Raw genomic sequence first — 116100 nt, forward strand, 5'->3', positions numbered from 1 at the left:
GCAGAATTCCAATGTTTTGAAGTGTATGCAATGATATGCTCATGAGACTCGATTTTTTGTTTAAGGATACCTCCATAACCTATGTCTGAGGCATCAGTTTCAACGATTTTGAAGGCTTGAGGGATAGGAAGATATAGACAATTTATCTTCCTAACTTTGTTCTTGATTTCTTTGACGACATTAGTATGGACATCAGTCCAAGGGGGAGGATTTTTCCTAAGCCTATCATGTAAAGGCTTGATAATGTTATTAAGGTGGGGGATGAAATCCCCTACGTAATTGAGACATCCCAAAAATCTCTGTAATTGGGTCTTATCAAGAATCCTGTCAGAAAATTTATCAGCAAATTCAATGGACCTACTGATAGGGATAATGGTACCTTGGTGGATATTATGTCCAAGGAATCTAATATTGGTTTGAAAAAGACTAATTTTTGATTTTGAAACGGCAAGACCGTTTTGTTTAATAACATTGATAAAAACATTTATATGTTTAAAATGTTGATCAATGGATTGGGAAAAAATTAAAACATCGTCAATGTAGACAATGACAAATTTTGAATAAGGATTGAAAATGTCATTCATGATTTTTTGAAATTCAGAAGGAGCATTTTTTAGACCAAAGGGCATAACATTCCATTCGTAATGCCCAAAGGGAACAGTAAAGGCAGTTTTGTACCTATCATTTTCGCAAATTTGGATTTGCCAAAATCCAGATTTCATATCGAATTTTGAAAAGATCTTAGCAGAATTAAGTCTGTTAAGAAGATCTTTTTTATTGGGGATAGGATGCCTAATCCATTGAAGGGCTTGATTGAGGGGTTTGTAATTGATGACAAGTCTGGGAGTTCCTCTCTCAATCTCAGCAGGTTTATTAACATAAAAAGCAGAGCAAGACCAAGAACTCTTGCTTTTCCTAATAAGATTTTTGTCTAAGAGATCTGTAATCTCTTTCTGACAATAATGAAGGAGTTCTTCATTCATCTGAATTGGTCTGGCCTTAGTGGGAATCTGGGTGTCTTTGAATCCTGATTCATAAGGGAGACTGACAATATGTTTTTTCCTATTCCAGAAAGCGCTGGGTAGGTCAGAACATATAGAAGTTTGGATTTTGTTTTAAAGGGATTGGATTTTCTTTTGAAGTGAAGAGTTACATAATTGTTTTTCAATATTAGCAAAAGAAACTTCTTCCTTTAAAAAGTTAATCTGATTAACTTTGTTTTGAATAAAATTAATATTTTTTGTAAAGGGCTTATTAGAAAATTTGAAGGTTATTTGTTTCCCTAAATGTCGAGTGGATATACCATCTTTCGAAATTTGCAAAGGGAAAAGAGCCTTTATGAAAGGTGTTCCCAAAATAACTTCATTTTTTAAATTTTTAACAAGAAGAAAGTTTGTTTCAATCTTAAGTTCTTGATTTTCAATTACAGCTTTAGAAAGTTTATAATTAATTTTTAGTTTTGAACCACTAGCAGTGCTGAGTTTTTCAGAGGTTTTTTCAAAATATTTTGTAGGAATTAATCCTTCTAAAATACAATTTGAATCAGCACCTGTATCAAAAAGGGCCAAAGTGTCAAGAACAAAATCATCAATAACGATTCTGATATTAATATAAAATTTTTGTATTTTGACCTTGTTGATCAAACACATAAAAGTTTCTTCTGGATTATCAGAATCAACCTTTACAGAATCATTATCCTCAGGAAGTTCTACTTTCTCAATGTCAGAATCATCATCTAACTGAGAAAGAATAACTTGATGAATTTGTTGTTGATCTTTGATTTCTCTAATCTCTTTCTTGAGATTATTTATCATGAATAGTGGTTGGTTTAGTACTAGTATTCTTTTCTAATCTTTTAAAAATGTCTGTAATATCAAATTTGTTTGAAGTAAAATATTCTTTAGTTTTAGGTTTATTTTCTAAAACCTCTTTGAATTTGTTTAAAAATTCTTTTCTTTCTTGAGAATCCGAAATAGAGCTTATAGCTTCAAAAAGAAGATCTTGTTCTTTTGTCAAAACATTGATTTCTGGAGTTTCATCACTGTCAGAAGAAGAAGCTTGGTCATCATTTTGAATTTGGTTGACCTCTTCTTCAGATTCTTTATTAGAATCTTCATCAGAGGTATTAGCCAGGAGATTGTTGATTTGGTCCTCTAAAGAAGGCTCTAGATTGAGGCTACCAATCTTTTTCTTTAGCCTGCAATACTTACTAATATGGCCAGGTTTACCACAATTGTAACAGGTTACGCCTGTTCTGGGTTTTTTGGGAATATTGGTGGGGATGACATTATCCCTTTGTTTCTTAGGACTGGGTTTTCTATTGTACCTTCGCTTATAGGGCTTTTTGTAAGGTTCTACAGCCTCTTTCTTAGGGGCATGTTTCTTCCTTTTTGGAGAGCAGGATGGAAGACCAAACTGTTCGCAGAATGAACCTAATTCTTTCTTGCTCAAAGCTTTTTCTTTAGCAAGTTATTTTTGGAGTTTATCTTTCTGGCAGGCTTTAATACCGCTATGGATAATGATAGCAGTAAGCTGACCATAATCATAATTATCATAATTGATTTCTCCAGTAGGAGAACGACCTCGGAGTTTACTTCTAATAAGATCTCCGAATGCTTTAGGAAGACCATCAAGATATTTTTCTTTCCAATAGGCTTGGTTGCAATCTTCCCTAGTAAGGACTCTAGACATAAAGGTATCTTTATACCACTTGAAATGTTCTAAGGAATCACATTTGAGTTTTGAAAGTAACTCACCAGATCTCTCTCTCCAAAGAGAAGGATCACCTAGGAAATGTTGGGATATTGTGTATAATAACGTATACACAGCATCAGGGAGATGCTCATTGTCACTGACAATGGTTTTCCCTTTATCATTAATTTTAACTGCAGAGAGAATGTTATCTCTGTCAGCTTCAGTGAGATAATTATCCCACCAACCTTTGAGTTGGCCAGTAAAACCGGCAACGAGAATATAGACAATGGTGTCTTCAGGCATATTTTGGTTAGTAAAATAGCCCATAGCGACAACCGACATATTTTGAAGTTTGGCAATGATATTATATTCAGATAATCCATCGATATTCCAAATATAAATATCATTAGAATTAAAACTTTGAATAAAATCTTGTTTTTCTTCTAAAATAAGATCAGGAGCAGTAGCTCTATTATAATAAAGCTTGGAAGAATTTTTCCAATTATTGATTGGATTAATGGCTAAGACAGAGTCTGTTTCAGAATAATGTTCTGAATCAGCCTTAGAGATGGCATTGATAGTTTTGGCAAGAGACCTAGTCCTGGGTTTAGCACTAGATTCTTTAGAGGGCTGAGGAGTGTCAAGAATGGTAGTGAGGAGGCTAGTAATTTTACTAAGCAACTCGTTTTGGTTTTCCTCATTTATTTTGGTTTTCTCTTTCTGCCTGAGTTCTAAGATTTTCTGCTTAGCTTTGGCGCTGATCTTAAAAGGTTTAAATAGAGGTTTTTCTAATTGTGGTTGGGAGGATGAAGAAGCAGTTTCTTCAATTTTCGGTTTGACAGGATTAACAGAGATTTTCTCACCTAAAACCTGAAGGTATTTATTGGTATAATTGGCCTGTTCCATGAGGCCTTGGATGTCATGAGGAGTGATAGACTCATCAGGATTTTTAGACTTAAAAGGAGTAGCAGTAACAGGGTTACCGCCTTTGTCTTTCAAATTAGGCAATTGGTATTGAGATGTGGGCGGTAAATCACTTTGGACTATTTGTCCGTCTTTGATTTGCCAGGTTATAACATTAGCAGAGGAGGTACTAATAACATCTTCTTACCAGGGATAGTTAATATTATTTCGAATGGTATAAGCATGATACCAATCAAAGAATGGAATATTTTGTTTGACTTTTTCGAGAAATTGATAGAATTTCTCTTGGATAGCATACCTGTCTTTTCCCCTATAATTTTGAAAGAACCACTCTCTTTGAGGTTTCCATTCCTCAGAGTAGAAATCTTTCCTAAGGGTTTCCTTATCTATAATGAATTTATGAGATAACATCATAAGACTCATTAAGGGAAGAGTAAGTTGGAGATTGGATACTCTGATTTTCGTCTTCTTTTTCAGAAGTCTGATAAACATTTCTAGGAATCCTAGAAGAAGTGTCTAAACCTTGAAGATTTAGAGAGGGGTCATAATTAACAGACCTAGGAATATCAGGTCTAACATAAGATCTAGAAGAAAAAGATCTTCTAGCAGAGACAAAGTCAGATCGATTACTATAAGCATCGATCCTTGAGGAGAAAGAGTTTCTCCTATCAAAGGTTATTTCAACCTTTCCAGAATTGTCTTGTGAGATGTCCTGTATTTGAGGAGCAGGACGAGGAACACTGGGTGAGGCTTTATCCATCACCCATTTTTCTGGGAGAGTAACCTCATCCCATTTGATAACTCTAAGTAGAGAAACATTAGCCTTTGTCATATCAGTGATAAACAAAGTAGTTTCTCCCTTTTGAGGCTTGAGAAGGACTCTAGAAGCACAAGAATTCATGACCTTATACTGAATCCTATAGATTAATGCGGCGGGAATAGATCCATCTTTCATGTCTAACCCATGAAAGCAAATATTGAGAAACAAGGAGTCTAGGATGTGTTCATCCATAAGACTCACAGTTTTGTTGGGAAAACAGTTAAAATAAATTGGACCTTGACCGAGACTGGTTTCAACTGTTCCTATGAGAGAATTATCAAATTTATTATGACAAATATCTCTTAGACAAATTAAGACAGCAGCATCTATGCCTATGTCTATCAATGATTTGATTGCTACCTGAACACATCCTATGTGAAGGTACTTGTACTTTCTTTTATGGTCATTGAGGGAGGATTTGGACAGGAGATGAAATTCTTCCCCTATACCTTTCCCTAAAGGAATATTATTTTCAACAGTCTTGATAATATAATCAGAACTGTTTTTCTTGGGTTGGTCTTCAGGAACATATAATGTATCCTGAGGAATGACTGGGATTGTCCAGTCATCCATACTTTGATTGATTTCTTCAAAACGAACTTCTTCGTCGAAGAGGTTGTGTTTGGGTGTGATTTCAGGAGAATGTTTCTCCTGGTCATCAAAGAGATTGGTTTTAGTTGGAGAGGAGGAGGAGGAACTGGAGCCAGAACGAAAGGAAATGCGAGAGAAAGAGCGTAATAGTTTAGACATAGAATGAAAACATCTGGCTCATCACCCTCATTTGGTTCCGTAACAATACATCTGTTAATTATTTATAACTTATTCAACTGGATCTGGTTATTTGTGGACTTTTTTTTTTTTTTTTTTTACTTACAAAATTCTGAAAATTCTTTTACTATAGCCACCAGCTTCTTATGTTCTTCGTTCTTTTGAATACAGCATCGTCAAATTAGTCTTACTGCCCTTTCAACCATACGGGACTTACTGCTACAGCCCTATATATATATATATATATATATGTGTGTGTGTTATAATAAAAAAAGTATTTTATCCTAAGATTTAGAAATTGAAAACAATATCCTCATTTTAATTCTCCAATTGAATTAAAAAAACAATAAAATAAAATAACGAAAGTCTATGCAATATAAGATTAAAAGAAACTCTATAATATATCAATGCATAATTTGTTTGAGTAAGAAAGCAAATAACAATATACGAGAGGAACATAGGAAAAAAAAACTGTAGTTAAAGTTATTATATGATTCACTGCCAAAGATTAAATGGTAATACTACTTTTAACAGGTGTATCTTTTACAAGAGCAGAGATTTTCAAAGACTCCATGTAATATAGGTGTTTCGAAGCTATTCATCATCCATGAAATCAAGCTACCAAAATGAACTGCAGAGAACCTACACATCAAAGGTGAATAAACATATTGATCATTGCCAAAGGTTTAAAGTAAACATAAATTGTTATTATAAGTTTTATAAATATAAATAGTAAAACCATACTAAATTTAATTACCTTTGAAGTTTGTGAACAATGTCTAGATGAGCTTACAGTACCAAACCTGTTCAACCAACTCTTCAAGGTTTCAGCAATATCCAAAGAAATTTCCCAGCAAAAGTCTTCAACATTTGCATCTTCAAGTAGACCTAAATTGTACTCGAAGGGTTGATGATTACTATTACTAGTAATAAGACGACCGACGAAGGCAAATGAACTAAGATTGGGAGTAGACCTTTGTTTGTCAGGATCATAAGTTAAACGGTTGTACCATACGGTCAGATTGAAAAGTTTATCACTAAACATACAACAGATTTCTGCATCATATATGGTACAATTATCAATGACCAAAGTACTCAACTTGTTACAGCCTAAAAATGGCTTTGCACAACCACTGTCACTTGAACAAAATGCAATATCCTTTAGACGACAATCTATTAACTCAGGAAGGTCTAGAGTTTCGGGAAATATTATTGCTCCTTTAGTGCCACGAAATGAAAGGTTAAGATATTTTAAAGTGTAACATGGACACAAGGAATTAACAAACACAACGTTTCGAGCATAACAACAAATTCCAGCTTCAAATTTGAATTGCTCCACATCATGTGATACAGCATATGCAATGAGATTACCGAAAATTCGACAATGAACAAACCCTTTATGCTCAATAGAAAAATTACGCAAGGCACTAGAATTGTCACGATGGAGCAAAACCTTGTGAATAAACTTTTTGAACAAACTATTCTTTCGAAAGTGTGTGTTGCTTAATGTTAGGGTTGGGAGACTTTTCCAGAGTTCTTTCCATCTTTTGGACAAAACACAAGTCTGAACAGATTCTTTTGTAGTCATAAAGGCCATAATGTATAATAAAATGCAATTAGGTAATGTACTGATTCTATCCATTTTTCCTCCGCTATCACTGTGAATTGCTTTATTCATCTCTGGTTCATTCACTACAATATTTTCCTGCATTGACATCTAATAAGAAAAAAGCTTAGAAAAATGTCTAGCTAAAATTTAGAATAAAATAAACTTAGCAACTTTTATAAAATAAAAACTTCAATCAACGTAAACTTTCTATATGTTGTTCCATACTTCCATTACAATTTCAATTTCATTGTATTATATACTTTGTTTGCAATAATTAGTGAATGTATTTACAAATTTTATTGAATTTGAATAATTTGTAAGGCAATAAATTACGATTCACAAAAAGCCAATGAATGAACATTCTATAATAAGAAAAGTAAAATCAAGCATCTCACTAGTCTTTTAATCACATCAAAAGGCAATATATGATCATGATTCTCAACAATCAAGCATGTCATAATAGTCTCCTAATCACACCAGAAACCAATGAATGCATTCTAGAATAAGAAAAATAAAAATCTTTGATTCACAAATCCAATCTCTTTCCAAAGTCAAATATTTTCATACTTAATTAAAAATTTAAGTCAATGTTATTGAATTTGAGCCAATTAATTTGACCAGTGAACCATTGAACCAGCTTGATAATTGATTCGATTGATTCATTAAATTGGTTTTGAATTTAAACTGGTATGAACCGATTGGTTTTGAGTTTAAACTGGTGACCCAATCAAGCAAATCTGAATTGGACGGATCAATGAATTTTTGCTTAAAAAAGGATGAATGAAATCTTTGATTTGATTATTGCACATGTGCCTTTCCAAGTTTGCTTGGCCATAAACAAGATCTAGACTGAAAAATAACACATGAGAATAATCTTTCAGAGCTTGGACTTGTTAGTTCGGCACTTTCAGATTAGAGCGTTGACCTCGTGCATCTTGCTAGTATAGGGAGAAGAAGTACTGGAGAGTGGACTAGAAAGAGTAAAACACAAATAAAGTGGTAGATGAAAAAAGAAAGCACCGAGTCACAAAGAAAGCAAGGGATTTCCAAGAGCAAAGTCTAAATGTCACTTATTACTTCTGAATTAGTCGTCTTTTCTAATCTTTTTTAATATATTTTTTAATTGAATCAATTGTCATTTTCAACACAAGCTTTGTTATGCAAGCATCCACATGATAGTTCATAGGGTCTTTTGACTTATTAAATGAGTAAAGGAAATATGTTAATTTGTAGCAAGTCAAGGTGAAGTTAAACAAACACCATAGCAGCCTACTTATTGTCAAGCCAAAAAAGAAAATAAAATGTCATAATTACTCACAAGTTTTCATGGTCAGAAAAGAATTTCGCCCCTGTACCTCAAATATACAACTAATTACACTCTAAAATCACAAACAAGTTATTTCTATAGTTAATTAGCCCTCAATAAAAGGAATTGCAACAAAATCAAATTTATGAAATGAATCAAGCACTCCACAAATCTTAACACAAGACCTAAAAAAAAAAGTTTTGGAATGAAAACCTATACTTTGAAGTGACAAAAATTTCAAAATTCAGACGATAATAAAAATTGATCTAACTAAATATTTACATAAAAATAATTTCAAATCTTAGATGTCGTTAATTTTGAAGAAATAATAAAAAAAGTAAAGATAATTAGACAAAGTTTGACTTACAATCAATTGATGTGCAATGAATACTTTCGATAACAACGACAGCAGGAAGATGAAAGAAAACGGCGGTAAGAAAATGAAAGAAAATGATAAATGATATCAAATATATATATACAATGTCTTGAAACCCTAGAAGAAGCAAAATAAAATAAAAGGTTTAATTATATTCAACTACTAAAAATTGCCACTGGTTGTTTATATATAAAAAAAAAAAATTTACACAATTTTAATATAATCAAAAGCCTATAAGACATGAATAACTTAACCACGAAATAAGTACGTTGGGCCAAGTTACTTTAACTCACATGAATTCTTGTTAAGTTGACTAAATTCAACCTGTGAGATAATGGGCTCAAGCCCATGTTAAGTTGACTAAATTCAACCCGTGAGATCATGGGTTCAAACTAAATTTTTGTTTGTTGACTTGATAATAATTATTTCAACAAAAAATTACAAGGATAATTTATGTGAGAGAATTTCTTTTTGCACCTTTTTTTTCCTTTAAATAATTCATTAAAAAATATTTTTTAATAATAATTTTCATAACGATAAAAACAATTTTTTTTATTTTTTTTATTTTTAATTTTAGTGCAAAAATTTATTTTTAAAAATCATCAATAATTATAGGAATTAATTGTTGGAAGTAAGAAAAACTAATTTTTGGAAGTATAAAATTTTATTTCTAGAATTGTTTTCCCAAAAATAGTTAATAATTTCATATATTAATTTCCAGAAGTATAAAAAATTTATTTTTGAAAGTGTAAAATCTTAATTCAGAAAATTTATTTTTATAAATTTATTTTTAAAAATAGTTAATAACTTCAAAATTTATTTTTTAAAAGTGTAAAACATAAATTTAAAATTAATTTAATTTTGAAACAAAATTTAAAAGTGTAAAATCTTAATTCTAAAAATTTATTTTTTAAAAAAAATAATATTTCAAAAGTTAATGTCTAAAAGTATAAAAGTATAAATTTAAAAATTAATTTTCAAAGTGTAGAATCTTAACTTCAAAACCTTATTCTCAAAAAAAGTATAAGAGTTGACACGTGGACAAAGATGTCATTTTAATAGTAAGTGGTGATGAAAAAGAAATAATAAAGCTTATAATTAGAACAATAAAGAAAAAAAAGTAATCTAATATAGATAAAATATAAAAATAAAAATAAAGAAATTTATAAATTATTTAACTTCAATTTTTATTTAATAATTCAAATTTTTGTTTGAAACATTTTAAGAAATAGTATGGTTGTGTAAAAAAAATGCAAAAAAAAAGAAGATCCTTCTAAAAGGATCAAATTAACTCTTCTATCAACTATAAAAAATTATCTATGTTGATGTAAATGTTTTCTAATTTTATCTCTTAATCGTCAATTCTCTAAAATTTACAACGGTTATTAATATTAATGAGCATACATGCATACTTATTTTATGAATATGTGATAAGACAAAATTTATGTTAAAAAAGTAAATTTAATATTAATCTCCATTTAAAAAAAATCAAGAATCAAAATAATTTTTTTAAACTATGACATGCAACAAAGAAATAATTTTAAATTTAACTATTTTTTTAATCATTTGTTCAATCATAGCCAAATCTCATAATTAATATTTTTTTTAATTCAGAGTATTTTTTTTTACAATTACAATTAAAGGAAGCAACATCTTTAGGTAATAACTATCATTAATAGAAGAACAAAGAAAATAAAAAATATACATTTGAAGTGTTTATAAGTATAAATAAATAGGTTAAATTTTGTATAAATAAATTTTTTTATTTAATAATTTTGAGGTTTAAATCTCACATATTATTTGTGATAAATTTTTTATTAAATTTAGTTTATTTTTTTTTAAAATGCTAAGAATATATAAAATTTAAATTAGATCTTTGTGAAGAGTTGATAAGGTAATATTTTGTTTACTAAAATTTATCTTTTTTAGAAAAAAATAACCTGACTAATTGATTTGGCTACTTAGTTTTATTCGGAGACAATTTATCTTAACTATTCTTCACTGTTTAATAATCATTTTTTAAACAATTGATTTAGGTTGTTTTAATCTATTTTTAATGTAGTAATTGAAATTTTTAAAAATTTAAATTACATTATTTAAATTTTCATTATTTTAAAATATTTCATTTGGATAGAACAATTGAATTTCTTTTATTTTAAATATTTTGTTTAAATAGAATAATTAAATTACTTACATTTTTAAAAAATAATATCACTATATTTAACCAAATTAATAAAAATATGAAATTTAATTATTAAATTAATCATAACTAAATAAAAATATGAATGGAACACAAAATAAAAATAAATTTAAACTCTCACTCTTTTATTAGAATTTATAATTTTTTAATTTTAATCTTTTAAAATTTTACTTTAAAATTAAATATTTAAACCACAAATTTTAATGCATAGATTTACAAATTCTTTGAAAAAAATGAATTTTTCACTTAAATATCCCATTTAAACATATTCTAAAGGATTCTTTTATTAACATCAATAGAATAAAAAAGAATATAAAGTGAAAAAAAAAGACTTTTATCTTATTTTTTATGTATATTAAAATAATAAATTAGATACATTATATTATATTATCTTATCTATTTTTAATTCAAACCCTTACATAAGATAAAATTTATATTAAAAATAAAATAAACTTATAAAATAGACTTCTTATATTCCGTTAGTTAAACATATTTTTTTTTAAAAAAATGGTCATCATATCCTATTCTCCATTTACGTCTTTAATGATTATCTCTTTCTCACATTAGCCTTCATTAAGACCTTGTTTCCCATAACTTTCAAGCCTTTTCAAGGGATACTAATATCTCTCTGCTTCTGCTGTAACAGGTAAAATATGTTCATACACAGTAGAAACATAAATAAAAATGTGCCAAATGTTACAACAATCGGACCTAGCTAGTATTAATTAACAAATATATATTAGCAATACTAGTCTAAAACTTATCATCACTGACATTAATGACCCTGCAGACCCTACCATCCTTTTACTTTATTAAGAACTTCTGAAACCCTCAATGTTATCATGAGCTCACAACCATAAGCCGTTCTATACTTGCTTTGAAATTGGCCATGAACCTGATGGTCAAGTACTTTACCTAATTTCCATGTTTTAAATATTCTAACACATTATACTAACTATATGGTTACTTTACAAGCGATGTTAACAATATACCTTTGCCCACATCTCTTGGGGTCTATCTATTACAAACCTATAACTATCGTACAGTGTTATGTAGAGTTTTCTTCAAATGATTTATAGCTCTGTGAAAAATATATTTTTATCTTAAAGTTATTATTAAGGTAATAACCATCAAGAACTTATATTTTAACTTCAAGTTATTACGAAATTATTATAATAATATCTATAATAAAAAAGTATTTAAATATGGGAGTTTTTAACAAATGCATCCATCTTACAATGGTGGGGTTAGATGTTTCAATAATAAAAGAATTTTTTTGCACAATTTGGTAAATATAAAAAAATTGCATTGTATAATTTAAAAATTTAAATTCTAAATTGTACAAAATCAAAAGTAAAGAAGGTAAAATATTTTTTTCTTTTTTAAAATAAGAGTGTTTTTGTCCAGTAAATTATGTACATAAAAAATATGTAATAAATTAATAATTAAATTAGATGTCTCGATAACATAAGGACTTGTTTGTACAATTTCATAAGTACAAAGCATTATATTGAACAATTTAAAAATTTAAGATTTAATTTGAACATAAAAAAAAAATACAAAAATAAAGTAAACTTTTCTGATGTTGTAACTAGCAAAGTAGAGAGAAGAGAAACAAAAGAATAAGAGTGAGCCTCTAACAATATAAACAATGATATCCAACTTAAGGCAAGAGAATATAGAAGGTGAGAGGAGAGATGAATCCCAATAACAACGCAAGCAACACAAGGCATACATGGAAAAGGGGGGAGGGGAACCTTTACAACTTAATAGGGGCTCACATAAAAGAGAGAACATAAAACTAAGAGACTCAGATAGAATATATACGAGTGAAAGAAAGATGAACATTTTAACCTCTAGGACATCTCAAAAAGCTAAGTTCTTTCCTTTGCCACCTTAAACTTTGTTTCAAATTTAAAAGTTCAAAATGAATTTCCATGACCCAACAGCATATGTTTCAATATTGCACGTGACATGGCTAATGCTTTAGGCCTTGTTATCTAAATATCTAGTGAGGCCAATGTTAATTAGGCTTAAGTTTCAATGGATACAAAGTTAAAGAATTGAATTTGAACGTCTTCATCTGCTCAAAATTGATTTTTAAAACTAATACCAACCTAACTCAAAAATCAAGTTAAACCTTCAATTAAATCAAGTTCAAGTAAGTGATCCTAAATTTTTTTATGAAATAATTGTTAATAATCTATGGTATTGTTTGACACCCTTAGGGCGTATATTTCTTTGGATAATGTATAGATATTATTTCACACACCGTTGTAATGTATACATCTTTGAACTGGAAGAGAATGATTAAAAATTTGTTAGATATATAAATTAATATATTACTTCATATAATAATCTGTATTTCATTGGTTTAAAGAATTGTTTATATCCATACCTTATCAATCGTAAGAAGTAAATGACAACTCAACTATTTATATCCGACTTTAACTATATATTATAAGATTTTTTTTTTTTCAGAATACAGAATTCATCGGTAAGAAACATTTTTTTTTCCCCTATTCGCAAATGATTAGAAAACTTTGCAGTTCATTTGGCTCTAAAATAACATGTTATATATATATATATATATATATATATATATATATATATATATATATATAAATTTTATTCACACTTATTTTAAAAATTTTAAACATATATTTTAAAAATTAATTTATTAATCTCAATCTTTAATATAATATTTTTCTAATAAAACATTAAAATTTTATATTATTTTAAATTAATCTAAAAAACTAAAGTCATAGTCTCTTTAAAAATATATCATAAAAGCAAAGAAATATCTAGAGTCTCTTCTTAAAAGAAATGTTAATAACGTTCTCTAAACATATATTTTTTTATCACCTTTTATTATTAACTAAAATTTTTTTAAATTACAAAATTTATGTCTACTTTTTTAAATAAAAAATCAATGTGTATCTCTTGTATTTTTATAATCTTTATTAATTTTTTATCAATAATTAAAAATACGTTGAAAAGAGCATATTAAAAAAATAATAATGTTATTCAAACACCTAAATTTGGTGTCTATACCCAACACCGTATACCAACAGTTTCCAAATATAAGGTTGTATATTAGTTATTCTACACACATAAATATACTTCCTAAACTCAAAGTTAACCAAACTTTAAAAAATAAAAAATAAAACGCCGTGTAACTTTCCCGTCCACTGGCCTCTAGTTCCTTCTCTCTTCTTCTTCTTCTTCTTCTTCTTTTTCTTCTTAAACAAATAAAAAAAAAAAAAACATTTGAATCGCAAAGCTACGTTGTTGTTGTCCTTCTTCAACAAAAAAATTTTCTTTCTTACTCTCAAAGAGTATTCATTGTTGTGTGATTCTCTCTCACTTGTTCTTTGCCACCTACTCCTGGGTATTGGCCCTCATTCGAGCCTTTGTGTTGAAGATAGGTTGAAATACTGGTTGGACATCAGTCGTCACAGCATTACATGTACTTTTAGTGTCTTTTTCTTTGAATTTTTCACAATGTTGATGAGTACTCTGAAATCATTTTAGATTCCTCTGTAGTAGTCTTATAGACAACAACAGTTAGTGAATCTAGTTAATTTCATATATTAAGTTAGTACATTTTTTACCTAGGGTCTAGTAATTTAGTGTATAAGCTAATGTTAAATCATTTTACATATGTTTTTTTTGTTAATTTTGAGTAAGATAACATTAATGCTATTATTTTAATTAGGGTTGTCCATCATATTGGGTAAACCAACGAACTTGATAATCCAAACTGGAAAATGATCCAAATCAATGTTTAATGGGTCCGATCCAATCCAAACGAATCAAACCTGACTTGATTTGGTTCAGATAATGGGTGGCAGTGTGCCAACCTGATCACCCGAACATATACCCAATTAACCCGATGAATACTACTTAGTAGTAAATCACGTAACTCACATAAAGATCTTTGACACTTATTTTGAATTTGATTTTTTTGTTTTGAATTGAGACTTGTATTGAATTTGTGTATTTGTGTTAAAATTATGTGTCAAGAATTATTCGAATTAAAAAAATAAAGTTTTTTTTATTTTTATATGTTTTTTATTTTATATTATTTAATTGGACAATCAATTTGATGATCCAAACTGAACCAACTCGTTTGTGTTTGGTTCGGATCGGTTCAGATTTTCAATTTCTTTTCCTCAAATCCAAACCAAACCAAACTAATCCATTTTAATCGGTTCGAATTATTTTTTCTCCCAAACCCTAACCAAACCGACCTGTGGACACCCCTAATTTTAATTGTATAAAGATGGTTATTCACCATAAAAATATGATAATTCAATTTTCAATTTGATGGTAATTGAATGTAAAAAGTGGTAATGTTGCATGGTATACACAAATTTTTTCTACTTCTGTAATATATGTTAGTGAACTAACTTAATTAATGGCTAACAAAAGGTTATTAAATTTTTGTCACCAATATTAGGCCATTAATAGGAAACTGCTACTAATATCATAGAAAATGTGTTGTGTCTAAATTGTATGAAGATGGTAATTAACATATAAACTTGGTAATTCAATGTTTAATGTGATAGTAATTTTAATATGAAATTGGTAATGTTGCAGGGTTAACACAATTTCTTTTTCTCTTGTATAATATGTGTTACTAAACTTACGTAAGGTTATTTCTTGAGTTATCACCAATATTAGCTGATAAGTCCAAAACTGCTAGTAATATGATAACAGTTGTTTAAGGAGAATGTACTCGGTTGCACCAAACTTAAGCTATTCACCAACACAGGTAACCAATTACTAAAAAAAAAAAAAAAACACGTGAAGACATGACCACAACTCATTAAAAAATTAAAAAATTCCTCCAACTATCCCGCCATCTCCTTCCTGTTGTAAAACTACATGTTTGTGACAAAACTTCTTCATCACGTTACTTTCGACCTAGCTTGAGCAATTTACTGTGTCACTTTGTCTCTCCCACTTTTCCTCTCACGTCTACACGAGAAATATCAAGTTTTTCAATCTCACCATGTTTTTCCTCTACTAAAACTACATCTTTTTCATGTTACTTGTTCATCACGTTACTCTCGTCCTACACTCTGCGTTACTGTGTGTGAGTTTGTTGTCCCACTTCTCATCTGAGTGATACATGAATCCTATCAAAGGTGGTGCAACACAATAAAAAATCCAGGGTCTTGCATTTAAGCTGAATAGTTTTTTGTAAGTGGGTCTTTGACAAAGCTCACGCCCATAACCCTCTGTTTTATAGAACACCCTCTATTTTATAAAAGTTTGATTTTTTTTGTCTCTATTTTGTGTGTTTTTTGCAAATTGTAGCTTGAACGTTTAAAGCATATGGAGGTGCAAAGGGTTATTAAGGAGGTACGACAAAAGCATGACAATAAAAATGTTGTTGAGCCCATGTGTGAAGTTGCTAGTGAGGATGATAGCTGTGATAGCTCTGACATAGTTGAGCCAAGTGTTGGAATGGAGTTTGATGATGTTGAAGCTATTAAAGTATTTTACAAGAACTCTTCAACTAAAGTGGGTTTTGGATGGAAGATTAGAAATTAAAAAAAAAAGCTCTGATGGAGAGTTGAATTATTTGATAATTGTATGCATACGAGAAGGAAAGAGTTCTTCAAAGGTATCAACAACTTTGAAGACACTTCCCAAGATAGATGCCAAATGTGGAGCAAAGATCGTAGCAAAGAAAGGGAGATCTGGAAAATGGTCTATAAAAACAGTTGTTTTACAATATTATCATAGATTGAGTCCTTTGAAGGCTAGAATGTTTCAAAAAAAAAATAAGAATATTAGCATGCATGTAAGAAGAACTCTTGATTTACACAATGAGGTAAGGGTGAGGATAAGCAAGACTTTTCAAACCCTTGTTTATGATGTTAGTGGACATGATAATTTGAGATTTGTAGAAAAGGATGTGAGAAACTACATTAACAAGGAAAGACGTTTGATTGCCAAGGAAGGAGATTCAAAAGCATTGGTGGATTATTTTTGTAAGATGAAGGAAGAAAATAGTCAGTTTTGTTATGATATTGATGTTGATGAAGACTTTTGCATAAGAAATATATTTTGGGCAGATGCTAGAAGTCGAGCTGCATATGAATCTTTTGGACAATACAATATTTTCTGTTTGTTGTTATTTGTAAGATAGAACACAGTGAATTATACAAGAACAAAGTATTCACATTATCTCTTGTAAAGTTATAAATTGTGCAATGTAACCCTTGTGATTTTTGTTTATAAATATAATGTATGGTTTATTGATCAATACAAGATTTACATACTTGAATTGTGTTACCTGAGCTTTATAATAAATCTAAAATAGTAAAAATTTTGTTTTATCTAAACTGTATAAAGATGGTAATTAAATTTTAAATAGGATGGTAATTGATTCCAGATACTGGTAATGTTGCAGTTATTACTGATTTATTTTTCGGTTTTGTAATATGATACATAATCTTAATTAATTGGAAGATAAGTTTATTTAATTTTTTGTAACCAAATATTTCCTTATAACTATGATACTTCAACATGCAATGATAACAAATTAGCCTTAATTGAACTGTATAAAGATGATAAGGGAACAAAAAGACCTAGTAATTATATTTTCAATATGATGGTAATTGACTCTAGATACTAGTAATATTGCATATGGTCACATTTTAATAATTAAAAGAGAGAGCAGTTCACAGAAACCGCTCTGTTAATACAAATATAAGACGGTTACACATGAGCTGCTCTCTTATATGAATTTATAATAGCGGTTAGACATGAGTCGCTCTGTTAATCTAAGGTTAGATAGTGTAATCCAGGGTCTAATAATACATTTAAAATGCTAATACTTGATACTTTAATGTGATGGTAATTTATTTTAGATGTCGGTAATGTTGCAGAGTATACACAATTGTGATTTATGTCTTACTGACCTAATTATTAGGATCGATAAGGTTCTTTTCTTTTGTTGTGACCAATGTTAGGCCATAAGAATGATAGTACTACTAATATGATAATAACATAAATATTATTACAGCTGTATAATGATGGTAATTCACCATCAATAGCTAGTACATATAAGTTGTATGTGATGGTAATAGATTTTATATACTGGTAATGATACAGGTGTACACAGCTTTATTAAACATTAATAATATTGTCTGTTGTAGAGAGGACTTGTAGACATAACATGGAAGGAGATTCCCCTAACAACTATTGATATTTCAGAGGTACTTTCGATACAACATTTCATTAAATTAGGTTTATAATGGTTAGTACTTATGATAATATGTGACTAAGGTATTTATGTAAATTCAATACATATTTTTTATTTATAGGTTGCTCCTTGCACAAGTAAAGGTGTGGAGAAAGACACAAATTACTCAAAGGAATCCAATGCTAGTCCAAGCAATAAAGATGATGTTTATTAAACATCAGAGATTTACGATATGACATAGGCTTAAGGTCATTAATTGTATCTAACATTTTTTTCAAATTTTGTCTCACAATGTCTAACATGAAATCTATGTAATTTTCCTTGGCCTCAAATGCCTAATAGTGTAAAGAGTTCATCGATAGGGCCCCAATCTTCTTTTCCTTTAATATGTGTTCAACTTAACCCTTGTTCCAATGTTTGACTTAGGGTTGATCTTCTCTTCAGTTGATTGACATTAACTTCTATGTACTTTTTCTTCAATACCTGTTAGCATCAACCATCAAGGCTATGTGGTAATCATAACATTCATCAATTTAGCCTTATCAACACAATGCAATAGTGTACATATATACATACCTATGTTTTGGACTTCAAGTCCAGCAGAAGATAACCTTTTAGACCTTGACGGGTAAGAACACATGGAGGAGTTAATAACATGTCACTAAGCTTCTCTTTATTCATTTTTGATATCCAACACCCACTTTCTTCATCAAGGCTACCACAGAGGAATCTAAAATGATTTTAGAGTACTCATCAACATTGTGAAAAACTCAAAGAAAAGGACACTAAAAGTACATGTGATGTTGTGACAACCGATGCCCAACCAGTATTTCAACCTATATTCAACTCAAAGGCTTGAATGAGGGCCAATACGCAAATACCGAACAGTGAGTTATAGAGAACAAGTGAGAGAGAGTCACGCAATAATAAAAAGTCCTCGAGAGTGAGAAAGGAATTTTTTTTGTTGAAGAATGACAACAACAACATAGTTTCGTGATTCAAACATTTTTTTTTTTATTTGTTCCAGGAGAAGAAGAAGAAGAGAGGAGGAACCAGATGCCAATAAACAAGAGAGTTATAGGACATTTTATGTTCAGGTGTGTAGAATAACAAATATGCAACTTGTAATTGGGTATTAGTATACGTATTGTGTATATTTGAATAGCATTATTGTTAACAAAAATAATAGCTCAAATAACATGTAACCAGCATTTCTCGTCCCTAGTCAATTAAAACATTTTCCTTGTTAGAAATATTGCTCGTAGAGAAGGGGAAAAGCATCGATCTAGCATCTAAGTCACCATGACAGAAGCACAGAGAAAAGAAGAAGAAAAGGAAAAGAAAAGAAAGATGAAGAGAATCGTTCTAGTGGTAAACTCCATCCTCCTAGCAATAGGCACTTCGGGTGGCCCATTAGTAATGCGTCTCTACTTCATCAATGGTGGCAACAGAATCTGGCTCTCTTCCTTTCTCGAAACCGCTGCCTTCCCTATCATTCTCATTCCCTTAACCATATCTCACATCTATCATTATCATCGTCACGTCACCAAACCTAACCTTATTTCTATAAAAATCTCTTTATTCTTTTTCTCCGCCGTCATCGGAATCCTCACCGGCCTCGACGACTACCTCTACGCATGTGGCATAGCGCGTCTTCCCGTGTCCACTTCATCGTTAATTCAAGCTTCGCATCTTGCTTTCACTGCAGTCTTTGCGTTCCTTTTGGTGAGGCAAAAGTTCAGTGCCTATTCGGTGAACTCGATCCTGTTGTTGAGCCTTGGAGCGGTGGTTTTGGCGTTGCGTTCCAGTGGGGACCGTCCGAGTGGTGAGTCGACTCGGGAGTATGTGATAGGTTTTGTAATGATAGTTGCTGCTGCGGCTTTGTATGGGTTGGTTTTGCCGTTGATGGAGTTGGTGTATAAGAAGAGCAAGCAAGATGTTACCTATACTCTTGTCATGGAGATTCAGCTTGTTATGTGCTTCTTTGCTACTTTGTTCTGCACTGTTGGGATGATCATAAACAATGACTTTCAGGTTTTGATAAGATTTCTCTACTTCTTTCTCTCTGTTGTTTTTCATTAAGAAAATAGCTAATTATTACGTTAATGATTGGTTAAAATTTACTTTTTCTTTTTGTTTAAAAGCTTAGGAATATACTCTAATTGTACTTTTTAATACAGCTTTAATATAATTTTTAAAATGTTAATTTGCACTGAGTTTAAGTAATTAATAATAATAAAATTTTATTAAGAAAATATTTATTATCTTCTTATAATCCACAATAATAAATATTCTTGAATGCTAATACTAATTTCTAGAAACATTAATTATTGGGACTCGTATTAATAACGTGTTTTGTTAACACATTTTTATCCTTGTCAAAATTTATTGAGATTCAAAAAACGACGTAAATAGTCCTATCTGATTTGGCGGATATTAATAACTTCAGTTTGTATGACAGTGTACTAGATACAGTCAATTTGAGGGTGTTTTGTTAGTGTTTCTGTTCTGACTAATATTATTATTACAAATTACAATGTGTAATTGAGAGTGTTGCGATTTTGGGTGTGTGATAAATTTTGCAGGTGATTCCGCGAGAAGCGAGAGACTATAAGCTTGGGGAAACCAAGTACTATGTTGTGCTAGTGGGGAGTGCTATAATGTGGCAGTTTTTTTTCTTGGGAGCAATAGGGGTTATATTTTGTGCCTCGTCTTTGTTTTCTGGTATTATAATTGCTGCTTTTCTACCTGTGACGGAAGTCTTGGCTGTTATTGTATACAAAGAGAATTTTCAAGCGGAGAAAGGGGTTGCTTTGGTGCTCTCTCTTTGGGGGTTTGTGTCCTACTTCTATGGTGAGTTTAAACAAGACAGGAAAAAGAAAAAGAATCGTTGCCCAGAAAGAGAGTTGCCTCTTAGTCTTCCTCCAAATACATGATTGCAAGTAAAGTTGTCGTTAATGGATTTCACTATCTTCTTTTGAGTTGAATTGTCAATATTGAAGGCTAGCTTTGGCCCCAGCTAGAGAAAAACCACAAAATGACAAAGCCATTTCTCACCCTTTTGAGATATGGATACATCTGTCCATGTCTTGATTGATGATAGCATTCCCCTGGTCAATTTGTGCTTGGAAATACCGGTTCTATCAATTGTAATTTGTATTGATAAATATCAAACAAAGTCCTTGGTGTTTCCAATTAATAAAAATACTGTTTTCGAATTTGATGTACTACTAAAGTAAAATTATTTACATTTATCCAGCATGGAATGATGTTTTAACCCATCGCTAAAATATGATCTTCCTAGATAATAATCATGTCAAACTTTTTATATTACACTGCAGGATTGAATGATAATGTTAAAATATATATTGATATCTTTAGAATTTGATACTCAAAATTATCATTCTTTTTAACAAAATAAAAATAGAATTATTATTTCTAATCATTATTGTGTGAGAGAGAGATGTTTGCATTAATTTATACTGTAATGAGTTCAAATTTTTAGATAAGATAAGATGCATCTTTTTTAATATTCTGAGATATTTTAGACAACTGTGTTCCCCTTTATCACTATACGTTTCTTTTATTCATTCTAAAATTAATTAGAAAACAATGATATGTTTAGACTTGTCGAAAACTATTGAAACTGGGGCTACATTATATTTGCACAAGATAGTAGTTGTAATTTTATAAATTAAATGACAACATATTTATAAAAAAAAGAAATCTAACTTCATACAACATAAAATTATCTACAGTTTTGCTTAAGAACATATGTTAAAAAAATTAAAAAATAGTAATTTTTTATTAAAAATTATAATATTTAATATTATTAATACATTAAACCCTGTAACATTTTGTGATTTTCAACAAAAGCTTATTATATGTAAGATCTTATCGGGTACCCCTAACAAACATGTTAACAAAACTGAATTATCAACTTCACCCATATAGAGAAAAGAATGATAATTCTTAATTTTATATAATGAAGTATAAAAATATTAAAAAAATCATTCCAATAGCAAATGTTAAGATTAGTTTATACACTTGTGTCATAGGCTTTTTCTAGCCATTTTTAGCTTGCTTCGATCAAGCTTTTAGATGGATACGAAAGAGACAAAGGGCGTTTTTTTTTTAAATTAACGTTCACGACCTGCAAACTCCGTATTATTATAGTATAAAATTCTTTCATCCACTGAGCTTATTTCGTGAGTTGAAAACATGGTGCAACTGCAAATCAAGCAACTCGAGCAATATTTTGCTAACTTACGTCCGCATATTTTTAGGTGTTATTCTTATTTACATTATAGTAGTTTGAGTACTATTATAACTTTTTTTCGGAAAAATCTGACAAAATTGTCACTTTATAATTAATAAAAAATTGCTCTGCTTAGCAGCTAACAATCATTATTCGTTGAATTCCAGAAAGTAATTTGTGGTATACGGTTTAAAGCCTAAAAGAATACATTGAAGAAACCAAACCCCACATCCCCCGGAGCAGGGGAAATTACAACATCAAATGCACAGTAAAATATATTTAAACAATTACGGGGAAAAAATATACATCGGAAGTTTCCACCTTTTATTTGTATTCCACGGCGACCTTCGCATAAATCAGCAAAACTTGTTGAAGAATTCTCATGAAATAATTTTTCAGCATCGTTTCACTGGCAACTTATCCATTGAAAATTTGATAAAATGGAAAAGGATTTGGCACTGAGAAATAGCATCATTTCAGCGATAGCCTTGATTTCCGTAGATTCACCACTTCCATAGATGTCAGGTGCCTATAACTGCCACAATTGGACAAAGTGAGTAATGAGCAAAGATATATCTATCGCCCCAAATTGTAAGGTAACAAGCCTCTACATCCATCTGTTAATGGACCCAATATGAAGATTCAATCCTGCTAACTACAGAAGACAGGAGTAATTGAATGAATATAAAGTAATTTACATTTCCTAGCAAACTTATTGACTTTTCTGAACCTCAATATCAATGGATGATTTGTAACAAATAAAAAAGGAAAATAAAAGAAAAGTTGTACAAAAAGCAATTAATACAAAATGTGCTGATGTGCATGCATGCAACCTTGAGAGATTCGGGGCATAGTCATGAGCATCAGTTGACATACCCTTCATGGAGCTGCCCAGGGATAATTACCCTAGGAACATCTAGAATAACTGTTTCTGCTCTACTTCGGCATATGCATGCACCAAAGAAGCAAGAGAAAAGAATATCTAGAAAATACCAGATAGGTTTAGTGAATGAGAGATTAATTCATTGGCATACCTTATACTTTACATGATCCGTAAGGATGAAGAATATGGCAATTACATGGATTTGTCTTTGTCAAGTCCACTGCAATTGTGTTTGAACTATGAGCAAGCTATCAGCTCAACACTTTGTTAATGAAGACAAGGAATAATATCAGCATAGATAGTTCCAGCATATACTTTGGACCCGTCATGTGTTCAAGAATTTGCTGCCACCTGTAAGTTCAACCAGTAGATAGCTGCTGGTAAAGCCTGTTATCCATTTTGGATCTCCATTACAATCAGATGTCATTCAAGAACAGAGACAAATTATACAAAACTAAACAAGTCAAGCATGCATGCTAATGAAGATATCAACTAAATCCATTAAAGGGTGAGTTCTCCATATGCAGAAACTGGCATCTGTGATCATGCAATTCATGCCCAAATATATGTATTTGTAAGCAGTTACTGGAATACTTGTACGTAATGAAAATTTTAACCCTTGTTCTCAAAATCCTTTTAGAACCAAATAACCATGGGTTTAGGCAAAGCACACCTATTTTTTTACAAGTTACTTTGATTTCAAAGCATTTTGTCTTACTAATTCTACAATAGTATGTCAGTAATGACGACTTGCCCCATCCAAAAATCACAACCATCCAACCTCACTAGGAATTCAACCATCTAAAACTATCATAATATACCAGGAACTAAGACAAGATGCATACCAATTTCCTTCAAATGAAGAGCCAGTTCCCTCCTTTATTTCCTCCTTTGCAAGTTCTTCAAGTATAGCACGTTGTCGTTCATTGATTGCACTACAAGGATGAGAGGACCAGAAGTGAATTGATGTAACTTAGCAGTTAGCAGACTAGTACTTATCAGTAAAGATAACCAAATGGACAAAAGGAAACCACTTAATATGAATACTATTTTATTAAGGCATAAAAAGCCACAGTTGAAAACAAATTTGATAAGAATGTATCTTTAAAATGTATGCTGCAATTTTTACACCTAAAGTAACAAGCATTGACTAAACAACCATAAATAGCAACCCAAAAGTTGTGAAGTAGCATTAAAAGGAAGAAGAAGAGCTCAAAGTGAACAATTTCAGATAGCAATGCATAACAACCAGCCTCAAAAATGATATAGTTGGATAACATATTGCAGGATGGCCGCTATAGCAAAATTATGGGTATGAGCATAAAAAATTATTTTAGATATAAAAATACTCAAAAATTTAAAAATACCCAAAATTAAAGATATGTGATATTAAGTAGTCGCCAGTTCACTAAGAAGGCTGAGGAAGCAGCACTCTTTTGAATTGGTCCTTGAGATGATGCCAGAGCTGGTTACTTCGGAATGTCATAGAGACTGCTTCAGAGTTCAGAAAAGAAAGAAGGGTGGAGAGGTGTTGCATAGGGTGGGTAAGTGTGATAAAAAACACTGCCAGAGGAGGTTGGGATTGTATCGCACAAAACAGAGAGGCTTGTATTTAACTAGGTGGATGTCGCATAGCATGGGAGTGTCACATAAGAGAAGGGTGGGAAACTAAGGAATTTTTCCCTTAAGTTCCGAAAAGGGGGCAGAAATCTCTTTGTCCCTCAAAAAGATGCAAACAATGCTGTTTCAGGGAGTGAAAATGGGTTTCTGACACTCAGACACAGTCACACCACTATATCAGCACAACGGCCACATTTGGTGATGCAAAACATGTAGTGGCCTAGGGCCACTCTGCTACGTCACTACCACGTGCTATGAATTACTATGGCACTAATATCATGCTCCTTGATCAATTGCATGGTTTCTTTTTTCCCTTCTTACTTCTGGCCAGTGTCAGAAGCAGATAACTAAAGTAAAAGGGAGAGCTGACAATTAAGTAATCCACTTTCCATTATAACATAATCAGCAAGCATCCATAAGGAATTCAGATCAAAGCAACATTATAAGGAAAAGCATTTTATTGATTCTTTACATAATAACACATTTTTCAAAGACCTGAGTGTATGAAGTTATAACAAGATTTAAACACAAGAACCTACGTGGGAAAGTTAACACGGAATCGTACATACTGATCCCCATGATGTACAAGATAACCATGCTTTGGTAGGCCTGCACCAACAACATAGTAAATTAAATATACTCTTCCAGTACAAGGACAAAAAAGGACAATGAAGTTGTTCAAAACTGTCCATGAAAGAGTGAACGTTTCATTTAACCTTTGCCTCTTAATACCAGAAGCTGTCCATGTTGAACACCCTTGGGTATCTGAGGGAACATAATCACACAATATTAGATAAAACATGATCAAAACAAACAGTTATTTGATAATTCTATAGCAAGTTGAATGTAACAATTTGATGAGGGGAACGATGTGACTAGAGCAAGCCAGGCTTCTTTTCCCCCACCACAAGATATCCATTAAGGCATTAAGCACAATGATTTGAAACAGAAATTTGGAACACAACACAGGACAAGGAATTTCAATAGTTTGCAGAAAAGTCATCATGTTGTCCAAAAATATTACCAAACCAATTTTTTTTATCTTTTTTGTTTCTCTCAGCAGATATTAATTAAGGAATCTGAAAATAATGACCCTAAAATATCTTGACCATATTGTCTTTTTAGCAGCGTAGTCAAAATCGCTTTCTTACTCGTATATCGGATGATTCCACGAGCTTTTGCAATGCCTTCGATCCTGTTCGTGCCCTGGACGCGATTTTCTGCGATAGTTGGGATCGCACGATCTTCCTCGTGAAATCGTGGAAGCGTGCGATCCTGGACGAGTTTGATGGAGCCCCATATTCTTTAAAAAAACCCGATTACCCGATTTGACCCGGCCTGTATTTTTTACCCGACTTATTTAATCTTAGATGTTAGGGTTTTTTTTTTTCATTCTTCCCTTCTCGCTTGCCCCTTTCTCCACGACACAGTGTTTTCTTCCTCAACACAGGCGACGGCGACCCAAAGTTTTCTTCCTCAACACCGCCAACTGCGACCCCAAAGTTCCTCAGCACCGTCGACAGCGACCCAAAGTCTTCTTCCTCAGTTCCCAACCCACACTCTCTTCTTCCTCAGCAAAGTGTTTTTTCCTCAGCACCCGACCCACACTCTCTTCCTCCTCAGCACTGCGATCCACACTTCCCTTCTTCCTCAGACATACGACGTATATTTCTCTTTTTCTCCAGCACAGCGAATCTATTTTCCCCATTCTCTGTCATGTTTGAAGATGTCTGCACGTGGGAAAAGTACACCTGCAATCCAGAGAGGGCAACCAGAAAGTAGGAGAGTGGTTGCAAGTCCTACCATTGGTCACACTTCTACTGGCTCAGTGAGCTGCTCTGTTGGTGCAGTTGTAACTGGTTCTTTGCGAAAAAATGCTCCTGGAAACAGGAGTGATGTGGCATGGCAACATGGATTATCTGTGGATGGAGATGCACGAAAAATTCGGTGTAACTATTGTCGAATATTAATAACTTGTGGAGTTTACGGATTAAAACATCATTTAGCCGGAACACAAAAAGATGTGGGTGCTTACTCTTCGGTTAGTGATGAAGTGAGGAAAGAAATGTGGCAAGTTGTGTCCTCCTTACAAGAGAAATTAATGAAGAAATCAAATAGCAAACTCAACGAACTTCTTGTAGAAGGTGATGGTGGGAGTGATTCTGGTGAAAAAAGAAAAGGGGGTGAAGTTGAAGGCAGTGAGAACATTTTCAAGAAGAGAGGAGTAAGTAATCAAGTTACTCTCAATAACATATTCAAAAAGAATTTGAGAGAGGAAGTGTGTCAAGATATTGCTTCTTTTTTTTACAACAATGTCATACCATTCAATGTGGCAAGGAGTGAAAAATTTCATAATATGTTGGAATCGGTGACAAAATATGGGCTTAGATTCAAGCCACCTTCCTATCATGAAATCAGAGTTAAGTATTTGAAACATCATGTGAATTTGACCACGCAAGCTATTGAAGCACATAGAGAAGAATGGAAAAAAACAGGATGCACAATAATGACGGATGGCTGGACTGACAAGAAAAGGAGAACTATATTGAATTTTTTAGTTAACAGCCCTATGGGTACAGTTTTTTTTACTTCAATTGATGCATCTCATATATCTAAAACAGCTGACAAATTGTTTAAAATAATGGATGACATTGTAGAGGAGGTTGGTGAAGAAAACGTGGTTCAAATTGTAACTGACAATGCAGCAAATTATAAGGCTGCAAGTGAATTGTTGATGGAGAAAAGGAAGAAACTGTATTGGACACCATGTGCTGCTCACTGCATAGATTTGATATTGGAGGATTTGGAGAAGAAGTTACCCATTCATCAAGAGACAATCCCAAAGGAAAAAAAATTACTACTTATATTTATTCAAGGACTTTCCTAATTTCTTTATTGCAATTCTTCACAAAGGGAAGGGATTTGGTGAGACCAACCATGACTCGCTTTGCTACGTCTTATCTTACTTTGGAATGTCTTCAAGAGTATAAAGGAGCATTGGTTAGAATGTTCATATCTGATCAATGAAAGACTAGCCGGTTTGCTAAATCAACAGATGGAAAATTTGTTGAAGATGTGATTATGGATAAAACTTTTTGGAAAAGTGTTGTTTGCTCAAGAGGTGCATATCCTATAATCAAAGTTCTTCGTTTCATTGATTCGGATGAGATTCCAACTATGGGATTCCTTTACGAGAAAATGGACCGAGCTAAAGAGAAAATAGCAAAGGCCTTCAATGAGAGTAAAAGAAGGTAAATAAATTATTAAATTTAATTAAAATTTTAGTTATTTTTGTTTGAAAATTAATTTATTTTTTTTCATATATTAGTTATCTCCCTCTATGAAATGTCATTGATGAAAGATGGAACAATCAACTCCATAGGCCATTGCATGTTACAACTTATTACCTCAACCCTTTTGTATACTACAGTCCTGGTTTTAAAGCGGATTTTGAAGTTAAACGTGGATTATATGATTGTATAGAAAGGATGCTAGAAAATGATGAAGAAATGACTAAAATTGATGCTCAACTTGAAGATTTCAAGGCAAAAAAGAAATTTTTTGGTGGCAAGGCAGCCCTAAATGCACTTAAAACTAATATCAAAACTCCAGCACAATGGTGGGAATCTTATGGATATGGACATCCAGAGCTTCAAAGATTTGCTATTCGTATATTGAGCTTGACATGTAGCTCCTCTAGATGTGAGTGTAATTGGAGTGCTTTTGAGATGGTAAGATTTTAAAACTATGATAAATTACATTCTTTTTCTTTACCTATTAAGAACTAGCAAATAATCAATTGCATTTATATATTTTTTAGATCCACACAAAGAGACAAAATCATTTGAAACAACAAACTATGAATGATGTTGTTTATGTGATGGCTAACTCAAAATTGGCCAAGAAAAAGACATCCAAAAAAGCTATGGAGTTTAATCTTGATAATCTTTCATCTAATGATGAATGAATTATGGCCAATGAAAGTTCATCCAATGGTGATGATTTAGAAGTTTATGACTTATTGGACTTGGATTTGAATCCAAATGAACACTTGGGTCAAGTTAGAAATGATTCCAATGATGTTGATGATGATCTTATAAATTTAGATGATTTAGAGATTCCTCCTTTTGATGATGACCTTGATGGAGTTGGAGATGAAGAAAATGAAGACCAAATAGAAGATGATTATTATGATCAAAACTTGAATGATTTGTTAGAGTAAAAAATATCAATCTTGGACACTTTGACTAGTTTGTTTTTACTTTAGTACTATTGAGTTTTATGTGTAATTTGACTTGAGAATATATTTATTCTCATTAATGTTCCAGTTGTGATTATCTTTTATGAATTTAAGACTATTGGTTCCTTATTTATCTTCTTTTTTGTGTGCATTTGTATGTTTAAATATAGTTTTATACATTAGGTAGGATCTTATGATCCAATCTACGATCCAATGAGTTACGTGATACTAAATAGGATCTCAATTTTGACTACCTTGCTTTACATGATCAGACTCTGCAAGTTTTACAAATTCCTTATAAAAGAATCATAACAGTGAGCTGATTGGTTTACTTCTGACACTTCTATAAATTTACTCTAGAGATATATAAATGCTCAAAAAAATACCCAAAATTGAAGACATTCATACGCTGGCTATAAACAGAGAACAAAGATAAAATCATGAAAGATCCATATGTGAAAGAATGTGTTGATGGAGACCAAGCCTTGAGAGATCATGAACAAGAGTCAAAGGACAAGGAGCCCAGTGAGCCAAATACATTTCAAGGACTTGGAGCCCAATAACAAGAGCAATAACCAAAAAGATTAAGAAGACCCTTCAACAAGCCATGATCACATTATTTGGAGAGGAGCCCAGCGTGAATCAAGAGAGGCCCAAGATGGTGAATTGCATTCAAGAATTAGAAGAGTGATGGCTTAAAGTATGCAAGGAAGGCCTTATGCTTATTTTTGGCGTACACATGTTTTTGTTTTGGAACTTGGTTTTTTTTTGTAATAATGGGCTAATATGTTAAGTGGTCCAATTCCTTTAAGTTTGTTGCTGAACTAGGAGTGTCAAAAATAGCCATTGAGGGTTATTATTTTAATTAAGTGTGACTTGAATAATGTCTAGGTTGACCATCTGTTGATTGGCTGAATTATTGAGAAAGAGTGTGGTGTTTTTAGTTGCCTATTTCAGTTACAAAATAGTCATTAAGTGAAGCTTGATGAGTGGAGCTTAATACGACTTTGAATGAACATTATTGCTGTAATAATTTCAGCCAGTAAAGTAGTTGGCACAAGGTTGTAAGGATGATCAATTTGAATGAAAATTCAGCCTTTGCAAACTTAGAGAGTGATTCACTAGATTTCTTGAGTGATTCAAGAACCTAAGTTTATCAAAGGATATTCACCCCCTTTGTGTGCATGCCTAACCTGGTGAAAGAGTGATTTTTTCATTCCATTCCCAATTTCCCCAATTACCACGTGATTGAACCTTAAAACTTCTATTTCCCCAAATTCGAATTTCAACTAGAAAGGAAACCTAAACTTTCTAATTTTTACAAATTCTGCATTTCATTTCCTTAATTATCATCACCACATCATTTTCTTTCCATTTTCGTTCACCCTAATAAGGAAACTCAAATTTTTCCTTTTTGATAACTCAATTTTGCATTTTTTTTTTTCTTTTCAAATTAATCCCAATCAATCGAAGACTCAATTACCGTGAATAATTCTTCCCCAATTCTTCCAGAATTTTGAATTTCTCCAAGGTCCAAACACTAAAGGTCCAATTATTCCCAATTTGCCATTGAGGGACACATCATGTGTACTACAACAAAATGAAAGGCAGGCAGAACAGTCTGAGAGAGAGAACACTGAAACAGAACAGAACATAAATGACAAAACAGAGCCTGGAGAACATACATAGATGTTTCTGAATAGGGTTTCAATTTTGAAACCTTTGTTTCAGAATGAAGGGGGTGAATCAGGTGATTGCGAGGGTAAGCTAATCTTCTATGTCATTTCAATTTCAGTGTAACAAAAGGAGTACTGATGAAGTTGACTCAAGTCACTCAATTGACAAGTTCAAATAGCATCAATAAGTATCATTGTTACTTGTGAGCTCTCACTGACACTCATGGGTAAGCTAATCTTCTATGTCATTTCAATTTCAGTGTAACAAAAGGAGTACTGATGAAGTTGACTCAAGTCACTCAATTGACAAGTTCAAATAGCATCAATAAGTATCATTGTTACTTGTGAGCTCTCACTGACACTCATGGGTAAGCTAATCTTCTATGTCATTTCAATTTCAGTGTAACAAAAGGAGTACTGATGAAGTTGACTCAAGTCACTCAATTGACAAGTTCAAATAGCATCAATAAGTATCATTGTTACTTGTGAGCTCTCACTGACACTCATGACATCGCCTCAATTGAAATGGGGCAAGTTCTACTGTAAACTTTTCTTTACCGAAAAAGGGGAAGGGGAAAGAAGGGGGGGGGGACTACACTCAAAAAGTAAATCTTGACTTACTTTTATTTGCATATTCCCAGATAGAGTAGGCACCTCCACTTGGCCACCAAGAATAGCCTGTAAAATTTTAAAAGCTTGTTCTATTAATAAAACTGATACAAACCTAGCTGCACCGTCACTGAGTAATTAAGGTGCAAAATATGGTATGTGCAAGTGGTCTTAAAATGGGACCCATTTAAGCAATCTTCTCTAAAAAAATACAAGCAGTGGTATAAGAGAAGTGTTAGACATAACCACATGTAAAATCTGACATAGCTGCCACATGAGAATAAAGCACAGGTAAAATGTGAAATAGTTGTTACAAATGCTTGGCCAATTAGCATAACTGATTTGCATGTAATTAGAAATTAGATTTTGTACCATTTGTGTATTGTAATCAATACTGTACATAATGTATATTAACAGCTGCGTAGTCTGACCAACACACACAATTTCATCCAAAATCTATAAGAGGGAATCTAACCTAAGAATTAAAGTTATATCCCTTCCTTGTTATACGTTTAAATCTGTTCCCTCATGTTGAACACTTGAACCACTGAAGGAAAGGAGAGGGGAAACTTATTTCAACATATTATTTGATCTCTGCATGTAATCCACTTAAATGCACAGCTCCATTATCTGAGTTTCTTTCAGGTAAAATGATTACTGTGGCCTTATTGTTCTCAAGTAACAGGCAAGGAACACGTTCGTTTTGAGCCAAATTAAACTAGACAGAAACATGAAGCTATGATTGATAAAAAGATTTTAAAGAAAAAAGTGTAGCGCTTATGAATCATTTTCATATGAATTTGTGTCTCACAGCCTAGAAGCTGAATTGCCCACCAGACCTATCAGCAGAAAAGTGTGCTTCCCCTTTGCATGCAGATTGCTGAAGGTGTTCAGGTTTTCCCCCTCTTTTAATCAGATGGTAGAACATCCAAAAGTAATGGAAGTACAGAACACATTTAGCTCTCACCTGAGTAAAGCTAATATTAGATTCCACATAGATATCTGCACCATCTCTGATAAAGACTGAATCCTCAGCGACCTACATCACAGGGCAAAAAATGAGTGCCAAAAAGAATAGAAGTATAGAACATATTTTGCCATAACCAACAAATACATTATATTACTAGAGCAGAAAGCTAATTACTGGTTTTAAATTTTAAACAGAAAAATATAATTTCCTTGATTGGAACAAAAATATTTTGAGATATGCTATGTTAAAAATTAGCTCTATATGCATGATCAAGGAAAATGAAGCCCTTCTATGATGTTGCACTTACCTGACCATAACTAGACTACTAGCAAATTAATTAGATCCAGGTAGACATTTTTTTTTTCTTGGGCAGGCCAAAGAAAAAGAAAGGTATACTCTTCAGCAAGAATTAAGATTATTTACATCAAGAGTTTCCATTGACGGCATAACTGTTATGGTGGCTAAACTTTACAAATTAATTCTTTTAATTAATTCATCACTTGCATCATGTATTTATACTCAGTCAAATGGTAACTTACGATTAACCTCTAACATTTTACGACCCAAAGTTACCAAATTCACTTTATCCCCCTTTAAACCACAAATTGACACACACAAATCAGTTTGCAGTTCATTATTGAACCAGTTTGCTGTCATTCACGTATTGGAATGCAGCCACCGAAGTTCCATAGCACAAACAGTGTAGCTTTAAGGCTCTGGATATCCAGGCACCATAGCACAATACATGATGTTTCTGGCAGTGGAGCACAATATTAGGACACAGGGCAGAACCATTTTGAACTTGCTAGCCTGAAATTTTTTCTAAAATTGATTTTTTTTATAAGGAAAAGGCTAATCCACCTCAAGATACTGGTTAAAGAATTAAAAGTAATAATTTTTTATTAAAAAATGTAAAAATACATTCACCACATGATTTCCAAAACATCCTAATGTGATTTCTAAGAAAAAAATTTTATTTATTGATTCTTTAATCAATGCCCTTAGGACACTGGTCAGCAAAACCCTTTCTATAACAACTTTTCAGGGAATTTAAGAAGGGATTGACTAGCTTGCCAAAATGGCCTTCTGCCATTGTATGGATCTAATGTGCCTATTACCCTTTAATAATGTCAAGTTTGGGTAAAATTGCAGATTCATAGGCCAGCTGGTAGCACGTGTTAGCATGTGATCTCTCTACACTAAATATTTGAGACATAAAAAAATGGAAAAGTTCACCTTTATTTTAATGTATAAACTTCCAGGTCGACCTCCACTTCCAGCTGCATTCCCAGCTTCTGGCACATGGATTGTATCTCCCGAATCCACACCTAGTAATTCATGAAAAATTATGATAAGAATAATTGGGGGAGGGGGGGTGCAATTCTTCTTTGAATAAAAAAGTGGCAGAAGGAGGTAATCCAGACATAAGCAGGGTAGGTCAGCAGCATGGATAAAACTTTCCATTTATAAAATATTCCACTATATAACAATTAACACCTTAAAAAGACCCAGGCTGTCCCATATCAACTTAAATTTGAGCACAAAGGATTAAACATTGGACAAAATCATAATTTGTCAATAAAGAATTTTCAGTGTGAATAAGAAGCTACTATAACAACCACCAAGCCTTGCTCCAATATGCTTAGGTACATTGACAAGCTATAGCCAACATACAGCTTCAGGTAACTTCATCACATCAGAAGTATTAAAAACCAACCTGCTGGTATCGTAACTTTAACCTCTTTAACCCCTTCAACCACCCCAGATCCTCCACACAATTTACAAAAATCCTGCACAACATAAAAAGTACAAATTTATGAAATATTGTGGCACCAAATAGATAACCAACCTCAAATGATTACTTGATGGGAAATTTATGAATCACCTTAATGATGCGGCCTGATCCTTTACAAGTAATGCATGTGGATGTAAATGGAGGGATTGTAACCTAGAAAAAAATCATAACCAAGAATAAATAAAAATATATTAATAAGTAATGACTGATAACTCTAATACAGCAAAAAGAAATTGATTCATGATGACTTTAATCTTGCTAAAAAATATTTATGCCATAGCAATAATTGAAATTGATCTTTGAAGGCACTTACTCGACCTGAGCCCCTGCATGTTGGACAAACTTTTGGGATGGCATCAAGTGGATGGCCCTGCCCATCTGGATTAATGTAAGGAAAACGATTGGCATCAAATGGGATTATCATTATTTTAAGTGGATGAACAAATAAATTGGCTCACTTTGCCACTAACAAATGTCATGTGGGATGTTTTACACATCCTTCAATATGTACTACTGATTATTTCCTCAAAATAGTTCTGCAGCTCATAAAAACTCTTGTTATAGCCGCAGATTTGCTAGCAATAAATATTAGTAAACCTTATCCAAAAGGACTCTGTTCATATGTAATGATTTTTATATCATACACTAAAGGGAAAGGGGGAGAGAAGCTAACCTAAAGATAATGCAGCGACTGCATAGGCCTAGATTCTATCAATCAAAAATTAGGTTTCATCATAAGATTTCTCCATCTATAATTCCTATCTGACATGATTGCCTCAATGTTGCTTCCTAATCAGCCTGCCTTTAGCTATTTTCCTATGCAGATGGGGAACTGTAAAACTTCAATACAATAAAAGATAGATTCAGTCAACCCCAAACCCCCTACCCACCCATCACAAATGCTGCCACCACCAAATGAAAAAGAGAGGGGTTCTCACCTAAATAAAATTCTTATTCCAACAGAACATGCACAAGATTCTGTACTAAACTTCCTTTGCAATCAAAATTTATTCATACGAAGACAATATTTTACTATTTCCTAAAGCAATAATTACATGGAAATAACTAATATACAATTCTAGTACAGAAAAACTTCTCCCCAGGGATTTCCTAATTCCCAGAATATATTAAATTTACTCACTGCAATAATCACAGGGAACTAAAGCATCAAATGACATGTGTTTAGTGCATCCTCTCGCAGCTTCTGAGAAAGTAAGAGACAACTCTGCCTATCAGCATAGCAATTAGCAAATGGTTAAGTTAGGAAAAGAGAAACATATTTCAAACAACAAAGAAACAAGGGTTGAGCTAACCTCTATATTTGATGAGAATTGAGTTGTTGCTTCTTCAAATATCTGTTAGATCAAGAAAATCGTGAGATTTCCTCTGAGTACTTATATGAAATGTATCAAAAAAGTATAGAATATGTGCATGTGTGAGTGTAGAGGGAGAGAGAGCATATTAAGTAAGAGGAGCAAATCTTGATGATTCAATCTTACATGGATGGTGAAAATTACATCAAGTAAAAAGAATTTTGCTCATTCATGTATAGTCGTATGGTCAAGAAATATATATACATATTCAATTAATCAATTAATAAAAGACAAGAGTTTGCATGAAAGTAAAAAATACCTCAGAGAATACTTTATGAAATGAATCAGAAAAGTGAGAACGATAAGCATTTCTAAACCTTTCTGCATCATCTTGATCATATTCTATGTCTTCTGAACCATGAGTACGTATCTTCAGTTGAAAAAGGGGTACAATAAGGGAAAAATGTTAGTCAATTCAACATCCTACATAAGAGTGAGGGCTATGAATTACAGAAACTTTTAACATATACTAACTACTATACAAAATTTGAAATTTTAATAGCATATAGGAAGACAAAAATAAACTACCTTGTCATACTCTGCTCTCTTTTTAGAGTCTCTCAATGTCTGAAATTACACAGCAACAGGGCAAGTGAAAATATCACTGTTAAATTACTAACCTAGCAAGAAGAAGGGAAGGCTAGACTTGTCTGAAAATGCAAGGTTAAAAAATTAAATTTTCATAAATGATAATAAAGACCTCATAAGCTTCTCTTATATCTTGAAATTTCCTCTTAGCAGATGGATTATTCTTATTTGCATCTGGATGGTACTTTTTAGCAAGCTGCACAATACAGAAAAGTGTGGCATAATGCAGTATTAGCCCAAAGAAGACCTTTGATTTTAGAATATTGTTGTCAAACAGTCAAAGTAGTATGATTACGGAATATATCAAGATTGAAAACCAAAGTGCTCACTCAAACTATTTTAAGCACACTTTATTCACTGAAAACACTTGTCTTAGATTAAAATGCATAACAAAAAATTTCTAGAAATTCTACCTCCTTGTCAATATTGTAGGAAATTGTTGAGCCTTAATTTAGATTTTGTGACTTTGTCTAATTATTTTCTGGATAAAAGAAGAATTTATCAAGATGAAGAGAATATAATTACTTTATCTTAAGTGGAAAAGGGATCTTCCTCAATAATATAAACTTAAATTAAAAAACGGGGTGGGGATGGGGAAAAAAGTAACATTAAGACATTAATAGAACAAAGCTGCCCAATTTATCAGCACATTTTAGATAAACACCAAAAGGACCATGCTTCAAACCAAACTAGCCAGCATTCCGTACATTTGAATGGGTATTTGAAATACACATAAATGAATGTGAAAAAATAATTTTCTGTTTAAAGAATTAAATTAAAATAGAAAAATAAAGGCATTTAAAATTTCTTATTTTGAAATTTCCAAACAATAGTTTAATTAGTAAAACATTATTTAGATGATAACTAATAGATATTACATTATACTTAATTGAAGTAATTTTAAGTATTGATGGAAAGAGTTAAAAAAAACCCAAAAAGATAATTCATTGATATAACTAATTAAAAAGATATGACATTGATTTAATTTCATATACAAACTCACTAGATACATGTCAAAAAATGAGGAAGACAAATGGCTACATCAAAAGGAGAGTAAAAATGCAGGTTATCCCATCTTGGAGAATGAGGACTCTAATTTATAATTTACGGGTGGATAGAAGCCAAACTTTTAATCTTATCCTAAAATTAGCTTTGATAGATTTTAGTAATTCACAACTATAAGATGTGACAACATCTCATTCTATCATCTAGATGAAACTATCTCTGCTTCACTTTCCTTGCTCTCTGTGCCATTTAAAAACTATTCCTAGTTGTATCTCTCTGCATGCATGAGGATTTGTACTCCAAAATTCAGGGTGATAATCAATTAATTGACCATCAGCTAGATAAATGCAGAATATGCATAAAAAAATGTAAATCAACAAGAACAAGGGTTAGATTGGTAAAGGCACAAACTGGAGAAGTAAGAATATTATATGCTCTTAGTAGTAAAGATGATAAATGAAAAGGAGAATTGCTTCCATCTGACTTTTCATTCACAGAAAGGTTTTCCACTAGTAAATGAGATGAAAATGAAGTAAAAACAAGCATAAAAATATCGTACTGAAACAAAAAACTACAAGATTTCCTTAGCCTTTCGTTAAACTTGGTTAGTAACACTAAATTGCTGACACAAACATGACTAAGAATAGATCATATAATCTGTCATCTGTCACTCCTACCAAGTACCGAGAAACTGGAACGAAACTTCATCTCTTCTACTAAAAGCGTTCAAGATGAAAAACTGATCATATTCATCCCCATATCCCAAACAAAACATCGAAATTTTCCAATTGACTTCAGCATTACACTACTCTAACAAGCATAGCTTTGATCAATCAATACTTGCGCTGTACGCCATATGAAACGAGATTCCTAACAATCACTAACCGAGTGAAATGCCTTCTTTATCTCGTCCTGACTGGCCTTTTCATGAACACCTAGAATTTGATAGTAGTCTCGATCGGCTGAAGAAGAAGATGCTGGAACAACACAAGCAGAAAATGGAAACCATGTGGAAATCTTAACAAATCTTAACATCACTAATAACTAGAAACAAGGCGATTCAGGTTCAACTCAACAAAACCTGTGGAATGAAAATAACGATATCTTAATGATATTCTCGGAATCATAGAGTCCTCCGTTTTCGTGACGAAACTGTAACTGACCAAAGCTGGTACACAGAACATCCAATTTAACACCAAAAGAAAAATATATATCAGAAAAATGAAAATGCTAGTTATTATGCAGAAACGAGAAATTCACAACGTGCCTCGAGCGAGCAACAACGAATGTCGAGACGACAAGAATTTGCTGAAAAATTCTCCTTTATCAACGAGCGGTTCTGAGGCCACAGACGAAAGCAAATGACGCCGATACTGCATTGGAAGAATCTATAGTGTGAACAACGATAACTGAGAAAATGGAACAAAGATTTTGAATGGTTTCGAGTATTTTCGTTCCACCACTCACCGGCATAAACCACGTGAACCTTCTCATTCGCGTCAAATGCTTGCGTATACAATGATATAGTTGCGGAATTGAGAGGATGAAGACTTTGAAGCGGTGGCTCTGCTTAAAAGACTATCGGAACGCCGATGAACTCTTTATCGCCGTTTAGCTCATATTCCGGTGGTGTTGCTCTAATGCTCTCAGATCTTTGGGTCTCGGGGTTTTAGCGTATTGGGTTTAGGTTCGGCCTGAACGACGTGCTCTCACGGGGTCGTTTTGGTGGCTGCGTACTTCCGTAATTTTTCTACTTTCTCGAAAAATAAAACGTTGCTAACCTTTTCTTTTTTTTCTTTTAGTCAATAGCTTATAAATTATTTTACCACACATAATCAATTATGCGATTAATTTAATGTATTTAACTTTAAATGGACTAGATTTATAGAAGTATTTTTAATGTAAAATGAACTACGGACTACAGTATGTAAGGCTTATAGTTACGTTAATTGAAAAGTGTTAGATCAACGGCACAATGACAAAAATAATAAAGATAGTATTACAAGCTATTAGATATCCACATATATATCGACTCTCAATGACCATCATACACTAGTTTCCTTTTGTTGTTCTTTCCTTTTTCACCAGAAAATTGGCAATCCCTTATTTTAATTATGTAGTTCCTATATTAATATTTATGAAACCATCTGCTAATCTAAAACAAGAGCCAAACAAATTGACAATAAAAATGTAATTATAAAACAATACATTAAAATTGTTGATCTGAAGGCTAAAAATCATTTCGAATGTTTAAGTGAAACTATTTAAAAATCACAAATGATTTAGATCTTGTTTAGATTAAGATAAGGCTACATTAAAATTCTGGTTACTGCATCTGATTTCTTTTTCTATTTTAGTTTTTATATGAGAAAAACTCTACGTTTTGCATCCTACATGAAAAACATTTATGAATTGACTTTATTATTCACCAAAATTATAATGATATCATATTTAGTCTCTATATTTAACAATATTTTTATTTTAGTTTTTACATAAAAAAAAGTATATTTCATTTTAATCTATTTATTAAAAAAATCTATATTTTGTTCTTTGCAATTATATATCAGTTTTTCCCTAGTTCCTATATGAAAAAAACTTCAATGTCACTGTAACTTTAATAATTGATGGAGAACAAGTTGCAAATAATTTTTTAGGTAAGAATCAAAATGCAAAATATATGGTTAAAGGAACTAAAATTAAAAAAATGTTAAATGAGAAGAAAAAATATAATTTAACTTTAAAAAGTATTAAATTATTCAAAATTCACAACCAATATGATTGCTTTCTAATCCTCACTTTTTATTATTCAAAATAATTTTATTTATTTAAGAGTTGAATTAACGAGACCCTCAATCTTTATTGATGAAAATAAGTATATTTATTTTTTTAACTATACCTCATCAATTTAATTATTTAATATTACAAGTATTTGCATAATAGAATATAAATTCATGATATATAACTGCTTTTTATCAACTTTAATAAATTAATCATTTATTTTTCATAAATAGAACCGAAGCAGTACTATAAAGCTTTCTTAGTTCTTAAAATATCAATTATCCAACTCTTTTCTTTCTTTATCTCTTTACAGTTATTCATCTTTTTACTCTAAATACAAACTAGAAGGACATCTGCATAGGTTATTATTTCACTCTAGGAATTCTTTACACGAGAATGCTGAATTTTCATGTTAAATATAAGATTTCAAAAATAAAAAATTACCCAAAAGTCAAGAATGATTGCGACATTCCCACGCTTTCAGTTCTGCGGGTAGAGGAGGCCCATTCTCATGGCATGAGAACATTTTTGCAATGAAAAATTTCCAAAATAAATACCATTCTACCACGTCATCAACCCACCAACACCATGTAAATGCTACCGACTGCCATTGATCACTTCCAACCATCGTTTGCTGTAACCAGTTACAAGAATCCGACTAACCTCCACCCCTGCAAATACTTGGAGAGGGATCAACATTTATAGCCATTCACCCCTGATCGTTGAAATGTGACCACCCACCTATCAACAATTGACAATGGCCATTGGCCAGCTCATTATTTTTTATGACAGCTATCGCCAAGTAAGTTTGTATAACCGTTTGAAGTTTGGTGAACAAGCTACGAGTCTCTAAACATAAAGAGCAAAATTTCTTACTTTTGGCTCAACATCTGTTTGAGGTGAACTCAACTGAAACAAACATGCTGCAAACAGTTCTTTTCTTTTTTTTTATTCCTAGCTGTGTTATGGTCAATCGGACACTACAATTATTATTCCTGTGATATTGCTCAAAATGATTCCAGGACCTTCTTTTTTCAACTTTTAAACAAAATGTATCATTATGTTCACAACGAAAATCTTAAAAAAAAAAAAAAGGAATCAAATAAGAAAAACTTTAAACCCGAGAAGGTGCCAGCCTGTCTCCTTTTAATTGGCTATGCAAGATAATGACACTAGTAATGCCATTCCACGCCCCTTCTAAAACCAAGAGGCACTAGTAAAGCTTAGGCCACTCTTATAATGACATGATGAACCTGCATAGGATCACATGCAATGTAAGTACTTGAAGGTACTCCTTGTTATACAGCAATTAAACAACATTTGGATGAATGCTTCTGTATCGGGGATCAACATCATGCTATTGCAGCACATAATGATTTTAGGGTAATGTAAATGTGAGAATGTTCTATTCTTTTCAGTGCACCATCATTTTGACATTTCTCTTCAGGTAATTTTTGAAGTTATCATCGAAGTTTAAAATTTATTTATCATAATATAATAGTTATTACAAACAGTAACGGACTGAAATTACTAGCAAGCATTGTAACAAATAAGAGAAAGTGTGTGCACTATATGCCCTCCCTCTCTTGCAGAATGGCTGATAAACACGGTTGGACAAGTACAGAAAAAGAAAGATAGCAGCATGTTGTAAAAGGAACAAATAACTCCTCTCACAATAGATAATATTTACTTCTCGTACTATTCCAAGGAAACATACAAGGCAAGGGACACATTTGGTTCTGCTTCCAGAAACAGTTCTTTATTCTTTGGGTTCAAAAAAGGAAATGAAAAGGAGACAAATTTCTGAAAACTGTCTTCACGACAATTTAGAAACAAGCTTAACTTCAAAGAGCAATACAGCCTGTTTCCTTCTTTCTGTTTTATGTTATATTTTAGAAAAATAAAAACTTGTGTGGAGAAGCCCCGTTACTTTAAACTTTTTAATACATTTTTCAGTAAGAGATTACTTAAAATACAGTTATAATACAGCCCTAAAATTCCCGGGCTATTTTAAAGATGACAGTGCAGATGCAACATTTCGTGAAATGCGGTCATGTATAGGCTCCTGCAAGAAGAAAAGTTGTATTAGTGTCGATTGCATAAGTTATTATAATTTTTAAGAAAATATTTATGGATTACCTCAGTCGGTAGCACCTCAAACTTAGATTTTGTTATAGTCTCATACAAGAATATGTATCTGTACAGAAAAAAAAAAGGTATAATGCTCATTTAAATGAATAAAACAAATTTGTCCACTCAAAATCAATTATAAAAGTTGACTTGATTTACAGAAGAGTTTATCCATGTAAACAAGTATGAATAGGAGAGACGTGTCAGGAAAGTAGGATACCAATATTGTGATAATCACTGTATTTATGAAAAACATGCTATTATAGTAAGTTAGTAACAATTTTGAAGTTTGAACCATTGATAGCATATATAGTGCATTTTAGTGTATACTAGCAAGAACAGGTCATAAGTATTCTTTGGATACAATGGGAATAATGTTTCCTCTTGTCACCTAATGTGCCAATATGTTGTGTCAGATGGAGAGAGAGAGAGAGAGAGAAGAGAAGAGAGTCTCCTACTTATGCTAAGCATTTACCCAAATACAAATTCCAATCTTTTCTTAATAATTCACAATGAAATAAGCTAAAAAAGTTGAAGAAAAACTTTTCATGTAACTGAATAAATAACAAACAACCAGCAGTTTAAAGTGAGTACTATATTGGGCATCAACTGTTAGTCATCATAAATACATTTTTGCATAGAAGATCTTAGGCAGCGTAACAGTGCTAAGTATACATATATTTGGACTATCACACAGGAAATCAAGGTTTTCTCCTTTCCTTTGTAATTTTTTTGTTTTTTCATTATTGAGGATCCCTTATCCTCCAAAATGAATTTCTTCTTTTATTTAAGGAAAAAAATGAAAGAAGACAACACATGGCACAATTCTTCTATTCCCAATTTGTGCACACAAACTAGACGCATCACAGTTGCAAATCTTTGCAAGGTTCACAAAGAAAAATCAGAGCATAACAAAAATTACTAATAAGTCGTAACTGTATACTCTTCAGGTTCATTTCTCTAAATAAGTTTCAAAGCAAAATATATCAAGTGTAGAAGGAACTAGTGCCAGTAGACATACCGCCAAGCTAATTCACAAACAAGATCTTCAGGAGCATCAGGAAGGACCTAAATAAAATCCATCAGTGTCATTTGCTGCATCTTTATAACTTATAAGTTAATTCATTAGCTGTATAAAATGTAAAATACCTCATCTTCATAGGGATTGCAGTGTCTTTTAAACCACAGCCTCAAAAACTCCTAAATATATCAATATTTCATTAAAAAATGTAAATAATATATGGAAGCCGATGCATCCACTAAATCTGTGCGCTAGCTAGAAAAACTCAAGTCACTCCTCATTCTATGAAGTAAACAAACAAACATTGATACACATAAAACACCTTGTCAATATTTTCAGGCTCAAGACCATTTTGAAAGCGCTCCAGGTAAGAATTGGCAATCCAATATCTACTTGAATCGGGGGTATGGACCTGGAGTTCAGAAAGAAGAAGTTCATCACATTTATATACTAAATCTGTGAGTGCATGTGAGAATCCAATATGCATCAGCTATCAAGGATAACTTTGAACCTCATCAATCAACATAATTGAACCATCATTTGCCTTCCCAAACTCATACTTAGTGTCCACTAATATGAGGCCATGCTCCAAAGCCACTTGCTGCAAAATCAAGCAAATGGAGAAGTCAAATGAAGCAGAGGAAAAATAACTTAATAGCTGTAAAAATTATACTGTGCAAGTAACTAATTAAGGTATCATCAACCACCTATATTCCTAGGAAGGCTATCAAATAAATGATTGGAGAACACTAAGTACCTTGGATGAACAGATTACATAATCAAGATTTGGTCACTAGTCACCACACAAATCTCCACCCCTTATTGTAATAAAGAGACATTGTATGTAGAAGGTGAGATAGTAGTAGTACATGGAAATTGTTTGATTGGCTGCAGTTCTTGAAGTGGCAAATTTTTCTCTTGAGCAGCAATTTTTTAATTTTCACTGATAAGAATGATGGAATCCTCCTTCACTCTTTTTTACTTTTAAAAATAAAATAGAAGCTTTTAGAAATTATTGTCCCTTCATGTCAAATATAACATTATGCTAAGCTCTGTATCCAATATCTGAAAAGGTGTAGAAATAATTCCCAGTGGAAAAGAAAAGCTACCATGGTATTTGAACTACTTAATATCATAAACGAAGGTGGAACATAACTTAAGAAAATATGTGAATCTGTACATCATTGAACATCATGGAAGTCTTTTCCTGAGCACAACAATCTTTATGTGGTCCATGATTGAGTATCATGGAAGTATCTTCCTGAGCACAACCACCTTTTTATTGTCCACAGCAGTAGCTAACATATATTGATTCCTTAGAGCATACCCCAAAAACTATAGAGCAGAATTGACATATTAAACCATAATACTTTTATCCTTTTCTTTTACAGTATATAAATGAGTTGCATATAAATGAGTTGCATGCACACTATCTATGTAAACCCAAATAAAAGATAACGGTGTCTTATAATTGTACTATCACATTATTTAAAAATTATTTGTTTTCAGTGCAAGAGAAAAAAACACATGCTACAAGTTTGATATTACCGGCCACAATGATAATTAATTTATTTCCCAACTTTGAAAAAGACCAGCAAAAGAAGTTTATTACCTGTCCATATTCAAACAATCTTAATGCTTTTTCGCTCACTTCTACATAATCGGCTTGAGTCATCAGTCCCATTTCTATAATCTGCAAGGGAAATGCATCATAAAAGAAGCATCAATTTGGGATAAAAAATGTTATGACAATTGCTTAAATACGATCGTATCGCCGGAAAAGCAAAAGGATCAACCGGTCAGGTTTTATTACAATTACTTGAAATGAGCTTGGATAACATACTTTTTCGGTTGGGTATGGCTGAGACTATTCCTCAAGCCCGCCAATTAATTAACCATAGACATGTTTTAGTTAATGGTCGTATAGTAGATATACCAAGTTATCATTGCAAACCTCAAGATATTATTACAGCGAAGGATGAACAAAAATCTAGAACTCTGATTCAAAATTATCTTGATTCAACCCCCCGTGAGAAATTACCAAATCATTTAACTCTTCACCCATTCCAATATAAAGGATTAATCAATCAAATAATAGATAATAAATGGGTTGGTGTGAAAATAAATGAATTGCTGGTTGTAGAATATTATTCTCGTCAGACTTAAACCTAACTAAAATAACAAGAGTTTTTTTTCTGCCATTTATGTATCATAGACATAGATATAGGAAGAAAAGATTATCCATTTGGTGGAAGTCAGCCCATCATCACACCTTACTAACTCCAAAAACAAAAGTATAGCACATGAATACTCTATTAATAAAAATTACAGGAACATCTTAGGCTTTTAGTCATGCTTCCTTTTTACCAACTTACTAGGTTAGTCTGCCCTTAACAAGTAAATCTATAACCATAATATTGCTTGATATTTCTTTTGAGCAGACCAAGCTTCACTGATCGTATATGCTATTTTTACTGATATAATGACATAAAGCAGCGATATAAAGCAATCTGAAAGAAAAATGGTTTCGATGACTTTGTACTTTTGTTCATTTCTCTTGCTTATGCAACATATTCTTTACTGTAACTACAACCATATTGACAAAACTAGGTGCAAATGATAAAACTAGGCATCATACATTCATACCTCATCCGGTGTGACAGGAACATCATGATCTGCAGCCTTGGTTGTTGGAGTGAGTATATTTTCATGCAGCTTTTGATTTTTTACCATTCCTGTCATGTGACAATATACTATTAATAACGGAATAAAAAATTTAAAGAATGAGACACAAATGAGAAATCCCACCATCTGGAAGTACATTTCCACAATAGTTGCGAACGCCTTTATTGTACACTGTCCACAGAGATGTATCAGTGCTTCCAGTGACAAACCCTCTAGCTACAAACCAGCAACATAAGTGTCAATGGATGGTTGCTGGAATCCTCATCTTCCATTTTTCAAAGATTCAAATAACACTTTAAAATAAAAATAAATTTAAATTTGACAAAGAATAAAGGGCACAACTCACAAGACCCCATGCAGATCTTCAGCCAAAACCAAAAATAAATTTAGATAATGATGAGCAGTGATAGCAATTGTTTCATCCCAATTCAAGTAATATTTTCGGATGCTCATCCAAAATAATAAAACAAAATGTCTGCAAGGATATGTCAACCACATACATTATTCTATTCTTTTCAATAGTTACCTTTTTGAGCAAAAGGACTCCTATTCTACAACCTACATTAAAAATATCTCCCTTGCAGCAAAAGAATAGCTTTAAGTGGCTCGAGTTAAATATGCCAATCAATCAACAATTATTGTAGCGATAAAATCATTTAATAAGATGAAACAGTAATAATTAATCTGTAAAGCACAACCATCTTTCTCATTTTCACCACTACCCAGAAAATAGCATGCGTATTGCCAATAAGAAATTCAACTATGTGAGGATTCTGTATTTAAGTAAAACTGCCTCGTCAAATTCTGTTCTTACTTTAGTTTACACGAATCATGATATTACAAAACAAAACCAAAAAAAAGACGTAATTATATGATAACACAATCTCTTACAAGCTATAGAGTGCGAGAAACAAAAGGTGAAAACAAACTATAACCATAGAAAACGAATCAGCATCAATCAAGTCATTGAACAAGCAAGTAGAAATTCCTCGAAGCAAAAAACTCACCAACAAACTCAACCGGGAAAACCAAACATTTCCTCGCTATTGTAACATTTTTATCTGGAGCAGACAAAACTGCGTTAGAGACTATGTGCTCAGTTCTCTCAAACCACCACAAACTCGCCTCGTTAAGAACCTGCAATAGTTAAACAAATGCCACGAATTCAGTAACCATCACTCCACCAGGTAAAAAACAACTTTCCATTTCCACACATTCTTTTCTTCATCTACAATTTGTCCATCACAGAGTCAATTAAGCTAAGGATTTGGACACAATAATCACAAACCTGGCCTTTGAAAGGAATGGAAGCAAGAATCCTATCAAAAGCACTTTGGCGATCAGTGGTAACCAAAACAAGGTAGTCTCCAGCGTCATAAATATCCCGAACCTGCAACACAGAATAATCTATTTCTGAATCCCAAACACCTCCAATAAATAATTAAATAAACAAATAAATAATTCACACTTTGCCACGGATTTTGGAGTTGAGACCAGGAACTGTGAAATGGAGGTTGGTTTCGGAAAGGCAATTAGAGAGAGAGCTTCTTCTGATGGCGTCGAGAACTTCGGTTTTGCGAGGACTGTTGTGGAGAGCGTCGCCCAAAGACGGTTGTTGGTGGTTACCTTCACTAGGCATAACTGAAGCACGGATCGTTGGGGTTGGAAGCTTTCGCGGTTTGAAAGTGACTGTGATTGGGAACTGAGACAGCGCTCGGTAATTGCGATTGAAGGGTAGAATCTCAGTGCGGAGGGTTCTGGGAGGGTTTAACGCAACCATAGACTCCGCCATCTGTTACTCAAAATGCTTCTTGTGTTTGGGTACCGTTAAGTTTTGCCAAGGGTTAAAAACTTGAATTTATGTTCAAGATAAATCTGTCAACAGTAAAGTAAAACAAATTCTGATAATTTATTGATTTTTCGTTTCTTAATTTGTTAGTGTTTGTATTGATGCAATAAAAGTGGACGTCAATCACTCTCCATCAATATCAATTTTAATATGTATGAAAAGTTAAAAAAAATACTATAATAATATAAGATTACTATTAAAAGCTATTATAAAGATTCCAAAAATTTAAAAATAATATCCTATAACGATAAAAAGTAAATAATCAATAATAAAAAATATTAAAATAATAATTTATTTAAAATTAAAAAAAAACTAGAAGAGAACAAATATTTTAAAATTAATATTTGTCAAAACATAATCCTAGATATAAATCTTCTTTTAATAATAATAATAATAATAATAATACAATTTTAGAACTGAAATTGTGTAAAAGTAATAAGTCTCTAAAATTTTCATGTTAATAGAACATTTGACTATAAAATACCTCATTTCTCTTTAATTGATTATGTCTTTCTTAATAATCATATTTACTTAAGACTTTTATATCAACTAATGATTAGAGTCTTAGAAATTATCGTACACGTTAAAGGATAGTGATTGTCTAAAGAACAGTTTAATAAATTGTCTAAATAGTTTAATAAAATTATTTGAAGGTCAAATAAATTAAAAAAGTTGACAAGTTATTGTATGTAAAATAAAAAATAATAATTATAAAGTTAACAAGTCAATAATTTTTTAAAATGAGCATTCGTTCAACAAAACACAATAAATATTTTTATTTAATGCAATTTAATATGTTGGATTATATTTGTATAAGTTATTGTCTTTTAAAAAGTCTATAAATAAAGTAATTGTTAAGAAAATTGCAACATCTTAGATAATTTGTTGAGTTTTTTACTTTTGTTTTTAATTGTTTATCTTTAAATAATTTGAATTTTATTTTTCTATTTTATTGAAAAAGAGAGTTAAGAAAATTATTTTATGAAGAATATTTGAATATTAAAGTATGAAAAGGCCTTATGTGAGAAAGAATATTAAAAAAATAATATTGTGTCTCATTTTTAATAATTAAAAAATATTTAAAATGTGAATTTTATTATCTCAAAATTATAAAACAATATTTAATACATACATTTTATAGTAACAGGGCTTATTATATAGTGTATTTAATGTTTTTTAAGGTGTAGTTGTAATGTGTGAGCTAAACAAGAAGAATGAGTATAAATTTTTTTTCTATAAGTATTATTGAATCATGAGTTTCTTACTATGAAGGGTTGCCTACAAAAGAAAACAATAGAAGATACAAAGAAAAGAATGAAGAAAAAAACAATAAGAGAAGAGAAAACAATCAATTTTTTCCATGCTCTTCCCTACTTTAACTAACTCGCTATATATCATTACACATCTCACACATAGTTCCTCTAGCGTGAATTCATTATTTTGATTCTCTCACTCCTTCACATGCCCACAATTAATGGATTCGCTGCCACCTTATTATTTTTCATATTTGCCCTTTCTTCTTATATATATATATTAAATGTAAGTTAAATGAAAGGCTTAGATTGAGTGTAAAAGTTTTTAGACTTACACCGGTGTAAGAAGATCCTGCCCTTATATGTGTGTGTGACAATACCTTCTCCTTTTGCAGCAACCTTGTCCTCAAGGTTGAATGTTGGAAATGTTTCTCTCAAAGCGCTATAATCTTCCAAAGTGGCTTATGAAACATCAAATCCTTGCCATTGAATTAGATGTTGGGTCACCTATCGCAATTTGTTAAGTATTACACGTGTCTGTAAAATACAAGTTGGTTACACTATAAAATCGAGTTTATTAGTAGTAATAGGAATTGGCATATAAGGGCAGTGATGTTCCCCATAGGACAATTTCAAGTGAGAACAATGAAAAATATGATGAATTCTTGTAAAAGAAGGCAACAACAATTTATAGGCTACATGCCCAATGCACTTAACAATAGGAAAAGGACCAAAGTAGCTTAACTTTTGGTTCTTTCTTAAGGTAACAGAATGTTGCCAATATTGTAACATCCTCATTTTCTTATTTAAAAATAAATAAATTTTTTTAGTAAAAAGAAAAAATAGAAAAAATTTGTTCTATTTTATAGATTTAAGAATTGAATAAAAATAAAACTTATATTCATTTTATGAAAATCTTACAAAATTCAAAAGTATTTAAAATTTTCAAAAAAATAATTTTGAAATTTTAAAGTGATAAATAAAACTTAAATTTACATCTAGAAAATTATTTGATTTAGAATGCATGTATATAATTCTGAAACATAATCAATGACACTTCAAAAATTATTAATTATAACAAAATTTATCAAGTATTTTAAAATTCTAAAATAAATATTTAAAGTATTTACAGAACTTTGTCAACTTAAAATATAAATCTAATAAGACATTACAATTCTTCAAATTATTCTAAACTTTAGAGAGCAGTGTTCTTTCACAAGGTCACTGAATTGTGAACCTAGAACAGACCAACCACCTTTACCTTTTCACTTTCATTACCTAAAAAATACTAGTACTCACTAAATCTCTTATTTGACATAAAATTTATCTAATATGAAAAATATTGGCTAATGCATTTCTAACATACATTGGTTAACAATAACACTTAAATCAGACAAGTCATTATTTCAATAGAGCATATACAATAATTCAATCACCTTTGAAATATTTATAATCCACTTTTCTACACTAATTTGCATGTCATAATATATGTATTCTATCATATCAATCAATATATCACAATACATGTATCCTAATCGCACCCGTCAATATATTACAACACATATCATAACAACATCAATCGACATGTTACAATACTTATATTATAATCATACAATATTTATATTGCTTTGTATTCATCACACTTTCACATTCATTACACTTTCATACAATATCTAGGGTTCTAATAGAAAAACTTAGTGTTTTTAAATCAAAACATCAAAAAGGAGTTAGGGTTTGGATCAACTCCCCTTACCTAGAAATGAGTCTCTCAGATTGAGTTTTCCTAGAGATCTAAGGGAGAGGCACAACGTTTTGAGAGAGGATATCGGCTTGAAGGTTAAGGTTCCATTAAGTATTACAAAGCATACAACTTTAGATCGGATAAAACTGAGAAATAAGAATAAAGTTAGGGAACCAATCTCCAAGAAACTTACTTGGATCTAAATGGTTGAACTTCCATACTCGGATTCGAAGGGAGATTGAAGTTTAGATGAGGATTTCTGAGAAGAAAGGGTGAGAGATCAGAGAGAACAGAGGAGAGGTCGAAACTTTGGATTGTAATCCAAATTTTCAAAGTTGAATATCTCTAAATATCCCTCAACTCGCGATATTTTCGTTACAACGATTTATCTCTCGCTATAGCAAGAGCTTCTCACTACAACGAGCCCTTCTCTCGCTACAGTAAAAAAATCAGACAAATTTTTTTTTTGCTATCTGTCATTCTAGCTACAGCGAGAAATCCTCGCTACAACAAGAGAATTCTGGCTATAGCGAGAGAGCGTTAGAGAGCCTGATTTTAGACACTTTTTCTCGCTACAGTGAGATACCCTACACCAAAACTCCTATTTTTTCATACAAGGGTAACAAAATTAAGGGTGTTACAAATATGATTGTAATTTAATAAATACTTGATCACCCACCTTGTACTCCACATAAATGCTTTTCTTATCAACATATTTCTTCATGTATTATTAAGCCTTATGTAGATTTTGCTTCAATTTCTTCAAAACTACATATCTTTGAATTAGCAACTCTTACACTGAAGGATGATCTAGCCTTTGAGGAACATACTTAGTAATGAATGAAGGGTCACAACCATAGACCACCTTAAATGGAGTCATTCCAATACTGGTGTGATAAGCATTTTTGTACCAATATTCAGATTCCTTAAGAAAATCACGGATGAAACATCATAAATACATTTCCAAGCATCAATTTAAGGCCACAGATTATTCATTAGACTATAGGTGATTAGTTGTGAACACATTCAAAATAGTATCACTTAACTTGAAAAGATGTTGTCAAAAGTTACTTGTAAATACCTTATCCCTGTCAGAAACAATTGTTTTAGAGACACCATGCAATTTAACAACTATTTTCATAAACAACTCAGCTACTTGTTTGATGGAACAATTTGTTTTCAATGAGGCAAAATGAGTATACTTTGACAAACAATTCACAACATACAATATAACAATAAAACTATTAGAAGATGGAAGACCTATGATAAAATTCATGGCCAACTCTCCCTAAATTTGATCTTGAATAGGTAATGGTTACAGCAAACCCAAGAAAAGTGTAGTGGTAGCCTTAGCTTGTTGGCAAATGAGACAAGTTTAAACAAACTTGCAAATAACTTGATGCATTCTTTACCAATAAAACTGAGAAGCTATCCTTGCGAAAGTTCTTGTAAATCCAAAATGGTCCCTAACCAAGGAACTATAGAAATCATATAAGATTTATGAAATTAAGGCATGATGTGGAGGTATCATTAAACAATTCTTCCAATACAACAATTTATCATGCGTAGTATAATTGGGATGAAGAGATTTACCTATGTAACAAAGATCTAAGGCTTCTTTCATTTTTGGATCAATGACAATTGCTTCCTTAAGACTAGGTAGAATATAAAACTGAGGCTAGGACCAAGCCATAAGAAAAGAACGAGATAAGAAGTTAATAACAATATTGTCTTTTCCTGGTTTATACTCATTAGTAAAGTCATAACCTAATAACTTATGTAACCAAGCTTGTTGCTCTGGAGTTTGGATTGCTTAATCAATAAGACTTTGCAAACTTCTTTAATCAATTCTAATGACAAATGGATGGCCTAGTAAGTAATGTCTGAATTTTGTAATTGCTTCAGTTATAGCATAAAATTCTCAAGAATATGCAAACTATTTTTGCATGTTGGAGTTTAGCTTGTTGGAGAAAAAGGCAATTAGATGATGATTTTTATTCAGGACAACATCGATACCCATTCCAGATGCATTAATATCAAGCACAAATGACATGAAAAAATCAGGTAAGGCAAGGATAGGCGCTTGAGTAATAATAGTCTTAAGGTCCTGAAAAGTTGATGCAACATAAATGCCTTAGTGAAAATTGTCTTTCTTGAATAAGGTTGTAAAGAAATTTCTATGGAGGCATAACATCTAACAAAGCATTTATAATAACCCGTAAGGCCTAAAAATCCACACAATTGCCTAAGATTCATAGGAATAGATCAATCTAACACTGCCTTAACCTTCTCTGCATCCATGGTCTCACCAAGACCAAATATTTGATGGCCTAAGTAATCTACTAGCTGCAAACCAAAGGAGCATTTTGACAGTTTGGCAAACAATCTATGTTGTTGCAATAGTTAGAAGATCCTTTCAAAGTGTTGTAAGTGCATAAACCAAGATAGACTATACACAAGGATACCATCGAACAATATGAGCACAAACTTCCCCAATAGCCCACTAAAGACGTCATTCATCAAACTTTGAAAGGTGGCTCAAACATTTGTAAGTCCAAATGGCATTACTAACCATTCATAATGTCCTTGATGGGTACAGAAAGTCATTTTGTGCCTATCCTCTGCATTGACTAGAATTTGGTGGTATCTGAATCTAAGATCTATCTTAGAAAAATATTGAGCTCCAAAAAGTTCATCAAGCAACTAATCCATTGTTGGAATTGGAAAATTGTCATTTATGGTAATGACATTTAAGGCTCTATAATATGTACAAAATCTTCAAGTCTCATCCTTTTTTTAACAAGAATCATTGAAGATGAAAAATGACTAATGCTAGGCACAATAGTACCCTCATGCAACATATCACCAACTAAAACTTCAAGGCATCAATGTTTGGTTGTGGAGATATCAATAGGGTCTCACTTTAAGGGAATAGAATGGGTCTGAGAGTGATTAGGGGATAATCTAGTTGGAACAACAAAATATCCTTCTATATGTGGAGCAAATTGGCTAATTCATTTTTCATATTAGGTGGTAAATCCAACCATTAGTCTTGTTGATTGTCTGAATGTTGACATTGTAGCGCAAACAATTGCGAGATAACATGAGTGATTTGCACTTGTCTAATGTAATTAAATTAGGTTGGATTATGCAGTTGAGGTCTTTCATCATGTAAGGTAATAAATTTGTCACCAAATAAAATTTCAAAGTTAGATTGTTATAATTTGAAATATGAGGGCCAAGTGCGGCTAACTAAGCTGCTCCTAACACCAAATCAATGCTTGAAATGGATAGAAGATACACCGAAAGATTTAATTGGTGTTCTTGAATTCTCACTGCCAATTCATGAAGCAATCCTTCAGCCATCAAGGAAGAGTACCTTCAAGGCATTATAAGATAAGTGAGGATGGTGCGAACTCAAACTAGAAAGAGCATCCTATGCATCAAGAAGGTCATGTTTAGGCTTATTATTATCATCCTCCTCTAAATGTAAATTAGTTATTGTTTATAATGACATCTATGAGTGGAAGAAAACTTTTCATCGCACGTATAGCATAAGTCTTTATCTCTTTGCAATTGCATCTCGACAAGAGAGATCTTTTTAACATTATGGGGTCGAGAAGGATTAGATATTGAACTTTGGTTTAAGGTAGGCAAAAGTGGTGGTAGGTTGATAGTTTTAAGGGTTTAAGACAAAGGTAGGCTAGTTTTTGCGAGTTGTATTTTGGCTAGGTTTGTATGGTTTGTGTTTAGGACTATATTTTTCCTCATATAATTTGTTAAAGACAAATTGAATCAATGTGGTTGAAACTTGTGCGCAATGACATCTCACCTAATATTAGGTTTAAACCACCCACAAAGCAATCCAACAGAGCATAAGGAGTAATTTCATGCACACTGTTAACCAAAGATGTGAACTACCCATAATAATCATACATAGACACAATCTGTGTTAATTTGAACAAATGTGACCAAGGACATTCAAAAGGTGAAGGACCAAATTCTAGCTTAAGTGCTTGTGTAAAAGCAATCCATGAGTGAAATGAATTTGTGCGATTCATGATTTGATCCCAAGAAGGCACTACTTCTTTATCCAAGTGTATAACAATAATGGTAAGTCATTATGCATCATCAGTGTTATAGTAATTAAAGAATTATTTTGCCTTAAAAATCCATTGGAGCACATCAGCTCCATCAAAATGTGAAAAATCTAACTTAACATTTCAGACCTGGAATGGTTGAAATGGAGGACCACTAGACTCTTAAGTTAGATTATACTTCATTAATGCCTCAATAGAAGATTCTACTGTCTCAAATTGAGTTGCAAAATCTTTGTCATAATTTTTCAATCATTTTATAATGTGCCTAACCTTAGAAGAAGTTCTTTCAGGCGAGTATTTTTCGTCATGACTCAATGAAAACACCAACTTGTAATGTGTAACCTAAACAAGAAGAGTGAGTATGAAATTTTCTCTATAAGTATTATTGAATTGTGAGTTTTTTATAATGAAAGATGCCTAGACTCTAGATGCACAAGAATTTATGACCTTGGACTAGATCCTGTAGATTAAGACTGCAGAAATATATCCTTCCTTCATATCCAAACTATGAAAGCGAATGTTAAGAAACAGAGGGTTTAGAATATTTCTATCCATAAGACTCACTGTCTTGTTTGGATAACAGTTGAAGTAGACCGGACATTGGCCAAGACTAGTTTCTACTGTACCTATTAGAGAATCTCCAAACCTATTATGTCTGACATCTCTAAGACACATTAAGACAATGACATCTATACCTATGTCTATCAAAGGTTTGATGGCAACTTAAACACATCCTATGTGGAAGTATTTGTATTTTCTTTAATGTTCATTAACTGAGTGTTTTTACAAGAGATGAAATTTTTCTCCTAGGTCTTGACCTAAGGGAATATTATTTTCAACAATCTTGATAATATAATATGAATTTTTTTTTATTTGTTTTTTAGGAACATAAAATGTTTCTTGAGGAATTTTTGGAATAGTCTAGTCATCCATGTTTTGTTTGATTTCTTTAAAACGAACTTTTTCGTCGAAAAGATTGTGTTTGAGAGTGATTTCAAGAGACTGTTTCTCTTGATCATGAAGGAGTAGATTTTTGGTAGGAGAGAATGAGGAGGATGAACTAGAATTAGTTTTGAGAAAGATACAGGAAAAAGAGCAAAAAATACGAGACATCATAAAATACACCTATGGTTCATCACCTTCATCTAGTTCCATAAAAATACACTTGTCAAATCATTTATAACTTTTCTTCTAAATCTGGTTATTTGTGGACTTTTTTATTTTTATAAAAATAAAAATATCTTTACTATAGCCACCAATCCCTTATGTGCTTCAGTTTCTTTTGAATATAGCATCATCGAATCAACCTTACTACCCTTCATCAACACGGCTCTTACTACTGCAGCTCTATTCAAAAGAACTAAGAACTGTCGTGTTTCCAATAAAGGTATTTCATAAAAAATTAAAAGAAAATGCATAGTATTTCTAGACCATTAGTTTGTGGCATTGTTATAGACAGGAACGACCAATAACAGTCTCATCCGAAGGACCTATCAACTGTCCAGCTTATAAACTATAGTTTTAGAAATTTTAAAATAAATTTAAAGTTTAAATCTAGAGGAACATAGTTATAAATGATTCACAGATATATTCTTACTTTCCCATCAAGCTTTGATACCAGAACCTTATAGCTGTGAATCTAGGAAATAAATAAATATATATATATATATATATAAACTATTAATTTAATCATTTAATATTATAAATATTTTTCAAATACATATTTATCATATAAAATTACTTTATTAATGTAAATAAATTAATTTCTTTTATACATTAAAAAGGTAGGATACTTATATTAAAAGAAAATTTTAATAAATTTGTTTTTATGTTGAATTTAAGTATTTAAATATAGTAATTTTCATTAAAAATTATTAATTATATTAAAAATACAAAATTATAATATACTGTTTTTTAATATATATATATATATATATATATATATATATAGAATATTATGTATAAGTAGAAAATATTTATTAAAAATTACATAATTTAATAAAATAATTCATTAAATTGCATTAATTTTATAATTTTAAAAAATATTTTATTAAATCTTTATTATGTAAAATATTGCATATCTTATAAAAATATACAGTCAATAATTTTAATAAAAATTTACTATTTTTAAATGCATAAAATCAATCACAAGAATTGGAATTAATATTTTACATTTTTATAATATTTCATAAAAACAACTATATACATTTTTTGTTATAATTATAAAAAGATAAATATTTTATTTTTAAATATATTAATTATTAATTTTATATTTTATTTAGAATTAAATTTGCATAAAAAATATATTTATTTAATATATAAAATATTAATTTTAATATTTAATATTATAAACATTTTTAAAATACAATATATATTAATGATATTTGATTTTTTTAATTTAATCAATTATTTATATATTCTTAATAAAAAAAATCAGAAATTGTATTTTGGCAGGAGGCAGGGTAATAATAGATTGATGGATTGATATTGAATTACGAGAAATGAAAATGATACCTGCATTAATTGAGAATGATTATATGTTTATTCAAAACAATACAAAATCTGACTAAATTTCCTATTTGATTAACTAAGGATAGAATGTGATTTGACCAAAACTGAAGACAGTTATATCCCTGTGTCCGAATCCAAACTAGGTTGGTTTGAGTTGACCGAGCTAGATTTTGGGCTATCAAAATGCATGACCATCTCATGATTCCGTTTTTATTTATTTATTCCCATACTGATACGGTGATACCAGTACCCCAGTAAGGAAGGGCCTTGGCGGCCACACACGTAGGCCCTACCCGTTAACCACGTGGCGATAAACCCTTTTCGTCGCCCCATCGAACTAATAAAATCAATGAAACTAGAACATTTTTTTTACGTACTTATAAATTTAGAAAATATTTTCTTTTTTTAATCAGTTATAATTGTAGATATTAACTGCATCGGTGATGATAATTTTACATATAAAAAATATAAAATATTTTTTAATTTTTAAATTATCGTAATTTTTTTGCTTTTTTAACACAAGATATTAAATTCAAAATTATTCATTAATTTTTTATTAATAATTATATGATATTATTAAATTTAATATATTAAATTTTTAATAAAAAATTATTATTTATTAAAATTTTATTATTTGATTAAATTAATAATAGTAGTTATATTAAAACACAAAAAATATATGAAAATAACAATTTAAAAGATTTTACGGAAACAAACGCCATGTCACGGAAAGTCCGAATCGTGCTGGCACTCCAAAGCGTTGACTGGAACCGCCATAAAAATAATGCCCAAAATTGGGGAGTCCACATTGACCATACGGTGGCAAAGCACACACTGGAACATAACAGAATCAATAATCATTAAACAAACAACGCGAATGAAGGGGAATATAAATATTGAAATCCCGTCAGCGAAGCAAAAGAGAGTGCGACTGTGAGTGTGTGCAGAGAACACCGTCTTTCTTTCTCTTTTCTCGCGTGTCGTACGGTAACCACACTCTCCTACTCCTTCACGCACTTTTCCCCAATCTCGGACCCCTGATTTCTAGGGTTTCACCATCCAATTCACCATTTTCTCCGCAGAGCATCTCTTAATCATTCTCATATATATATTTCTCTCTTGAAACTAGGACTCGTCGCTCGCCGTTAATGCGATCGACAAATGAGAAAGAAAAGGAAAGAAACCGAGGCGGAACTCGAGATTTTAAAGTCGCATTACTCGCTGGAAGATTGTTCCAGGTGTAAAAAGAGGTGTAGCGATGACGGTGTAGCCACTGCTCCACCTTGGGGAACGTCGTTAATTGTGACGCCGTCAAGAGGTCTCAAGAGGAAGATAGGGTGCATTGATAGAGCCACACAAATGGGAAGAAGCAGAAGGATCGACGATGATTACGTCACCGGAGGAAACATGATCGGGCAAGGAAAGTTCGGGTGCGTGTGGCTGTGTCGCGCACGCGCCGGAGGAGGCGAGTACGCGTGTAAGACGCTGAGGAAGGGGGAGGAAACGGTGCACCGTGAGGTGGAGATAATGCAGCATCTGTCGGGGCACCCTGGTGTGGTCACTTTGGAGGCAGTGTATGAGGAAGCTGAGTGTTCGCATTTGGTTATGGAGTTGTGTTCTGGTGGAAGGTTGATCGATAAGATGAGGGAGGGTTCGTGTTCGGAGCACCAAGCTGCGGGTATAATCAAGGAAGTGATGTTGGTTGTTAAGTATTGTCATGATATGGGAGTGGTGCATAGGGATATTAAACCAGAGAATATTCTTCTTACAAAGTCTGGGAAAATCAAGCTTGCGGATTTTGGACTCGCCATGCGGATTTCCGAGGGTAATTCATGTGTGAAATCTGTTTGGATGATCTTCTTTTAGTGAACCCTTGACCTTGCTGAACTATTAGCACTTGGATAAATTGTTCAATTACAAGAGCTTATTTATAACCTTAGCTTGACGACTTGTTGAAAATAGCTGAAATGAGTTAATAAATAGAATGTCATAAACTATTTTCGCATGTTGATATATGTTTTAGGAAGCACGGGCACATCTACAAGGTTGCCCTACGGGTGTTGGATACGTTTCGACACAAATACACCAGCTACAAGCTTTGATATGTGTTCTGTTAATTAGTAGTAGTTGTAGTGAATAATCAAGACAACATAACATGTTATCTTTCATAACTTCAGTATATTATGACTTTTTTACTGTGTCGAAGATAGAATTTTGATTTTTGAGGTATTTTATTTTGTGATTGAAATATATTGATTTTTTATTTTTTACGTAACGTTTCCATGTCCATTTTTTTTTAAAATGTGCATTGTTACTGTTACTATATTCATATTGTGTTCATGTTTCCTAGCGAAAAAGTGCGAAGAAATTGATTGTAATGAGCTTTTAACTGAAACAGTTGTTGATGGTGTTCATTTTGCCGATATTGTTAGTTATAGAAATCAGTTAAATTTGCTCTTTATTTCAGTTGTAGTTTACTAATGGTTTGGCTGCTGGAGTAAAAATTGGAGATTTATGGTGGTTCTTTATGTTCATTCTTAAAGTAAATGTGCTGGAAATCTAAGAATAAGAGGTCCGAGGGAAAATGCTTAAACCATTCTTATTCTAAGGTCGCTTTGTTTGTGTTTAATTTTTGAGCATTTGAAAACATTAATATTGCTATTGACTCTTTTTTTTTTTCAATTTGGGTTCTTGTGTATGAGTTAGTTATGTTGTTAATGCATTGCCTCATTATCTAGAAATATGTATTGCAGGTCAGAACTTGACGGGTTTGGCTGGGAGTCCTGCATATGTTGCACCAGAAGTGTTATTGGGTAGATATTCTGAGAAGGTGGATATATGGAGTGCTGGAGTGCTCCTGCATGCAATGTTGGTTGGTAGTCTTCCATTTAAAGGAGATTCACAAGAAGCAGTTTTTGAGGCTATTAAGAATGTCAAACTGGATTTCCAAACTGGAATGTGGGAATCCATATCTAAACCTGCACGAGATCTTGTTGGGAGAATGCTGACGAGGGATATTTCAGCAAGGATAACTGCTGATGAAGTACTTAGTAAGTTTATGATAGATAATGAGTATTTGCCTGCTTTATCTTTCTTCCTTGATGATGAACACACCAACGATTAGTTGTATTCAATCTTATTTTTGTTCTTTTTAATCTTGAAATAATTAACATGGATAATATTTCAACTTCCAAGTTTTGTTGAAACTTTCTTTGCCTCTCAGAGTGATTCTTAGTAATGAGAATGGTTGCATTGTTATAACAAGCTTTACTGGTCCCTTGAGTGTGGGTTAACTGATTATCTGATAAGATAGTGTTATATGGTAGATATGTTTTTGATTTATGTTGTTATTATTTTCTGATTTCTGATTTCTGATTTGTAGAACCTTATTTTTAGGAGTTGATTTGTTGGTCACATCTGTTCAGATTTGTCTAATACTGGTTTTGAGTTAATTTAGGAATCAGAAAATAAGGTTCTACAAATTAGAAACATATCTACCTAATAACATAAATCAGAAAATAATAACAACATAAATCAGAAACATATCTACCATAATAACACTATCTTATCATTATCCCATTCTTTATTGTGTTTTTTCTTGGTTGGGATAACAGTAAGAATCTGTTAATTCTCACTTAATTTTGTCAGTTTTTATTACATGTTAATATGCTAGGTCGATGAAGCACTCTTTTCCCCTCTGTTCTATTAACAAAAACAAAAACAATAAACTTTTTAAGAACTGTTCGATTGGTTCAATCTTTATTTAGGTTGTGCATGTTAAATTGACATTCTGTGGTTCAATTTCAGGGCATCCGTGGATATTGTTCTACACAGAGCGTACATTAAAGATGCTGCCCATTAAATCAAAATTGAAACTCCAAAATGAAGCAGCTTGCCAGAAGTTTCTTGCTGCACCTGAATCTGGGTTAGTAGGAAGTGGGATAGATGATGGCTCCCTTAATAAGGTTTCAAGCGAGTTTTCATCCTCTGAAAGTGGCAATTCAGAATATCGTGATGACTGTGCGTGGATTGATGCACTTGCTACTGCTGTTTCACATGTGAGGATATCCGAAACAAAGAGGAGCAAGTTGTGGGGTCCCACCGTTCCAATTGATCAGCAAGGTTCATCTAACATGAAGGCTAATCTCTGTAAAGCATTCTGAACTACTGACAGCTTGACACCGCATATACCATAATATCGATTGCTTTAGCCGGGGTTTTATAATAAACTTAGCCCAGAACATTCTACAGTTGGCAAAAGTGGATTACATGCTAACATCCCAAATTGGATGCCACTTTCTCAGGTGTCTTTTTAGCGTGGGATCTAATTACAGCATTTCTTTTTTCTTCCTGTCCATATAACCTAATAATAATTAACTGAGAAAACTCAGATAGTTGTACAGAACATGTAAATATAATTTTAATGTGTCACAACTGAATGTTTTTGCTCTTGCTGGAGCAGGGGTTTATGTGTAGAATATGTTTTGATTTCACTTGTTTAGTGAAAACTTGAACTTATTTTCCTTTGGAAGATTATAATAAAAAATTATGATTGCAGAAGCGTATGTTATTCTTCCCATAATGCGAGGTCTGTTTTCTAAGTAGTTCGATCGATTTGTATTTCAAGACATGTTTTTTCTTTTAAGCACACGAGGTGGCAAGGAGATTGACTCTGAGTCAAACTTATGCTGTGATTTTGCTCTGTGCTAGTTTAGTTATTTGAAGGTGGATTTTTCTTGGAAGCAAGATAAAAACTGCTAGTCGATTTTTCGATGGAAGCATCGTAGTTAGGTTTACAATTTATTTTGCATTTGATAATATAGATTATATTTTCCAAAACGAGACATTATATTTTGCACGTTCAAGATTTATCATTTAACCGCTTGCATTTTAGCAAGTTTTATACCGTTGATTTTTGTGTTAACGGATATCACCCAGCACTTTATTTTAAGTGTAGACTTCATTTTGAAGAAATCAAATTCTCACAGGATAAAATTGAAAAGTAGATGAATTGAAGCAAGTTAGGCTACTAGGGAATGTCCATCTGAGAAGAAATCTCTGACACGACTTAACAGCAATCTACTCATGATGAAAGGATATCAGCGAAACTTGACACGGGAGCCATTGAGGGACCATTAAAATTGTAGAATACACAGAACAGTTGGGAAAATTTGAGGTGGAGTGATTACTCCAGACCGGCATATTTCCATTTTTCTCTCGAGTTACATCATGCAGTAAAATGGACCAAAATAGACCATAGTGAGAACAGAGGAATGACTGGGGAAAACAGGAAAATGAGTAAAATGTCTGTCCGGAGTTTGTTAAAAAGGACATCTTGAATCATAAAGATACTAGTATTTTAACCCGTGCAATATTTATTTTTATGTGACTAATTTATAGTAATTAAATGTTTAAAATTTTATTTATGACATAAAATGTAAATATTAATAGTTTTTATACAAAGTTATCATATTGGTTTTTATGAAGAATTAAAACAGTAAAAAAATGAAATCCTTAAGAGTCTAATTTGGTAGTAGATTAAATCTTTGAAAGAAAAAAATTAAAATTATACGATATTTATTTTTATGAAAGACTAAAGTATTGACAAAAAGAATTTTTTCTAAATACTAATTTGGTGGCTATGATTTTTTAAGAATTAATGTAGTGACACAAATATTTTTAGAGGACTAAATTGAAGATTTTCTTGAGATTTTTTTAAAAAAATAGGAAAAGAGAAGTCCAAAACCGAACACTACCAAAATAAGAGAATAGATATTGAAAACATAACATTTCTCATGTTTCAACCCCAAATTCTAAAACATTTCTCACAAAATCTTAAGAATACTTTTTCAAGTTTTCTAGTGTGTACTCTGGCTATTTTGTTTTTTACTAAAAGTATTTATTTATTAATAAAAAAATAACATTTTTTATGTGATTAAAAATAATAACATATTTTTAATAAAAAAATTCATATAATTAAGAAAACCATATGAAATATTGAGAAATAAGTTTTTCTCAAAAAACAAAACAAAACAAAACACTGACCAAGATGTTGAAGCTGCATAAATTATTTGAAATAGCAATAAATAGGGGCACAATATAAAATGAGTGTAGGATATTAATTCCATATTACTTCGAAACAAACTTTGGTGCCCATATATGGAAGTGTATAATTAGCAATTTGACCAGCAAAGCAATAAAAAATCCCCTACAAAATATCATTTCTAGCATCACGGGATACTATTGATAAGGAAATTATTAGTAAGGATATAACATTGGTTAACTTTTCTAGGTCCGTTTATTTGAAATTTGGGTGAAAATTTGTTTTAATCGTTAGGCATAATTAAAATATGTGCCTAAATTAACCTTATAAAATTTGAATTAAAATGTTTTACAGTAAGAGGCGTTAAGTTTGAAAGTTTGCAAAATAGGCAGTATACTAAAGTAACTAATATATTTTTACATTGACTTTCTTTTACATTCTTTTTTTCAGTGATTCTTAATTTCATTACGACAAATCAACAATTTGGAGCTTTCTAGCTAAACAATTGCATGTTTGGATTCATGTTTAAATGGACATAGAGATTCGCGGTTATTTCAACGCAACTGATTATAATTATTGCGTTAGATATACTTTCACATATTTTTCAACATATTTTTAAACACACAATATCACGTTCATGGTTTCTGGCTGCAAAGTGCTTCATGTATCACATGGCATTTATAGAGAAAAGGAACACAAAAAAACTATGAAGCAAGCAAATCACACATTTTTTTTTCCAAATATAATTGCTGATTTAACTACGCCGTGTATCCAAGAAACATACCTAAAAAGCCAGATACATTTTAATTATGAAACACTAAAGGATTTTGGAGTTTTTCTTTACAACAATATTAGCTATCATGTGGGTCGTCGAATTCAGTGAAGTCTTTCAACCAGGAAGCTGGCTCCTCATTTTCTAGACATCTTGGACCAAAGGTACACTACAAAGAAACACACTAAGGCAAAAATTATAACATGAACAATATGGTTTGAACCATTTTGGATGATGCTCTTGTTCAATCTTCTTAAGTTATTCTTCACCCCAGCCTGAGCCTTTATCATTGTCATTTGCTGTATTCAACAAGATAATGCTAAAAAGTTAACACCAAAGTTGGACAATTTCCTACTAAATAGTTGATAAACTGAAACTGATTCATTACAAGAAATAATATGCAACAAAAATAGTCTGTTTCAATTTTTTAAGGAATTCCAATGGTCAAATTGTAGATAGCAGCATGTATGACATGGTTTTCCTTCCTTTTAAACTTTTGAAGAACTTCATATTGTAACAAGTTGAGCGTAATTTTCTGATTGAGAAACGTTTCCTGCCACAGTTAGCATTCAGCCTTTAAAATCAAAGGACATCAACATGCAATAGTAAATTCATTTCTCTGATTCTGGCAACACTGAGCAAATTGTAATTTTTCTCTTGCTTATAACCGAGTTTGAGCAAGCAAAAACCAAGTACACAGATTATCCAAGAAATCATGTACCAGCTGTTCTAGAAAATCTTTCTGGTACTTCACTTCTGTCCCTATCTCCTCAGCAACCTGGGCCAGAAATATTTATAGTATGAGTACAAAGTAAGCAGAAAAGAAAGGAAGGAAGATAAGTGGCTGTTTGTTTTCTCAAAACATTTTCTATTTTTACTTTAATTACAAAAAATACAATCTTATTTTCATTACTTTTCTTGTTTCAAATATTTATACAAGAAACAGTGAATAGGAAATAGAATGGAAATAAAGTGACATTTTTGTAATTAAAGGTAAAAGGTGTATTTGAAAGAGGTTATGACAACAAAAATCACTAAACAAGTTTCGAAACTTTATATAATTTCACTAAACAAGTTTTAAGAAAAAAGGAATAGTGAATTAGGAGGATATAATTCAACAAGTAAAGCTGCCTAGAGTGAACATAACATAATTGTAGTTGGAAATTGAACTTAATTTTCCACATCAGGTGCAGCATCAAACATAGATAGATGCATAAATTACGAAAAATTGTCGAAATAGAAAGAAAAAAAAAAGATACATGTTTCAACCGTCTAACTTGGCGATGAAGACCGGTGATTTCATCGTCCAAGTCCAAGGGATCAATACGCAATTGGATCTCTTCGGAGGCAGCAACGGGTCGGGTGCTAAGCCCATCTCTACAATCCAACACGTGCAAATCAATAGACACGTTCCACGAAATCCAAGCCAGAGAGAGAGAGAGAGAGAGAGAGAAGTACCTTGATCTGTAAGGATAGGAAGAGTGGGAATTGGCAGCCATTGAAAGAGAAACCTAATTTCGATTCGATGCGAAGGTGGTGGGGTTTTTATTTCGGTGAAAGAATGGATTTGAAGACTTACGCGGGTTTGAGTTGTTGGATAATCAATGACAACGAATCTTACTGGACAAGACAAGAACATTCCGGGAACAAGCAAACGAACATGGGAATTGGGCTTTTTTCACTATGCACCGTATTTTAACGGTTATCGAAAGTTTGGTCAAATATATTTGAAAAATTTCGAAGTTAAAGTAATTTTCGAAGGACACACTGACGCCTTGGAGCTCTTATTTGTATAAACTTTTAACAACTTTTGGAGCTAAAATGGATATCACAAGAAACATTTTCAGGGTTTGAGAAATGATGATAATACTCTTTTCATATTTTTTTTCATTAAAATTCTTTTAGTTAATATTTTTTTTAGAATATTTATAAATTTTTTATATTTATTTTTATTATTTATTTTATTATGAGTAGTTAAATTTATAATTAAAATTATAATAAATTTTTTACACATTTTATACAATAATATAATGATAGTTTTTTTTATTGGTTTGTATCTTAATGAGCTTATATTTATGTGTTATTCTTACTATATTATAATTAATTGTATTATAAGCAATCATATACAGACTGTATAGTTCATTAATTTATAAAGTAAGAAGAGATAAAAAAATTAAATAGATAAAATTTAATTTTTTTCTTTTAATTGTTATTAAAATCTATTAAATCTATTGAGTTGTTCTAGAATAAGCTCATATGCTCTATGTTTTTTCTTTTTTTATTTGTATTACAATTTATTCTTAAAAATTAAAAAATGCTTTTAAAAAGTAAATCAAACATGCTCTAAATATTTTATTTTTTCTCATTTAATCTGTAAAAGTTTTAGTAATACTCAAAATGATAAAATTTAAAATATAATTAAAGGTTCCTCATTTCAACACATCTTACTAAATAAAATAAAATTTGAATAACAAAAAATAATTAACATATTTGTATTATTTAAATACATGAGTTTAACATTTACAAGTTATAATTAAAATATATTAGGACTTCAATTAATAATTACAAGATCAAATATATTAAGTTCTAATAAGTATATCATTCTCAGAACCAAAATCCTAAGAATATTATCCTAATCTAAATCAGTCTTTAACTCATCACTTCTCTAGTTCTTCCATTTCTTCCTATGTCAAGTCCTCCTTATAATGGTTTCCAGTGTAAGTTGTGATCTTACCTGGTCAATCGTCCTAGATGGTCGAAGTCATGGAAGGAGTATACATAATTCATCATAGCTTATGTTACATTCTTACAGGCTATAACAAATTTAGGATCCATTCTTACAGGCTATAACAAATTTACAATGACATATCTCTATCATTCTCTAAATATATTATTTAATCTACTTTCAAAACTTCACTCAATTGACCTAAGTGGTCTCTAAGGAATGATCAATTTTATTTCCTGAAATTGTAAGTAAGGACAAATCTTCTCCTCACTATTAGAATAAAGCCAAACAATCAATTTAGAAATTTCACAACAACCAAGCACAATAATAAATAAATCAACAATGTCATACCACATACATTGTAATCACATAATACAATAATATGTCATTCTCTTATATATATAATTCATTATATACTGTGATAATAGTTTTTTAGTACTTTATAATATTTCTTGGAGTTCTTAACATAGTCAATTATGCCTCTAAGATCCATGAGGTCTTACATACATATAGATAATTGTTGGTTAGCTATTGCAACACGGGTACAACATATGCAATACTCAGCCACTTATCAAAAGTACAGTGAGAAGTTTAGTCAAAAAATGAGTGAGGCCATGTGATACTTTCACATTCATTAATTTATGCACAATCATATCAAAAATCATTCATCACCTTACATTTCTCACATACTTTCAAAATCGTCTCAATCTTCTATACTTTTAGTATATCTCTATAACTATTCACACTAATATTTCATCATTTATTTCTCAACATTTGACTCATCATAGCGCATTCTCGCCACTCTCATCATACATTAAGCAAGTTATGCCAAATGTCAGAAATTTCTAGATTCAGCTCAAATCGCATATTTTAATGAATCATATTTCATCCATTCAATCAACAATAAAAATACATATCATCTAGTTCATTAACTCAAAATTCATTTACAACTTATATTTCTAAAATAATATAAAAAAAGCATGTTACTACTTAAAGAAGCAAAGATTGTATATGAAAATTGTATACATTACATATGTACAATTTTTTTTTATTGATGGGATAGAACTCTTCAAACCTTAAGAAAATGATCCACGTAAAATATTTTGGTGGAAGATATTGTTCAAAAGACCAAATTCTTCCTAAGTATCACAAAGTAGAGTAACTTTTGAGAAGAAGAAAAAAATGATAAAATATAAGTGAGATTGAAAATATAATTCGAAGAACTTATTGGAAATCAAGTAGAAAAGATGTTGAAGCTCAAATTCGAGAGAGCTTTTGAGAGTAAAGGTATTTTTTCAGGTGTGGAATAGAGTGAAAGAAATGAGAGTAAGATGAAAATGGTTAATTGCCTTGTAATCTAAGTTTTAAAAACATCAAAATTACTTAAATATTCTTTTACTCAAGGATTTCTTGCTTGAGCGAGACTATTCTCGCCTGAGAAAAAAATTAGATAAAAAATTTATATACATTTACTAATATTTTCACTTGAGTGAGACACTTTTACCTCAGTGAAAACACTCCAGAGAACTCTTATTTTGTCACTAATTCTCGCTTGAGCGATAGTACAACTAAAATTTTTTTATCTACTCTTACTCGAGCAAGAACTGTCTTGCCTAAGTAAGAATACTCTAGAGGCGTCTATGTTCAAATTAAACAATTTTGCTTAAGCGAGAAATATTACAATTTTAGAAAATAAAATTCTTTCATTTTAAAAACAAAAATGCAATAAAGTTAAGGTGTTACAAGTAATACTAGTATGGGTAGTTGGCGATCATAGAAAAATTAAGATTGAAATTAAATTAAAAGTAAACATAAAGTGATGAAATAAAAAGTTCTAAATTCATTTCAAATAGTTTTAAGTTAAAATTTGTGTTGTATTTGTAATTTTTTAATTACTTTTTTACTTAATTTTTTTATATCGTTATTTTACTTTATTATGTCCTAGTTAAGTTCAATCAATTAAATCAAGTTTCTTACTAAGTAAAAATAATTCAATGAGACAATATTTTAGAAACTTAATTTGAAAATTTTTATTATTATTATTTAATAAAAACCAGGAACATGTTTAGATAAGCTATAAAAATGTTTTTAAAATAATTTTTTATCATTATAATTAATTATATTTTTATTTTAATATTTTTTTAGACTACATATATCTTCTGCATTTAAATAATTATATTCATTAAAATTTAGACTAAGTTAGAATAATATTTATCAATAGATCTATGAGTTTAGTAATTTTAATATATTTTTATTTCACATAATACATTAAATTTTTTATTAATTATCCTAATTATTTTGATAAAGTATTTTTAGTTATCTAAAATCTTTATACAAAAATAACTATTATTCAAAAATAACTTCTATTTGAACTAATTTAAAACAAGTCATTATGAAAAGTCTTTTATCACTTGTTTTTTACTCATAAAACTTGATTCATCAATTATTTTTATATTTTAATTATGATACAGGTTATTTAGACCAAAGAGGTGTATTGGATTAAGATTTTAAAGGACTTTTTTAGTTAAAAAAAGTCATGCGGATTTTAAAAGACTTTGCAGAATTTTTATGATTTTTAATACTTTGCAGAATTCTGCAAGACTTTAAAATTAGAATTTTAATGGATTTTGTAAGACTTTTAAGTCAGGATTTTAATGAATTCTGCAAGATTTTGTGAATTTTATAGAATTTCGTAGATTTTTGACATAAAAAGTTCAATATTTTTTTTCATACATTCAAATTTAAAAAGAGTAAAAGACTAAAATAATAATAAAAATAACAATATTTGGATAAATAATAATAATAATTCTCCGTAATATCATGTCCTCCTAAATAGCATTCACCCACATATCCATAGTTATACTAGTTCTCCAAGCATTAGCGTCTTCTTGCTCTTGTTTCTGAGTTTGAATAATATGCTCAAAATTATTATCTTCATTAATCGGTAATGTTAAAAATGAAGGTTCATCCATCAATTCAATTGGAAATTCATCATAATGACATTCTTTGCGAAGAAACTTATGTAGTGTTACATATGCTAACACAAGTTCTACTTGTGTCTTAAATAAAAAAATGGAGGTGCTAAAAAATTATGAACTTTGATTTAAAAATATCAAATATCTCTCGATCACATTCCTTAAAGATGCATGACAAAGATTGAATAATTTTTTCTCATTTTCAAAGTTATTACCTTGACTTGCAAAATCTTGTAGATGATATCTTATAAGATAGATTTTTTCATCAAGTTAGACATTTTTTTTTTCAAAATTAACGGCTATAGTTTCAATGCCAACAAATAGATTTTCTAGAACTTTGACTTGACTATTGTTCTCAACTGAGTTATAACTCCCTCCATACTCGAACTTACTCTACTTACAATTAATTTTCAGTGGGAACCTTTGAGCTTAAAGGGGGTTGAGGTGGTGAAATGCTTGGGCGAGGTGATGGATGCTGGTAAGGTAGTTTATACTGATTGATGCTATGAATATATCATTATTAAGATCATATGAAAAGTTTTCCATCCCAAAATCAACATTTTCTTCTTCAAAAGTTGTAGCATTAGTATCATCAGGGTCTACTGACATGAAAGTGTGTCCATTAGCAGTTCCATCCCTAACAACAATCATCAAATCCTCATAATTAACCATATTTTTTTCTCAAAGATTTTTGTGACTTGGGTGAGACTAGAAAAAAATCCATTATTAATATATTGAAAATAACATAACACACTAAACTTGTAAACTACTAATATATTAAAAGGTTACGAAATAATCTCACCTTTAAGTACTTTTTGCATACTTCATCACTAGCGGTTAATGTTTTTATAATTGGCTCTCACTCAAAGCCAGAGTTGTTGCACATACGTATTGACATATTATTTTTAAAATTACTTTATTCGACTCAAGTAATAATTATACATTTTAGAAAATTTAATTTTAGCATTGTGATGAGAAAGGATAACTTTCTCCACAATTAGTTTTCTAACTGACCTATTAATATCACGCAGTCCACTTTTTTATAACATCAACTATCAGCTATAGCAATTCATCTGAATCTTCCTTAGTCCAAACTTCATAGTTTTCTTTCTCTTTTCCCTTTCCTTTATTATTTCCTTGTGAATCTCCCATTTGAATTACTAAAACAACATATATTGGAAACTAATTATATAAATAATTATTAATAAGGATACTTATTAAATTTATATCTCACCTAATAGGTACCTATATAATTGAAAACAATACTATAGCCTCGTAAAAGGCTTAACTGCTATATATATATATACACACACACACACACACACACATATATATATATAGGGTATACATTATTATTTCTATATTTTAGATATTTAAACATCTATTTATTCAATTTAAAAAATGCTATATGGTATAGATAAATATCTTAAACTTAACCCTTAAATATGCTAGTTAACTATTTGAAAATCTACAATTGATTGTAGAGATCATGATATTAATTTCAGTTTTTACCTTTCTTTTTTCTTGACGCGTATTATAAAAAAATTATTATTTAAAGTTAAAATTTCAAGCGTTTCCTGTATTATATATCTAAAGAACAAACTCAACTAAATAGAATAAAATAAAGTAAGTCAATGACATGGCCATTTACGTTTTTATCAAAATATGAGAATGGAATGAGAACAGTAGTACAATATTATATACGAATAGTAGTGTAGTATTATTAGTAGAGAAAAAAATGGAGAAGACATGAGTACAAAAAAGAAAGAGATGAAAAACTCACTTGAAAATTCTTAAAGCATTTGAAAAGTCGCTTCAAACAATCCTAAAAAATATGATGGGTTTGGATGAGATTGTTTTATAAATTTAATATTTATAGATATTACTAAAAAGTCTTTCAAAATTCCTTTAATACAATAATCCTTCAAAATATTTATTTTTTTTAATACTAATAAATTATTTTTAAGTTGTAAAAAGTCTTAAATAAATACAAATAAATTTTAATGTGCTGTTTAAAAAATTTTAAAAATCTAGATTGAATATCACTGAATTATTTTTAAGTGACATAAAATCCTGATTAAATACTAACAAATTTTTTTACATAAAAAAAGTATTTTAAAATCCTATAAAATTCTAAACCAATACATTCCCCTAATATTTATATGATTTATTCTATTAAAATTATTGTACAAATTATTGTTTACTTTTTTTTAGAATTTTGGCCATCTTGACCTTTTCTTTTTGTTAGACATATTTTAGATTACACTTGCTCAACTAATATAATTTTTATATCAAAAGTTAAAATAGAGATGCGATTTAATTTGAATAAAATCATTCACGCATATATATATATATATTAAAAATTAAATAATATAAAAAGAAGTAAATTTTATATAATTGTTTTGTTGTGAAATAAGTATTCTAAAAAAATTTATATTACAAATTTTAACCTTTTGAATTAAAATAATTTATTGTTATAATTTTTTCTTACTAAATATATTTATTATTTACTTCTTTTTCTCCCATCTAAACAAGCATTTGTTCCCATTTCTATATATTTTTTACTCTTCTATACAATATATATTTTTATTTTACTTTTTTTTAAATTTAATTTTTAATATATTGTCAATACAGACATTTTTACACTATTAATAATTTTAAATACATTGTAATATAATTATTATATTAAGTATTATAAAAATTAATGTATTTACTTTTACGATAATTTATAATTAAATATAATGTAAAAATTTGTATATTGTGAATGTATTTTATGTTAGTATAAAAAATTCAATAATTAAATAATAATATAAAATTTTTATCATATAAATTTATTTAAATTATATATATATATATATATATATATATATATATATATAAAATATGCTATATCGCATAAAATAATTTAAAACTTAATAATAAAAACATTATAGGAGAAAATATTTTGTTAGTTCAATTAAACGGAAACTAAATTGAAAATTATAATTATTAAGTTTAAATATATATTTGGTTATTGTATTTAAAAAAATATTTTTAAATTAATTTTTAGTTTTATTTTATAAATTTATTTTTACTTCTTCGTTAACGCAGTTTAATAAAAAAATTACTATATGACAAATTTTTAATAAATTAAGTGGACAATAAACACTAAAAATAAAAATATATAAAAATATAGGGTTTAGAAATATATTTAAACATAATTATTATATGGCAGCGTATTCCGAAAACCCAGTGTCGTTTATTTTGCACGGAGTGAAGAGAGAACCCTAACACAGCGACACGATCACGCTGGTGCAGGTGCTACTCTTTCTTATTGTTCCTACTCATTGAAGCACTTAAACTTGAGCAACTTCGGTGCGTTCCTTTTCTGTGATACAAGTTCAAATTTACTAATTTCTGTTGACTCCGTCACGCCTTTGGAATTTGGATTTTGAGTTTACTGCAGAAAAAGAATGATTCCTTTTGGTTATTAGATTAAGTTCTTAATCATAATACATACATCATGCATTCTATTTGTATTGCAGATGAAGGTGAAAAAGCAGAAGCGGCATAGAAAGATTTTGACGTTTTACACTGCGTGCTTTGGTTTCCGAAAACCTTTCAAGGTTCTATGTGATGGCACATTTGTGAATCACCTTCTTGTAAATCGTATAACCCCTGCTGATACCGCCCTTGCCAATATTCTCAGTGCCAATGTCAAACTATACACAACCAGGTAAAGTTATCTCTGTGGTTTAGGTTAATGTTTCTTTCTTTGTCCAATTTCATTCGTGTAGATTGTGATTTCTTTTTTTAATTTGTGTTTTGGATGGAATTGATGCAGATGTGTTCTTGCTGAGCTGAAACGACTTGGTGCCTCTTATTCCGAGGCTCTTGAAGCAGCTCATAAGCTTATAGTTGCAAGGTCTTTCTTTCCCCTGTTTATGTACTATGCCTTATGTTAAAATGAATTATTTTCTGAACTCTTCGAGTTTTAATAATGTATGCATGCATAAGGAAAGGTGCCAGATTGAATAAGCAATGGCATGTGGAATTTGAACTGATGCTTGTTTGTTTAAGGCGTAATTAAATAGAGGTGTCAAATGGGCTGGCTCGGCATGTTGGGCCAGCCTGTTTGTGTCATCTGTTTTTCTTGGGCTTGGTCATACTGATAAACAATGAGATTGAGGAAAAAGTTGTCTTCAACAACACTCACTTCACTGCTCAAAACAACACTCACTACTTTTTGTCTTCAACAAAGAAACAGCTCAAAAAGAAGAGCCTAATTAAACCTTCCAAATCCTTTACTGTTACTAAAATTTGAAGTTCCTTTTCTACCTTCTTATTTGTACTATAGGTATTTGGTGAGAAAGCCACCGCACCTTACATGACAGCTTTATCCTTTCATGGAGCCAAGAAGTGATTGTGGATGACATAAATCACATGCATTGCCTAAAGGTGTAAATAATAGCCTCATTCAAATCCAATGTCCTCTCACTTTGGTCGATGTAAAATGTTGTTTTTAATGATTCAAAGTAAAATATTTTGTTATAAGGCTCCCTGATTTGAAGTAATGAAGCTGTATTTTTAGCCTTAGTCATTAGCATCTCATAGTCTATTAGTGGACCAGTCAGGATTGTTGTTTGTTTATTTGGGTTTTAAGATATTTGAGCACAAATATTCCTGTGGAGATGTTCATTTACTTTGATCTTGACTCCAATTTGCAGGTGTGACCATGATAAATGTACGAGAGCAGATGCCTGCATCACAGAGGTTGTTGGAGATAATAATTCTGAGCACTTCTTTGTTGCTAGTCAAGATACTGACCTGCGGAAGAAGTTGCAAGAGGTGAGTTTAAAATATATTTTTAAATGTTGATTCCTACAGTTAGATATGTTGTTTTCTTTTTAATGTTTTCCTTTCAATACATTTGTCTCGAGAATATGCTCTTGGTAATGAACGTATTTGATTATTTAAAATTTGATTTATGTTGATTTAGTGAAAAGTGAAACCAAGTATCTTTTCAATCTGATTAACTCCTAAAGCTCGTTGAAACTGAGCAGTGTCTTAACCAAGGCCATTTATCTGTAAAGCTAGTTAGTCTGACATGGTGGATTTGAATTGAACACCAATTTATTTTTGCTGTCTATGGAAGATGGGTTACAGTTTACTAATGGATGTATGTATGTTAGTGGAGTTGATGGATGATCTTGGTATTTAATTAGAAGTAAAATAAGAATCTTGGAGACTTTGTGTGTTGTCCAAACTAGTTGAATATGGAACTGCTGGATTAAACCCAATGATAATGCAATTTTTGAAAATGGTTGCTATGGTTGAAGGGTGGGGAAACAAGGACACTATCATGTTTTGTGCATCTGAACTAGCTTTGTATCTTCACTCTCATTTTACGTCTTTTTTTCTATTGATAGTGGTACAGATCCTAAGATAGTGTTTGTCTGTCAATAAACACATGTTTTTTTAATATTCTGATCCAGTTCTATCCTCCTCTTATTTATAATCCCATTCGACCCCCATTGAGAGTACATCACTTTGCCTCAATGTGTGAAACATCTTCTGATTTGGTGTTTCAATGGACATCTATCCAGCATGTCACACAGCAAGTTTATTTTGGCTTGAGAGGAATATTCGAGCTACAACAACAACAAAGCTTTATCCTACTAAGTGAAATTGCTTATATGGATCGCATGATGCAATTAAGCTTTAGTCAAAAACCAAATATTTCATAAAGTAACAAAATCAATGACTGAGGAATAGTAGAGCATTTCTAATAATATTTCTCGTTAGGGTGGTTGAATAGAAGTATAGAACTAGATGATTCTTCTACATTTTCTTGTTTTGCTGTCTCTTACATGTTCTTTTCATTTATGGTGTGTAACTTCATGATTATTTTTTGGTTAGAGAAAAGTAAATGAAACATTTTAACAACAATTATACATCATAATGGAGGTACCCCGCTCCCCAAAACAGAACAAAGAATGACACTAGTTATACCAATTAGAACCTTCACTCTAATAACCTTCAAAGATGGCAGATCTGATTAAGATCATTCATTTTGAAAAACCAATATTCCTACACTTCCAAATTGCATATATCACGGAGCATAAAGCTGAGACACATGTGAGAAAGATATCTCTGTTTTTCTTCTTAGTTAAGAGGAAGCAGTGTTGCCAATCAGCTACCTTTGAAGTGGCAAATCAAAGTCAGCCCCAGTCATTACAGCTTCAATAAACTTTGAGCAAAATTACACTAAAAAGTTAGGTAATCCCTGGTTTCCACAAAAGCATGACAGAAACAACATTGAATATCTTGTAGCAGCTCAATCTTTGAGTCTATCTGTAGTAGCAATTCTATTTTGAAAGATAAGCAAAGACAAAATGGAAACTCAAAGGATGTTAAACTTGTGCAAAACCAAAACGGCCCAATCAATGGTAGGAGGGGTATCATGAAAATTAGAATATATTGCTGGGCATGCATACCCAGTAATTGTCTTAAAATCATTTAAGTTTCTGCCTTGAATTTTGAAGAGTTCATCCTGAAGCTTGAGTAAGTTGGGCCACCACCTGAAATCTCTGTTTTTTTTTTTTGTTCGACCCTTCTATTATCAGTTCCTTAAAGGTGATACATGCTTACTGTAAGGTCTCAGCCAGACTGAGCTAACAGAGCCTTTATCAATTTAAAATACACATTGCTGTTTTATTCCACCCAATTAGCTCCTTAAAATCAAGATCCCCATTCTGCTTAGGTTGACAATTGGAATCCTGAGAGACGAGCTTTTCTTGCTGTTTTCATTGCCAGCAGACCACAGAAATTTCCGGTAGATGCTCTGGACTTTGTTAATAACATTCTGTGGGAGGAGATAGGCTGAAGTCCAAAATCTCTGAATGCTAAGTAATTCTGATCAAATTAGTTACTTTATGAATTTTAAATGGCTGTTTCATTTTTCAGTCTTCAGCCAGGGTTCCTATTTGTGCCATAAGTGATTTACCTTGCTATGTTTACCTTTTGTACATTTTGAGATTTTATGATTGACTCTGGTGCTTTTCTCATTAAAAGAAAATTTTGAAAACTTCTGGTTATTTATGTCTAAAATATGTTGAAATGCTTCTCTAATAAAGCAAGATGTGTAAAATTGTGTACTACATGCATTTATTCTTCTTGATTTGCATGTTGCAGGTACCCGGTGTGCCTCTCATATTTGGTCTCCGAAATGCTCTTTTCCTTGAATCTCCATCTGCATTTCAGCGGCATTATGTCAAAACTTCAGAAGAAGGACGGTTGCATATGAGTGAGACAGAGTACCAGATATTTAAGGATAGGGTAATGAATAGATTGAATAGTGAGGAAGCTAACAGTTCCATTACTGAAACATTGGAAAACGAAGATTTAGGAGATCAAACGATAAATGTGCAGTCAGGGACAAAGAGCATCACCACAACGAATCCGATGGACATCAAGGATAAACCCAAGTTCAAGAGAAAAAGAGCTAAGGTTATAATTTACACTGGTATTTGTATTTATGTGTATCTATTTATAAATGGGCCCAATGGGCCACACTACTATAAAGTTATCTACATTAATAGTTAACTTATTCTAGGATTATATAGCGTATACCATTTTGTGGTTGTGGCTAACTTCAGTATTGGAAATCTATATGAAATACAATGCTATAAACCCTTCAGAATATGAATCATAGACTTTCTTCTGGCATGTTCACATATTGTGTGGATTAAATAAATAAGGCTTTGTTTAGTTTTTATAATCCAGTGGTTTTCTTGTTCTTTTGTTTTATTAATGATGCATCAATATGATTGGTTCGTCACAGTGAAAGTATAGTTATACTAGTTACTTAATTTAAAAATGTTTAGTTATTAACCCCTCTTCGAATATTTTTAACCAATTTAGTGGTTAATTGTTTGTTTATGTAGACTGGAAACATTTTTGCCAGTAACTAATTTCTTTGTGCTTTTTCCTTTTATTTTTTCATCTGCAGTGTTTGACACAGTTTCCGATGTCTAGTTTATTTACAAGTGAACTTAAGTTTTAATTAACTTGAGCGAAGCTTTATTACTCTGAGCCGCTTATGGTTCCCATTTAGTATTGTCATATTTTTACGATATTGCATTTAAACTCTGCAGGGTCCAAACCCACTTTCATGCAAGAAGAAAAGTTGTGAAAACCAAAATATTGGTCCTTTGAAGGTAGGGTTGGCAAAATTTTTGTTTTCTCAAATTGAACATGTAAACATTTACCTTATAAACTTTGGAATTGATTCACCATCCGTGTAAATCTTGTGTCATATTTTTTTTACCAAATCAGTTATTTGGCATCCCAACCATTCAGGTGAAGACCACACTTTAATTCACTTTACCTAGTTCTTTTTACCATACGCCGAAACATGAATAATTGTTTTGGAATTCTATAAAACAACTTACATATTGTTGCAAGTATAGTTCCTATTTAACCCTTCTGGTTTTGTGAGCTCTAAATTGCATTTTCGCAGTATGTTCTTTTCAGCTATGGTGTTTAATATTGAAATGAGTTTATTGCCTAGAAGTTAAATTTTGTTTCGTAGAGATCTGTTACATGTTCATTAATTGTTACTCGTGCAGGAAATGAAAGGAGACAACACAGTAAAAAGGAATAGGAAAAGGAAGAGGTCACATAAACGGAAAGTGTCAACAGAAACAGGCAATTAGGTAGATCATTTTCATAAATTAAGAATTACAAAACAGGTATTTTTTTTACAAGATCCTTGACTTTCTTGCCGCTGATGAAACGAAGAGAGAGAGAAGCAAATTTTAATCCATGTTGGCATGAGGGGGAAAGTGTATCTAGATTAGTTGCATGTTGAATTTTATACAGTTGTTTCTATTTTGGCATCTAAATTCATAATCAAAACTTATTTATGGTGGTCAATCTACTCTCTTAATCCTTTACTATCAATGAATTGAGGTTTCACCATATCAAAACTTTTGCTTCTTTAAGCAAATATGTCATGGTTCGGTTATCGAATCTGTCTGAAATTTTAGACGAGTAATAAATTTATCTATGCGTTCAGAAATTCTTGGACCTCGGGGGTTCTTATCAAAGTTGTTAACTAAGTTTCGCTTGACCATATAATGGATACGTGTTTGCCTAAACAGAAAAACAGCTACTCAACCATTTCATTCCAAATTGTAAATCACGATGGACATGGAAAGCTAACTCAAAATGAACATGATAAACGTAAAATTCAAATCCATAAATTCATATTCCATGTAACCTTTTATTTCCCAATGAGATGATGAAGAAAAGTTGATCAAACAGACATTCCCGGATTTCGGCTGGTCATAACTAGTGTCTCACCTACTTATAGTTCCGAGGGCTACACGTCAAATATACATGACACTAAAGAAGAAAAATACAGAAACGCTGCACCTTCTATATACAAAAATTGTTTCAACAGTGATTTCAAACTCGAGTGCTGAACTTGCTGTTTAGCAAGTCATCATCACCATGAGCTTCTAAGTTTCTCTCAACGAGGTTGGTGAATAATTCGTTGAGGTGCACACTTGATGTTCACATGCTTTGCAGGCTTCTCATGGTGCTTTGCAGGCCCAGAAGGTGACTTGGGACCCCTCTCCTTTGGTGATTTTGGTGTCAAGTTGTTAAGAAGAGCTTTGACATCTTTGTTAAGATCTGATTAAGAAACAAATCATCTATGAGATAAATTGTATCGGCTGGTCATAATACATGACAATGTTAATAATAAATTGTATCAGCTGAAAGATACTGTGACACTGGATGAAAATTTCAGTCCATTGCAGTGCTTCAACGTATATTTTCAACGCTACCACTATCACGAAGAATAGGCATTACAAGTGAATAATGTGCTCTACCTTTAAGCTGAAGGTTTAATCTCCACAAGCCTGTAGTAGAAAAGCATATACACAGATCTCCACATATATTTTGGATATGTTAGGGGCTGCTTAGACTGAGAAAATATACTATATTTTCATTTTCTGTTTTCAGTTTTACAAAAATGTCACCTTATTTTTATTTTATTTATTATTTTAAAAAACTTGTATAGAAAATTAAGTGCACTTTTGTAATTAAAAATGAAAATACAAAATATTTTATAATCTAACGGCCCTTTACTTTTCTCAGTCCGATATCCATTATGGCTTAAACATATAACAGCACTTGAAATAAAAATGAAGTCATGCAACTACATTAACAAATAAGGAAATATTGAAAACATTTTTACAAACAGTCACAGTATCAATTATACAACAAATTAGCTCCAATAATTACCTAATGGAGGCCTTTTTCCATCATTAGGATCATCCTGAACTGGTTGATCTTGAGCTTCAGAGAACATCAACTGCTCAAACTCATTTTCTAGAACATTCAAGTCTTCTTCCATGCCTAGATCAAAAGTTTCTGAGAGCATGTCCTCCATATCATCATTAGCAGAGTCATCACCGGATTCTCCAAAATCTTCCTCCTTATGCTGGCTCAACCAATAGTGACGAAACCATGTGGAAGATTTCACAAGCTCCCACCATTGGGGTGAAAAATCCTCCACCTGACGAAGGGAAGCAGGTATGAATAGAGGTGCATTTGGGTTCAGAGCAGAACTTCTTCCAGAGACCAATGCCATCAGCACTTGCTAGCCAATTTTACACTAACTTCAGGACAATCCTAGACAGTACCAAAAAAACAACATAATGAAAATGTAGCCATGTATTATGAAAAATATAATTTATTATTAACATTTAACACTACCCATATCATATCAATGACACCATATCATCTAAGAAAGAAACAAAGTAGGGAACAATAGCATGGTAAGTTTTAACTTGTTTTTTTGGAATTGTTTTCAGAAATTACTCATTATAATTTAAAGGAACAGTAGAAGATAAATATCCTTTTCCATGTTTTTTCCTTGGTTTGATTACGAAAGTTTTTAAACAATATTTTTACTAACAAACAAATTGCCTTCTATTCTTAAAAATACAGATGGATTAGGGATTCAAGGTGGTCCAAGCAAATGGGTCCAATCACCACAATGAAAAGTCACATAAAAGTAATACATACCAATACAGTATCACTGAATTCTCATTTTAAATCTATGCTTGTCTTTTACAGTGTCAGAGTTAAACATAAATGCCTCAGATCAACAACATATAAAGATTCACCACAAAAGCAGCAATTGCGAAACCTTTCATCTCAAGTACCCTCCCCAACCCCAACCAAAGAAAAAGCCTTTATCTTTTATTAGATTCTTAATAAAAGAAAGTAGGCAGAGAAGATCTATACTTCAAGAAATTATCCAAGAAAATGGAATAATAAAAAGATCCCAGAATCAAATCAACCAAGTGAAAATCCACAACGAGAGACTCATTCAATTAAGCAAACAAACACATGATCTACTCATGGAAAAGTAAATAGCAACAGCATCACCTACCTGATTTAACATACAACCATCAAAAGAAACACAAACCCATTACAGCTTATATCAAATCAAACCCAGGAAAATCAAGGGAACCAAAACAAAACAAAAAATCACTGACAAGATCACCCAAAAATGGAAAGATCAAACACAGGAGGAATCCAAAAATGAAAATTAGCAGCACGCAGAAAGGAAGGCAATAGAAAAGATCCAATCTTTTTAGTACCATCCACACAGACAAGAATGGAGCTAATTCTACTACCGAGAATTGGATCGTTATAAAAAGAAAACACTATACAAAAATGGGTCACAGATTCAACACGTGAAAGATCAACCAGAAAAGAAAAAAAGAAAAAAGAAGAAAGATCCAATCTTTTTAGTACTATCGACAAATAAAAAAATTAATAAAATTCTAATACTGAGAATTTGATGAACACTATACAAAAATGAGTCACAAATTCAATCACATGTTAGAAAATCAGAGTCACACCAAGAAGGAACAAAACAAAGATCCAATACTTTTAGCACTATCCTAGTATTGGAATAAATGGGTCACAGATTCAAAATTGAACAAGAAAATTGCACGCGAGGAATGGGCACACAAAAAAAGAACATGATAATGCTCCATCGTCACCTACTTTCAGAGAGTTTGTTGCTTGCTAAGACCACAATTCACAACTAGAGAGTGAGTGAGTGAGCAAGTGGTAGACACAGAGGAAAGTTATATAGTATCAGTGGAAAGTGGATAAAGGGAATAATCAGCTTCGGCACCCTCCAAAGCTGAGGCTCGGAACGAGCCTGGTTTAAACTTTTTTATCAACGTGTGGACCCGACACGTGGCACAAAAGCGACAAGAGTGATCGACGGTGCAGACAGAAAGGGGTTGATCGGACAGTTCAGAAAGGAACAGGTGGAGCAGATATATTTTGGCAGAGGTCAACGGTGACTAGTAACCTTCTAGACAATCAGGATAAGGGCGGCTTAGGGGGGAAACTTAACTGCGGGCGGTTGCATGGATTTATGTTTGCAATGCACCGAAAAACGATTTAGTAAATTAAATTAATATTATATATACACATAATTATCGAGTCTAATAAGGGGAATATAATTTTTTCTCTTTAGAAGTGTCCGTCGTAAACATGTATAAGATCATATAAAGGCATATTAAAAATATGCATATATGGGAACAACGAGAAAAGAAAAGAAAAACTTCACATCAAAGAAACTGAACGGTGATAAGCATTCATTCATTGATAAAATAAAATATGGCAAATTGAACTTTAAATTTGACCAAAAGGATAATATAAAGTATAAACTCTTAGCCATGTTGGAGTCAAATATGGCCAACTCCAAATGCTGAGATGGTGCGAGTTAAACATGTAAACAAGTTGGAGAGCACCCTCACATCCACCAGAAACATATCATACTTATAACTAACGCATGACTCATTTCAAAATAAAAACACAATTTAAAAAGCCAAAACAAATTCAAAGATCAAGCTTAAAAAGTAGATCATTAGATCTTCAATTTGGAATGATTTTTGTGCCTTCCCTTTTTCTATACAATAACCATAAAGTATCAATATTATAAAAAAAAATCTACTTAAATTTATACAAATTTTGCAATAAATAATATTAAAACTTTAAACCATTTTAGTATTCAACTAAATGATCAATATTTTGTCAAGGATTCGACTTCAAAAAGTCATATACCTTCTAGCAAACAATTGGGAGCATAACGATTACGTCAAGCTTGCTCTGATTTGAGTACTAATTCTACCTCAATTTAATATTATTAATTCTACTTTCATAGGATCTTGATGCCATCTACTTGAGAAATCACATTTAATAGAAACAATGGTTTTATAATATAGTTAGTAGGGAAAGCACATTAGAGAGAACAATTAAATCGAAGCTTACTTGATCAGCATAAAACAAAACTATCATAAAGTATTAGGGTTGAAATCACCTTATGCCTACATGCAATTTCAAAATAAATCTAGTCTCTCCCTTATGAAAATGGAGTTATAATTCAAAGGCAGCTAGCTATTAGATTAACAATCTATATAATTTGCATGTAATAAGAATTCACACCAAATTAAAGCTAGAAAATCCATGACAACTAAGCTGAGGTTAATCCTGGCGAAATAGAAAATACATAAATAGGAACACAGAAAGCCAACTATTATCTAAGCAGCAGAGTTCATAACATGTTAAAAATATTTTCTTAAAAAAGAGAAAGAAAAAGACTAAAGAGTCCTCTAACTCCATTGATCCATCATAACCTTTTATTGAATAGGCTACAATCTAGTAATTTCTGAAATCAACTTTAGCCATGTAAAAAAATAAAAAATACAAAATTCAAGTCTCACTTTGCATATATTTTTCTCAAATTAACTATGTAACTTATTTTATCCATGCTTAGTAAATGAAAAAAAGAAAAAAAGAAAAAAGATAATTACAGTTAAGTGCCACATCCTTCCTTACGTAAACATTATCTCTTTATATTTCAAACTCTCAACATCCTTCCTTGCGTGAATATTATCTCCATATATCTCAACATGAAACATACAAAAATAACAATAGATAAATGGTTACCCTTGTTTATCACCATAAAAAAAATATTAAGAAACTAATTTTATAACAAAGATGAAATCGCCGCAAGCGTGCAATTAAAAAAATTAATAATTAATTATTTAGGAATTTTACAATATTGTATTTGCAGCTATAATATAACGAGTAATACAAAAATGTTAAAATTTTAAATCATCTTTAACTAAGAGTAACGTTCTGGTGTAAATTATTCAAATGTAAGAGTTATTTAAGATAAATTATAGCATTAAACTTGTTTATAAACAAAAATCTACCAATTACTTGCCTACAATATACTTAAGTATAACATAATATTGTTTATAAATTAGCATTTTTTTAACATTTTTTGGACATGAGTACCAAACCATAAAAGTTTCATACAATTTCATTTCATGATACTTTGTGGCAGGACGATTTCAAGCATATTCTTTCACAATGTCAATATATCGCGACCATAAAATTTTATCCAATCATATATGTGCATCAACTAGCAGTTGGCCATCTACTTACAATCCTAATTAGAATGCAACATCTTCAAGTGTAATTGTGCACTCCTTATATAAAAACAAAAAGTGTATGTTTCTAAGAACCATCACTCAACTAAAGCACTAATAAATACCTTATAATCATAAGATCCAATTTGTGATAAGTGTAAAAAATCAGCAATTTCAAAGTAAAGTTATAGTAATAGATTTGGTAGGTTAGTTGTTATCAATTTATACTTCGTACAAAAGACTTGATGAAGCTGCATTACACTAAATAACTTATATTAAAGAACTAAAACAATTTTAAGATTTTCAATCAAATTAAAATACATAACACTAATTTAAGTAAATCAAAATAATAATGGCAAGTAAAACATAATTTATAATATAAAACAAATCTCATTTAAATAACAAAATATTATAATATAATTAATTCTTTTAATTTCTTAAATATATGTCTATTATTATTGTAATGATTGAGATTTTCTCGTTTTATAAATGTATTCACACTTTTTATTTTAACTGTAGTAATCCTTTTCAACTTTTTGTAAACAGAAGTTGAACTAATCTTTAATTTTTATATACCAATAAGCACAATCGTGTTTACCTAAACCACTCGAATTCAGGACGACTTATGTACAACTTAAGGTCTAACACATGGTGTGCTTATACTGAACACAATTGTGCTAAACTGTAAGTCATGTCATGCAGGTATGACTTATTTTGACGTGACTTCATGGGTGATGTGTAGGAATAATTAAGTTGAATCTAATTATAAAAATTTAGAATACCAATTGTGAAGTAGTGGTAAAGTCACTTACTTGTTGTAGACATTGTGAATTATATAGTAAATGACCTAATGAAGTAAGAATCCTTTCGCGAGTGAAAAGTCAAGATCTTTCTTTGCCTAATCACACTTTCCTAATCCTAAGTTCTCAATAGGCAAACCTAGAAAGCAATGGAATGCATTTTCGTGACAGCAAAGGGGACTTAGCCACCATATTTATTAACCCTAGGCATTTTCTATCATGAACCTAGAGGTTAGCCCATTAGTAATTGATCATATTATTAATAAGCTTAAGCATAGTCAAATAGATCACAATATTAGTCCATTTTTAACAAAATAAAAATAACTATAATTGATTGTAGCTTATGAATTTTGTAGAAAATTCTAATATGATGAGTCTGTAACCAGAATAGAGACAACCACAAATAAAAAACACTAATCTCCTTGTGCCTCTATTTTTTATTTTGATTGCATTCTCCATTATCGTACTAAACGTGATGGAGGAGTTATGTTCCACAGTCTTGGCCAAGTGCTTCCTCTGTTTAATTATTTTTATATATATTAATTAAGTTGAACACTCCTTCTTCGTTGAGTCATGTATTTTGAGTTTACATTCGAGCTAGTTATGTAGACACAAGATGAATCTTTATTAGTACCTCAAGACCCTTAAGGATATTCTGTTTACCCACAACAATCCATTCAAGTTCTGGTCTTGCAAAGATTACTATAAACTTCATTTTTTGGCAAACGATAGACTATCATAGGTGAATTTTACATGATTTTTTTTTATTTTTTAAAGATTTGCTTAAACAAATATGAACTGCGATATTTTTTGCTATTACGAGAGAGAATATGAATATGCAATGTGCTTGTTCAATCCAGAAAATCTACAACATCCACTTTATTCAACAATAAAACATAATTTTGCTGCAATGAAGTTCACAATTTTATGTTGATGTGTGTGTAAAGTGATATAATAATTAAAGATTTATATAATTTTTTTATATAAATTATAGTACTTAATATATAAATAATATGAAATATTTTTTATTTTTAAAAATTAACATTTAATTTTGCTTTTTATATTTTCAAAAAATATTAGTTTTATATATTCTCACTAATGTAGAAAAAAAAATAACACATGAAAACAATATTAATATGTGTCAATATTTAGGTTCATTATGTTAATATTTTTTTTTTGGTAAAGAAAAGTAAATAAAAAAAGAAAAAAAATTTCAATATCAAATATAAAACTTCCTTAGCATCAGCTTGAAGAAGTAATATCAAGTTTATAAGAGGTGAGACCCAATATTTGAAATCACAATATGAAGAAACTTTAAGCTTAGCTAAAAAATCTGCACATGTGTTGCCTTTACGCAAGGTCTGTGATAGTGGTTTATTAGTCTTTTCTTAACCAATCTTTTATATCCTAAATTGGATTAGCATACTTGTGAAAAAGTGGAACAATTTCCATCACAAGGTTTATGACCTCTATTGCAGTATGAGTATTGTTGAAATGTCAATGAACTTAGAAGCTTCTCTAAGTCAATTTCCATCTCTATTTCTAATAAGAGCACCAAAATCAGCTCTTCCTAAGCTTCCTTAAGCATTCTCATCAACATTAAAGATGAATTTAAAATTCTAATAAGTTCTCCAACAAACCCAGTGCTCCAAATGGGTTTAAAATTGCAGTACTTGTTCACATAAATGAAGTTGATTGGTAAGATTTAAAATATCAAGCATAATTTTATAAATTGATATTTTTTTTTTCCAATAATAAACATTTACGACCCTCTATATCCACCATAGTGTAACTAAAAATAAGGTATAATTACTTTTATGTTGAGTCATAATCTAGTTGTTGGCATCAAATGAAGTTGTAAATCATTCATTTCATAGAATTGCAAGAACCCAGATTTCCTTAGCTGTTGAACAATCTCTGACACAATGGAGAATGTCCTCAGTGTAAGTGTGACATCTCAAGCAGTTACGTCAAAGTGTTAAATTCTTATGATGTCTTAAGTAATGTGTGGGAAGGGCATCAAAACAAATAAGTTAAACTAGAAATTTAATCTTTTTCGCAGAAAAAAGGCGCCAAATCCACCTCTAACTAATATACTAGTACAAAGTTATCTTACCAACGAGTGAGTTAAAATTATGTTTACCTTTATAACTTCCCTCCAAATTGCTTGACCAAATAAACTTATCTTCTACATAACTACTAATTGATAAGTTAGATTGATGAATGACGAAAGTAATTGATATTTATATCAAATGGGTCCAAACATCCTTAACTTGCAGCTCTGTATCTTGATGGTTGACATAAGATGTATGGTCACATAATTTGCCCAGTTTCGACCAATCATGATATTACAAGGAAACTTGGGTCAAAGAGTGAACTTATACCTTATAATATTTTTAACCTTTTTGGTTGCTTGCCAAAAGTAAAACTCTTCATCTTTATTATGATCAAACAAATTATCTTTCTTCATATATTTTCTACAAGCAATTGGCTCATAATTTATCTTTTTGTTCATCATATCTCAAACTCTTGTACCAAATAAAGCTACATTAGCTTTCTTAGTTGTTCTTATACCAAGACCACCATCTTGGGTTGTATGACTAATTGTGTTCCAATTTAAAGAAATAGTGTGTATATGCTTGTTTTTCCTAGTCTGCTCTATTATTTGATAACCATTGCATATATATACATCCATCGACCTGTCTAAAAATACCAACTACCTAATATAAGGCAATATACAATTACAGCAGCAACTACCTAATATAAACAATTACAACAAATCTGTCCTAACAATTTGCTATTCATGATGATAGCAGTATTGTCCTAACAGATCAATCAGATCAATGAGGATGATATGATTGGATATGCATCCTATATGTGAGTGATTTGCTCAATACCCCCCTCAAGTTGGAGAGTGAAAATTATGAACACCCAACTTGGTTAACAGACAGTTAAATTGTCGATGTCCAAGGGATTTAGTGAAAATATCTGCAAGTTGAGTGTGTGTGGGGACATAAGAAGGAAGAATTAGATTCTGAGTAATTGCATCGCGAACAAGATGGCAATCGACTTCTATGTGTTTATTTCGTTCGTGGAAGACTGGATTCTTTGCAATGTGTAGTGCGGCCTGACTATCACATGAGAGGCGCATCGGTTGTGTTATAGATATTTCGAGATTAGAGAGGATTGCCTTTAGCCATTGAATTTGACAAGTTGTATTGGCCATGAAGCGATATTCAGCATCAGCTGAGGAGCGAGACACCGTGTGTTGCTTCTTTGTCTTCCATGAAACCGGAGAACTTCCAAGATGAATAATCCAACCCGTGATGGATCTGCGAGTTAATGGGCAGCTTGCCCAATCAGAGTCACACCAGCTACTAAGAGTAAGATCTCGTTTCAGTAAAATCCCTTGACCAGGTTGAGCTTTGAGATAGTGGACAACTCTTAGAGCAGCTCGCCAGTGTTCTTCCCTGCATTTCTGCATAAACTGTGAGAGAATATGCACACTATATGATAGTTCTGGACGAGTAAAGCACAAATATATCAGCCTGCCAATAAGTCAGTGATACTGATTGGGATCAGCGAGGATTGTTCCTTCTGCCAAAGCAAGTCGATGATTTTCTTCAAGGGGCGTTGAGGCTGGCCGTGATCCAAGGAGCCCAGTTTCGGTGATGATGTCCAAGGTGTATTTCCGTTGATTTAGGAAGAGGCCAGTCGGAGATCGAGCAACTTTTACTCCCAAAAAATATTTAAGCTTTCCCAAGTCTTTCATATGAAAACACGTGTGAAGGTAATCTTTGAACCGTTTGAGTGGCAGCAGGATTATTTCCGGCAATAACAAGATCATTCACGTAAATTAGAACAACAAACTGCGTGTTTTGATTACGAAGCACAAACAGGGAATGGTCGGAGGAAGATTGGTGAAATCCATACCGTAGAAGAGCATTGGAAAGCTTGGCAAACCAGCAACGTAGAGCTTGGCGCAAACCATAGAGTGATTTGCGAAGCTTGCACACCATGCCTTGGTCTTGTACGAGGAACCCAGGTGGTAGTTTCATGTATACTTCTTCTGCAAGGTCACCATGCAAGAACGTGTTATGTACGTCCATTTGATAAAGGTCCCAGTCCTTAGCAGCAGCAACTGCCAACATAGTGCAGATGGTAACCATTTTAACAACAGGTGCAAAGGTTTCAGTGAAATCCATCCCCTCAACTTGATGGTTTTCGAGCACAACCAAACGAGCCTTGAAGCATTCAATGTTGCCGTTGGAGTTATATTTTATTCGATAGACCCACTTGTAACCGAGGGCCTTCTTTCTGGGAGGTAGAGTTGTGACATCCCATGCCAGCGAGAATCTCGGACAACATGTTTAAAATGCAATGGTTCTTGCTCTGTTTCTAGGGCTGCAAGGAAAGCTCAATGTTGTGAAGAGAAATTATCATAGGCAACATAGTTAGCTAATGCGTAGGACATACCTGAGGATTGTTGTGGAGAAGGGGAGCGGTGCGATGGACTTTTCTCTTTGATTGCATTGATTACATATTCTCGGAGGCGCATAAAGGGCTGCTTCACTTGGTGTCCTCTGCCTAGATGAGTCTCAGGTTGTTCATTATTGGTGTTGGAGATGGAACTATCATCAAGACTAGCTGGAGATGAGAGAGTTTCTATATCTGGATAGGTCATCAAGGCATCACCTTCATGCAAGGTTATCTTGCCTTGGGTTGGTGAAGGTCCCCCCTATCGAGTGATGTGAGAGGGTCATAAGACACGCGGCCGGCCTAAGTATTAGTGATTAGATCATCTTCAAAGAAAGCCTCTTCAGTGGTATAGATGGGACAGAGTTCGATGAAAGGGGTGAAGAGATAAAGGGAAATTCACTTTGCATGAACCTAACATCACGGGAGATAAAAAAACTATCATTTTCAAGATCATATAGTTTCCATCCTTTCTTTCCAAAAGGGTACCCTACAAAAATACATTTTCTACTTCTACTCTCAAATTTGTCTCCTTTTGTGAGCTGATTTTGTGCATAACAAAAGGATCCAAAAACCTTTAGGTGATCATAATTAGGTGTCATTCCATACACCAGTTCATATGGTGTTTTGCCTTGAAGAATAACTGATGGTGTTAAATTGATCAGATGTTCGACAGCTAGAATGCATTCCCCCCAAAATTGGATTGGCAAACCTCCTTGAAATCGCAGTGCTCTTGCTACATTAAGGATGTGTCTGTGTTTTCTTTCTACCCTTCCATTTTGTTGAGGTGTCCCAACACATGATGTTTGGTGTATTATACCATGCTTCATGAAGTAGGGCGTCATACATAGGAAATCTGCTCCATTGTCACTGCGCACCTTTTTAATAGTTGTGTTAAATTGTAGTTCAACAAGAGTAAAGAAATTAATGAGATTTTGGAAAACTTCTTTCTTTTCATGCAACAAATATATTCATACTGACCGAAAAAAATTATCCACTATTGTTAAAAAATATGAAGCTCCACAAGAGGAGAGAGTTCTATAAGGTCCCCACAAATCACAATGTATTAAATCAAATATAGATGTTGCATGATTATTGCTCAAAAGAAATGTTTCTCTTGTTTGTTTTGACCTCTCACACACTTCACACAATTTATTCTCAGCTTTATAATTATTTTGTATACCAGGCAACATTTGGATTACTTTGTAAGAGGGGTGTCCCATTCGTTTATGCCATAGATCAAGTTGATTTTCCACACTAATTTGACATGCTGTTGATGATCGAGTCTTTCAAAAATAATAAAGCCCATCTTTCCGCTCACCCGCTCCAATCAGCATCCTTGAAGTGAGGTCTTGCATTGCACAAAGTTTATTAGTAAACAATATCATGCAATTTTCATCATCAGTCAATTGTGATACTGAAATTAAATTGCACTGTAATTTCGGAACATATAACACATTATGTAGTTTGAGACCCCCTTCAAGCAATGTCGTTCCTTCTTTATCAGCAAAGACTTGTTCCTCATTTGGTAGTCCCACCGTACAACCTTTCATACTATGTTGATTTCTCAAATTTTTTTAATTCCCTGTCATGTGATTAGTGGCTCCACTATCAATAATCCATATACCACAATATCCATTACCTGTCATTTTTTCTGCTTCATTTCCTTTGTTTCCATTGATCATATGAATTAAGGTTTTCCATTGTTCATCGCTGAGCCATGTGAACACACTAGGTTGTTCCTCTCTTTTATCATTGCATGCTTCGATTGTGATGCATACTGTATTTGTTCTAGGTTTCCCACGGCTATGTTGTTTCTAAGTGTTTCTACCACTGATCTTTTCATTCAGAGGTCGATCACCCCACCATTCCGGGTATCCTACAAGTTGAAAACATCCCTTAACGTCATGACCAATCCTACCACAGTGGGAACACACGAGTTGCTTTGCCTCAACTCTGCCCTTGTTTTTGTATGTTGCTTGTGTCGACAGCCCCATCACCTCTCCTCTTTCTTCTTTTGCTCTTATGATTAGTTTTACCCTTTCTTCCTGCACCAAGGTGGCATACACTTTGTTAAGAGTGGGTAATGGATCAGTGGCTAAGATATCTGATCGTACAATTCCGTACGCTATTTCATCCAATACCATAAGGAACTGATGAACTTTTCCTTCTTCTTTCCTCTTTTCCAACTTCAGCCCAATCCCGCATTTGCATCCCTTGCAGGTACATATGGAATTTGCTCGTAGTTTGCCAGTTCATCCCACAGGATCTTCAGCTTTCCATAGTATGTGACCATGGTGGTTCCTTGTTGCTTGCACTCTGCCAACTCAGCCTTTAATTACTGAATTTGTGGTCCATTTATTATGAAAAATCGCTCCTTGATATCGTCCCAGAGATCCTTTACGTTCTCTGCATACGTAATAGTGGATCACAAGGTTGGCTCAATGGTATTCATAATCCAAGAGACAAGCATGGATTGCACTGTCCACTAATCTTCAATCTCCCCCGCTCCTTCATCTGGTTTTGCAAGAGTCCTATCGAGGAACCCCCATTTACGTCGAGCCCGCAATGAGATCTTCAAAGCACGTGCCCATTCTTCATAGTTTTCACCACGCAGTTGCACTTGCGTGATTATGCTTCTAGGGTTATCACTTGCATCTAAATCGTAGGGTGACGAACTCTTCTTGGTACCATCCGTCTGTGGTATCTCATTTCCATCTGCCATCGTTTGTAGCAGATTTCTTTCTCAATCTCAAAGTTTTTTAGAGCCGGGAATTACCCGCCTAATACCATAAAGAAATAGTGTGTATATGCTTGTTTTTCCCAGTCTGCCCTGTTATTTGATAACCATTGCATATATATACATCCATCGACCTGTCTAAAAATAGCAACTACCTAATATAAGGCAATATACAATTATAGCAGCAACTACCTAATATAAACAATTACAGCAAATATATCCTAACAATTTGCTATTCGTGATGACAGCAATATTGTCCTAGCAGATCAATCGGATCAATGAGGATGATATGATTGGATAAGCATCCTATAGGTGAGTGATTTGCTCAATACAGTTCACCAGGTTAATTTTCTTTCTATTATTAGTCTTCCAAAAAATTGTTGACTTATTTGCAATACTTGCTTGCAACGAGCCAAATCCAAAGTGAAATAATGGGTGTTACACCCAGACGGTCGCAACAGCACGGTAAAAACGTTTTTAAGAAAAATCAGTAGAGTCGCAACCAAAGTTTATCAAAGAAAACTTTCGAGAAACTTAAAATTTTGATCTTTGAAACCAAAAATGAATTTGAGAGTCATTTACGTGTAGAGAAAGTGTTAGCACCTTACAACGTCTGTTTAAATAACGTTTACCTTAAATTAATTGTGTAAATTTATTATAATTTTAAAAAGTATTTATTTAACCCATAAAAATAAATGTTATTTTTATTTTAAAGAAATAAAATTTATTTATTAAAATATTAAGTCATATCTCAGAAAAAAGAAAAAAATTAAAACTATTTTCACTTAATGGATCTAATTCTCGCTCCTACGTATCCTGAGTACAATGGGGAACTCAACCAAACAAGATCCGTCCTCCCTATCGCCCGACGAAAGAAGCTTGATAGTAAGCATTGGTCCTAGCTTGAGAAATCCATAAGAAAAGGAGAATCTTCTTATTCTGTAGATTGTGACTGAACACCACATCGATAAGGACTGCACTATGCCACCGGTCCTTATGTAGTTCTATATAAAAAAAATTATAGAATTATTTTATTAATTAGAAATTTATAAGATTTCAAAATAACTTGTTTTGAAATTGATCATATTTTCTTAAAAAATGAAATAAAAATTGTTTATATCTTTGAGGCGACAAGATAGCGCAGCTACATATTTTACCCTATGACAAACAATAGAAAGGCGAAAGAAAATCATATATCTATATTGTAAATCGTTGTACAAAGTGTGGTAATTAAGACTAAATATTTTAATTTATAAAAAGTATTTTTAATATATAATTTAATTCAAAAATTTTGATATTTGAAGAAATTTAAGACAGCTTAAGCTATACATAAATATCTCATGACTTATTCATCAATCAAAGACAATGTAAATTGCACATCTATGTCGTAAAACATTATATAATAAAATAGAAAAGTATATTTAAATAATCGAGTGTTTGGTTATTTAATTTATTAAAGTTAGAAATATGATTTAAAATTGTATTTAATGAAAAATATTTAAAGAGAACAGATTAATATATTTAAATTGATTAGTAAAGATAGACGTTTAATTAAGGAAAGTTAAAATATATTTTTAACAAGTTTGTGTTACGTGAGATCGAAATAACGTTGGCATACAAAAGTCTCAACGATTTAAAACATATAAAGATAGAGACACTACACAATGACGTTACATATTGCTAAATTAAATTAGTTAATAAATTAATTTCTTAATTATTTATTGATTAAGAGCAAAAATTTTGAAAAGAAAATGTTTAAATTAATCAACTTATAAATTACTATATCAATGAGATTATTATTGTCATTAACTTAATTAATAAATCAATCTTTTGCTGATTAAAATAAAAATATTTGAAAGAATATAGTTTAGAAAGGTAAAATGATTAGTAAAATATTATTTAACTTAACAAATTTATATTACATGAAGTTAACGGTAACGTAAGTACACGTTAACTTTAACGATTTATAATGCATAAAGTTAGAGATGCTACACATTAACATCATAGATCATTACGTTAATCAAATAAATCAATTTTAATTTTATAAAAATATGACATATTTTGATTAACTAATAAGATGAGATGAATAAAAGAAAAATATACTTCAATTGGTACAAATTATACAATTAAAGAGAGATGCATGTTGTTTCATTTTCAGAATAAATTTTTATATTATTTGATAATATGAATGAGGAAGATTTTTAGATATATATAAAATTAAATAAATTTATTAATTTTAGAAGTAATATTTTTTTAGATACATTAATAGTGCATACGACATAAGATAACGTAGGTATACATATGTCTTGGCAATTTATAACACATAAAGGTAAAATTATTACACAATAACATTATAAACTGCTGCATTTATATGACTCTAATTTAGTTAATGAGTTAGTGAATTATTATTTAATAATTTAAAAATAAATTTATTTAATATAAAATAAAATAAATCTATATTTATAATAATATATTTTGGTTAATAAAGTGGGTATCTAATGAATAGAATATGTTTTAATTTTTAGAAAATATCTATATATTAGGTGCTACTTAAGATAACTTAAGTATACATAAGTCTTAATGATTTATAATGCGCAAAGGTAGAGTTGATGCACAATGACATTATTAACTTGTTACATTAATAAATAAATTTGATTTAATATAACTAATTAATGAAAAAAATATTTAATTATATATTTAGTTAGTTAATATAGTAGTTACCTCATTAATTAAATTTAGGATATGACAAATTTATTTAAAATAAGACCTATGATAATGTAGGTATACACAGGTCTCATCAATTTATAAAGCACGGGAATAAAGAAGCTATATGTCATATTATAAGCTAATGTAAATATTTCATTTACTTATTTATTTATTATATATTATATAATTTTAAATAAAATATAATTTGCTAATCATGACATAAAATATGAGTCTAACTAATATTAAATGAAACAGTTATAATGATAATAATACTAATAAAATAGACAAGATAACTAAATAGCTAAGATAGAAATAATGAAATAGCATAGAATTTAATATAAAATTGTGATCTCAAAATTAATTATATTCACTTCAATATCATTATTGATGCTATTACTTATGATAATAAAAAACAATTTAATTTAAAAATAATAATAATAATAATAATAATAACTCAAAGGAATAAAATACTAAAAATTAGACTAAAAAAGTATGTATTATTTTAAATTTATGTAAATTTGTCTCGCAACTTCGTATAAAAAGAAATTTGCATCTATATAAAAAAATAATGCACGTATAAGGAGTACTAGATTCACACTATATTTTCAAGTTTTTTGTAATTTTTATTTTAAGTTTACTGTCCAGATTTATTCCTAATATACATAAGTTTACAGTTCAAATTTGTTCCTGATATACATATATTCGTAGCAATTGGCACTCACCATCAAGACTCTTCCTTTTTCATTACTAACAACAAAACATGGTGTAAGGGAAAGGGGATTTAGGGTTTCAACAATCCAAACTCAGGAGATAAAAATTTGTGCTTATGAATGAAAGATCAAAAGCCACAAGTTCATGAATACAACATCAGCATAAAGATTCGTAGTAGCAGTTTTGATATGGGAATAATGGTTCAAAGTTAAAGGAAGAGAGATAGGAAAAAATAGAGATAAGGAATGAGAGAAAGAAAGAATGTGGTGGTAGGATGTAATTAATGACAGTGATTTGAGGCTTGTGGAAGTTCAATCTAGACAATAAATCTGAAAGATCATGGAAACATGGTGGCAAAGGCAACAAACAAGGAGGTTAGTGACTAATATTGTAGTTTTGTTACTTGTAAGTTGCATTCATAGTATGTGCTTGAATGTGTGATTGCAGAGATAGCAAGCGGATAACTATAAACACAGTTTGATTTGATGAATCTATAGAACACTTACTGAGAAAAAATTACTGGGATTTGCTCTGTGATGTGGATTTTCTAATGTTTCTTCCTTTTCAAACTTCGTCTCTTTTGTGTTCTTCAATCCTCTGGTTTCCTTCTTAATTCTTCTTCTGTAGTTTCAATCTTTTCTTTTCAATCTTTGCTCCATTTCTTAATCTCCCGTTCTTCCTTTTTGTTTCTTTTCTTTCTCCCCATTCTTTGCTCTATTTTTTGAATACTCTCAGTTCTCCTCTTGTTTCTTTTTCATTTTCTTCCTTTATGTTTTGTCATATGCGATTTTCTCTTCCTGAATAGCATCTCTTCTTCCTTGCCTAAAATGCTCCATTCTATTTCTTTGCAATTTCGAATCTGAATGTATGTTTGTAGGCGGCGGAATCAGCTTGCATGTTCTTTATTCTATGGGTTTCCCATTTTTATTACATTTAATTAAAATAAGAAGAAAAAGAAAAAAAACAAAGTAAAACAAAAAATGTGTATTCACAATAGGCGGCATGCAAAAAGTGAGAGAGTGTTGACGGAACTTAGCAAATGGTAAGACACAGTCACATGTAGAGAGTTGTTTCCAACAAGGTGAATCTCGACATGGTGTTGGTGAAAGAGAACGACGATCAGGTTGGAAGAGAATTTAAAATTTTAAGTGATTTTGTTTAGGGTTTCACCAACATCAAGGTTTAGAAGACCCTAAAATAACAAAAGGAACATTTATCAAGGTGGGATCAAGTCTCTCAAACAAAACTAAACCACCTTAACAATGGAAGACATTGTTTTTACTACCAAAATACCACTAAAGAAACCACCAAATAAAGGTTCTACGATGGAACCTCCAAAGATATTGTTTAGAGGCAAGGTCATGGGAGCCAAAGCCCCACCCATGCCATGACCAAAGATAGATTTAATGGAGTAAAAGCTTGTCCATGTGGAACTAGAAGAGGTAATAGACTAAAGTCAAAGGTCTAAGTTGATTATGAAGTGTTTCATGAACTATGCCAGTCATGAGAGGATGCTTTGGTAATTAAGTTGCTAGGAAAAACTAAGGAGTCCAATGTAATGAAGGACCATTTGAAACGATTGTTGAAACTTATTAGAGACTTTGACATTATAGATGTGACCAATGAATTTTATATGCTCAAATTCAACCATTATGCTAATAGTGAGATGTTGATCAATAGGGGGTCTTAGATGATATTTGATCAATACCTCTCTACCATGAATTGGTCCTTAGAGTTCATTTCCTCGTCTACCAAAGTCACTCGTAAGTTGGCATAAATTCTTTTTTGGGTCTAAATTTGGTTTTTTATTATGAAAGCTTTATTCAGGTAATGACTTTTGCTGTGGGCACACTTGTTCATGTTAACAAGAATATGTTGAATGTGGAAGGTTTGCTAGGGTTTGTATGGAGTTGGATTTAACCCAATCGGTGGTGGGTAAAGTTTGATTAGAAAAGTCACTAGTATAAGGTAGAATATGAAGGGCTTTAGGTGATTTGTTCTTAGTGCAGGAATTATGGCCACTATGCAAGGGGTTGCATTGCCTCCATTGTCCCACCAGAGGTAGTAGATGAGATGATTAATAGAATGGTACAATAAGGGGCAAACACAAACTAGAAAGGTTGCAAACAATGAGGATAATAATGATAATGAGTAAATTATGGAGGAAGACAATCATGCTATTATAACATATGTGAAAAATAAGGATGATGATGAGGTACATGGAGAGTGACTTATAGCTATCAGGTGAAAAAAGTCTAACTTGAAAACGATTGGACCTAAGAAAGGTAGGAAATGCCACAAGGAGCTTGCATAGAAAAAAGAAAATACTATTTTGAAGCCTTCTAATGTTGTCTCTCAAAAGAATGAGGACTCACAAGTTAAAATTTTCAAATCCAATAATAATAATAATAATAAAAGATAAAGGGAGTGATCCTCATATTATTAGTTATGGGAAAGAAAAGACGAAGGGGCAACAAGTAGAAAAGCATTCAGCAAGCAAAATTACTAGATACACATTCCAAGAGTGTGACATGGTCACATGCAACATAAAGGCATTTTTATGTCCATGCAGAAATGCTTAACTCCAACTTACTAAAACATCTTAGTAAGGGTGTAGCATTTTATGAAATGGAAATAAACTTCCTTCATTTTCTCTAAATCATAACCTCTACCAAGGTGATCCACTCTCTCTATTTATTTTCTTTTCTATGTATAAAGATGTTAACTCTTGCTATAAAAGATTTTGTGAGAAATAATTAGTAACAACTAATTAAAATTATAAAAATAATTTAACTATTTCTCATCTACTTTTTGCTGGTAATATGCTTTTATTTGCTAAAACTAAAATTGCTCAAATCATAATTATAAAAAAAATTCTCGACCAATTTAGTGTTGTTTCTTATCTAAAAATTAACTTGATTATTTATATTAATTTATATATTTTATTATAAAAAATATTATTTTAAATATATTTATTTAAAATACAAAACTGGCTTTCTTCTCCCCTTTTCTTTAAAATCACTCTTCCTAAATAACTCCTTAAATATTTCATTCTCTCAAAATTTTAAAAGGATTATATCTTCTTAAAATCTCAATATTTTTATATTAATAATCAATATTATTTCTTATTATTTTTACAAAAAAATAAATAAATAATTATTAGGATTAATAAAAATTATATATTATTAATCTATATTATATTTCAAAAATTGTATTATTAAATATCCAGATTAATGATTTATAATTTTATATATTAATTAAAAAATACTTACTTATATAAAAATAAAAATTAATATATCTAAAAGAAATATATAATTAATTTAAGAATTAATATAAATAGTTATTTTTAATAAATCTAATTTCAGATTAAAGGACTGTAAACTGTAAAGGCTCTTAAGTTTTGCACGTTTTCCGTTAAATTAATATTTATATAGAGGGTATCCATATCTCGTGAGAACCTCGACGACTCCGGAGTGAAATCCCACACGCTACGAAAATGACATAATTGAGAAATATTAATTATTTAACTTTATGTTTATAATATGTTTTTAAGGTCTATTTATATATTTATATATTGAAAATAAAATAAAATAAAAATAAATTTTATTTGTATACAGTATCACATAATATTAATTTTTAATTATTTAAGAAGTAAAATAACAGGATATATATTAACTTTTAATTTAATTTTTTATTTTTATATATTTATTAAAATTAGAACTTGGAAGTGTTGATCTGCATATGGTTTTTTTAAAATATTAATATTAATTCCTAAGGTTTATTTTAAATATTTTTATATTAAAATAATAATAATTATTATCTGTTTGCACATAAAAATATTTTTATCTGATTATTAAAATTATTTTCAAAGATAAATTAAAATGTATTATTTTATCTATTTAAAATTAATAAAAATTATTCTATTAAAATTATTTTGATAAAGTTTACGATGCTCTAAAAAATAAAAGAGTATTATATATTATTTTATATGTGAAATAATTATAATCATTAATTTTAATGGTAAAATTAATAATATATTTAAGAAAACATAAATATATTTATAGAGAGAATATTTAATAAATTCTTAAGTTTAAGAATACAGTAATAATTATCGATTTTATTCTTTTTCCGAAAATGCAGGGAATTGGCGTCCTAGTAACATAATGAACGTGAATAAAGAAGCCACGCCTCTCGTGCAGTGTGGTCTCACACCTACCATCAGATTCAGAGCAGTTTTTTTCATATTCTTCAAAACGTCGTATAGGCCAACGTCACACATTACTTAGTTTCTCACGTGTAGACGTGTAGTCAAGCCTTTTTGTCTTATAGTCAATTTCTTTTAGCTTTCATTAGAAAATTTAATTTTATACAAAAAAGTTAAAAGTTTAATTTTTTTTAAAATTATTTTTAAAATTAATATTTGAAAAATAAGATCAAAACTTAATTTATTTTAATAAAATAAAATAACTTTAAAACTATAAATGGAAATATATCTTTACAAATTTTTGGCTTAAAATTGTTTTGTTTACCCAAACTAAAAGCCCTTTATGTTTTAAAATTAATTTTAGTCACCATAAAAAATTACAAAGCAGCCTCAATTAGCGTGTAGTAGGAGCATTTATAAACCAATCTAATTTAATACAACAGTATAAAAGAAAACGAAATATGACAATTTAAACAATAAATATAATTTAATTTTCTTATTATAGACAGTAAATATTGATGGAAATTAGGGGACAACAGTGTTATGTGATTTTAAAAAAAATGTAATTGATTTTGTGGATCACAATTAATTTTTAACCGACCTAAAACGAGGGTGTAGAAGCAACAAAACCAATTAACGAAACAGTGGCAGAGCCAACAAAATGGAATATGAGAATGGAAAGAGAGAGGTCCACACGTTGTTGAATTCAATTGAAGACACACACTAAAAAGGAAATATAAAAAAGAGGTTCTCCCTCCTTTAAATTGGTATGAGAGGCACCACGAAGTACAATACTAACAAAACAAGTTATTGATTCTTGACGCCGTTTCGCACCCTCGACTCTGTTTTGTTTTTCATAACACAAAAGATGGGAAGCGAAGGCGAGAACAGGGTGAGGAAACCAAGAATCCTATGCCTTCATGGGTTCCGAACAAGCGGAGAAATTCTGAAAACACAGATACACAAATGGCCTCAATCAGTGCTTAAGAACTTTGATCTTGTCTTCGTCGATGCTCCTTTTCCTTGCCAAGGCAAATCTGATGTTGAAGGCATTTTTGATCCTCCTTACTACGAGTGGTTCCAGTTCAACAAGGTTTCCTTTCTACTTCTCTCTAATGATTAGTAGAAACATATTTGTATGTGTGAATTGGATTCAGATCATCTAAGCTAAGGATTGCATTTCAAAAGACGAAGTGTATTTATAGTAGTTGATTAACTAATAATAATAATAATTTAAAATTAATAACCGTCGTAATTATTTATTTTCTAATCAACCATCGGAGTGATAAAATTGGTTAGTTTAACTGCATGTGCCTGAATTTATCCAAAGTTATTTGATAAAATATAAGACCTAAATTTTAAATTATTATTATTTTTAATTTAATTAGATTTTGGTCGATATAAGTTTATAATTTAATTAGGCATTGACATGTTTCCTTCGATCATTATTTTATTTACAACCATCTAAAGTTTTTATGGTGAAACAGGAGTTTACAGAGTATACCAACTTTGATGAGTGCCTTCAATATGTTGAGGATTGCATGATCAAACACGGACCTTTTGATGGTCTTCTTGGTTTCTCACAGGTAATCTCTTAATGAATGTGTCTATTTCCATTCTGTGATTAAATAATTTTTATTTAAAAATACTTTTTATTATTTATATCAGTGATAAAGATATTTAAATATTTTTTAAAATTAGGGTGACGATTTGTCTGGAAAATTAAAATGTTACAGATTAAACAGTCTACCTGACTATTAATTGCTTGTTTTTCTTTGGGATGGATGCATTACAACAATCATTCTTCCCCCATACTATGAACTTCAATGTAATGATAAATGAATAAGGTCAAAAACTATTTTCTTTCTATAAAAATTAAGAATTAATACATACTCGATGTATGTTTGACATTTCATACTGGCCAAGGATTTGAATATAACTAGGCGTTTTAATTTGACAAAATAGGGGGCGATATTATCAGCTGCGCTGCCAGGTCTTCAGGAGAAGGTATGTGCAAAACAGGAAACTTATGTTGATTTTGAATTCTAGTTTCCATATTTGACTCAACGATAAATTTATATACTTATATTATAAAGATATAAATAAATTGTATTTTATAGTGTGTGTGTGTATATATATATATATATATATATATATATATATATATAATTATTTTGATGTTTTTATTTTTCATTTTATGATGTAATCATATTAACAAGTAATATGAAAAGATTTAAATTACATGCTAAATTGTTATAGTTTGGAGTTAATTGGAATTAATTAAAATGGCCAATTTATGTGCAGGGCGTGGCTCTCAAGAAGGTTCCCAAAGTGAAATTTTTGATAATAGTAGGAGGGGCCATGTTTAGGTCACCTTCTCTGGCAGAGAAAGCATATTCTTCCCCCATTGGGTGCCCCTCCCTTCACTTTCTAGGTAGCTTCATTGCCTCCTTTTATTTTATTCTTCTTTCTTGTCATTGTTACTTTTTTGATAAAGCCATATTCCAGCCGCTCATATTTGACTGGTTACCCTCTATTTTTTGGCAACATGAATGATTACGTTACCCATTTGAATTCTTCAATTACTACAGAATTAAAAAAATTCTCTCTGTTGGGACTGGAAGCCCATAACTTGGCGCCCACCCCATCAATGGGTGACTGTTGGAATTGGGCTGCTTTCTAGCCTTTCAGATATTGTTCCTTAAGACTGTTTTATGATCAACTAAAAATGTTAAACATAGTTTATATTAAAGTTGATTAAAATTAATTTTAAATTATTAAATATACTTCAAATGTGTATTTTAATTTATTTTTACTAGTTATTATGATCATGTAGAGTCAGTATATATAAAATAAATGTTTCAGCTCTTCCAAGTTATTATGATCAAAAGTCGAAACCCGTTGTATGCTGCTGAAAATTAATGTAATCTTAGTGATTCCAAATGTTGTATATAAAGGTTCATGCATTCGTGTCACACTGTACATGGGTTGACAATTAATTGCTGTGTTTGGTTACATTTTTTCCTGAAAATATTTACTTGAAATGCCTACTGCAGGGGAGACAGATTTTTTAAAGGAGTATGGGAATGAACTACTAAAGTCCTGTGTTGATCCCGTGGTGATTCATCACCCCAAAGGACACACAATACCAAGATTAGGTGCGGTATCAAGCAACTCTATTTAATTCATATTTGATTCATTTGCTCTGACAAATAGTGTTATATTTGAGTCATTGACATGAGTAGTTTCTCTTTTCCTTTTCAGACGATAAGAGCCAGAAGACCATGATGGATTTCATTGAAAGAATTCAAAGAGATATCTAAAAGAAGAAATGAGTTTAGAGGACAAGTCAACGCTTCAACATGATTTTTGAAACATTTTATTTTTTTCATTTTTACATAAATTAATAGCACTACTATTTTATACTCAACAGTTATCATAATCAATTATATAAGTGGTCATGTTTCGAATATAAATGCAGAGGCTCAGTGCCAATTTGCAGCAGCATTCCCTCCTCTCTTCACAGATCTTCCTATTATTCTTTTATATTCATTAGTCAAGATTTATTCTTTGTACACACCACGGCTAAAATGGTTGATAATAAATTATAGATTTGTTAGAACATATTTTTGTTATTTTTCTGATCAATAATTGATGACTAATTATTCTAAGTATATGGCTTGGGTGTTGCTACTTATGCAATATTTTAAAATTTTGGTTTGAAATTATCAAGGCCCATGAAAAGGAGAGGTATTTTAGAGATCCATTTGGATTGTATTGAGGGAAAATGATGATGAAGGAAAATGGAATAGATTAAAATGAAATGAAGTAGAAAATAATAGGTAAATATTAAATAATTTTTTTACTTCATTATTTAATGAAGTGAAATAAATTATAATATTTTTATTTTTATGTCATTTTATAACATAAATAAGTAAAAAAGTGATATTAGAATTTTATAAATATGGGTTAAAGATATATTGATAATTTAATAATTATAAAAATAAAATCTATTAAGATTCTATCATATATCCTCCAAATCATGAGGCAACAAAATTGAGAGTTTTGAATGGAAAGTCATGAAATTTATCCCATTAAATACTATTCTATTTCATTAATATTTGATCAATTTAAACAACAAAACCATTTAAAATACTATATTCCATCTTCTGCTACCAATCTAAACATAGTCCAAGAATATGTTTGGATTAACGTAAGGTAACAAAATGGAATAGATTAAAATAAAATATAGTAAAATAGAACATAATAAAGTGAAGATTTCATTTCTTTGTTTCAATGTACAGAAAAAAAAAATTCCATTATTTGGATAATGAATAAAATAGAATGGATTAGGCTTACTAATGCAATTATGGTACTAGTTAATGAATTAATAATTAATTAATTTTTTTGTAATTTGTGTTAAAACCAATTAAAAAAATTATAGAATTAAGTATAATTTTATTTTTAATAAATATTATATTGTTTATTCTTTAACCAGTGTCTTAAGATATTTTTAACAATTTTCTTTATATAATATAAGAGGGTATTTTTGGTATAACAGATAATGCTTTATTATAAAAAGAAAATATGATAATAATGTAATACTATTTTTTTATATTTCTAAGTTGATGAATATTTTAAAATATGTGTTTTATTTAAATTTATATATTTTATTTAAATATTGTCAATCTAATTTTAATTAATTATTTAGATTTACATGTGAAAACTAAGTTTAAATGAATAACAAATTAATCTAAGAATAAATACATCATTTTTATTTCATTAAAAAAATTATTTACATATTAAAAAAATACAAACAAACTACAAAATTATTTCAACAAGTATCATTTTTATAAAATTTAAAAACTTATTACGTGAATATCATCTTACATTTTGTTTTACAAAATCCTTAATTTATAAAAAAATTTAAAAAATAAAAAATTATATCTTTAAAAGTTTCCTTCCAATAATTCAAGAGAACAAAAACTATTTTTCAAATAAAAATTTTGATAGTAAAAATAATTTTTTATTAATAATCAATCATATTTTAATGGAGCCTTTTTTATTTAATTCATTATTTTTATTCTAATATTTTATACTTAGATATTCATTTTAATTATTGTATAATTTTTAATTATTATATAATTTTATAAACAAAATTCAATAAATAAAGACATACTTTAATAAAAAAAATTATCATAAATAAGAAAGTTAATAATTATGGATAAAATATAAATAATTTAAATATAATATATATAATAAAAATTCATAATTTCTTTCGATAGAATTGGATTGCACACTAACTTCGGGTGCTTGGATATCTATCTTTATAGCAGAATTGATTTTTAAAGAAAATAAAAGTTTTTTACTTTTAAATCAGGTAGAATCAAGACTTGTTTGTTTAAAAGTTAAAAAATTAATTTTATTTTTTAATAAAAAAATACACATTCTTACAAAAGTGTTATTTTAATTTATTTGAATATATATTTTAGTCAAATTTACTTTCATCAAAATCAATTTAATATAAGACTCATAAAACTTAGAAAAGATATCTTTCAAATTACTTTTAAAATATCATACTAAAATTTTGAGCAATTTGTTTAAACATTTTATTTCAAAATTATTTTTATTAAAATCTAAAACAAACAAATTTCAATAAATTAACTCCAATCTTTGAAATCTTTATGCTTTTTTTTGCTCAAATTTATATTCCTACTTATCTTCAAGTTAATGATGTTATAGTAAAATCACTATTATCATTAATCATATCATCTTGTACTTTATAGGATCTTATTATTTTTTTAGTTAATGTTGAAATTGCTGCAATTAATGGATTTGTGTACAAATAAAGTTCTTCCTTGCTGGACAAAGTACAAATCACAGGGCATTGTTTACTGTATGGTTAGAAGGCCAGAGTTGCAAAAGTACGATTTTCTTTCTCCTTTTGTTTTTCTATTCATGATTCTTTATATTTATTTGGGGTAAGAAAAATTTTTTAAGTTAAAAATTATGTTAAAGGAAGTTACATTTCGACAAAATTTTGAAGGTCAAGAAGGAGCCAAAAAATAGGCCTGAACATAAGAGAATCGTGGAAGATTATCCAAGACCTTTAGTTTTTATTAAAAGGGAAACATTTCGAGTTATTTTAGGAGATTTTTGTCACATTGTAGATTTTTCTCTAAACTGCTTGAAAGACAAGAAAATATTCTAAGTCCACAAAATTGAAAGTTTTTTCGAGGAGTTTTGAGGAATTTCCAAGTCACTGACATCTAAAACTGCTTGAAAAACAAGACTGACAAGAAAACATTCTAAGTCCACAAAACTGATGACTTTTCAAGGAGTTTTGAAGAGTTTTCAAGTCCCTGACACCCAAAACTGCTCGAAAAATAGGAAGTGATTAAAAAATATTCCAAGTCCATAAACCTGGTTGAGCTCCAAATTCCCTCCAGAAATGCTCGAAAAACAGGAAGTAGTCAGAAAATATTCTAAGTCCACAAACCTGGTTGAGCTCCAGAGTCCCTCCAGAATTGCTCGAAAAACAGAAATGAGCAAAGAAAATATTCTAAGTTCACAAGACCAAGACAAGTTCTCAAAATTCCAGAATTAGTCAAAAAGAGAAGTTAAGGAGAAATTATTTTAAGGTCATAACACTAAATGAGCCTCTTAGAATTCTACCAGAAATACTCAAAAGATAAAAAAAAAAAAAAAAACAAAAGTCTTGATAGGTCAAGTCATTGCAAAATCCAAAAGCGGTTACCAGCAGTCATCAACATTCACCACTACGCAAAGGAGATCGTGAGCAATAGCAATTATGAAAGAAGTCTCAACCAACCGCACGATCACAAGCAATCGTGGATAATGGGTATCAACAGTTGAAGATAGTTACTAAGAAGTGCCCGCAAAAGGAGGAGAACGGTGGTGATCTTCCTACCTATAAATATTCCAAAGCACCATTTTACAAATGACGACTTTTTGCATCCTGACACCACACCTAAAATTCTCTGCACGCTGAAATCTTGCACTGCGGCAGACACCAGCTACAAGGAGACTTGCGGTGGCCGTTGTTCGATATTGTGAGGAGTTGTACGTTTACATTCACGCACCTTTACATTCATGCACATTTCTCTTTCTGCAGTTTATTTCTAACTTCTTTGTTTGCTTTCGTTCCTTTTTTTGCAATTTGTGTCCTATTTCACACTTTTCTGTAAAAATTTTCACGTTTGATTCAATTCTGCACGTTTACTATTCTCTATTATTGCTTAATACTCTTTTTACGTCGTTAATTTGAGCATCACGTTAATAACACACTTAAAAGAACCCAAAGAGGACCTAATCCAGTCCCTAGATTGTTCTTGGATTATTGTTTACATAACTGTCATTTTTCACCGTAAACAATATTTTTTAATTTGTGTAATTAAATTTGATGGTAAAAAAAATAAAGATTTTTCATACTCAAATTGTAATTAGAAGGAGAAGGAATAAAGTAATAGGCCTTAATATCTGGGATGCATGATGTACGGATGAAATTTTGTTTAAGAAATTTTTTTAAGTTGTTTCAAAATCCATCACTTGTGTTTGCCTCATATTGGGATATAATTTCTTCAAACATGTGAGAGCCAATGGCTAAGGCATTTGCTATTGGTAACATTTCCCATGATTTAGCTTAAACATTAATTGTAATTAGAAGGAGAAGGAATAAAGTAATAGGCCTTAATATCTGGGATGCATGATGTACGGATGAAATTTTGTTTAAGAAATTTTTTTAAGTTGTTTCAAAATCCGTCACTTGTGTTTGCCTCATATTGGGATATAATTTCTTCAAATACGTGAGAGCCAATGGCTAAGGCATTTGCTATTGGTAACATTTCCCATGATTTAGCTTAAACATTAATTGTGTCTTTTTTAAAAATTGAAACTAGGAAAAATAAAATTATTTTAAGTATGACTGATAGATTTTTTATATATCATAAAAAAAATATAGTTATTTTCAAATATGTAATGATGAAGATGTTAAATGTATTATAAATACTTTTGAGTAACAACTATTAATGGAAATGATTGAGCTATATGTTAATATTAATTTGATTGATAGACTTAAAGCAAATGTAATTGATTTAACAAGTAAATAATTTATAAAATTTAATTAATTCATTTTACAATTATGTAATTAATTGATGTTATAAAGTTTTGTTAATTATATTTTTAAGTTACTCTATTAGAGATATTAATTTATCAAATGATGATGATCTCAAAAATGATTTAAAAGATATATTAGAAACAAATGACAATGATGTTGATGAGGGTGAAATTCCATATGCTAATAAAAATGACATTGATATTAAAGGTGACATTGATTGAATTGTTCAATGTTGCAATCAGGTCCAATAGAAAAAATGAGAAAGAGAAAAATAAAGATTGAAGGAGTTGCTACAAAGATTTTTAAAAAACTCTAAAAAACTTTAAAAAAATATAGTATGGTTAACCAGATCAGAGTTCAATAATCTAATTATATATGTAGAAGAAATAAGCACCCCACAACATATGTAAAAATGGTTATCCTAATTTGTGAAAAAAAATTAAAATTTCATTTTATTACTGTCACAAGCTAAAATAACACTAAATAACAAGTGTACTAATATAGTTGTAGCAAGTTATAAAATTTAGAATTCGTTTATGTCCCAAGTATCGTCCTTAGAAATTAGTTATTTCAATTACTACTTTACAAATCAATAACTATTTGAATTAAACAAAATTTGGAGTATTTTAAACATTTGAAGACAAAAGCAATAAATTGCAATAAAATTAGAAAGTAACAACAAAGCAAAACAGAGTGCAATGTTCAGAAATGAGATTACATGTGAACGAAGTTAGAATTGATGATCAATTTAATTAGATTAATCAAAGTTTAATTATTTTACTCAATGATCCTAATATTCAATTAACTACCCTAATTTCTTAGGTTATCAAACATTGCATTAGGCATTAGAAATTAAGACATCACAAGATCATGAATGTTTATCCCTAAGATATCAATAATCTTGACATTTAATTCATATATGAGAAATTAATTCAACCTCCATTGATCAAAATCTTCTAGGTTCAATTCAATTGAATAGTTAATCCAAGAATTGCATTAATGATAGAATTAAATGTTCAATGCAATCAAAGTCTTAAATTCATATCCACAATCAATTTACAATATCAAAATCGGATCTATCAATCCCTAACCAAAAAGTAATCAGAACATGTTCTTAAAAGAAAAAGAGAAAGAAAGAGTAGAAGAAGAGCTGCAGAATTTTTTCATAATTACAATTCCTAGCCTGAATCCTGTCGCTCCCAATCTCCCTCTCTAACTCTGCTCAGGTGTAGAAATGAAAAAAAATGAGAAAAGATCTAAAAAAATTCTGAGTTTCTAGTTTTTTATAATATTCTCGGGCTAAAAGTAGTCATGCACAGGGTATTTTTGTAGACAACAGTCTGCATTATCGCTTTTTGTGAAAATAGTAGCCACTGCAGGGCATTTTTGCTAACAGCACTCTAGAACACTCATTTTTGTTAAAATAATAGCTACACACACAACCCTTTCTTCATAAAACCTTTGGAACATCCACTTTTTGCACAAGTAGTGACCACACATACAGCCCTTTCTTCATAAAACCTTTGGAACATCCATTTTTTGCACAAATAGTGACCACACACACAGTCCTTTCTTTGTAAAACCTCTAAAACATCCATTTTTTGCCTAAATAGTAACAACGCATATGATGATTTTGCATAATAAGCTTCTAAAGTGGCCATTTTTGCTCCCAAAAGTGGCTACACGCATGACCTTTCTCCCCAAATAGCCTTCAAAGTGATTATTTTTAAATTTTAGACCTCTTAAGTGTTCACTTGTCATGTTAAAAGTGACCATGTTAATGTCTCTAACTCATGTATTTTTGCTTAGAATCTCTTGCAAAACTAGTTCAACAAAAATATTATATTAGAATTCTATTAAATAAAAAAATTATATCAAAATTCTATTAAATCCAAACAATTTGAGTTACTAAAGATAAAAATTGATTTTATTAAACAATTACATATTTTAGTACAGTTTTCACCTTCCAAATTACATTTTTCTATCAAAAACAACATAGAAAACTAATTAAAAACCTAGTAAAATCTAGATTTATGAATTTTTAAATTTCATATTTAGTTTGATAAAAAATGAGAAAAATAAGTTTTAAAATAATTTAGCCTGACATTATTTATGAAAGGGAGAATCACTAGTTGAGTTTATGACCAGGGATAAATAACTAGGAGAGAGGTCCTAAGATGATAATTGGACTCTTTAGATGATAAAGTCAAACTGTAAATTTTTGTTGGTGAGTAGTGTTGTTAGCTCTATCAATTATATATATTATTTTCATACCTTATCTACGGAATTTTTATTAAAATTTAAGTAATATAAAGTTCTCACTTTGAAGTCCTAGTTGAATAAGTTTTATAAAGAAAAATGGTATTTGTTATCTAAAAGCAACTAAAATTTCTCTTCTAAATATATAAATTTTGTCTAACCTTGGTAATGAGGAATTTCAACACTAATTTTTCCTTTTTCTTTATCTTAATTTTAATTTTAAAATTTAGACTTTTACCATTTGTTTACACGTATAACACCATGGTTGATTGTTGCCTGTAATGGTGTAATAGGAATAACATAACTAAGCTAGATCGTCTTAGCTTCTTTGTTAAAAAAGTCACAATCATAATGAATATCCTAATTTATTAGACACCTCATAAATAATTTTTGTTCTTTTTCTTTTTAATTATCAACATAATTTTCTTTTACTTTTCAATATAATAGAGTCGATGAAAGGTGATGCAAGAGTATGAGAGACCACAACTCAAAACAAAAATGTTATATCAGAACTACTTAATGGTAGGATAAGAATATAAACATAATGAAAAGAGTTTATTATGCTTAACAAAGAGGATTCAAGAAGCAAATCAATTAAAATGCATGATGCAAGAAATCATAAACTAGTAAACATTTTTAAGAAAATCAATTTGATAATAAAATAAAAAATTAACCAACCAGAAGTTTAGCTGAGCTTGAATCGAGACGTTATCTTAAGATAAATATAATGTAAAATTTGAATGAAAATAGCAACTATCCTTGGCTCGTTTCTAATTCTTTCAATATTCCTAAATCTCATCTACACCTATTTTGTTTTCTAGTGTTTTTTATGTGCCCTTTGTGAGGTGAGACTCAATGTCAATATGTGTGAGTGTGTGACAATGTGAGCAGTGAACATGAGAGAGAAAGAGAGCATCAATTCGCAAAAACTTATATTTTAGTGCGTAAAAGTAATCATTCTTCATCAGAACATGAAGGAAAGACCTTTTAAAATGTGTGTCAGTGAGGTGGGTAAGAGAAAAAAATCAAAAAATGTTAAAAGAGAGTGAGGATGAGAAAACAAAATTATGCTTAATTAGTTGTTTGATGTTATTTATTAGGTTTAATTATATTTTTAGTCTCTATAAATATTGGGCATTTTATGATAAATTCTTATAAAAAATTTATTGGATTTAGTCCCTAAAAAGTTAAGAAGTTAGGATTTAATCCCTACTATCAACTCCTTTTGTTAAGTGTTAAGCTGATTGATAGAGAACCGGTTCAATACTATCACGTGGCATGCCACATCATTTATTTTTTTTATTCTTTATTATTTAAAATTAAAATTTATAAATAAATTTCTAAACACATTTTATATAATTACAAATAAACTCATCTTTTTTCCTTTTCCCTTTCCGCTACCCCTCCCCCTCCCCATCCTCCTCCTTTATACAACATCCCTTAACCCCTTGTCATATTTTCCTTTCAATTTTGTAACATACGATTTTAATTTATAAATTGTACAATTAGAATTTCTTTTCCTTTTTGTTATGTTTTAGAATTTTATAATTTCTTTATTTGGTAATTCTTTTTGCTGGATTGTATAGTTAGGTTTGTAGATGGTGAGGGTTGGAGGGTGTTTTTTAAGAAAAAAATCAAATTTTAATTGAGGGTTTTTGTTGGGGTTTGAGAAAGTGGCAAAAATGAACATAAGTGTGGTTGAAGAAGAACCTAATGAAAATAATCATATCTCGGCCGAGATTGATTGGCACATGCTTGATAAATCAAAAATTTTATTCCTTGGTGCTATACTTTTCTCTAAAGAACAAATTGACCTTCCTTTTAACCACTATTGCAAATGATGGAATTAGAGTTTTGTTGTGAAATTGAGTATTTAGAAAAGATTTTGAGGACGAGTTTATCAGAGAAAGAGGTGGGGGTTGATTAGGGTGGAATTGAGGGTTAGGATTTTGGATTTGGGGTTAGTGAGTAGGTGTATGTGGTTCGGTCAGGTTACAATGAAAGGTGTGCAAATTGAGAAGGAACTCGACCACTTTCTTCTATATTCGATCAACAAAAAATTATTGCTTTTACCTATGGCTTTAGGGAGTTGCTAGAATCATGGGTTACAACAACTAAAAACTTGAACAGCTTTTGAAGGTGACTTTATGTTGTGAACATTATAAATTTCTCAACAAAGTACTTTGCCAAAGCTATGTAGGACAAGCCACAAGTAATGTAATAAATATGTATAGAATATTTTTGTATTGCCATGACATTGTGCTTCCATTCACATTCTTTGATGCATTTGTTTGAAGCAAACTACATGCAAATTTTGAGTTGTCTCATTGGTTTTAAATTTTCTTTAGGAGAGTATACTTAAGCATCTTTGGAAGGCTAGAGAAGGGTGGAAGTTAGGTAAGAAGAAGAAAGGTTAGTGGAGAGACTTATTTATAAAAAAAATATATTTAGAGATTTATTTGTAAATATTTAATTTTAAATAAAATAATATTAAAATAAATGACGTGACATACTACGTATGAATACTGAATTAACTCGTCATTAGTCAGCTCAGCATTCAATAAAAAAGAGTTGATGGCAAAAACTAAATCATAACTTCTTAATTTTTCAGAGATTAAATCCTAATAAAAAAATTTATAAGAACTTATTACAAAATGTCTAATATTTATAGGATCAAAAACATAATTAAGTTCATTTTATTATTATTATTATTATTATTATTATTAAAAAGAGTTAAAAAATACTAAAAAATATTTTATCTTTATTTAAATGTTTTATATTTTTAAAAGTGATATTTTATTATTTTAATCTTTTACTACAAAAATTAACTTTCATTTTTTTTGTCTTAAAATTTTTATGAAAGAGATTTTATTTCTACTATTTAGATGTATGAAAAAATATTTTTCTTCTTATTATTTACTAAATAGTATTAAAATAAATCATATTCATGTTTTTTCATTCATGTTATTTTGACAAAAAAAAAATGAACAAAATTGAGTGTTGACATTCAATCAGGTAGAACTAGTTCTATTTCCTTTGGTGAGTTATAATAACAAGGTAAATTAATACGTATGTGAGTGATATATTTATAAGTTAAATTAAGTAAATATATTATATAATATTATTATATTAACAAGAGAAGAGCAAAATACATTAATTGGGATCATACGAAGAAATAGAATTTGCAGAATCATCATCTGAAAAAAATTCATGCAATGAAGATTCTCTCTAAATGTTAAACACAGTAGTTTCACCTCCCATTGCCATCTAGGAGGGATATTGGTATGTGAGCCATGGAAACTCTTGGAAAGGGACATAATACATGTCATGTTGTCATGGTCGAAGTGTTGGAAGACTAAGTTCTTCCCTAATTTTACATTATTGACCATGTTGTAAACCTTCTCGCTCAACTAGATCAGTTGGCATATCTACTTCATGAGAAATGTTCTAGGTGGGGTCAAGTTTGAGAGTTTTGCCTCAATAATAGAACCTTATGTGCCATCACTAACATGTTTTATATACTTCTTGGTTGATTATGTCAAATAAACTCACATTTGGCCTTAATAATAACAATCCCTTTTTAGATGTAAAAATATGTATTCTATCAACTTTATCCACCTACAAGTTGAAATAAATGTATGTTAGCTATGAAACATAATTGTATTGTTTAGAGTTTAAACTTTAAAAAATGTTATTTCAACAATAACTTATCATGTGTCCTTTAAAAACATATTGTCAAGTAATCCAATGTCATGTGTGTTTTATATATTACCTTATATAGTAAAAATTTTCACTTAGTAACCCTTTGTGGAAGGTTCATAACCATAAATTCTACTCTACGATTCCATTTGTCAACATACAGTTGATAAATTTTGCATCAATATTTATTAGTCTTTCTCCTAAGTATTATATCATGTATATTTTCATTTTGTCTTGACTCAATAGGAATATGTGTTTCATAGGCTTATGCCAATTAACAATTTAGAAGCAAAAAAGTGGCACCATTGCTCTTCAAGTGTCCATTTCATTTAAGTATATTCGAGATAGGAAGAAATCACATTTGGATTGTACAACTCTCATGTAATTTGCAGAAAATTTCAAATAAATTACATTATTAAATAAATAAGCTAATCAATTAAAAAAATATATAAACTTCATCTTTCTTCATCATCTAAAAAATATGCAATAAAATGCTAGATCTTTTGTCATGGTTTTAAAGGAATAATTTCACAACCATCTATAACAAAATGATCACAGTCAATTAATAATTATTTAAAATTCAATATTTAACTTAAACATATGATAACTTTATTATTACAAAAATATTATTGACTCCATATGGTTACCCTTGGTGCAAGATCCAAGGATTAATTGTGTTAGACTGCAAATTTCCTTGTTCTCATAATTTGTTGTCACACATAATTGTAAATATAGATTTGCAAGGATAGCTGAACACCAACTATATTAATAAACGAAGATACCTCAAAAGTAGTGGTCCAAAAAAATCACACATCCACTTAATCTTAGAATGTGTGTTACATATATCTTTCTAATCGTATTTCGCTATAATTGTTTATATTACCAAGATAATGTAACAATCATCTCCTCTTCAATGATCCAATATACAATTCTTCTTTAGGAGATGATATTCCCAAAAATTCTTCAATAAGAGTATACCATATTTCACATGTTATATTTTCAATTATTGGTTAACCCTCAATACATAGACCACTTTGAATAACAATATCTTACGGTGTAATTTTACACTTTCTTAGAGATAAGTAAAGAGTGTGTGTCTAGAAAAATATTTTTATAAGATTCAATGTTTTCTCTATTTTTTTCTATTTTGTTGTACCTTTTAGTATTTTTACATTTTATGTATTTATCATGTTTTGGTCAATCACTTGATTGTGTAATAACAGAATATTAAAGGTGATAACCTCATATTAATTAAGATTTAATTAATATATTTTTTTATCATTTAAAAATTAACTAGCATTGAAAGTTATTGTACAATGTCCTTTTTGTATTTGTGTGGATGTAACATTATACTTGAGCGATTTATGTTTTGAATTCTAGATGAGTTTAGTTGAATAGATCTCAAAAAAATTATGAAATAGACATATAATTTGTATAAATTAGAGTTCTATGTAAAATGTTATGACCTTAAAAGTTTAAGACCAAAAAATCTAAGTATGACTGCGCTAAACTTGGGCACATCTTAGGCTATAAGTCATGTTATACTTGAGCGACTTATGCTTTGTTTTCATATGAGCACATTTCATATTAATGTTAGCATGATCGTGTTGTAAGATATACTATTCTTTAACGACTTATTATCTTTTTACTAACTTGAGTACGATTGTATTAGAATAAAATTATATATTTTAAGACTTTCTAAAAAAAATGTATTTAATTTTTTTTCATTTTATTTATACATAAAGGCCCTATAACTAAGTCACATGGTAGAGGTGAGAAATTAATTATGTGGGTCTATAGACAAAACTATCAAACTGATATTTTTTTTTTCTCACAAAAATCACTTTCTTAAAATTCTTTCCCTGCAAAATCGGTGCAGACAAATAGAGCGGTAAACTAACTATTATTGAAGTTAAACATTCTCACTGTTAGAACTCATAATTTGATGATAATATTAAAATTATGATATTAGCATGTTTTAGTTAATTTTATTTTTAATTTGGGTATAATAATTTATTTGCCCAAATATTAGAGAGTCAATGGTTTCCATAAATCCTAAATATCAAATTGTGTCTCCAAATTGAATGAATCTTTAGATTGAGTGTAGGAGGCTTCTTGGGTGTACATATTGGTCCTGCTTCTAGCTCCTACTGGTCTCCAAGTTTCAGTTACAAGTTTTCTACAATCTTTTGTTTGGTCGTAATATTCTACTATTGTATAGGTATAGCTAGCCATGGGGCGTTCCTGAGTATTGACATTGTATGTGTCTATATTTTCCCTCATTTTTTTGACAAGTGCTACGAGCTTATTACTTATTTTAACCAATTTAT

General features: G+C 30.8%; 9 protein-coding genes across 18 annotated transcripts; 4 read left to right on the top strand and 5 right to left on the bottom strand.

Moving 5' to 3' along the window:
- Positions 1-5824: 5824 nt before the first annotated feature.
- Positions 5825-6803, bottom strand: LOC113874380 (F-box/FBD/LRR-repeat protein At1g16930-like). The gene is made up of 2 exons (XM_027512603.1): positions 5964-6803; positions 5825-5848 (listed from the first exon to the last, which is right to left on the bottom strand). Exons 1-2 carry the CDS (start codon positions 6801-6803, stop codon positions 5825-5827), a joined length of 864 nt encoding a protein of 287 aa, XP_027368404.1.
- Positions 6804-19106: 12303 nt separating this feature from the next.
- Positions 19107-21203, top strand: LOC113848156 (purine permease 1-like). The gene is made up of 2 exons (XM_027477551.1): positions 19107-19953; positions 20505-21203. The coding sequence occupies exons 1-2, from the start codon at positions 19222-19224 to the stop codon at positions 20853-20855; spliced, it is 1083 nt and encodes a 360-aa protein (XP_027333352.1). The 5' UTR covers positions 19107-19221; the 3' UTR covers positions 20856-21203.
- A 1065-nt stretch (positions 21204-22268) lies between these two features.
- LOC113846420 (chaperone protein dnaJ 1, mitochondrial) lies at positions 22269-38654 on the bottom strand. Of its 4 annotated transcripts, XR_003501680.1 has the most exons (20): positions 38404-38654; positions 38204-38309; positions 38018-38104; positions 37822-37913; positions 36044-36127; positions 35872-35910; positions 35603-35713; positions 35284-35325; positions 35112-35199; positions 34284-34348; positions 34061-34123; positions 33893-33965; positions 33412-33503; positions 32173-32244; positions 31218-31274; positions 25397-25445; positions 25220-25289; positions 23906-23995; positions 23212-23411; positions 22269-22712 (listed from the first exon to the last, which is right to left on the bottom strand). XR_003501680.1 is itself a non-coding variant. In XM_027474666.1 (19 exons), exons 1-19 carry the CDS (start codon positions 38428-38430, stop codon positions 23312-23314), a joined length of 1407 nt encoding a protein of 468 aa, XP_027330467.1. In that variant the 5' UTR covers positions 38431-38634; the 3' UTR covers positions 23153-23311. The 4 variants fall into 4 exon arrangements, 2 of the variants coding, with proteins under 2 accessions (XP_027330467.1, XP_027330468.1); XR_003501681.1 differs by having other exon boundaries at positions 22288-22712; positions 23212-23447; positions 37822-38104; positions 38404-38634; XM_027474666.1 differs by lacking the exon at positions 22269-22712 and having other exon boundaries at positions 23153-23411; positions 38404-38634.
- A 2494-nt stretch (positions 38655-41148) lies between these two features.
- Positions 41149-47369, bottom strand: LOC113846422 (phosphoribosylaminoimidazole-succinocarboxamide synthase, chloroplastic). The gene is made up of 12 exons (XM_027474671.1): positions 47019-47369; positions 46839-46940; positions 46558-46687; positions 45674-45766; positions 45512-45600; positions 44478-44558; positions 43377-43466; positions 43188-43277; positions 42994-43044; positions 42866-42912; positions 41854-41911; positions 41149-41779 (listed from the first exon to the last, which is right to left on the bottom strand). Exons 1-12 carry the CDS (start codon positions 47340-47342, stop codon positions 41720-41722), a joined length of 1215 nt encoding a protein of 404 aa, XP_027330472.1. The 5' UTR covers positions 47343-47369; the 3' UTR covers positions 41149-41719.
- A 10559-nt stretch (positions 47370-57928) lies between these two features.
- LOC113846421 (serine/threonine-protein kinase PEPKR2-like) lies at positions 57929-61559 on the top strand. 2 transcript variants are annotated; one of them, XM_027474670.1, is made up of 4 exons: positions 57938-57991; positions 58134-58829; positions 59758-60054; positions 60812-61358. In XM_027474670.1, exons 2-4 carry the CDS (start codon positions 58166-58168, stop codon positions 61165-61167), a joined length of 1317 nt encoding a protein of 438 aa, XP_027330471.1. In that variant the 5' UTR covers positions 57938-57991; positions 58134-58165; the 3' UTR covers positions 61168-61358. The 2 variants fall into 2 exon arrangements, with proteins under 2 accessions (XP_027330470.1, XP_027330471.1); XM_027474669.1 differs by having other exon boundaries at positions 57929-58829; positions 60812-61559.
- Positions 61560-63813: 2254 nt separating this feature from the next.
- Positions 63814-65465, bottom strand: LOC113846423 (bet1-like protein At4g14600). Its single transcript, XM_027474672.1, has 4 exons — positions 65278-65465; positions 65079-65196; positions 64541-64597; positions 63814-64118 (listed from the first exon to the last, which is right to left on the bottom strand). The coding sequence occupies exons 1-4, from the start codon at positions 65316-65318 to the stop codon at positions 63957-63959; spliced, it is 378 nt and encodes a 125-aa protein (XP_027330473.1). The 5' UTR covers positions 65319-65465; the 3' UTR covers positions 63814-63956.
- Positions 65466-72736: 7271 nt separating this feature from the next.
- On the top strand, positions 72737-78600 carry LOC113846232 (rRNA-processing protein UTP23 homolog). Of its 4 annotated transcripts, none has more exons than XM_027474255.1 (7): positions 72737-72873; positions 73044-73234; positions 73343-73423; positions 74226-74346; positions 76693-77007; positions 77655-77717; positions 78129-78476. In XM_027474255.1, exons 2-7 carry the CDS (start codon positions 73044-73046, stop codon positions 78213-78215), a joined length of 858 nt encoding a protein of 285 aa, XP_027330056.1. In that variant the 5' UTR covers positions 72737-72873; the 3' UTR covers positions 78216-78476. The 4 variants fall into 4 exon arrangements, with proteins under 4 accessions (XP_027330056.1, XP_027330059.1, XP_027330057.1 ...); XM_027474256.1 differs by having other exon boundaries at positions 72740-72816; positions 78129-78600; XM_027474257.1 differs by having other exon boundaries at positions 72828-72905; positions 78129-78227.
- LOC113846233 (protein EARLY RESPONSIVE TO DEHYDRATION 15-like) lies at positions 77504-81649 on the bottom strand. 3 transcript variants are annotated; one of them, XM_027474261.1, is made up of 3 exons: positions 81592-81648; positions 79813-80202; positions 78724-79197 (listed from the first exon to the last, which is right to left on the bottom strand). In XM_027474261.1, the coding sequence occupies exons 2-3, from the start codon at positions 80159-80161 to the stop codon at positions 79034-79036; spliced, it is 513 nt and encodes a 170-aa protein (XP_027330062.1). In that variant the 5' UTR covers positions 80162-80202; positions 81592-81648; the 3' UTR covers positions 78724-79033. The 3 variants fall into 3 exon arrangements, with proteins under 3 accessions (XP_027330061.1, XP_027330062.1, XP_027330060.1); XM_027474259.1 differs by having other exon boundaries at positions 78787-79198; positions 79808-80204; positions 81592-81649; XM_027474260.1 differs by having other exon boundaries at positions 77504-79197; positions 79813-81648.
- An 18817-nt stretch (positions 81650-100466) lies between these two features.
- Positions 100467-103293, top strand: LOC113847510 (esterase AGAP003155-like). The gene is made up of 6 exons (XM_027476664.1): positions 100467-100768; positions 101163-101261; positions 101641-101682; positions 101980-102109; positions 102732-102833; positions 102940-103293. Exons 1-6 carry the CDS (start codon positions 100544-100546, stop codon positions 102996-102998), a joined length of 657 nt encoding a protein of 218 aa, XP_027332465.1. The 5' UTR covers positions 100467-100543; the 3' UTR covers positions 102999-103293.
- The last annotated feature ends 12807 nt before the right edge of the window (positions 103294-116100 follow it).

The sequence above is a fragment of the Abrus precatorius genome, unplaced genomic scaffold (genome assembly GCF_003935025.1).
Source record: "Abrus precatorius isolate BTA unplaced genomic scaffold, Abrus_2018 Scaffold8, whole genome shotgun sequence".
NCBI classification, from domain to species: domain Eukaryota; kingdom Viridiplantae; phylum Streptophyta; class Magnoliopsida; order Fabales; family Fabaceae; genus Abrus; species Abrus precatorius.

Coding starts and splice junctions, on each gene's coding strand:
- LOC113847510 (XM_027476664.1), top strand. CDS start 100,544: ATGGGAAGCGAAGGCGAGAACAGGGTGAGGAAACCAAGAATCCTATGC. Junction 102,110..102,731: donor CCCCTCCCTTCACTTTCTAG/GTAGCTTCATTG, acceptor TGCCTACTGCAG/GGGAGACAGATTTTTTAAAG. Junction 102,834..102,939: donor ACACACAATACCAAGATTAG/GTGCGGTATCAA, acceptor TTTCCTTTTCAG/ACGATAAGAGCCAGAAGACC.
- LOC113846232 (XM_027474255.1), top strand. CDS start 73,044: ATGAAGGTGAAAAAGCAGAAGCGGCATAGAAAGATTTTGACGTTTTAC. Junction 73,424..74,225: donor CATAAGCTTATAGTTGCAAG/GTCTTTCTTTCC, acceptor TCCAATTTGCAG/GTGTGACCATGATAAATGTA. Junction 77,718..78,128: donor AAAATATTGGTCCTTTGAAG/GTAGGGTTGGCA, acceptor TTACTCGTGCAG/GAAATGAAAGGAGACAACAC.
- LOC113846420 (XM_027474666.1), bottom strand. CDS start 38,430: ATGAGAAGGTTCACGTGGTTTATGCCG. Junction 38,105..38,203: donor TTCGTTGTTGCTCGCTCGAG/GCACGTTGTGAA, acceptor TCTGTGTACCAG/CTTTGGTCAGTTACAGTTTC. Junction 36,128..37,821: donor TAAAGAAGGCATTTCACTCG/GTTAGTGATTGT, acceptor TGTATTGTGCAG/CTTGCTAAAAAGTACCATCC.
- LOC113874380 (XM_027512603.1), bottom strand. CDS start 6,803: ATGGCCTTTATGACTACAAAAGAATCTGTTCAGACTTGTGTTTTGTCC. Junction 5,849..5,963: donor ATTGTTCACAAACTTCAAAG/GTAATTAAATTT, acceptor TTTGATGTGTAG/GTTCTCTGCAGTTCATTTTG.
- LOC113846423 (XM_027474672.1), bottom strand. CDS start 65,318: ATGGCTGCCAATTCCCACTCTTCCTATCCTTACAGATCAAG. Junction 64,598..65,078: donor AAGTTAGACGGTTGAAACAT/GTATCTTTTTTT, acceptor TTTCTGGCCCAG/GTTGCTGAGGAGATAGGGAC. Junction 64,119..64,540: donor AAGATTTTCTAGAACAGCTG/GTACATGATTTC, acceptor TGTTGAATACAG/CAAATGACAATGATAAAGGC.
- LOC113846233 (XM_027474259.1), bottom strand. CDS start 80,161: ATGGCATTGGTCTCTGGAAGAAGTTCTGCTCTGAACCCAAATGCACCT. Junction 79,199..79,807: donor AAAGGCCTCCATTAGGTAAT/TATTGGAGCTAA, acceptor GTTTCTTAATCA/GATCTTAACAAAGATGTCAA.
- LOC113846422 (XM_027474671.1), bottom strand. CDS start 47,342: ATGGCGGAGTCTATGGTTGCGTTAAACCCTCCCAGAACCCTCCGCACT. Junction 44,559..45,511: donor TTCCTGTCACACCGGATGAG/GTATGAATGTAT, acceptor TTTCCCTTGCAG/ATTATAGAAATGGGACTGAT. Junction 41,780..41,853: donor TTGAGGTGCTACCGACTGAG/GTAATCCATAAA, acceptor TTCTTCTTGCAG/GAGCCTATACATGACCGCAT.
- LOC113846421 (XM_027474669.1), top strand. CDS start 58,166: ATGAGAAAGAAAAGGAAAGAAACCGAGGCGGAACTCGAGATTTTAAAG. Junction 58,830..59,757: donor CGCCATGCGGATTTCCGAGG/GTAATTCATGTG, acceptor TATGTATTGCAG/GTCAGAACTTGACGGGTTTG. Junction 60,055..60,811: donor AACTGCTGATGAAGTACTTA/GTAAGTTTATGA, acceptor GTTCAATTTCAG/GGCATCCGTGGATATTGTTC.
- LOC113848156 (XM_027477551.1), top strand. CDS start 19,222: ATGACAGAAGCACAGAGAAAAGAAGAAGAAAAGGAAAAGAAAAGAAAG. Junction 19,954..20,504: donor TCATAAACAATGACTTTCAG/GTTTTGATAAGA, acceptor TAAATTTTGCAG/GTGATTCCGCGAGAAGCGAG.